Below are 119,740 nucleotides of genomic sequence, written 5' to 3' on the forward strand. Positions count from 1 at the left end.
GTCAGGATCACGTCACCACACTCCAGCTTGGGGGACAGAGTGAGACTGTCCCAAAAAAAAAAAGTGTAAATGACTGGTAAAAAGTTTTCTATAAGAATAGAATTGTGTCAGGATAACTTAAGGGTGGGGTTAGGAATACCAAAGATACCAGGAATATAAGAACTTCAAAAATGTGCTAGAGTAGAAAGAATACTGGGCTAGGAAATGAAAGATGGGTCCAATGTCTTTATGTTTTCTGAGCTTTGGTTTTCTCATTGGGAAAAGGAATACTTTGCAGGATGAGTAGTTCTACTTATAACTGTAATTGCAGAATTTTCTGTGGAAGTGGCCCTGATCATCTGGCCTGTCTTAAGCCTTTGCTCTGGCTTGGCTTCCTTAGGTCTGGGCGGGCAAAAAGTCACACATGTGTCAATGGGCCTCAGCCTCCTGGGGGTTGGGTAGATGTTCTTGGTGCCAAGGATGCCATGACTTACACCACCCACAATCATGTCAATCAATGAATGAGCCTTTTATTCCCACCTGGGTTGAAATTTTCTTTCCCCTGCCTTGCAGTCTTGCTTCACACGGGTTACTTATGGCATTTGTATCATAGATGAAGGATGCAGGTAACACCTTTTATTATGATTTTATTATATACTCTCTTTTACTAGAATTTTGCAAAGTAAAATATTGAATAAGAACCAACTTTATTTTTCCTAAGTTCTACCCTATAGGACCAGGTCATATTAACAATTGCTTGATGCACAATAATCCATGACTCAATAAATACTTTACAAAAATAATGCGGTTTTTTTCTTTTCTTAAAACATAAAAAATTAAGATTCCCCAGATTGACCCTCCCCTCCTTTTATATTTATTTATTGGGGATATATTGGTAGATGAAAATATTGTTAAAATAGTATTAAAATAGGTGAAATGAGGTCCATTATCTTTTTCCCATTTGTTTTGTTGTTTTCCTTTGGAAAAGTGCTACTTCTTGTTTTTATGTCTGAACTGGGCTACAGTCTTCTGAACCTGCTAGGACATGAGCAGAAATTCTACTGTTTTGGGGCCGTTTAGCAGAATGATAGAATTATGATAATATTGATCTTTTATTTTAAAGTCTATTTAAAACCAGTCCTCAGCTTTGTCCCTAGAATATCATATTCCCTACCCAGTCTGAAGAAGAGACTTTTGGAATCTGAGACTCCAGCAAGGTGCCTCATGACCAAATAACATGTGGTTTAAGGTGGGCATTTACATGTTTTGATATATTTCCATTGCATTATTTTTAAAGAAATAAATTCCAAAATTCCCTTTCTCTTCCACTTCCCTAAGTCTCTTTCTTTCTGATCTCTCACAGAAGTGATTAGTTTCACCACAACTCCAGAGAAAAGGTTACACTTAAGTCACATTTGTATTAAATAAGTTATATGTAAAAACTGCTTATAACGTTTACAACCTCAGTCTCTTTCCCCCTTTGCCTCTCTTTGAAACTCTGGATCCGGGTGTGAATTGAGTCGCACCCACTGTGGCTTCCAGGTTCTTCTTCTGGCTTCCAAGTTGTCCCCATCCTTCTGCCCACATCGCTCCCCAGGGGCACTTTCAGGGAGCTCCGCAGATGGCGAGGGCGGCTTCCCAAGGCAGTCCCCTGGGCGTGGCACACGCCCCTGGCGTAATGTATGAGAAATACTCAATGTGGTGTATACAAATATACACGACTGCGGCTAAGGTCTCGGCGCCAGTCAGTCAGTGACACACGTCAGTGCAGCACGTGTGTGCTCCAGAACCAGAGGCAGCGTCCTCCACCTCATCCCGGTCTCTTTAATACTCCCTGGCCTCTTGGAACTGCTTGATGTAGTCCTCGTCCGAGGGGCTCTCTGTACACTTCTGTCCGTTGTTGGGAGGCCGGGCCTCGTTATACCTGCTCCAGTCACCCTTGCAGATGATCCAAGGCAGGACATCCACCTTGTAGTGGAGCTCCGCAGAGAACTCGGTGCTGATGAGGTTGGGCGTGCCCGCCCCCTTGCCCCTGGTGATGAGCTGCATGTTGTCGCCGTAGCAGCAGTGCTGCGCCGCCAGCGTGGTACTCTCCAGGGACAGCATGGAGCGGATGCAGTACCGGGCCGTGGGCTTGTAGATCTCCAGCTTCTCCTTGGGCCCGCTGGCGTCCTTCCAGCGGAAGTCCTTGCGCTTGATCCGGTCGAAGATGTCGGCCGTGCTGTAGGCCACCTCAGTGGGGTAGGAGCAGGGGCAGCTGGGCAGGTCATTCATCACCTTGTGCATGTACTTCTTTAAGAACTCGCTTTTGCAGCTCATCCAGCGCTCACAGCTGTCTGTGTCTGGAAAAGGCCAAAGAGAAACCCTCTCACGGCATGTACAACCGGCCCACAGGAGGTGCTTCAAGGAGCATGTGACACCAGGCTGCTCCTGAGGGCCCGCAGGAGGACACTAAAGTCAACAACTCCCTAAAGTCAACCACTCCTCTCCTAGAGCCAGAGACCCCTGCAGCCCCCGGAACCATCAGAGGTGGATGGCCCTTCTCACTTCCCTTGAACTTGGGAACTTCATTATTCACAAGACTTCTTCCAAATGCCCCACTTTATATTATGAAATTTTCAGACACACAGAAAAGTAGAGAATATTCTCATACAATGACTACCCATATTTCATCACCTGGATTTAACTATTATTATATTTGCTTTATCTTTTAAAAAATGTTGTGGAAATATATAATGTTACCCCTAAATTTTAGTAAGCATCTACAAAAAAGAGGATATTTTCCTAGATAACCATGATCTGATTATCACTCCTAACAAACTTAAGAATTCAGAATTATTTGAATCTTCCCTCTAAATAAGTGATGAGGCCAGGCACGGTGGCACATGCCTGTAATCCCAGCACTTTGGGAGGCTGAGGCCGGCGGATCACCTTAAAACACTGAGGTCAGGAGTTTAAGACCAGCCTGGCCAACAAGGTGAAACCCCGTTTCTGCTAAAAATACAAAATATTAGCCAGGCATTGTGGCATGTGCCTATAATCCCAGCTACTCAGGAGGCTGAGGTGGGAGAATCGCTTGAACCTGGGAGGCGGAGGTTGCAGTGAGCTGAGATTGCACCACTGCACTCCAGCCTGAGCAACAGAGCAAGACTCTGTCTAAATAAATAAATAAATAAATAATAAAAATAAAAAATAAAAATATAAAGAAATAAGTGATGATGTGATGGAAAAGGCCCCAAAGGAAGATTTGTAGGACTCAGTTTTGATTTTGCCACACATGGACTGGTTCCCCCAACCTCTTAACCTTAGGCATGTAACTATCGCTGTCTGCAAATTCACATGGCAAGGTGCCTCAAAGAGGAAGGAGCCCGGGGCACTTACTTTTAGGGAGCTTAAGATTTGGGTCACAGGCCAGTGACCTGTAGGCCTGGGTCAAAATTTACCCCCAGAGGGGTTGTGCTTGGTTCTTTCAGTATTAAAAATAATTGATTAGTTGCCAATATTTAAGAATTAGGGTATTCCAATTATAAATGTGGATTCCTGGCTTTATTTGAAAAACCAAAAGATCGAACTACGCTCGTCCTGCATTCTCCCATGGGAACAACTGATCCTGTGAACAGGTGAATGGTGACCCCTCCATGGACAGGGCCGAAGGTCCCCAGCTCAGCACAGCTCCTCCTTGATCCTTTGATTTATGGGTGATCTCTTGATCCCTCAGTCATCTGAGTCCAGAACCTCAGGTTTAGTGAGTCTCAGGTTTAGTGAATGTCCTAGTTTGGGTTACCCCAGACCCTGAGACAAAAAGATTCCAGTGAAAATGATTTTTTGGGAAGCGATTTCAGGAAACAGAGGCAGGGGAGCAGGGGAATTAGACAGAGAAGGGAGAGCAGCTAATACAGGGTGTGGAGCTAACAAGTAACCACTGTAAGGAACTGGTTACTCCCACTGGGATCTGGGAAACCACATGGAGAACACGCCTCAGCATTTTCCTATCTGAGACAATGTTAAACTTACCCAAAACCTGTGATCCTGGAAAACAGTGAAGGTTAGGAGTCCCCCAGCCCTTCTGCATTCTGGAAGACAGATTACTGCAAAGAACCCCCTCTCCCCATAGGACTTAGAAAAGACTCACAGAGGTCTGCTTTGTTCACCTGTGACAAGGCCAGAAGCACAAATTCCCTTTCTTTGCCTCAAAAACTGCTTGTCCTCACTGATTGATCAGGACAAAATGCATCTTTTTTTGGCAGGGGGTGAGGGGGTGAGTCGATGAAGTCTCACTATGTCACCCAGGCTAGAGTGCAGTGGCACGACCTCAGCTCACTGCAACCTCTGCTGCCCGGGTTCAAGCAATTCTCCTGCCTCAGTCTCCCGAGTAGCTGGGAATACAGGCACCTGCCATCATGCCTGGCTAATTTTTGTATTTTTAGTAGAGACAGGGTTTCACCACGTTGGTCAGGTTGGTCTTGAACTCCTGACCTCAAGATCCACCCGCCGTGGACTCCCAAAGTGCTGGGATTACAGGTGTGAGCCACCGCGCCTGGCTGACAGAATGCATCTTAACCAAACTTTGATTTAACTTCCCTCCTTCACCCAGGTCCCTGGACTTTGGCCCACCCTCAGCCTAAACCAGCACAGCCTCTCCTTAAGGGTCCCTTTTGGAAAGAGACTGGCTTCAGGGTAGAGCATTCTCCAATCTACTATCTGATCTTGCTACCCTTTCATCTCACTTTCCCTTATTTACTTCTCTATAAAAGGAAACCCTCCTTGCCTAACCTTGAGATGCTTGCAGACCTTATGGTCACAGCATTCATCCCATTGCAATAAAAGGGAGATAACATCCCCCCGCCTCCCTGCAATAATCCTTTGAATAAAGCCTCTCCTTACTGAGTCCGGATTTGTTTTTATTGATGGGGATCTGAATTTTTATCCACTGGCTCCCATTCATCACTGACAGGGGACTGGTCCTGGATTTCCAGCTAGGAATGCCCTGTGCATTCATGCGCAGCTGGGCTCGGGTCCAGAGAAAGACCTCAGGCAAAGGCGCACAGGGGTTGCCAGTTGGAGGTGCAGGGACATGCTGTGGGTGGAGGGAATGTGGGCTGGTCACCAACAGCCCAGTGAGTGGGTGGGTCATCTGCCCCAGTGAGCTGTGGTGGGTAAGATGAGGCATATCTAAGGAAGCCAACTGTGGTGGAACGTGAGGTGCATTGAGGGAGGCAAAGGCAAAAAGCCCCAGGGGTGTCCAAAAATGCAAGGTCATTTCTAGCAGGGGAAGTCAGGGTTGCTTCAAGGAGCATGTGACACCAGGTTGCTCCTGAGCCATGTCAGGGCCACGTGACAGCCACAGGTGTCCTGCTTAGAGCTCCTACAAGGGAACCCGCTGTGGGTGCTTTGCTGACCAGCAGCCTCCAGGTTGCACCTTTGGATCTATCGTGATTTTAACATCCGCCCTCTGGCTGCTCTCGGCCAATGACTGAGCGTGGTAGGGGAACGGCCCGACAAGGGACTCCTCCAACAGGCAACTTTTGCTGGGATTCCCAGTCAGCATGGCTGAGCCTGCCTTCCTTTCTTCTTTTGCAGGAGTCAGGCCTGCACCTCGGTGCTCTCCCTGCCTAGTCCTGCTGCTTTCCTCTTTGTCTCCTGGGCATTTCCTCAAAAAATCTCTTGCATGTCTAATCCCATCTTGGTGTCTGGGTCTTGGAGGTGTCTAATGGACACAGACTGCAATAGCATCGATGGGGGAAGGACAAGGGAAGGCTCTCCAGATAAGCATTCATTGTGCAAACTAAGGTTATGCAGGAAAAAATCTGCTGGGGATGTCTGGGGCTGGGGCATGACATGTTCAGTTTCATGGGAGCAGAAGGTATAGGAATATGATTGTTGGTGTCAGATCATGGCGGTCTTGTTCAGTTTAGGCTGGTTCAGCGGGTACTGGGGAGCCACAGAAAGTTTGTGAGTGATAGTGAGCTATGAACTGAGCTGTGCAGTAAGAAAATGAATTCAGAGCCGATAATGATGGGGAGGGTCCAGGTGAGATACTCTGGGAGGAAACAGCAGGTGGGATCAGAAGAGGTCAGAGAGTTACAGCTGCCAGGCCTTGGTGGCTGGTGGACTTTGGAGTAAAGAGAGGAAGACGTCAGCAGTGACTCCAGCTCTGACCCAGGAGCCTGGGAGGCTGGTGGTGGTGTGGGTGGAAATCACACGGTCAGGGTGAGGGGCAGCTGGCAAGAGGGCTTTGGGCACTTATCAATAGAACGAGGAAGAGAAAAATTGGGCATGTCTTATGAACTCAGAAAGGCCTGGCGAAAGGCAAAGCATGGGATCGCATGCTAAACAGCCTGGGATTGAATTGCAACCCAACTTTCGGGAGCTCTGCGACTTGAGTGAGGTATTTTACCTTGCTGTGCTTCAGTTTTCTCATCTGTAATTTGGGCATAAAAATAGCACTTCTCTCATAAAGTTGCAAAGAGGATTAAGTGGGAGGGAACCTAGAGGGTGTACCCAACAGTGTTGAGGTGCTGCCAGCTGGGGTAGGCTGTGGCTGTGGCCTCCTCTCTGAGTAGTCATTGAGAGAATGAAAGTTCAATCCTTCTACTCTGCTTGTACCTTTGCAAGCAGTCCCTCACCAAAGGCTCCTCAGCTACCTAACTGGAGTGTGCCATGTTCTTTCCTGCCTGGGCCCTGACTGAGACACCATGTCTACTCAGCTCTGGTGTCCTTAGCACATGCCAATGTGGCTTTGTGCATCTGGGCTGTATTCTGCAAAACAGCAAGATGCTGCCTGCCTGTGGGGTGTAATATGAAGAGTCCTGAGAAACTTTCTGTCTCAGAAGAATGCTTTTAAGGTTCTACCACTTTATGTCAAAGTCTTGCCTTTAAGGTCATTTCTATTTTTCAGTCAAATGCATTGTATTTGCAGACGGTTCCTGTTAAATGCAATTTGATCATATGTATGTGAAGGGATTGGAGGGATGAGGTGGAGGCCCTAGTGACAGTGAATTTCCAAACTGCATCCAATTTGGCTCATAGACATTTCTGATTGGATTTGTTTTTAAAATAAATTTCTATCCTGGCCGGGTGCGGTGGCTCACGCCTGTAATCCCAGCAGTTTGGGAGGCCGAGGCGGGCGGATCATGAGGTCAGGAGATCGAGACCATCCTGGCTAACACGCTGAAACCCCGTCTCTACTAAAAATACAAAAAAATTAGCCGGGCGCGATGGCAGGCGCCTGTAGTCCCAGCTACGCGGGACGCTGAGGCAGGACAATGGCGTGAACCCTGGGGGACGGAGCCTGCAGTGAGCCGAGATCGTGCCACTGCACTCCAGCCTGGGTGAAAGAGCGAGACTCCTTCTCAAAAAAAAAAAAAAAAAAAAAAAAATCTATCAAGCATTTAAAAAATTAAAATATAATCTGGCAAAATCAAGATTTCAGGCCTCTCTTAGAAACCCAGAACATCTGGCAGTACTGGATGGGTATTCATTCCATGATGGCCACATCATGGCCAACCCTTTGGATAAAGCTTTTCATTTTGTCATAGACCCTACCATTCTCTACTGCCCCCGACACTGTAGCTGTTTCATTTTCTTTTCTTTTTTTTCTTTTTCTTTCTTTTTTTTTTTTTTTGAGATGGAGTTTCGCTCTTGTTGCCCAAGCTGGAGTGCAATGGCGTGATCCTGACTCACTGCAACCTCCGCCTCCTGGGTTCAAGTGATTCTCCTGCCTCAGCCTCCAGAGTAGCTGGGATTACAGGCACCTGCCACCAAGCCCAGCTAATTTTTGTATTTTCAGTAGAGATAGGGTTTCCCCATGTTGGCCAGGCTGCTCTCAAACTCCCGGCCTCAGGTGATCCACCCGCCTCGGCCTCCCAAAGTGCTGGGATTACAGGTGTGAGTCACTGTGCCCAGACCATTTTCTTTTCGTCATAGTGCTAGAACCATTATTTTCCTCCAGACTTTCTTATTTGTCTTTCCTTTTATTCTAGACTTGTTCTACTTAGATGCTTACCTGACCCCATTACCTGACCCCAATAGGCATTTGAGGAACATTTTTGTTCACCAAATTAGCTCCCAAATTGCAGGGCTATGAAAAAAAAAGGACTCAGGATTGCTAAATTTTGGCTGAGGAGGCAGGGCAGATGTGAAGAGGCTAAGTAAGAACTTTTGGGTGGCTGAAAGATATGGGACAGAAGGAATTTTACCCTTCTACAATCCTTAAGTATATAGAGAAGCACATAAAGCTGTTTTAAAAAAGTAAGTTTGCACCTTGCACCTGAAGAGTCACTTTCCATTTTGTTTGGTTCACATTTATTGCATTTGCTTTACCATTTTCTAGTGGACAAGTAGCAAACTGTACCAAAAGTTTACGAAAAATTCTTTTTTTTTTTTTTTTTTCGAGACGAAGTCTCGCTCTGTCACCCAAGCTAGAGTGCAGTGGTGTGATCTCAGCTCACTGCAAGCTCTGCCTCCTGGGTTCATGCCATTCTCCTGCCTCAGCCTCCCGAGTAGCTGGGACTACAGGCACCTGCCACCATGCCCAGCTAATTTTTTTGGAATTTTAGTAGAGACGGGGTTTCACCGTGTTAGCCAGGATGGTCTCGATCTCCTGACCTCGTGATCTGCCCACCTCAGCCTCCCAAAGTGCTGGTATTACAGGCGTGAGCCACCGCGCCTGGCCCGGTTTATAAAAAATTCTTGCAGGGGATGGAGGTGCAATATTTTGAGAAAATTCTCTCTTTCTCTCCCTCCCTCCCTCTGCTGGAGAACTGAGGGCACCATTTCTTGATTTTGTTGAGGACGCTCAATGAAGGCTGAGTAAGAACAGATTCCATGTGACTCGAGCCCCTGCTATGGGCTTATTCTGTGCTAAGAGGAGAGACAGGTCCCCATCTGCCTCTGGCTGTGAAGGCTACATAGACAGCAGAGTGAACACAGAAGCGCTCGGTCTGGTGGAGGAGGCTCCGAACTGTTTTCTCTTGCTTGAAGTATATTCAGCAAGCAAGACACATGCTGGGAGCACTGGACCCCAGAAAAGGAAAATGAAACATTTATGTGGATCCAAGGATGGCATTGCGAAAGCAAAAGGAATCTCCGAGGCACTAAGTCAATATTTGGATTAAAAAAGAAAAAAATCTTACCAACTTCAAACAGTTTGGTGGCATTAAACTCCTCGCTTCCCGCAAGCAGACTCACTTCGGTGGCAGCTGTCCTAAAAGTGTCTTCAATTCCTAAACACAGACAAGAGCTCATTTTTCCATCATTATATGGAAAAAGTTATCTCCCCCCACAACAATAAAAAAATAAATACACCTGAACAAAGCCTTTTTTGTATTCATTACTACTCACGGGCAGAAACTTGCCAACAGAGGAAACAGTAAAAAGCAGGTTGTAGTGCAGAGACTACATTAAAACCCCAGATACATTGGCAGCATGAAATCAGATCCAAATGTGCCTGAATGAGTCCTTAGGAACTCACTCACTGAGCCCAGGGATGGGGTTTTGGGCATTGGGGGACACATGTCAGGATGGTGTCAGGGTGACAAACTAAACCAGAGGCAGTAGAACTTAGTGGTTAATATTTTGTTCTTAATGACTGACTGTGTGCGTTGAAATCATTACTAGCCACGTGACCTTGGGGTAGCCAGTGAACTCTGGTGTGCCTCAGTTTTTACATCTGTAAATGGGAAGAACAAATTGCTCTACCTCCTAGAGTTGAAATAATGAAATGAGTTGGTGTAAAGAAAGTACTTAGAGCAGTAAGTGGGAAGTGTTAGGTGATGGTTTTCCCTTGAATATTTGTCTAGCTCATTCTTTGTCTAGCTCACGGAGGACGCTACAATGTGTAGCCAAGAGGACTTACCTCATATTCTAGGACACTTAGCATTGTTGGTGATGCTTCAGAAAGAAAAAGCTGGGCTTCTCATAATTTGCTCTGAAGAACTGAACCCAGCTCTACTCAAACTTACTGGCTCACCCAAACTACCACCCCTAACCAAGCTTCCTTTACAATCGGGAATCCGGTGCAAGCTAAAGCGATAAGAAGAGGAGGGAGTGAGGCACTGCGGTAACATTTGCTGGTGAGTCTTGGCCTTCCCTGCTGGTTTCCCTGACTTGGTTTCCTTTAAGCGGCTCTCTCTGATTTTATGTGAGGCACCTCAGACTTATTTGCAGGGCTGACCTACAGGACAAACTTTCACAGTGTAGTAACTGCCAGGCCAGGGAGACTTTGCCCCATGAGTCTTTCCAGGAAAGCTGGGAATCAACGAATCAAACAAGGAAAGAGATCCTGAAAAACGAAATCCTTCATGTTCCAAGGGAGCCCAGAAAAGCTGCAATAGCCAGGAACTGAGAGGCAGAAAGGATGCAAGGAGGGTGAGGACACACGAGAAGAAAAGGTATGAAGAGGGCTCCTGGCCACACTGCTCTCTGCGGTGACAGAAAACAAGAAGGAAACATTTGTAAATGGAGGCAGAGGGGAGCCTTCCCCTGACAAGGCACCTAAATCTACCACCTTGAGTCTGGATGTGAGCTCTCGAAGAGAAAACAACAGGCAAGCCCCCAAACTTTGACTTCAAATGCTATCTGTGTCCCTGTGTGGCTGATTCCAATACCCTTCTCTTGGTAAAGACCAAAGAGTTTAATGATTAAGAATATGAACTCTGTAATCAGAGTGTCTGGATTCAAATTCCAGTTTGATCACTTGCTTTCTGTGTGACTCTAGGCAAGTTAATCCTCTATGCCTCAGTTACTACAGCTGTCAAATGAGTACAACCATAAATACCTATTTCATAAAGTTATTGTGAAAATTAAACAAAATAATAACTATAAGGACTTTAGCCATTTGCTTGATACTTAAGTACTCAAAAAACCTTCTTCATCATCATCTATTTTATTTTTTCTTCTTCACCTTTATCTTCATTTTCTTTGTTTCTTTTTTTTTCTTTTTTCTTTTTGAGATGGAGTCTTGCTCTGTCGCCCAGGCTGGAGTGCAGTGGCCAATCTCAGCTCACTTGGCTCACTGCAAGCTCCGCCTCTCGGGTTCACGCCATTCTCCTGCCTCAGCCTCCCGAGTAGCTGGGACTACAGGCGCCCGCCACCACACCCGGCTAATTTTTTGTATTTTTAGTAGAGACGGGGTTTCACCGTGTTAGCCAGGATGGTCTCGATCTCCTGACCTCGTGATCTGCCTGCCTCGGCCTCCCAAAGTGCTGGGATTACAGGCACGAGCCACCACGCCAGGCAATCTTCATTTTCTTTTGCCTCATCTTTTTACCTTCATCATTATCTTCTTTTACTTCATATTCTTCTTCTCTTTTTCATTTCCTTCCTGTTTCCCTCTTCCTCCCCCCATATTGTTATTATTTATTGCTTATTTCTACACATCCAGATTCCACCCACCAGGCTTCCAACTCAGCTCATCCTAATGAGCTTGGGGGAGTCAGGAAAAAAGCACCGTAATGGTCGCTCCACTGTTTTGAAATCCATCTGCGTGGCTGACATGGAGCCAGAACCGCCACTTCTTGCATTTCAGCCCCGTTTTCTACGTGTCCCCTTTTGCTAACATACACATTAATTCCAATCTGATTCTTCCTCCCGCTCCTCAGAAACGCCTTTGTGCTTTCATTTCTCCTTTGTTCCAAATGTCTCTGGTTGGAGAACAGAGTGTCTAGAGGTAGAAAAAGGAAGTCTAGGGTGTGGGGATCAGATTTTCTGTCTCTGAAATTTTTTTCAGCCAAAGCCATTTGGAATGTGTGGTTTCTTGAAAGGCTCTAAGATATTATTTTAGGCTGGTATTCTACCTGGCAATGGGAAATACACAGTAAGACTATACACCAGGAGTTACTAAGCTTTTTTTAAAGGGTCAGAGGGTAAATATTTTAGGTTTTGTGGGTCACATATGGCCTTGGTTGCAGCTTTCTCCTCCTCTTCCTCCTGCTCCCCCTCCTCCTCCTCCTCCTTTTTCTCCTCCTCCTCCTCCTCCTTCTCTTCCTCCATGCCCTTCTTCTCTTCTTCCTCCTCCTCCTTCTCTTTCTTCTTCTCTTCATAACACTTTAAAAATGTATGGGACACACAAAAACAGGTCTCGAGCCAGACCTCGCCATAGTTTGACGACCACTGCTATAGTCAATCACGATTAATTATTGTTGACTCTCAACATGACCTCTCACCAAGTGTGCAATTAGTTTAGTTTTTGAAGCACTGACAATGCAGTATAAAGTGACAGTTAACTACCAAGACGCCCCAGGTTGCACTCCTGGGAACCTTTGGCAGCTCTCTGGTATTACTGGTGGGGCTGTCTTTTTCCCGTAGGTGGTTGTCAGGCCTCTCATCCTGGCTTCCTCATCAGACCATGGGTGTCTGCCTTCTGTTTCTCTTCAATGCACAACAAATCCCACATCAAAAAGCCAATCTAACCAGAGTCCCTCCTCTAAATTAAATAAGTACAATGCGACATTGTCTTTCAGGTCACGGCCACTGCAATTGTGCATAAGACTCAGAAAATCCATTCAGCTCATCAATTATCTCCTGACTCACTCTGGTCAGAAGTCTTATTAGAAAAGTAGTTACGTCTTGCCTCACGCCTGTAATGCCGGCACTTTGGGAGGCTGAGGTGGGCAGATCACAAGGTCAGGAATTTAAGACCAACCTGGGCAACATGGTGAAACCCCTTCTCTACTTTTAACTACAAAATTAGCCGGGCATGGTGGTGTGTGCCTGTAATCCCAGCTACTCAGGAGGCTGAGGCAGGAGAATTGCTTGAACCCAGGAGGTGGAGGTTGCAGTGAGCTGAGATTGTGCCACTGCACTCCAGCCTGGGCGACAGGGAGAGACTCCGTCTCAAAAAAAAAAAAAAGAAAAGAAAAGAAAAGAAAAGTAGTGCATCTTTTAAAAAGACAATTTCACTAAGTTTTTAATAATAAATTAAAAAGCTTTCCCCTTGAACTTGGAGCTACACATTCAGGTAAACGTACCCGGGCAGTTTGGACGGTCACAGGTCCTTGATTCTGTTGCAGTGCACGCGTAGCCACAAGACCGGGTCCGTTTCTGGTTGCCGTTCCCGCAGGTAACGCTGCAGACAGACCAGAGACTCCAGTCACCCTCACCATCTGTGGAATCTGGAAGAGAGCCAGGGAGATGGTCATCAACTTTGGCCAAAGAGTCTCCCAATCTCCCCATTAAGCAGCCTGTCAATTATTCACTTCTATCATTCTCGCTGTGGGAGAGGATTGCTGGAGAGGACTTTTCAGCTGGAGCTGAAAGGTTTACAGCTCCAGGGCTCATTTAGGGATCCGCTTTGTGACAGCAAGGAGGTTTTGGGCACTGTGGTGGTCTGTAGATCCCTAGAAGTTGCCCAAAAAACGCTTACCGAGAATGCACACATTTGCACAGCATGGGATAATGTGCTAGGCAGTTTCCAAAGGTAGCCACCCTCTCTGTGCTTATAGCGTCTCACTGACATACAGAGAGAAAGACAGAGAGAGCGAGAGAGAGGAGAACCTATTTTCTCTAGAATCTGGGCTGGCCTTGACCTTAAGGCCTGGCAGCTTCTGACTTTTGCTTTGGGGAATCCAGTTACTGTGAAAGATGCTCATGCTAGACTTGTGAATTATGGGACATCACATGGACGGAGAGGAGCCACATGGACTACAGACGCCAGACATGTGAGCAAAGCCTTCTCAAGGCTTCTAGCCATTCCCAGTGGACAGCTGAATGCAGCCGTTGCCATCAGGAGCAGAGTACCTACCCAGTGGCCCTGCTGAACTCCTGAGCCACAGGATCATGAGAAATAATAAACGGTTGTTGTTTTAAGCCACCAACTTTGGGATACTTTGTTACGTGTAGCAATAGATTACCGATACATTAATGGTGAAGCTAGAGAGGATCCCTCAAGGTCATTACTCAACATCCATCCCGTGAATACCTATTGAACCCTTTTTGTATGTCAGGCACAATTCTAGGTATATGAGATACACTATTAAGTACAACTTTCAAAGATCCCTGCCCTGGAGGAACTAATATTTTGGTGAGAAAAGAGAAGCAATCATCAGTAAACACAAACAACAAGTGAATTAGATGGCATGTTAGAAATTGATGAGTGGTGTGCAAAAAGGAAAAGTAGTCCAGGACATAGGGGGGCTTGGAGGTGGGAGGTGTGAGAGAGGTTGGTACCCTACTGATATGGTTTGGCTCTGTCTCCCCACCCAAATCTCACCTTGAATTGTAATAATTCCTATGTGTCAAGAGCGGGGCCAGCTGGAGATAACTGAATCTTGGGGGCAGTTTCCCCATGCTGTTTTCGTGGCAGTGAATAAGTCTCACGAGATCTGATGGTTTTATAAATGGGAGTTCCCCTGCACAAACTCTCTCTTGCCTGCCACCATGTAAGACGTCCCTTTGCTCTTCCTTTGCCTTCCACCATGATTGTGAGGCCTCCCCAGCCACGTGGAACTGTGAGTCCATTAAATCTCTTTCCTTTATAAATTACCCAGTCCGGGTATGTCTTTATGAGCAGTATGAGAACAGACTAATACACCTATCAAACTGAGTTCCTCTTACCAAAAGTAAAGTCCTGGAGTGGTAGGATGCCTGGTTCAAGGTCATTGGGTTAACAGAAAGGAAAGCAGGGCTCTAGCACCAAGCCCTTTCTCTCTAAAGCCTGATTCTTTCTGCAGTACCTCTGCTCTGTGACAGTTTCTCCTGGTTTACCCAGATCTTCCTGTGGCCTTGGGGCCTCTGCTGGTGCCAAGTGTGGAGCTAAAGGCATGCCCCTTGCCGGGAGGGAGTACCCTCTGTTCATAACAGGTCGTGGCGATTGTTATTACATAGGCCCAGCAGGAATGTAGTCCACACATGTTTCTACCTGAACTGTGGGCCCGTGCCAGCCTTCCAGGCTGTTGTTTACCTGGCATTCACTCTGAACATGCCTCAGGCAAACACAGGCCTGTGGAGCCTCCTCAGTCCACTAAGTGGAATTGGAGGAGCGGGGTGTTGAGGGTTGGACTTCATGGTTGTGTCCTCCTCCCTAACTCTGAGTGGAGAGCTTGCTCCCATCTTATCTGCCCCCAGCCCGGGGCCCCATCTATTTTCCTCCCGATCCCCAAAAAAGAATTTTTCTGAACTTTGATTTTTCTCCTAAGAAATGGTTTTCCAACAACTACACAGCTAAGCAGATGTTTGAAACTACTGCTCTGTGTCAGGAAATTCGGCTGCCTGCCCTGGCATTAGCTTCTTTCATCTCCACCATCTTATTAGGCATCACACAGTAGGACTGGAGAGACAAGTTGCTTCTGGATGGAGAAACCACTCAGGTAGCAGCAGTCGCTGCTCCCACTGGGAATGTTGCAGTCTGGTGTCTCTCAGTCACCTCCCCAAGAGCACCAGAGAGGTGCCTGGAACAAGCACACAATTGCACACTTGTCAGAGAAGCATCCAGGTGCAGCAGGTCATATGCACATGAGCGCGCACCCAGTCACATCCTGCACACACCACCGAGGCCAGATTTTGTTAAAGGGAATAACAGCTTAAAAAAAGTCAAAAGTAAAGATTATAATGTTTTTATACTCACAAAAAGGGGGAATGAGTAAGTCAGAAGAAATCTTATTAAATCCCCTAGGTAGAGTTTGCATCACCTGTGGGGTGGGTACCAGCATAAGACATAACCCAATGATGCTAAGTGGTGTCCTTGGCTTTGCAAAAGCAAAGGGACCTCCACTACCCAGAAATCTCATGCAGCCTGGCCTCTCCATTATCGCAACGTAGAGAGCAAATTTGGAGAGACATCACCCCTGAACTTTGAGATTTTAGCATTAAACTATCTATTTTAGCATTAAACTCTCTTGTGTTGGAATCCCTGCATGAGGTGCTTTCTTGTTATAGTTTGTTGGATCTAAATTATTAAACATTAATATTGTGTCAGATTATGTGAAAAATCACGCCCATAATTCCTCTTTCCAAATCCACCCCCTTGGCTACTCCCCTCTCGGGCTGATTCCAGGATGGGCCACATGACTTGCTTTGGCCAATGGGATAATAGCAAATAGGATGCCAGCTGAGGTATACAAAGTGCCCATGCATTCCCTCTTGCTGCAGGGAACTCTTCCACCAAGGGTGAAGGGCCTAGGCTAGCCTCCTGGAGGGGGAGGGACCAGTGGAGAGAGGCCCCAGCCATCTCAGTGCAGCATCTACACAGCTGGACACCCCTCATTGTGAGTGAGGCCAGCCTAAACCATCCAGCCCCAGCCAAGCCAGACCAGACCAGAAGAGTCCAGACAACCCACGGACTCGTGAGGGAGAGAACTCTTTCATTCCTTTAATTTTGCGGGTGGCTTTTTTTTCCTTTCTTTTTTTTGTTTTTTAAGCTGTTTCGAGCTTTCACTCTGTCACCTAGGCTGGAGTGCAGTGGCACCACCATGGCTCACTGCAGCCCTGAATTCCTGGGCTCAAGAAATCCTCTTTCCTCAGCCTCCTGAGTAGCTGGGACTACAGGCATGTGCCAACATGCCTGGCCAAGATTTTCAAAAAAATTCTGTAGAAATGAGGTTTCACTATGTTGCCCAGGCTAGCCTTGAAATCCTGGCCTCAGGCAATCCTCCTGCCTTGGCCTTCCAAAGTGCTGGGATTACAGACATGCGTCACCATGCCTGGCCTGGGGGTGGTTTTCTAAGCAGCAAAAGCTAACTATTACAAATACCCCATAAAATCCTCCCTCAAATATGCTCTCTAGACAGCTGCCAGGCTCTGAAGCCATCAAGGATTTATTATTGTGTAAGTGGCTTTCTCCACATCTTTATTTTAAATGCTCACAAAGCCATTTGATTTCCAAACATTTTTTTCATATGGGTCCCCCAAAGTTAGGCACAGAACTCGCCATGTGGCTAATTATTTCTATTGAGGCTGGCAATGAAGTGAAACTGCCTCCTAGGAAGAAGTATGTATGTGAGCTCACTCCCCCGAAGCTTTCACAGCACACGGGCCCACATCAATGTCCTGGCAAAGACCCTCCTCTTGGGGATTTCTATTTGTTTAATGTCTTCAAAGAACAGAAAGTGAATTTCTGACAGGGACAAATCATTGAGGGCAGTGCTCCTTTCTGCTATAGTAAAACAAGCCTGTTCTCAGTTGCTCACCTACCAGGGGCCACTGCTCAGAGCAGAAAATGAATGTGAGCAGCTATAATCACAAAGATGACAACGGCAGGAAAAAACAGTTCTGGGAGCATTTATATGGTGCTTTGACAGCCCCGGATGTGACATCAAATAACTCAAGGAGGAAATAAAACTATCCCAAGTGCCGTGGGCTGAGAGCTGGGTTTCAAGGATGCCGCTGGAGTTTTAAAGTAGTCCTTTCTTAGTTTCAGGGCACTAGCATTCTGTGGGCCAGTCATAGTGGTGGGGCAACTGAAGTGACTTGGGTCTTGACTTGGCCACTAGTAAACCTGCACCATTAATCCTAGATGACAGTGTCTACCGATTACTGAGGGCTTGCTTTAACCAGCTGCCCTGTCGATCTACTGATTTAACTCCCACAATAACCCTGTGAGATAGGTGGAAACACCCTCTTTTTATGGACAAGGAGACTGAGGCTCAGAGAGGTTAAGGTACTTGCCTAAGGTCACACAGCTCAAACTTGGCTGAGCTGGAATTAGATCTAAGATCTGTCTGCGCCCACCGTATCCTGCTCCATAGCTTGGTATTCTAGCAGTTTTGATTCTGGCCCAAGTTGCTCTGGCTTTAAGATACCCTCTTACATGGCCATAATTAAACATTATAAAGAAAAACCACTGAAAAAAAATCACTGTGAAATCTATTAAAATAGGGTTATGACCAGTTAGAGAATTTCAAAGAACTGAGTCCTAACCCAAGTAACAATAAGCAGTACCTACGTAATTTCATTATGTGAGCTATTGTAAACAATTCTGGAAAGGTATACTACTATTAGACAAAAAAAATATTTATTTGGAACTCTCCCTTTGCCCTGGATACCCCAAGTATCTACACAGAAGGGATTTAAAATGCAGCATCTCAAACACATACTTTCCACAGTTGAGCTGACTCACAGCATCATCACATCTGTGTTTTCATCATCACAAGTGAGGTCTGTCTTCTGTTGTGTATTTTGTAATTCATTCTACAGATGCCATTGTATCCTACATGTATTTCACCTATGATTTTTAGAAACAATCCTTGTGGACAAATATATAAATTCTTACTAAAAATTCTACCTTCAAAACTCTGAGATCTACCTCCTCCAGAAAGGCCAGCCCCTGGGGCAATTTTAGCCTGTCTCAGATGAGGCTGCACGCCCCCGAGATACAGTGACTTGCACTGCTTTGCTATTGCATGAACCTCTCCTTCCTGGGTGATATGTTCTCTTTCTGTTTCCTCCACAACAGCACCCAATATAGGGATAAATACTTAGAAATTGCTCGAAGTTTCCTGTTGACTGCAATAAAAGTGGGTCTGTGGGATTAAACTCCCAGCACTTTTGGAGGCTGAGGTGGAAGGACTGCTTGAGCCCAGGAATTGGAGGCTTCAGTGAGCTATGATTGCACCACTGCACTTCAGCCTGGGCAACAGGGCAAGACCCCATGTCTTAAAAAAAATTAAATAAATAAAAATAAATAAAACAGCAAGAAAAGGGGAATTCTCAGTTTATCTGATGCTGTATGGAATTCTGGAAAAGATGAATTCCAGAATGTGGGCTATCCTGGGAAGCAATGATCACTCATTCATTCATTCTGCCAAATGCTACTGAGCACCTACAATGGGCGTAGAGTTTTGCTACTCAAAGTGTGGTCGGAGGGCCAGCAGTCTCAGCTTCACCCAGGCTTCTGCCCTTTTCTTATACCTACTGCATTGAAGGTGCATTTTAACAAGCCCCTGGGCCCATTCATGTGCACATGAAAGTCTGAGAAGCACTGCTTTAGAGGTACTGTACAGAACACGACTTTATTTATAAAGTAGCAATCCCAATGTCCAGGCTAACGATGGGCAAGATACTAGGAGGTACTTTGAAATAATACAAGATGGAGCTTCTCCATGGCTCAGGCATGCTATGAGCTCCTGATGTGAGGAGCTCAATGGTACTCTAGGTCTAGGAGGCTGGGGGTGAGGGTGGCTGAGGCAGCCACAGTAACTGCCCCAGGGCAAATTCTAGCCTCAAGATGGAAATAGAGGGAGTGTTCTTAATGCTTATAAATTCAAGCAAACTGTGCTCTGTAAAGGCTTTAGATGAAAAAGTTGTTTCTAGTGGTGGTCTTCAAACTTCAGTGTGCAAGAGAACATCTGGTGACCTTGATTGAAAAAGGAAAGAAACAAAGATGCAAACAACAGATTCCAGGTCTCACTTCTAGACCTTCTCATTCAGGAGATGGAGAACAGTGGCCTTCAACCTGGGGTGAACAATGAAGTCATCCTTGGAGCTTTAAAAGACAATGATGCCTGGGACCCATACTCAGAGATCCCAATTCAACTGGTCTGGGGAGAAGTCTAGGCATCGGGATTTTAAAAAATTCCCCAGGTGAGTATAATAAGCAAACAAGGTGGAGAACTATTCATCTCAAACAGAGGTGCTCAATGCAGCAGAGTGCCTGGAGGGCTTGTTCAAACGGATTTCTGGGTCCTACTCCAGAGTGTCTGACTCAGTAGGTCTGGAGTCAGGCTTGAAACATTTGCATTTCCACGTGATGCTAGTGGTGCTGGTTCTGGGGGCCACACTTTGAGGACTACTGGTATATAGGGAAGGGGTTGCAGCCCAGGATTGGCATTTTTAAATATGCAACTGAATGATTCTGATGCCAGGTATCTGAGCTCTACTCTTAGAAACAACGTTCTGTGTGGGCTGGGCAAACAGGTGAAGCCACAAACGCTGTGCAATCTCAGGCTGGCATCAAGCGGTCCTCTGTGCTTCTCTCATTCAGTGACACTGATCATTTCCTCCCATTCCTATCTTCCAACCTAAGCACTCATTTCTAGATCCTTCTACTGTCCTAAGTGGTGTGCTACTTTTTTTCCCTAGAAAGGCAGAATTGTATAGTGGTCAAGAGGACAGATTCTGGACCCAGACTGCCTGAGGTGAATCTCAGGTCTTAGCCCTCCAGGTTAAATTGCTTAAGTTTTCCAGGCTTTAGTTTTCCCATCTGTAAAGTGCAATATCTGCTTCAGAGAGCTGATTTAATGAAATAATATATGTGAAACACCATGAACGGGGACTAGTGCATGGTAAGTACTATTTAAATGTTGGCTATTATCCCAAGTCCTTCCTCTTGGAAAGCAGATAACTTGACTTCCTTCGGGAAAGGTGAAGGTTTCATGAGCCCTCTGGCTGGAAGGGATGTAGAGTTCTCTTTCAGTTCCCCTAGCATTTGATGTACATTTCTACCATGGCACTATTTTGCTCTGTTGGTTAATTTTCTGCCCTGGTCCACAGATTGGTGAGATCTGTTCTGGGGACAAACTATGCCTTGCTCATTTTTGTACCCAGCATAGTGCTGGACACAACATTTGCTCTTAATAAATGTTGGTTGAACAACCGATGATATGTCAAAAAAATATTTTTGTCTTGCTCTTTTGCAAGTTGCTTAGGATTCTCTATTAATGAGAAGAAATGACTCTCTAATATACAATTGGTCTATCTGTTGAAAAATGGGGATAAAGGTTAGCATGCAAATGGTACAAGACAAGTCATCCTCTTCATATACTGCTCACTCCAAAGTCCACTGATGGTGAAGCCACAAGAAAATCATGATGATGGGTGCATTTGTAAGACATTAAATATTCTTATAACAAACTGCCTGATTCCCCACAAAATCTGGCCAGATGCTTGCTAAAATTGGTTTCCTCTTTTTCTTGGACACACATAGAATACATTTCCCAGCCTCCCTTGCACCAAGGTGGGGCCATGTGACCAGGTCTTCCCAACAGAATTTCAGTAGATCTGATGTGTGTCACCTCCAGGCCGAGGGCCTTATGAGTGTGTGTTCCTTCTCCAGGCTCCCTTTCTTTCCCTGGACACCAGCTGGACACAGAATATCCAGGGGATAACTCTCAGGCCCTAACAGTTGGTGGAACTCCAAAATGGGAGGAGGCTGGATCCCTGAATGACTGAGTGGAGCTGAGTTCTCCTACCCAACTCAAGTGAGAAATGAACTTTTATTCTTTTAACTCACTGAATTTGGAAGGTGTTACCTCACTTATCCTACTCCCAAAACACAGGACACCAGAAGTCCCAACTTGGAGTTTTGAAATTTATTGGAGGAGGGGTTACTTTGAAGACCTGAGACACACACGTTCATGTGGATTCCCAAGGACCACTCCACTGCCAATATCAAACATAACCCAGTTGCCTGGTCAAAGGAAGCAGCTGTACATATCTCTTTTACTACATCGATTTTCAGGATGAATTTTTACAGTAAAAAATCCAAGGAAGTTAATTGGAGAATTTCTTCATTTTTAGAAATAAAACTGAAATTTGAGGGGCAGGGGAGAAAGAAAGAACCCCAAAGATCCTAAAAAAATTATCTCTTAGGATAATTGGTATAGTGATTATGATTTGATTTAAAATTACAATCTTTCCAGAAAAATGTGGCTGCTGGTGCCTCCTTTGGGCTTCTGCAGAACAGAGCCTTTGTGAGGTTTTCCTCACAGAAGACCAAAAGCCACATGCTCTAAGCAGGGTTTTGCCTGGCTCCATGTCCAAGGCATCATCCTCATTTATTCTTCCCACCAATTTTATATTACGAGGTGGTAAACTCACCATATTCTGGCTGATCTTTGGTTTCAAAAGTCCGGTGGCCTGGGGCTGTACGGTCCCACCCCCTGGGGGGGTTGAGGAAGTTGCTGTCGTCTGAGGTACTGTCGTACTTGTAGTCTTGGTCCCCGCTGTTTGCCCTGGCCAAGGACAGGGACCTCTGCCACCAGGCCCGCCAGTCGGGGGATGGGACTGACCAGCTGGGCTTATTCTCCGGATGCTGATCTCTATCTGCTTCAGAGTCAGGACCGTCGACCACCTCTATGGTGACCTGAAGAATTCAGAACAGGCCAGGGTCAATGTGGAGTCAACAGCCTCCAGGCTACGTGACCCTTGGAAGAAAGTCTGAGAGGGCAGAGGGAAATGATGGATGCATCCCTTGTGAAGGAAAGCTGAGATTGCATGGCGATACACAGTGGAAAACCTCCAAGGATGGTCCACAGGAATTCCACGACTAGATGGAACATGGCCTCGGCTTGGGAGGGGAAAATTCATCACTAGAGTCCCTGATTTACTGATGACTAAAAACTTAATAGCTGGAAACAATGACTGTTGGATTGCTGTGGGTTAGGAATTTGAGTAGAGCTGAGCCTGGAGCATTTGTCTCTCCTCCATGTGGTATCGAGAAGCCTTTCACTCAGGAAGTAAACATGTACTATATTTGTTCCTGAAGTGATACCAGAATAATCATATTATAATAAAACATAACATTTATGAACACAAACTCTGCACCAGGCACTATCCTAAATGCTCCACCTGTATTATTTAACTCTTGTAAAGACCTCCCATCTGTGTTTTTGTATGCCACATCTCCCATTGAGAGAGGTGTAGCCCATTTCTCCTCCCTGGAGATCGGCATTAGCCATGTGATTCACTCTGTCCAGCAGAATGGGTAGGAGTGGAATGGTGACAGGTATTAACAGAGGCCTTACAGCTTTCATTTTCATTCTCTTGGAAAGTTCTAACCACTAAGTAAGGAAGCTTAGCCTAGACCACTACATGTGTAGAGACCACGTAAAGAGAGAGGCTGCATGGAGGAGAACCAAGGTCTCTTAGCCCACGTCTAGCTCTGAGGCCTCAGTCATGTGAGTAGGGCCATCATGGATCTTCCAGCCTCAGTTGGGTCACTCTAGCCAACACCATATGGAGCAGAGACAAGCTCTCCCAGCTGAGTCCCAGTCAAATTCCTGACCCACAGCAATCCCGTGGTCATTGTCTCAAACTATTAAGTTTTGAGATGATTGCCAGATAACTTTTACCACCAGGGAAAACTGGTGTACAGAGACATCAACAACTTGCCTAAGGTCACAGGGCTAGTAAGTGGAGGACAAGGGGAGTCTGGTTCTAGAGCCCATGCTCTCCCTAACTTTGCCACACTGTCTCTCAAAAAGTAAGTGACAGAGCTACTGTCTCCTCATGAGACCAAAGAAACAACAAGACCACAGGTGCAGGTGGGGGCTGGTTGCTTCAGGGTGTATAGAGACATAAGTACAAGCTCCTCGAGACCAGGCTTTCCCAGCTATGATTTTCACTCACCCCATGGTTCATCCTAGCCTTCACACTCCTCAACCAACCCTCAGGGTCAGAGCAGATAGTCCTGGAGCCAAAGCTAGAACTTGTTCTCGGATTTATGAAAGTCTCATTTTGAAGTCTGTCACGGGGCTGGAAGAATGAAGCTTCTTGGTTCCAAGAGACAATCAACATAGAGAGACTTGTTTAAAAAACATAATAAAAGACGCGTTGGGTTCCTTTGGCTGTCACATAGCTCTTGCAACACCCCCTGGATGAGTTACGTGCAAATGAATCAGAAACATGCGCTCCAAGTAATCAACCCAAGATGTACTGGGCAGATGCATTTCCAGTTTTGCCCTAACCTGACATCTGATAGAGTTGCTGAGATGCTCTGCCAAATTGCACCAGGGCGTGCCCATCTCTGTGACAAATAGCCCCTTCCTTTTGTGTTAGGAATGGGGAGGTTTGAATTCTGCACACTTCAAAGGATGCTGCCCAGCCAATGGGCCTAGGCTGTGGTTTTGTGGAGTCCGGACACATGGTCAAGAGGGTGACTTTCAACCCCAGAGTCTAGTCAGGCTGCAGCAGGCCAAGTGCACCTTTCTCCTCTGTCACGGGACACCTAGAAGGGCACTGCTAGATTTACCCCATGCCACTACCCTTACTTCAGTCTTGTAGGCACCCTTTGCATATTTGTAAGTAATTGTGGAGCTTTTCAGTAATCCCAAAAGTAAAAAAAAAAGGGGGGGGGGCGGTGGGGAAGAAAAGAAAAGGAATACGTCATACATCTTGTATCATTGCTATTTGCTGGAATGAATGGTTGTGGGATAGTAATGGTAACAGGGACCCACACAGAAGCTCAGAAAGACAAGTGGAGAAGGAGCACACAGCTGGGTAGAGCCGAGCCAAGCTGGGCAGTGACAGGGCGATGCTGAACCTTTGGAGACATAACCTTTCTTCTCTGCAGCCCCATCTCCCTCTGCCTGCAGATGGAACTGAGCTGCAACAATCGTCTGCAAGGCTATTAAGGGTCTTGGAAGGGAGAGGCTGCCAAGAGCCAGGCAAGCCTGCAATTATGGTAATGAAATCAGTCTCTGGATAGGAGATAAGAGGGAATCTGCCCAACACTTTTGGTATTCCATTTGTGTTCAGACTGGAGTCAAAGGAATTGCTTAAACAAAACGTGCCCTGCAATTTCTCCAAGCTGGGAATAAAAACAATTTCATGTTTCAAGCTATTACCGTCAATATGATTTTTTCTTTTCTCCAAACTGCTGCTCAGATCCAAACAAAATAGATTTGTTGCCTGACCAGGCAATGAGTAGCAAAATACAAATTTACTCCACAAGCTATATCGATGACTAAATCTCAACACTTAGAGGTTTATTTTTCCCCTTAATTGCTAGCCACTGCCTCAACTGAATTAAAACAAAAACAAAACACAAAACAAACAAATCTTAGGATCCACCGCACCCTTCCCTACAGTTAACAAAGTGAAAACCTCATGCTGATATCAAAAGAAGAAATCTAATCTTGAGCCTGAGGTTTCGTAGGCATCCAATTAAAAAGACTTAATGAGTGTGATCAATGACTTCTCCAATGGCAGGGGCTCGTTTAATGTTTCCTATTGCTCTCATTCTATTTACATGCTTTTTAGTATCAAAGAATCCATTGATAAAGATGTCTTGAACAATGATCAATGTGATGAACTGTATGTGTGGAGTGAGCACAGATTTCCAAACTGACAAAGTCTCTAGATCTCACCATCCTTTCTCATCCTTAACACATAATTGAAGTGTCTTAGTATATTTTTTTCTTCTGGACTTTTTCACACTCAAGTCATGACGATAAAAGAAAGGGAACCCTTTCAAAAGCCTCAAGTTCAATTTCTGGCACAATCTCCCCAGCTCCAAGAAAGAGAGTCCAAAAGAAGTGCCCATTTCGATAATTCTGTCTTAGGAAACGAGGAAAAGTTCCAATGCACCTCGATCAGCTTTCCTTCTCTTGAAAATTAATACATTGACTAGAAGCAAACTCTTGATTCTTGCTCGGAAATGCACTTCCCATAGGGAAACCCACACCATTCTCAGTCTAGCTGATAATAAACCAATGCCACTGAGAATACAGAGGCCATGCTCTTCAGACTCAGGAAAGCCTTCTTGCTTGTTGGTCCTCTAAGCCTTGTGAGCTGTGGAAACTGGTGGGAGTGGGCAGGTATTTTCCAGAGAGGAAAAGGATTTCCTCAGGAGCACAGAGCATCGAAGGACGTGTCTCCAACGAGGGGTTTAAATCCAGATCATTCTACCCCCTTCTTCCTCGACAATTGCCATGAAAAGAACACAAAATGGACTAGGAAGATATCTAATTCCCTCTTCTCAGAACTGCTGATGCTCTAAGAAGAAGGGTGGCAACCCCAGCTAACTGTAGTTACTGCTTTGAGACTTGCAGCATACCGATCCAGGCATTACTGTCCCTTCTACACAACTTACACCCAATTTCCAGGCACAGAAACTGGCTTGGAGAATTCAAGGTCCCGAGGTAAACAGCAAGGAAGGCATAGTGTTGGTCTCTGAACCAGTTCTTCTGATTCCCAATTATTTTTATATACATCTCCTTTGTCATCTTCATCTCCAATATCATCACCAACCAGCATCTATCAGTTCTGGGAAGCTTATCCTATATTGGGCCCTGTGCTAAGCACTTCATATGATGATCTCATTGCATCCTCACAGATAAGCACACTTATATATAGTATTATACTACATGGCTACTCATAGGTAGTATTGTCATTGCAATTTTATAGACAAGGAAACTGAGGCACAAAGACGTCCAGTAACCCGCATGGGGCTACGGAGGTCAAGTCTGGCTGACTAAATGGTGGTGCTTGATCCCAAAACACAAGTCAATCTGCCTCCATATATTGGCAGCAGTACCCCATGAGAATCTGAGCCGAACAGGCTTGTCTCTATAGGGGCATGGGTCCATGTCTTGGGCAGAGAAATTTCTTGCTTCTTATCCAGCCAGACCTGCCATTCCTCTAAAAGTATTTTAGAGAAAAAGGAGGAGGCAAAATCAAAAGTAGAAGCACGTACAACTGTAACCCTGGCCAACTCATCCGATTGTATCTTGCGGCACTCAAGAGGCCTGTGGCCATGTTAATATGTCTGTGCAAGGGAAAAAAGGCCTTTACATGACTATTTTTAAGTCCCTCTTAACGGGAGAAAAGAAATAAGTATATTGATTGAAATGAATACTAATCTCAACTTGATCCAGAAAAGAGAATGTTTGGTTGTGAATAGCTAGTGTAGTAATGAACCGATGCAGTAAGCCTAATAGTGCATTTATTTCAGAGATTTTTGTCTCTGATATCTGACTATCAGCTGCAGACTGAAAACGCAGCCAAGGATACCAAAATCTAACTTGTTCTGGGGGATTTACTTTCTTTCCTGAATGATTTTTGTTTTCAGTAAAACTCAACCTCTTATATTGTTTTAAATTTCATATGGAGACTCGGTTTAGGAGTCTGAGGCCATTTCTTTCCATTTTGCGCATTTTCTTCCCCTCCTCACTTCCACAGCTTGAAGCCAGTCTTAAAATAGAATTGTCTGATTCACTTGGGACCGAGGCTGCCTGACTTCTGGGAGTTAAAATGCTCTACAGAAGCAGGTGTTGGGGCTTTTAGAAGGATTTCCTATCCTGAAAGTCAAGAGGCCCAGGGGGCACGTGGCCTCTTGCATGGGCTTAGCGATGTCACTTTGGAAAGGTGCAGGCTGTTTCCTTAGCCCTGGAGCGTGGGAAACACTTCCAGAGCCTGAAGGGGTGGGGCAGTGCGGAGGGGAGGGCGGGTATCAAGTTCCCATTCAGCTCCCAGGCTCCAGCTAGGGAGAACCAGATGGGGGCAAAGGCAGGTTGCCAGGGGAAGGGGCAGATGAGGCCAGAAGCCCTGGCAGCGGAAGCTGACCTACTGAAAGGCCCCTCACCTGACTTCACTCTGCTACCCAGGGAGAGGGAATGCTTTGACGGGGCCGGCAGGGACCAGCGGGGCTGTCTGCTGGGCTGAATCGGCCCTGTGTCAAACCAGTGGATTTCAACAAAAGAACAGTGCTCTGAGGAAGGGGTGAGGGCTGCCAACACGGAAACCATCACCTCCTTGTAGAAAGCACCTCATGTTTTAAAGGACCACCAGGGAACTGGTTTACACAAGTGCAGTGGTGCATGGGGCTGCAGCGGCTAGTGCTGTGTGGTGTGTGGGTGTGTTTGTGTGCATGCACACATACACACACACACACACACACCACAATTACACACTGATAGAAGGCTGGGGCTCCCAGGGGTAGCAGTTGTTTTATTCTTTCTTTGAACGTCTTTCTGAGTGACCAATACTAACCTTTTGTGGTCTTCCAGAAACAGAAGGCCAGAAACGTGCACAATTTTATTTTCTTCAGGGCCAAAACGTCATCAGATCAATAAAATGCTGGCCACCCTCCACCCCTCTGTATTGCCCACAGAAAATTAACAGATAGGGATTGTATAGAGCAGAAATAGAATAACTTGACTGGGCAGTAGGCAAAAAGGTATTGTTGGCTTACTCTTTTTGATTTTTTGACTTTGACAATAGCTAGGCTGGAGCTGCATTAATTTTTAATCCATTTAGCCAATAACATTCACATCTGGAGCTATGGTAAACCTTTATTCTTGGGAGTTATGGTGATCTTTGCTGTACAAAGGGTAACTGGGGTTCCCGGCTCTGGGAATCCCAACTGCCTTTCAGCCTTTATGCTATAGCTTTTCCCTAATATTTAAGTAATATTTTAAAAAGACAGGTCAGTTGCAATGACTCATGTCTATAATCCCAGCATTTTGAGAGGCTGAGGCAGGAAAATTACTTGAGGCCAGGAGTTCGAGACCAGCCTGGGCAACATAGTGATGCCTGGTCTCTTCAAACACTGAAAAAGATTAGCTAGGTATGGTGGCTCACACCTGTAGTCCCAGCTACTCAGGAGGCTGAGGTAGCAGGATCACTTGAGCCCAGGAGTTCAAGGCCTCAGCAAGCCATGATTGCACATGATTGCACCACTGCGCCCTAGCCTAGGTGACAAAGAAAGACCTTGTCAAAATAAAATAAAATAAAATAAAATAAAGACCCAAGTGAGGTCTAGGTAGGGAATGGGAATATTCAGACTGATGGATTTATCTAGAAGACAGAAAGGGGATCCCAAAAAGTTCTGTCTGAAATTGGGTTCAAGCACAAAGCAGCCAGTAACTTTCCAATGAAGGAACAGTCCCCGGCAGCCTTCCATTCTCCTGCATCCAGGCTTTAATAATAACAATATAGTAAGTTAGCTAAGCCAGTGAGCATTTCATATATATATATTACTTTACATTAGTAATTCTTAAATCAATTACACTGATATTATAGCTCAGTCCTCAGCATTATGCCCCAAGTGACATTCCCACCTCTGGGAAAAAGTGCTAGCAACAGCAGGCTCCAGATTGTTTTGGGCATGGCCTAAACGCCCTTGGGATGAGAACTGCCTGATTCTGGAACCAGAACATCTATAAACACGTGGATGAGCCATGATAGGAAGCAAGGTTCAGCAACGGTGTGAAGGCAGTGCCTTCTTTGCCAATCTGCACCTATTCCAAGGGGCTCCATTGCTCTTTATCACACCACGTGGCCAGTCCCTGGAGAGGGGCCATTGGAGCCAAAGGCCTGTTTTTCCAGTTTATCAATTAAAACAATACAAGAATCACCAGAACTTTTAACTGGGGCATGTAGTGATTTCTGTGCATGGGTTGTTGAAGAGTGACCTCCACAACATTTGTCACTCTGTACCGTCGATAGAGCCTGTCCAACTTCTTCCCACCTATTGCGATCCACCTCCTTGGGACACAGTGCTTTTCCTCCCCTGTCTTCAGGATCCCTCCAGCACTGTTTTATGTGGTAGCTGGGATCTTCACACAGATCTAATTTATTGGAGGGAACAGGCCTTACATTTTTCAATTTCCTATAATCTAATGCAGCATTTTATATACAGCGGGGGTTGGTATTCTAAGTGTTCTCAGTGAGATTTGCGTGCCCCCATGACACTGGTGTTAAGAGCAAGACAACTCAGATCGACGAAACCTGATCTAAAACTGTATCATGCAGAGGGTGTCAGTCTGCGGAGAGAGAGGCAGTTAATGAAGGATCAATTGGTCTGAGTCCAGGTTCAGGAACTTTCTGCTATGTAAGCAAATTGGCATCTGGTCCAGAGAGGAAAAAGTACAGAAAATGTGCCCCTATACAAATAGAAAGAATTGGAAGCAAAGCTTACAAGTATGGGCTGGCTGTGGTGGCTCATACTTGTAATCCCAGCACTTTGTCAGGCTGAGGCAGAAGGATCGCTTGAGCCCAGGAGTTTGAGCCCAGCCTGGGCAATATGGCAAAACCCTGTTTCTACAAAAAATTAAAAAATGAGCTGGATGTGGGGGGCACACATTTGAAGTTCCAGCTACTTGGGAGGCTGAGGTGGGAGGATTGCTTGAGCCTGGGAGGTAGGGGCTGCAGTAAGCTATGATTGTGCCATTGTATGCTAGCCTGGGTGACTGAGTGAGGCCATCTTTAAAAAAGTACGGAAGCAGGCATATGAGGACGAGAGCTGGATAGGGGCTGGGTTGCCCGGGGGATGAGCCTCTCTCAGCCATCATGGGGACCATCTTTGGGAGGAAACAGAGAAAGGTACAAACAACATTCAAAATTAGGAGTTTGTCTCTGAATGTGCGTTGGGAGTCTGGGAGCCTGGATTTGAGCCCTCCAACTACTATTTACTGCTATGTGACTTTGGTTAAACCAAACAGTAACTTCCTATCTGGTGCATTATTGATAGTATTAGAAAAATGACATGGGCTTTGTCTCTTTCATGAGGGTGTTGGGAGGGTCAAATCAGATCAACATTTGCTTTGTAAAGTATACTGAGCTATTTCAGTGTAGATGAGAGTTACTATATTTAACCCCAGTCATCCTTTCTCTAACCTCCCATTTCCCACTGCTTCATCAGACCCCAACTTAGTGGAAGATAGTCATCTCTCCCCTAGGAACTCCTGTTCTCAACTTCCTTCCTCTTATTGTTCTGTAAGCCATGTATACTTTAGAGTAACGGAAGCTTGTCTCTTTATGAAGGAATTTCTGGTGTCCAAGGCAAGTTTAGAGGGGCATTAAGAGAAAGAGCTTTCCTGAGTGCTTTGAAATCATATTTGAAAACACGTGCCCAATCTGTTCACAGGTCAGATTGGCCTTTTCCTATAACTGCCACATTTCATCAATTTTGTTTTGTTTTGTTTTTATATTTCAGACTGTTTTGTTTTGTTTTGCTTTTATATTTCACTGTCTCTTAAATTAGTATGTATATTGTAATCCTTGGTGTGTCATACTTTAATTGGTAGTGCTTTCTTCTTTTGAGTGGTTCACAAAATCATTGTGCATCTCACAATCAAGGGTGTCGCTTAATGAAAAGCAGCACTGTTCTTATGGAGATAACATGATCTTAAGCAGGAATCATTAAGGGGTTAAGAAGAAAAGTGAGGTAAGGCAGCAGTGTCCACTGGAATCATCAGAAAACAAAAGATGGACTGTTTTGTTATCTCCCACCTTCCAGGTGCCAAGAATTACCTGGATATTTGGATTCTGCCCATTGATATCAGCTTTGGAAAGATCTGGAAAGTTTGGTAGATCAAGGAGAAAGGATCTGGGGCCATCTCTTTGCAATGAAGGGTGCCCCATCTCTTGTCGGAATCGCGGTCTGGGGAAGGGTTGGTGTGCAGCCTGGTGGTCCAGATGCTCCCCTGGTGCTTCTTTGGAGAGAGAAAAGCTGGTTTCTGATGTGGTGTCACTTCCCACGTTGAGGTTATTCTAAAACAAACAAACAAGGAAACAAACACCTGTTAAGGAGACACATGATTAAAAAATGTCACCCTTAACAGTCCATTATATTCAGGAGCAAGGTCAATTCCAGTGGCTGAAATTAAGCCAGTAGGGCATTCCAAACTTGTTTTGCAAACCCATGGTTTAGTTTCTTCATGTTTTAAAAGCCACATCATCAGAAAACTTCTAGCCTGCTACTTGGGAATTTTCTGAGGGTTAATGAGTTATGGGCTATTTATTAAGCTTCAAAGTACTTTAAAAATGAAAACACTATTTTGAGGGAGAATAGGTGCTCATTTAGAGCTGGAACCAAATTATGTTTCTCTTTTCACAGCTTCAACTGATTAACCACATTGGCTTTAGTTATAGCTCTAGTGTCCAGAGTTGGTTTCTTTTGTGTAGGCTATGGAGCGAAAGATCTGACCAAGCTGGATAAAGTTCTTGGGCCATATTATTGATTACATACATTCATCCATTTGTCTGTCCATTTGTTCATCAAGCCATCCATACATCCACTCACATATCCATCTATCCATCATCCATCCACCCATCCATCCATCTATCCATCCATCCATCCATCCATCCATCCATCCATCCATCCATCCATCTATCCATCTATCCATCCATCCTTCCACCCACACATCCATCCATCCAATCAACAAATGCCAACCATGCTAGGCACAGGAGATACAGCAATAAACAGGATAGACATGAGACCTATTATTTTGAAATGTAAAACTAGGTGAGGTAAATAAACAATAAATCCATAGATAAATAAATTAGATCAGATCAGAGAACGGTGACTACCAAGAAGAAAAGAAGATGATGGAGAGTGGCTGGGGAAAACCTTAGATAGGTGGTCAGGGAGAACCCCTCAGGGAAGGTGACACTTGAGGCAAGATCTGAACAAGAGAAGGTGGCACCCTGCGATAATCTGGGGGAAGGACATTTTAGCAAAGGGAACAGCAAAGGAAGCACTCAAGTCCAGGATGGAAATGAGCTTGGCTGGTTTGAGAAACAGAATGGCCAGCGAAGCTGTTGTAGAGAGAAGGAGGGAAGAACCATAAGTGATGAGGATGAAGAGACGGGAATAGCCAAAGAAAAAGTCATGAAAAGGCATTCTGAAATCTAGTGGTTTTATACTGAAAAGTACAAGCCCACTGTTTTTCCCAGCTGTGAAAAATGTCTCCATTTCTTTATCACTATGGGGAAATTTCTCTAGTGATTGAGAAGTTACTGGACTCCTTTTCCAAACCAGCCTTTCTTTTTCTCCCCCTCTCCTCTCACAGAAGATTTACTCCAGCCTTCAGGGATAGCATTTTCATGTTTACTGGTGGAGAGAGACAAGGAGATAGAATTTCACCAGGCTTTGGGTCAGTGGTAATGTTCTTGTTATTCTTGGGCATGTTTTGGGGTTTGGGAGTGTATATTTCAGCACACTGTCTCCACACGCCCCCTCTGCCCCCCACCACAGTGCCTCTGACCCAGCCAAAGGGTTACATCTGGTATAAAAACACTCATGACTCTGAGCACCCAAGGTCAAGAGCACTGAGGCTGAAACCCACTAGCAGATACATATCTTCTTGGAGAGCTAACCTTAGGGAAGGGATTATTATTTTTACTTTTATTTATGTGTCATTTTTTAGAGACAGGGTCTTGCTCTGTTGTCCAGGCTGGAGTGCAGTGGCACAATTGAGCTCACTGCAACCTCAGACTCCTGGGCTCAAGCAATCCTCCCGCCTCAGCCTCCTGAGTAGCTGAGATTACAGGAACATTCCACCATGCTCAGCTGCGAATGGATTTTTATGTATCTGTTTAAATAGGAATGGGGCTCAGGAACAAACTCACTGGTGCAGAGACTGCCTCTGAATGTTCGAAGAAGCCAAGGGGAGGGTGGAGATAGAGACCTTGTCTGTCACCTCTTTAAAACATGCAGTGACAGGGGAAAGCTGGCTGCTCTGCAGCATGTTTTTGCTCGCCTTTCCGCAGCTCAGAAGATGTGGCCGGGGGCAGTGTCTTTGTTCACCTTTCCAGCCATCTCTCTGCCATGGTTTTCATCTCCTGGCACATCCTGGTAGAGGGAGTTGCCCTGACATTTTGAGACATTACTCAATGCAGCAGAGGCCAAATGTATTATTGTTTGAACATAGCACGGGGAGAGAGAGAGAGAAAGAGAGAGAGAGACAGAAAGAAAGAAGAAGAAAAAGAAGAAGAAGAAGAAGGAGAAGAAGAAGAAGGAGAAGGAGAAGGGGAAGAAGAAGAAGAAAGGAGGAGGAGGAGGAGAAGAGGAGAAAAGAGAAGAGAAGGAAGAGAAGAGAGAAAGAGAAGGAGCGAGAGAGAAGAGAAGTGAAGTGAAGAGAGGAGAAGAGAAAGAATAGAAGAGAGACAAGGAGTGAGAGAGAAAAGAAGAGGGGTGAAGAGAAGAGGAGAGGAGAGGAGAGGAGAGAAGAGAAGAAGAGAAGAGAAGAGAAGAGAAGAGAAGAGAAGAGAAGAGAAGGGAGGAGAGAGAGCATGCTATCTTTTCTCAACATAAGATTTCTCTATGACATACCAAAGGGGAGATAGCTGAATGCATTTGTTCCCTTGTTTTTTTCCCTTAATCTCCAACCCTAAACTTCTCCAACAACACTAGGGAGGACAGTTAGACTGTCATGGAGAATTTCTTGTGCAGGATTTAGGATTACAAATCTTGGAAGGGGCCCAGATTTTGCTTCCCAATTGCTTTAGTACTTCTTGTACATCAAGCCCTAACTTCATAGCCACAATGGAGGTATACTGTTTAATTAGATTAAAAATGAGGCTCTCTTTCCTTTCCCCTGTGAATGGAGTACTCTTCCTACTATGAACACTTACATTTTAGAAGAAGTAGAAAATGTGTTTTTGCTACTCTTTAGCATTTTGCCTAGATGTCTGAAAAAACAAGGACTAAGTCTGATTGATTGATTGATTGATGTGACTCTTGAATTTTTCCTGGTAGGAAATTCACCACCACAGAGTGCTTCTGGCTTAGCCCCAGACCAAGCAAACCCCTTAAACTCTCTAGGGCTCAAGGACCTTGCATGTAAAGCAGATTAGATAATAAGAAGAGCCCTGTACCCTCCCCGCAGGATTAGTCAAGATACTTGGGTTGGGTTGTGTCTACACATGGAAAGAGAAGCGTCGCATTAAGGTCACTGGCTGGGCAGTTTAGGCCACAAGTACCTCTGCCGGGAATAGTCAGACAACTGGGGCTGAAGTATGTTTTGGCTTCAGTTATGCACACAATTGTGGCATTTCTCCATCTCTCCGAACCGCCCTGCCCCCCAGACACAGGCTTCGTGTTTGTAAAGTATTTGGAAGATGGGAAGTAATAAAGAAATGCTGATCACAGTCTCTGAACATCTGAGTTACTCTTGCACCTCTTCTAAAACATATTTAACTGGACACCTTGCCTCCTTGCAATGGCATGCCCCTAAGCTGTTAAGAAATTGGAAATCCTAGTATAGGGGAAGTGTGGCTAAGGATGGCTCATATAGAATGAAACCCTGTTTTATTCAATCAATAACAAGATTTGAGAGTAGCCATTATTTTAGTCATCTAGACTTTAAATCTAGGGTAGGAGACAACAGACAGAATATCCTAGTAATGCAGAAGAAAACCTTTCTTCATCTCTTCTCAAAGGGACTTACTGCACATCCTCCTTGCAGAGCCCCCCTTGGAGGTCCTGGTTGAGGACATCAGTCCAGCTATCACCAAGTTCACTCACTGAGTATTCCACTTGAATTATTCTAGCAGAGTAAAGATTTTCAAGAGGGGTGGATCTCAAGGTTAAAAGTAAAATATTTTGTGTTTTATTCAGGCAAGCAAACATTCTTCTCTGAAAATGATACCTTAGGAAAGTCTGGGAATTTAAGGAAAGCATCATGACCATTCTTTCCAAAATGCCATTGAATTCATTCTGCCCCAGTTAAAGTGATACAACGGGGCCTGCTCAGTTTGGGAAAATACTGCTTTACCCACAACCTGTCTTTGAGTTGAACATCAATCTATGAGTTAACGTTGACACTGAGTTAACATTGAGTTAACTATGAGTTAACATTGACAATGCTGCAGCACCAGCAGCAATGTTTCCTCTTGTGACTATAATTTCAGAGCTGTGACTACCAATGAGAAGGAAAACAGAAGAAATGCAGCTATTAAATGGCTTATGCACATGAACTCTTCAATTGCTGAGGCAGGTGATCTTCATTGGTCAAATTATTTAGCTACTGCTTGGTGCCCCTCTCCTATTATTTTAGAACTTATCTAAAACAGGAATAGTAATAAAAATATCCTGTTCTTACAGCCTAGCATTTTGCCTTATATGGCAGTACTGCGGCAGACATTGCAATTGCCTGCCCAATGTCTAGTCCCCTCTTTTTCTTACTGGGTGTTTGTTTCAGGTGGCTGTGGACCTGGCAAAAACTATATTTCCCAGCATCCACTGCATCTGGGTGTGACCATATGACACAATTCTGCCCCATGAGGAGTAAGTGGAAGGTTCTGGACAGAACTGCTGAAAAGGAGTTTTCAGATTCGGTTTTGCCATTTGCCTTTCTCTCTTCCACTTTGTCCTGCCTGAAATGAGGAAACAGGGCTTGATGTGAAATGAGGCAGCTGGCAGACCTGAGGATAGAGGCTGTAGTCTAAGCGTGGCTGACTGGACAGATGGTGGGCTTAGGTCCCTGATAGCATTATGGAGCTATCACGCTGGTCCTGGAATGGTGACCTCCATATGTCTTTTACTGTTATCGTTAATCTTAATGTTAACATTGACAATGCTGCAGTACCAGTAGCAATGTGCCCTCTTGGGATTTTAATTTTTGAGTTGTGATGACCAAGAAAATTCTAAAGGTTTTGCCATTGAAAGTAATGGCAAAAACCGCCATTACTTTTGCACCAACCAAATACTATCACAATTGCAAGAGGTTTTTCCTCACCAAAAGGAACCAGCATTCCTTGGACAAATGGATTGAGTGCAGAGCTTGGTTGGGGAAGGCACAGATGAATTTGGGATACTTTCCTGCAACAAGAAGCAAGGAAGCTTTCAGTGATTAACAGGGTACTCTTGAAAGAACACAGGAGCCAGCTTGACAGGCCCCCGTTGCTCACAGATCAGAGAATTTGGACAAAAAAAAAAAAAGAGATTGTACTTGACTGATGTACACTGAATCTATCAAAATCCATAAAGATACTTATGAAGGAGAGAAATCCAGAAAAACTACTGTTACCATTTGAGGTAGGTATTATAAAACTCCTTCCTTTGCAAATTGATATTAAAAAGAAAGAAAGGTTTTCAGAGGAAGCAATGTTTGAACTGAAATAAAAAAGGCTTGTAAACATGCAGTAGATGCATCAGGTTAAGAGAACAGGGAGCTGGGGAGGGGTCCAGGAGCTTTGCAATCTTGGTGAAGGAGTCTCTCCGGTCTGACAGAGCTGTGGTTTATAGATCCAAAGGGTTTCAGAGCTGAAATGCGGTGAGAGTAACGATCAGAGACACCTGCTGTTTTCATATGAAATAACGGAGTCAAATATTATACACATCGGGCCCAATGCACAGTCTCAGCCTACCAGCCTTTGGTCTGACAGCCTTCTATCACACTGCACTGTGACTTGTCCACTAGGCTACCACTTCCCTGGTAGCATCCTCTGGGGCACTTGGAGGTTTGCTGAAGATACATGGTGCTGGGATCTCACCCCTCCTTCCTCATTCTCATCAGCTGGCCCTGGATGTCTTTGGGAAAGCTCTGCTGAGATGAATCGAGAAAAGAAAACCTCTCATCTTTAGGCTGGGTGCAGTTTTTCTCAGTTGACAAATCCACACGTTTTAATCACTTGTGTCCTTTATACTGAGTACATCCTGGTCCAACACCAAGAATGCCCAATCACTGCCTCCAGCCACTGCATAGCTGGCGTTGCTCATCGTGGCTGTGTTTGTGACCAAGGTGGATGGATGGCCATAGCCACATCTAGGGTCAGAGTGGTCAGAATGGCCAGAGTCCCCTAGCTGGTCATTTGACATCGGCAGATGAATACAAAAGAGAGGGAGTAAGGTTTTTTGGACAACCAAGCCACAGGGCAAATTAGGATGAGCACTCCAACAGGAGGAAGACAAAGCTATGGAAATGGGCGATGCATCCTCTTTTGGAAAAAATGGGCTAAGCATCATTGTCCCAGTCTGCAAATAGCCACCTGCCCTATTCTGCAAACACCAACCAAGGACTGGAATCTGAAGAACAGGGTTGATTTCACCACTTTCAGAACCTCCAGAAGAGGCACAAATCAGTAACAAATTGTGGCTGTCTAGGAAAGTTTAGTACCTTTTCTCTTTAAGGCAAAAACTGGTAACTATTCCCCAGATTAACATAACCAGGCAGACTTCTTGGAGGCAGACTGGCTGGCAAATTTCTGAAAGGCAAAGAACAGGCCCCATCTTCAGTCTCCAAACTCCCTCCTCCCTCCTCCAGTTTCACAAGCTCAGGGGGCAACCAATAAGTACTAGCTGATGATAATGATGGCTAAAGTTATCACTGGGTAACGAGGGCCTAGTTAGATTTTGTTTTAATTAGGCTCAGGCTACAGGCCTCATTACCCCTAATGTGGCTTTTATGTGGGATTCTAAAGAAAAAAAAAAAAAACCCTAGGAATCTTCTACTGAAGATATTAAAGAAGATATTATTAGCAATGCATTTGGTCTCATAGACTTTGAACAACAAACAACAGAGATTATAATTAATGTCACTACAGCCTCTCTCCTTAAAACAAACTAACAATATAGTTAATTAGCAATATGTCCTCATTTGGGGCTGGACATCTGCATATTATTATCGACAATGCTTGTTTCCTTTTTCCAGATGAAAGGAAGCCAAACTGCACCCAGGCCCATGGCTGTGCGCCTTCCACATTCAAACACTCCATTTTCTTCTACCCACGATAAACACACTGGGGGCTTTATCTGTGCCGAGCATCGATTTTGTCTGGAACACTCCCACACATCTAAAAATAAGTTCAAGAATGCCACTAGTGGTATTTCAAAGGGAAGAGCAAAAGTTTTGGCGTTTGAAGAGAAAAAAGAAAATGGCACACTGATTAACATGATTGAGGAGCAAGCACTCCTAAGATGAGAAAACCAGGAGAATGAATAAAGTGAGTTTTAGACCATAAAATCGGCTTTCTAGAAGGGGCACACTTGTTCTTAGTGCTCAGGAAGATGGATGGAGACCACGATCCTAGGAGTGGAAGCAGGGGGTGCTGCGGGCTTGTTGGACTTATTCTGAGAAGTGTTGGAAAGGGGCAGCCAGGATGCACTGGGGAAAAACTGCACTGCGAAGACACAGATAACAAGGTTGACCAGCTGCTGCTCTCATGAAGCCTGTGTGTGATGGCAATCATTCCCCTTCAGGCAGCAGAACAGAGCAAATGTCAATGGCCGTATTTTATAGCAAGCATGACAATGCAATGCCCCTTTAGGAACTATTCCCGGCAGAGGGGAAATGGCCATACGTATGCTTCAATCTTTGCTGGGGACTCTGACGACAGCCCTGAGAGCCAGTGACACAGGCACATCATGGCTCAAGAATTCAGGAGGGTCTCAGTCCTGGTTTGGGAATGGAGCCTGCTGTCGAGGTCTGACTAATAGCTGAGGAATCCCTAGTTATGGTGGCAGAATGCATCATAACGATGTTTACTTTAGAGCTTGGCAGTGACCTCATTTATTATCTCAGGCTTTAGAAGAAATGAAGAATGGGCAACTCTTTGCATTTGGGTAGGGAGCTGGCTTTGAGGTGGAGGGGCCACCCATCCCTGTGTATCTCTCCTCATTGAAGTCTTGGGGCCGGCTGACAAAATGGAGATCAACACTTCACTGGTGTGTCTTGAATACTTCTGTAAACTGCTTTGATCTTGAAAATGTGCAGATTATTGGTGAATTTTTTCAGGCTGTGCTTTCTCCATTGCTGGCAAAGAAAACAGAGTGGTAGCTTTTCCAGGACCAATTTCTTTTATGTCCTGTTAGGCTAAAGAATGAACTGAAATGAAGGATAAATTATTCTTTCAAGTGTAAGAAAACATGTAAGAAGCAGAGTACAAGAGTGGAAAGTGAGTTTGGCCAAAAAAAAAAAAAAAAAGAAAGAAAATGAAAAACAAACCCTTCACACATCACCTAAAACATCCCTGCAAATGTAGAGAGATGGAGAAATCATACTTTCCAGAACCACTTTGATAAAGCCCTTGCGGTGTGAGGCCAGCCATCCTCAGCATCCAGTTAAGGGCAAGGCTTTCTATTAGTCTTCCAGGCTACAGCTAACCAGCTCAGGGCTATAAAGGCCAGGCCACCAGTGGCCACCAGGGGTCTTCCGTCCCTCCTCTTCAGCCCTGTTAGAGCTCAGCCACTCCTTTAAGTCAAACTTTGAGCAAATATTTGATGAGTATGGATTATCGGTGATTTTCCAAGTTGTGCTTTGTCCATTACCAGCAAAGAAAACAGAGTGGTAACTGTCCAGGACTCGTTTTCCAGGACCCAATTTGAAGAGGCACCAGATCATTAGTGCACCTAAAAGGCCCAAGTATCTAAGTCCTCCTACGACCAGAGGGAAAGGGTGTCGAACAGGACACCAGAAGGCAAACATCTCCTGCAGTGATTCTGTGTCTCCCTGCAAGGAATGAGGGGATCCAAGGCCCAGGCCAAGGCTGATGTTCTGTTGGTGAGAGGGAGAACCTGGAGATTAAGCCAAAGGACATGGATGGCAGAGTTCAGAAGCTGAGGTCTGGGGTAGGGGTGGCCTGGGGACCCTTGCCAAGTTATTATCCTAATTAAGGAGATGGATTCTTCTCAACACTAAAGTTAAGAACCCTCATTGAAACCTATTGCTAATCTCTCTGCTCCAAGTACTTCTAAAATGGGTTTCAAAGGTCATTGGACCTTAACCTTGGAATCCTGAAAAGGGTTCAGGGTACTGTGGAAAGGACTGGGGCCAGGAGTTCAAGGTCCGGGTCTGGGTCCCAGCATTGCCTCTTCCTGTTTTGTGAGCTTTGGTAAGTTATTGCACCTTTGCACTTACGGTAGACTGGTTGGCAAAAATGTCCACAAATTCTTCTTTTCTCTAAAGATCCATGCCTCGGGTAGTTGCTTCCACACTCTTTGAGCTTCTTTTTTTTTTTTTTGAGACAGAGTTTCACTCTTCACTCTTGTTGCCCAGGCTGGAGGGCAATGGTGCGATCTTGGCTCACTGCAACCTCTGCCTTCTGAGTTCAAGCGATTCTCCTGTCTCAGCCTCCAGAGTAGCTGGGATTACAGGTGCCTGCCACCACCACGCCCGGCTAATTTTTTGTATTTTTAGTAGAGACGGGGTTTTACTATGTTGGCCAGGCTAGTCTTGAACTCCTGACCTCAGGTGATCCACCCAACTCAGCCTCTGAAAGTGCTGGGGTTACAGGCATGAGCCACTGTGCCCAGCCTTCTTTGAACTTCTTACTGCGGCCAAAGGGACAACAGTTAACAGAGACTTGAAAAGCACTTGTGCCTTAGGATTGCCTATTTTTTTTGCTCTTTGGAATGCTAAGAACACTCGGTGAAAAAGGCCAAGCTAGCCTGTTGAATGGTGAGAGACGTGTGCAGCAGAGATAATTTATACCAGATTCACCAGCCTGCCAATGGCCAGTCACTCAGATGGAGACCGTCCTAGACCATCCAGCCCTGGCTGAGCCTACCCAAGCTATGAGAGCCACCCTGCTGACCCAGAGAATCATGAGAAATAATAAATCCTTGCGGGTTTAAGCTAGTGAACCCAGTGTGGTTTGTTACACAGCAAAAGCTGACTGATATAGGACCTTGGTTATTTATTCTGTAAAATGACCATGGTGAGGTAGAATGAGAATTGCAGAAAGCCTCTCACTCTATTCAGCTCTGACCTCCTCGGAATGGAATCCTAAAGAGACACTTGTTCTGGAGAAATTATGTCACACTAACTTCAAAAAAAAAAACTCCACTTTATTCCAAATGCTGAAAACATCAAATTGAGGGTGGGAAGATTAAATAAAAATCCAGTGGTTCCCAAATGCATGAAATGTAGATTCTATCTACAATGACTGGAACATCTTCTCCTTTCTCTCTCTCCTTCTACCTGTTAGCTCAAAGCTGGGTAAAACCCGTTGGAAAATTCCAAAGCCCTGCCAACGACTTTGTTCACTGACAGGTGCTTTTTTTGGTAATAGCTTCATTGCCAGTTTTTCAAAGACTCGAAGCCGAGACTTAACAGTTCTCCTTTGTGCTTTCATGATGCACCTGTGCAGCTCTGTGTGCTGCTAGAAACTAGTAATGCCCATTTATTAACAGGAGCCCCCACCCCCCGCCGACACTGTAAAACAATTATACAGCTGTCGTAGGCCACGTATGGCCAGAGGTGAAGAGAAAGCTCCTGCCACCAGCACCTGTTCCCTTCGCCACCTGCCTGTACAGATTGTTCCTGTTTGGACTGCTGTTCTGTTCTTCTCTAGGGAAATGGTGTGATTCCTGCTTGGAAAACTGGCAGCTGATGCAATTGTGGGCTCTTGACTTAGCTTAGCTAACTTTTCTCTATAGGAAGCTGGGCTGTTACCTCTATTCATGGATTCATTCAACAAACACTTCATCGATATTTATTATGTACCAGGTACTGTGCTAGGGTGAGACAGTGCCAATAGCACATGGCTTGTTAAGACAACTTTTCCAAAACTTGGAAGTGAAGCAAAAGGGTGACTGCAAGTTTATCACTTCGTATTGGGGAAAATATAGTGTTTGAAAAAAGAGGAGCTTCATGTTGAGCATGTTATTTCCCTGTGGCTCGAGCTTTCCCACCCGTAAAATGGGTAGCATCTGTGTGGTAAAAACACTTCTTTTCTCCTCTTTATTATTCCCTTCTCTCATTAGCCTTCTCTAGCACTCACTCTTACATTGTTATATTTTCTCTTCACTGTTATTCCCCTCAGGACCAGCTCCTATCTTCCCTAGTGACAGCCACACCTCCACCTCCTCCACCTTTTTCAAATGTCTTCTCCGTGCTAGCCTTGCTCAAACGCTTTTATGTATCACTTCTACCAATTGGTTCTCAAAGCTTCCCACTGGGTGGATATAATTATCATCACCTCCATTGTACAGATGAGAAAAATGAGGTTTGGAATCCTGCCAAAGTCACCTGGCTCATACTTACTAGGGGTGTGTGAATTCTGGCTGACCCCAGGGAGGATTTAAAGCTGGACCAACAGAGACAACAAAAGGTAGCCTGTGTGGGCTGCAGCTGACGGGGAGAGTGAATGCCTCTTCCAACAACCTCAGTGTAAAGAGAGTGCTCAGAATGCAGAGAAAGGACCAACACTACCAATCGCCAGCCTCTCCAAAAAGGTCCACCTTGAGGATGGAAGGAGCAGTCAGTGTTTCAGTCATTTGATTTTAAAGCCATTTTATCTCCATGATCTCATGATCCCCTATTAAAATACAACTAGTCCTGAGAATAGTCATGGCAGACCTGCCTGGTGGGGGCAGGGCACAAAATGGGTTTTCAGATCCAACTCTCCATTTTTACAAAGCACAATCTAGAGGATCCTTTTTTTTTTTTTTTTTTTGAGATAGAGTCGCACTCTGTTGCCCAGGCTGGAGTGCGAAGGCGCAACCTCGGCTCACTGTAACCTCCGCCTCCTGGATTCAAGTGATTCTCCTGTCTCAGCCTCCTGAGTAGCTGGGATTACAGGCACCTACCACCACGCCTAGCTAATTTTTGTGTTTTTAGTAAAAATGGGGTTCCACCATGTTGGCCAGGCTGGTCTCAAACTCCTGACCTCAGGTGATCGGCCCACCTCAGCCTCCCAAAGTGCTGGGATTACAGGCGTGAGCCACCATGCCTGGCCTCTAAAGGATCTTTGAAGAGGAGGGTGGCACATGAGCCAGGGCCCAGGACACAGAGTTTCGAACTCCCAGCCTGATGCTCTCCTACTGGCTACTTGGGTGTCACTGCCTAGTGGATCTTCACGGTTTTCCAGGACTAAATTACAAACTGTCTTTCTCTTTTTGTAACTGCAGTCTCAACAAAAAACCCCACGAACTTTACTAAATATCCTTTGAATGAATGAAAGGCTGGTTGTCTGGCTGGATGAACAAACAGGATTTCAAAGCTGATAGGCAGGGGCACAGTGGACCCCTTGTAGTTTCACTTAGGTCTACCATGCCATGTACATTGTACAATTTGCGCATGGTGCAAAGATGTCTGGTGAGGGGGCAAGTAATGGCTGAAGTTGAGACTGGAGGAAGGGATATTGTCTTCCCAGAGGCAATGACTTGTTGTAATTCATATAGAGGCTTACAAGTGCTAATAGATGCGCTAGTGTCACACTTTTTTCTGTCTACTCTACCTGCAAAGTCTTTCCTTCCCTTATCCATATAGAAAACTCCTATGCATCCTTTAAAACCGTATTTAGATACTGACTTCTCTGTAAACCTTCCCTGATCTTCAGCAGAGTTAATCCCTCCTTGCTCCTCATGACTTCTTTACCATATACATACTTCTTTTCTTTTTCTATACATTATTGGACATTTATTCATCTTTGTCCAGTTTCTGGCTAAAAACACACACACAGATAATGACTGAACAGTAAACTCAACTCCACAATGGGGTAAATTATATTAGCCATGTTAACATCTTCAAGTCCTTTATTACTTGCTAACAACAAAAAGAGCATTTTATCCATTTTTTCAAATTCCTCTGCCACTGTCCTAGTCCAGGTTGCCATCATTCTCTCTTCCATCCTTCAAGTCTCAGCTTAAATGTCACCTCCAGAGAGGGAGGACTTCCCTGATCATCTTATATAACCAGTGTGCTTTCCCACTCTTTAAAAGCTCCCCTCTATCATTCTGCTTATTTCATTTGTAGTATTTATTAGCTGAAATTATTCTATTTATGGGCTTTCTTCTGTGTTGTGGTCCCTACCAGGATATCAGAACCATGAGGCAGGGACCGTGTCTGTTCTGTCACTTCTGTGCCTCCGCACTTGGCCTACAGCCCAGTACAGAGTAGGACCTCACTAAATGCTCTCTGAATGAATGGAAGGCACAATGAATAGATGGAAAAGGAAGGAATGACAAACAGGTTTTCAATGCCCAATAAGTGTGGCCACACTTGACTCCTCCTACATCTCTCGAACCACGTGTGGATTCTGAGATGTGGGAGGATGAGAAGAAGTTCTGGCAGAGGTGGAAAAGTTCTCCCTGGCTCCGTTCCTGTGTTGGCTCTTACCTGTGTGGTGACCCTGAGTCCTGGCACAGGACAGCACAGTCATCTGCCTCTGAGTGATATCACGGGCAGTGCCCAGCTTCTCCCTTTGCCCAGAGAGAGTATGTAGAGACTGTGCTGGAGGTACCAACAGCTCCTGCCACCTGCCTGTGACCAAGTCACCACTGAGCACCCAGTAAGTGCACCAAGGAGCAGCCCTGGCAGAGCAACAGAGAGCAGCAGGGGTTTAGGAAGCAGGTGCAGAAACGAGGCTCAGCAGGAGATGTGGGGGGCAGGTATTTTGCTCTCTTGAATTCAATTCTGATTCTGAACATTTTCTGAATCTGCTTGCTGTTCTTCAAAGTCAAATATGAATTCAAAGATTTTCTATTTGTATGTACATCTGTTTACACTTATATATACACATAAAGCATATGTATATGGTTATATAAATATAAATATATATTTGCAGATATAAATACACAATTATTTATTTATTTATTTTTGAGATGGAGTTTTGCTCTGTCTCCCAGGCTGGGGTGCAGTGACGTGATCTTGGCTCACTGCAACCTCCCCCTCCTGGGTTCAAGTGATTCTCCTGCCTCAGTCTCCCAAGTAGCTGGGATTACAGGCATGTACCACCATGCCTAATTTTTGTATTTTTTTTTTTTTTTAGTGGAGATATGGGGTTTTGCCATGTTGGCCAGGCTGGTCTTGAACTCCTGACCTCAAGTGATCTGCCACCTCAGCCTCCCAAGGTGCTGGGATTATAGGCATGAGCCACTGTGCCTGGCCCATAAATACACATTTATAAGTGTGTTTTTACATGTGTGTATAAACATACACATATATTTATATATATACGGATATGGATGTGTATGTGTTATTTTAATTTTAGCTTTTTTTTTAAATTTTAAGATATCTGAACTAGCCCATTGTTTCCTAACTGAGCTCACAGAAAAACTGATCATGATACTGAGTTATTAATTTAATTCATATGTTCTCAAAATGGGGGTCCCAGGCCAGCAGTGTTGGAATCGCCTGGAAATGTGTTAAAAATGCTGATTCTCAGGTCTTCTCCCCTGTGGAATCAGAGCTTCTGGGGTGGGGCCCAGCAGTGGGTGTTTGAGCAAGGCCTCCTGGCAATTCTCTGCAGGTGAGGGGCAGTGGCTGAGAGTCGGTAAGAGCTATCATTCTGAATGGTACTGTGGCAATGGGAGATGCTTTCCAGGAAACACAGGGCTCTCAAAGAGTGCAGTTTTATCTTGGAAAAGCATAATCAGATCAACAGCAAATGAGCTCCAAGGCATCCCATCCAGCCTGGGGAAACCCTCTGAGTGGTCACGCACTCCTCAGGGATGCCCCTATGATAACACCGTGAGGGAAGGCAGAGCTCCTCACCCTCCGGGTCCCTGGGTGAAGGAAGCTGCACACTGAGCAAGTGACATAAGAGATCAACATGCAGGGTGGGAAGATCAAAAACCCTGAAGGTGGAGGATGAACTGTGAGACTTGGTTCCTTCCTGCTTTTCCCTGCGCCAATAAATGCTAGCTTTGCCAGGCCCGCTTGGGTAGCAAGTACCCCAACTGGGGCAGCAACGGGCCTCCAACTGATTGCTCCCTCACTGTGTGTCTGTCCCTAATTAAGCCACACAGGTCCATGGGGAAGGACAGGTTGGTTCCAGATTGGCTAATGGATGAGATAAACTTTTCTAGCTCAGAGGTCTGGCAGAAGATTAAGCGAGATCTGAGAGCGGGGCTGGGGACCCCAGGTGGGCCTAAGAGAGAGGAGAAATTATCTGTTAGTAAATGAGAGAAGTGGGAAGACAGAAGGTGAGAGACAAGAGAGAGTGGAGAAAAACAGTTTCCTTCAGTTGCCCCAAATGCCAAGTTACTATCATCATGGTTTTAAGATGGCTCCTCTTTTTTTTTTTGAGACAGAGTCTCACTCTGTCGCCCAGGCTGGAGTGCAAGTGGCGCAATCTTGGCCCACTGTAACCTCCGCCTCCCACGTTCAAGTGATTCTCCTGCCTCAGCCTCCTGAGTATCTGGGACTACAGGTGCACGCCACCACACCCAGCTAATTTTTTTTTGTATTTTTAGTAGAGACGGGGTTTCACCATGTTGGTCAGGCTGGTCTCAAACTCCAGACCTCAAATGATCTGCCCGCTTTGGCCTCCCACAGTGCTAGGATTAGAGGTGTGAGCCACTGTGCCCAGCCAAGATGGCGCCCCTTTACACTGAAGAGCTCTCTGATGCCACAAAAGCCTCCCCACGATGAACCCATCAGCAAGGATAAATCTCAGACCATCCAACACCTAACTTGTAGTTTTCCTGATTAAAGCAATGATTCATGTATGAAGGTGAAGAAGGAGAATCTACTTGTTCCCAGCATGTACACAGCAGCCATCATCAAAGCCAAATGGTCCCTACTCCAAGGAAAAAGCATAACTTCTTGAGCTGCATTCATTCACCATCTCCCCTGTGCACTTGCTCCTTATTCTTCCAGGGACATGTTCCAGAAAAGAGGCCTGAGGGATCCATTCACACTCTTGTGTCTTAAGCTCCATAGACAGGGCCAACTGCTGCCAAGAATCCAACCCAAGAAAATGCTCTTTTCAGATAAATCTCACAGTCCCCAACTGGAAAGCTCATGTAGCAAGCAGAGCTTTGCTCTCCTCCAGCAAATTTATATCTCACCCTGGGAACATGTCATTTGCTTGCTTCAGCTTGGACTCTCCCACTTACTCCTCAAGTCTGCAGATATACAGATTGGCTTTTAAGGTAGAGCCAAACCCATTTTTAACCAGAGTCCTGGGTATTCAGTTACTAAGAGTTCGGCTCCAAGTTCTAAGTGCTCACCCTCCCCAGTGGCGTACAGAAAAGTCACACGGTAAGCAAAAAGTTCTCCAACATGGCATGCTATACAAACTTATGAATGGCTTCTTTCAAAATCCTGACTTTTGAAAGCAGGCTCAAGAAGGTCAGAAGATAGAGTCTGTTACAACTCTCGCTTGCTCTCTGACCAAAGGAAATATATTTCTAGCTCTAGCTTCTCCAAAGAGAAAGTCTTATGATCTCTACCTCCCACATACCAAGCTGGTCCCCTTGCTCCCTGCACCTCACTTTCTCTCACGCCCTGAGCCTGACTCACAGAGGATCCCATCCCCAGAATTCTGCCTTCCCCCGCAAAGTGGACTTTCTCCCATTCTGGGTTTTGAACAGAGATTCCACGACGCATGTTTGATCTCTTCACGCTCCATTTTCATTAGTCCTTCACACTCTCCATCACTTGGAAAAATACAAACAGCATGGTTCAGTTTGAAGGTTAAGAACTGACAGTCTCCATAAACATTTTTACAATAAAAGCTGACTTATCCACTGCCAGAATTCAATGCCTGTGGAAGGGGGGTGAGATAGAATGGAGGCAGGGAGCGGGAAGTGAAAACCTTCAACATCAGAAGGAGAGGACAAGTGCTCACCATTCAACTACTGGGTGAAAGAAATCCCCAGAGTTTTGCTGGCCAAAAATGACTGGGTTGATCTCTGAATAATTAAAGTATTATAGGGAGGGAGGCAGAAATCCAAGGAGCAGAACAGCTAAGGTATAAATTCCTAACTTATGGAAAATATAAAGCAATCAATGGTCATAAGTTATAAAATTTCGAGGTCATGAATATTAAAAGTGGCCTATGAAGAGATGACAAAATAATTTTCAGGATGTTTTCAGTAGGGAGAAGCAGAGGGTAAAATAGATGGGGGCAAAGGAGACCTAGAATGTAAGCCACACTCATCCTAAACCACCCAACATACTTAAAGGCTGAAATCACCTAATTAGCTGGGATTCATTTTGATGGTGTGTGGGCAGATGAGCTGCAGGGCATGTATCCATTTACTCATTCAATAGGTAATTACTGAGAGCCAATTACTCCATTCCAAAGACTGGAAATACAATAGGGAGCAAGATAGACATGAATCTTACCCTCATGGAGCTTACAGTCCACAGCAGGGGTTCCCAAATGTACATCCTGATGCCTCAGTCACATCCCAAACCATATAAATCAAACAGGGAGTTTGGGGAAGGGTCCAGGCACCAGGACCTTAAAAAGATCCCCAGGCGATTCCAATGTGCAGCAAGTTTTGGAAGCCGCTTGGCATGCTTAACTGTGTTGCCATGGTTTGCCCAATCAGTGAGGACCAAAGTATTGCCCATTACTCACTCCTTTCCCGCTCTATTTGCTAAAACTCCACCTGCCCCCAAGGACTTCATTCTCACGTCTTCAGTACGTGTGAAATTCTCTGCAAGCTGAATGACTCTGAGCCTTATCAAAGGAGTTTCCTAACTGAAAGCACCCAGCCACATCCTTGAAAGCTAGTAGGGGCCCTCGTTATTCCAAACCTAAAATTGGACACAGTACACAGTGTATAATCTGGTAACGGTATAAAATATTTGAAACCCAGAAATCCTAAGCCTCCCGGCTACCCTATCAACGTGGTCGTTTCATGGCATGAACCCTGGGAGCAGACTACCAGCAGTTTCCCATTTCCAGGTTTCTTTGTTAAGGTAGAAAAAGAGAACATGCTTGATAGCTCTTCCTTCTGTTCACTGTGAGCTTTTATATCCAGTTCCCCTGGAAGCTATCAATGGAAATCCATTATAGACTTTCTTGGGCCTCCTCCTGGATTTTCATCAATTTGGAAAGGAAACATTACATTAAGCCTTTTCTGGAAGGCCCCAGGAATTTTTGCAAATGAGAAAAAAGGAAAAGAGAATGCAGAAAGAAGTCTGCTTTAAAGTTGTAATGAACATGCCAGGAAACAAAACAAAAAATGATGGAGGCTGAGAAAAATGGTTCAGGAGAAGTACTTCCCTTTGCTTCCCATTGTGTGTTCCGAAAGGCAAAGTGGTCCCCACTCGAACCACCAGAGCCTGCCAGTTGGCCAATTCAGCAGCATTCCACGACAGAGATTAAAACCAACTTTATGACTGTGGTGTAAATAATAAAGAGCCTGGCAGGGTTTCCTTCCAAAATGAAAGCCCGTTTATTTTCCGAGGTGTATAATTTGGTTGTAAATGTTTCCTTTGGGCCAAAACATCCTCGATTGGGTTTTTGCCTGGAACACATCACTACTTTGCTGGAGAAGAATGGACTCCGTGTGGTCCTGCTGTGTCTGTCCACCTGGGGCACGGAAGGGTTCCAGTAGGCCTGCCCATGTTTCACGTCTGGCGGCAGTGGTCTGCTGGCAGAACTAGGGGTGGGAGGCAGGGGAGGCTGGCCTGGAATGGCTGCACCAGCTCCTCAGCCCTGTTCCATCTGCGAAATGGGCAGGCTCGCAGCTGATCTCCCTCCTGCCTGTTTTCAGTACCTTTCAGTGGTGGGGAGAACAGAAGATCATTAGGAACCCTGATTCCTGTGAGATTTGGCTTTTTCTCCCTAGATCTTTGTGTCCTTATTTTATTTATCTTTTCAAAAATCATCCTAAAAAATTCTACCCAGCAATGAGTCATATTCGGATAAAGGCAACAGGTTCTTTGCAGGGCTCCCGACCTGACCACATGTATGTGGGGCCTGAACTTGGCCCATGATGTTTAGCCAATCTTACCTAAACATAAACAGCTTTTTCTCCTGTACAAGCAGGTTAACAAGTTACAACACTTTCTACCAGTATTTTCATGTTGATCAACTCTCTTACATCATATACTTTCACCTTGCTTTCCATTTGTCCCTTCATGTTAATTCAAAGCCAGTGCTCGGTTTTGCAGATAGAAATATATTTATTCCACCGGCTTCCCCCTCTCACCCCCAAATGGCCGGTCATGCAGAACAGGGAAACATCTGCGGATCAAGGGAACGGCCTCAAAAGTCATCATATGTCATCCCTTCAGGTTGTTTCAAACTGTCCCTCTAACACTGGGTTTCGGATGAAGGAGAGGAAAAGAAGTGAACTGAAAGGGGAAAACAAACTGAGCACATTTCACCCTGGGTACATGTGAAGAACACTGGCAGAAATTAGTATTATGAGGCCTGGCTCAAGAGGTAAAGTTCAATGGTCTTATTTATTATGAAATCGCTTGCTGGGAAATGGTGCAGAATGCTTTTGCTAAACTCAAGATTCTCTTGAGATTGATCTTGAGGCAGTATGTCAGGCAAGGTGTTGCATTAAAAAAATAGCTTCCTCTGGAGTGGAGACATCTCACTGGTAAGGCCCATCATCTTTTCAAAAGAGTATCAAATTTTCCAGTGATGTGGTTCTTCCAAGGCAGTTCACACACCGGCAATGCAGTTCATACTCAGCTTTTTGTATAATCACCTGCTGCTGGACATCAGATCCCTTGTTGCTTCAAGTGGAGCAACAAGAAATGTTCATAAAGAAGAATCAAGTGAAGAAATGCTAGAGAATAAGAATATCTGACAATTTGTGCATACAAAGAAATGTACTACTATGAATCGGGCAGCCACAACCTCAGTCTCCAAGTAACTTGCTGGCTCTAGCTCATTTCTTCCGCACTTTTGGACGCTGCCATCACCCACATAGCCCACCTGGAACTTGGAAAATCAGGTTTGCACAGCACTTGGAAACCACAATACTGACACACGATGAACAAGTCATAGAGGAAATTCTGACTTTCCTCTGTATCAGACCCACAAAGGCAAGGGATTTAGACCACTCCTGTTGCATGAATGTCACTTTTGCACTGTGGTTAGAGGATTTTGTTCTAGGACACACACATCATACTGGGATAAAAGAGAAACCAAGATCCTACTTCTTTTTGAAAACCGTAATTCTTTCCTACTTCACTACCTTATGTCAATACATCGGAGCCTCCGGGGCTGTAAGTCACTTCCTGTCGTGGTCAGGTTTCATCTCCTTTATGAAGCTTTCACTACTTCTCACAGTTCCCAGGTGCAAACACAACTTGGCTGAAAGTCATTTTGAATTCAAAATATTGCCTACAGAGGCCTAGATGGTGGGTTTTGAGAAATAATGATCCCTCATGCTAAAGTCTCTCTTTTAAGTTGCTCCTCCTACCTACCTACCTACACACACACACACACACACACACACACACACACACACACACACCCCTCACTTTGCTGCCAGAAATGCTGTGGTTTCAGCCACGGCATCTGGCGAAGGTGTCCTGGGTCATTGGAACCCTCCTGACCTGTACAGGCTACAAGCTACTGATAACTTCATCAGATGGGCAGATGTGAATCAGGGGTCAGGACGGCACACGCTGACACTTAAAGACACAACATTTCCTGACGCTGTGTTTTTGGTAAGTTGAAAAGTTTACTTCACAGAAGAACAAGAAATTGCAGACCCAAGCCCTCTTTCTGTCTCTAAATCTCTTCTTATTTTTTTTTGAGACGGAGATTCACATTTTTTTTTGCCCAGGCTGGAGCGCAATGGCGTGATCTCGGCTCACTGTAACCTCTGCCTTCCGGGTTCAAGTGATTCTCCTGCCTCAGCTTCCCAAGTAGCTGGGATCACAAGCATGTGCTATCACACCTGGCTTTGTATTTTCAGTAGAGCCGGGGTTTCACCATGTTGGCCAGGCTGGTCTCTAACTCCTGATCTCAGGTGATCCACCTGCCTCAGCCTCCCAAAGTGCCGGGATTACAGGCATGAGCCACTGGGCCCGGCACTATTTTTTTCTTTTAAAAAAATCTCTGTCTCGCTCCCTCCTTTCCCCTGGAATGGTTTAAAAAAAAAAAGAGAGAGAAGGATATTCATTACAACGCAGGAGTTATCAAGTGACTCTAAATTGCTTTATTAAAAACCAAGTCCAGTCAGGTGGTTTTACATTGAAAAGAAAAGATATGAATGGAGAATCCCACATCAGTTACTTTCTTCTTATAAGGCCAGGGCATTGTGGGATTGGACAAGGCCTTAGAATTTGGGAATTTAATCTTGGCTCTGCCATTGTCCATTTCAGGCTAGTAGGTAAACTTTCCGGGTCTCAGGTTTCTCATCTATGAAATGAAAAAACAGTATCTGCTCTGCCTCCTTAAATGTGGTGAAGGCATTTTGGAAAGCACAACACTCCCTGACCTTCCAGACTTTCTTGGGCACTTTCCATATGCAAGTAGCTACACTGCATGCCATGGGTGTAACAGAGGAGTAAGCTACGACTGCTGGTCACATGGCCCTTCCTCTGTCCTGGCAGGCAGAGTGGGCAGTAGGGATGCTTCGTACCCACAGATAGGCATGGAGCAGGAAGAATGCAATATTCACTCAATGGATGACCCATGCTGTGAGGGTTCAGAAGTGGGCCCATTTCTACCTCGACGGTTCACAGAAAAACTTTTTTTTTGAGATGGAGTCTCGCTGTGTTGCCCAGGCTAAAGTGCAGTGGCATGATCTTGGCTCACTGCAACCTCCGCCTCCTGGGTTCGAGTGATTCTCCTGCCTCAGCCTCCCGAGTAGCTGGGATTACAGGTGTGTGCCACCACGCCTGGCTAATTTTTTTGTGTGTATTTTCAGTAGAGACAGGGTTTCACCATGTTGACCAGCTGGTCTTGAATGCCTGACTTCAAGTGATCTGCCCACTCAGTCTCCCAAAGTGCTGGGATTATAGGCGTGAGCCACAGCGCCCAGCCCACAGAAGAGCTTCTGTGGCCTATCCAGAATTTCTGCAACTGGAAAGAGGGCAAAGAACATCAGAGTGGGTGGGTACAAGGAATAGTGAGAGTCTAATTTGGCTGAAAATGCAGCCTGTAAATTGAGGGGCAGGAAAGGCGGGTCAGTTCCAGATATGGAGTTCCTCAGTATCTGTTTTGAGGCATGGAAAGGGGAATGATTGGAAGTTTGTGAGCAGAGGAGAGCAACAGTTTAGAAGATGAAAGTATTACTTTGAATTGACATGAAAGGAGAGAAACGAGAAATGAAATAAAATGAAGGAATTAAGGAAATCTGGAAAAGTAAGGACCCATGTAACTACACTGGAGTGTGCAGGGGAACTATCACTATTGGGACACACAGGAATGGGCAGGTACATGTGGAGGGGAGTATGGCAGGCAGCTTCTGAAATGGCCCTCAATGACCCCACCTCCTGGAATACACAGCCTTGTGCAATCCCCTCCCTTTGAGTGTGGGATGGAGCAAACGACTTGCTTCTGACAAATAGGGTATGGCAAACATGATGGAATGTCACTGAGATTAGGCGACAAAGACTGGATTTTGGCTTGCTCATACTCTTTTTCTGGCTTTATTCACTTACCTGCTCTGATAAATTCTGCTGCCATCCTGGGAGCTGCACCATGGAGAGGCCCACATGGCGAGGAACTGAGGGCTACCTTTACTGTAGCCTGTGAGAGGCCATGGGCCAAGGGATCCGGGTAAGCTGTGTCTGAATTCCTGACCCATGCAAGTTCTGAGATAATAAACGTGTGTTCTTTTGAGCAGCTACGGGGTAACATAAGTATGGGGTAATTTGTTATACAGTAATGGATAACTAATACAAGAAGGAAGATATTTAACCAACATGGGGTGGCAGGGAATAAGTGCTTTTTGGTATTAAAATGCCAGACTCATGGTCCAAAGTTGTGCATGTTCTTTCTTCTAGACTTTTTTGACTTTAGGAACATTTTATAAAAAGAAACCTTTCCACCACTCCTTTCTTTCATTGTTTCCTAGGGTTGATTAAAGAAACATGACCTGATGTTCAATTTCAAAAGACTCAGGGGGGGCCTTCCAATAGAAAACTGGCAGGAAATTAATGCCGTATACATGAGGCAAGGCAGATGTTTCTGAATATGACACTTAGGTGAAACACTCCTTTCCCTTTTACACATTTTACTCACTTTTGACTTTGCATAGGTGGTTTGCTTCTAGGGGAATGGAAAGGGGGACATATCTTCTCAATAGAAAATGGGGTCAAAACCTGGCCAAGGATTTTGAAGAAACCGCATTATCTCTTTTTCTGTGCTTAAATTATGGAAGTATATAGTAAAGGTAATACCATGCCTGTGAACTGGAATAAGCCTTCGTGCTACATAAATATCATTAATATGTTTTTATATGTAATGTGTTTGCTTATCATTAAATTCTTTTCACTAGTCATCTTGCTGTGTGAAAACAAATCACAAAGCTGCCTTACCAAATAATTTGTAGGACTTCAGGACATGTAATATCCGAGTAAGTGACCACTATATATTTTCATTAGCTTATGCTGTTTTTTTTTGCATAGGACATCTTCTACAGTAGTGGCAATCCTCCATATTTCAGCTGACACCTCTATGTGAGCTGTGGTCATCTTAGTGTCGAGAGAGTCCCCTCTGCCCACGTGAAAACCAGTCAGAGACGAGCTGTTTTGAATCAAGTCTCCTGCTCTTGTAGACTTTTAGTTTGACCTTGGAATGTGTAAGCAGACCTCTGCATTTAATCCAAGATTGAGGCAAGTTTTCTCTCTGCCTAGGTTTATCTTGTCTGTCTGTGAACAAGAGAGGATAGCAAATTACCTTGTTTGGATTTGTCTATAAATGTGACCTTCCTAAACTGGCTAACAGGGCTCTCTTTCTGACCTGCAGATGAATCACCAATGCCTACATTGGAGCTGTGGTAATAGACAAACACTCCCTTCTGCAAATACCATGAGCATTGAGGTCTATCCTCATTCCACTAAAGCAAACATATTATCTGGAAAATTGAGAAACAATTCCATCTTCCCTTCAAATATCTAACTATTTCAGGAAAACTGTGCCTGCTATTCTAACTGCAGAAATACTCTGAACCTCTAAGTCTTGTCATTCCATATCAAATGGGTTGTAACAATTCCTACTGAAACTATGTTTTGCTGATTAGTTAATGGATAGACATAGTGCAAACAGATGCTTAATGGTGATGGATATAGCTTAAAATTCTGGGCACGCTTAATTTCTTCCCTAGGTTTTGGCATTAGTGAAGGGCTAATTTGTTTTTATTCATAGCTTATATTTGAAAAAGTGAGGGGATGCATGGCAGTCAATGGCATTCAGATGGTCATTTTACTGCTTTTATAATAAGCAGTAGACCTAGAGGTCAGGCAGGAAGAAGACAAACAGCTAAGAGTACAGCCCTAAGTGTGGAACACTGCAGAATCTTAAAAGCGTAAGCCATATTGAGTAATGAGGCAGAGAGGGCTAGCTTTCTACCAAAAATACATGTCTTTGTGCCAAGCTGGAGGCAACCCTTATCAGGGAATACATTTCCAAGTCATCCCACATCAAGGGATGATCTATGTGAGCAGAAGTGATGTGTGTCACTTCTGAGCTGGGACTGTTAAGAAGACATCAGGGCCTCCATCATCCTGGGTCCCTGAATGACTGCATGGAACTGACCACTAAGAAAGCTGAGGGTGAAAGATGTTAAATGTTGTGCCCATGGTCACAGCCAGTTAGTGACAGAGTAGGGACTCAAAGTTATGTCTTCTGACTTCCAAGGCAAGAGTTCTTTTTGGTAATAGACAAAGGACTTCTTCCCCAAGCCACACAGTCACAGTGATTAAAAGCATGGACTCTGGTGTCCAGACAGCCAAAGTTCAAATCTTGCCTCTACCTCTGCTATCTGTGTGACTTGGGCAAGGTACTTAACCTTATTGTGTAAAATGAGGATAATAATAATGCCTACCTCAAGGTGTTGTTTTGAGGGTTAAATAAGTCAATATTAATCAAATGCTTAAAAAAGTGTCTGGCCCATAGTAGGGACTATTTAAGTATATGACAAAAACAAGTAGGTGAAATCTGTATAACTACCAGCTCCCACCACTTCACACATGAACAGTAAGGGACCCGATGTCTGAAGCTATGGCTGCCAACCTCACCTATTAAGGCTCAAGTAATTCCTACCCCTCATCTGATGCTTTTATACCAACCTAAATAAGCATAGAAACAACAGCCTAGAAGCCACCATGCCAGTGAGTAAAGGGTCTCACCTCCATTCAAGAGAAGCGCAGGACCGTTCCCATCATGGCTCCCCCAGCTGCCATCAAGAGACCAGGCTCTCCATTCTACACATCTCTGGACACTTAATTGGACTCAGCCTGTCCTCCTTCACCTTCCCAAACCTTTTACTGGACCTTCTCGGGCTTTTCCTCCATGATAATCAATCTCTCATTTTCCACCTCTCTGAACATCCCCTCAACCTCCTCCTGGATCTTCCTGGTCCCATGGCTAACTCCTGACTTTTTCTTTCCCTTCCTCCTGAAAAATAAAAACAAAAACCGAACAAACAAATCCTGCTCCTTTCAAGATGCTGGATGTTCCAACAGCTCTGTGGAGTTTCTGGTCATTCTCCATTCATCTAAAAGCCCAGCTTCTGGCTTAGTCTTCTTTATCATTGACCTCCTGTTATCCTTTTTGTTGACTCCAACATCCACCTAGATGACCTCCCCAGTTCTTGGACCTCCTCACCTCCCATACCTTTTCCCTCTACTGCATCCCAACCACCCTCTTCCCTAGACCTTTTGTCAGTAAACCTTCTACATAAAGACACTTCCCGTTCTTTTAACTCATTTTTCCAGTTTTAAAACTCATTGAGATCTCCAGGCCACTACCATTTTCTCACCTCCCTTCAGCCTTCTCTTATTTTTACTTTCCTTCTTCAACAAGTGTTCTTTTATTTTGATCATTTCCTTGCAACAGCCCTCAACTCTGCTTGCCCCCTTCTCTTCTTATATATTTGACTGGCAACACCTCCATTTTGGTTGAACTCAGTGATCCAACTTCTGTAGGTTAGTAGCCAAGCAGGTGGGTGATGGGAACAATAAAAGCATCCAACTTGACAAACTTGCTTTATTTTAGATTCATGTCCTCAAACCCTCAAATGAATACTAAGCACTGTTCCAAAATCCAACTGCCCTTCCTTCACAACCTTACTTGCTCCAGTATCCAAGAGGACCATTTTATATCTTCTCTCCTCAAACGTCCTACTTATGCTCCTGCCCTCACTTCATATTTCACTGATGGAACAGGAGTCATGGGATGGTAACTCTTTTATTACCATCACTCTGTCTATACTCCTGTCTGCATAGCTCATTTTCTTCCTCTTCCCAATTGTTACACAGAACAAGCTTTCCTGCTTCTGTGAAAGGCCAATTCTCACACATAGCCTCTTGTCTTCTTGAAGAATTCACTCCTCATTTCTCCTCTCTCAGTTTTGTATCAGCAGTCTCTCCCTTTCAATTGGATCATTCTCATCAGCATCACAGACGCCCTGGTATCTCTGATCTCACATGAACCAAAAACTCTTTTTTGACCACATGTTCATATATCTCCCCTTTTTATAGTAAAACTTTTGCAAGACTTATTTGTATATTCTGTCTCCATTTCCTCACCTTCCATTTGTTCCTTTACCCAATAGACACTGGAGTCTGTTCCCATGATGCCTCTGCAACTGCAGAGCACTTGGTGACCTCATTCAGGTCACCAGTCATGGCTGCGTTGCCCAGCTGAATGAGCACTTCTCTGGCCTCATCTTTTTTGTTCTCACAGCAGCATTCAATAGAAGTCCTCTCTCCTCAAGGCATTCTTCTCCCCTGGCTTCTGTGACACACCTCTTGGTTCTCCTTTTACCACTTTCGTCATGACACCTCACTCTCAGCTCCCTGTCCACTTGACAACCTCCCTGCTATTATCTTCATTTACATGTCCCAGAGGCATCTCATATTCCACATGTCCCATATAAATCCACTGACATGAACTCTACCCTTGTAAAACCTGGAAGCTGTCTTTGACTCTTCACTTCTTAACTCTGAAATGCAATCCAACAGCATATCCTGTTGGCTCTGTCTCAAAACTGTGTCTTGCATCCATCCACTCCTCTCTACCCTGGTCCACATCCCATCACCTCTTACCTGGATTATTATGAAATTTTCTAACATATCTATGTTCTTCCCTCTCATTCTCCACTGATCAGATGGAGCCATCATTTAGAAGCTCTTCAATGGTTCCTTCCTCACCAATCCTAGAACAGCCATATTCTTTATCATGACCTGCAAAATCCTTGCTTTTTTCTGCAAGTTCATGTGCCACTTTCTTCCTTACACACTGTTCTCCAGTCTCTTTTCCATCCCTTAGTCATGCCAAAGTCCTTCCTACCTCAAGGCTTTGGTGTTTGTGATTCCGTCTGCCTGGCTGGCTCTCCCAAGTTCTTTGCAGAGCTGGTCCTTCTATCCCCCAGTTCAGGACTCAAGTTTCACTTTTCCATCAAATCCTTCCTTGACCACCCTCTTTTAGTAGGAACTCCCAGTTATTTCCTGTCTTTTGCTCCCTGTTTATGTCCTGCTAAGCACCTATCACAATCTATAATAATTTCTTTATTCTGAATCAATTATTGTCAGTTTTCTTTCTAGAACATAAGCTTGTTCTCTATTGAATCTCCAGTGCCTAGCACAATATCTGCTTATCACAGCCACGCGATATGCAAGTGCTGAATGAATGAATGGAATTGTAGAATGCTATGTGGCTAGGCAGTGCTCAATGCTTGCTTATATGTACACTATTTCATTTGCCTGACTGCAGTTTGGTTGTATATTAAATAAAAGAGACAATTCATGTGCATTTAATTACCTTTCTGCTCCTGTAACAACCTAACAGCAACCACCAGGTAGCAGGATCCCAGCACTTCAGATGTACGTTTACTCTAATTCTCTTCAGCTAAGCGGGGCTATAAAAACTTTTACAGATGTTCAGAAATGGGGGGTTGTGTGACTTCATGAAAGATGACTTGCTTTGGAGTCTGGTACTGGCTGTAGGATAAATGAATGGTATGGTCTTAGCTAAATCTTTTAATTTCTCCAGGTTTTAGATTCTTTGTCAATGAAATGAGACATTGGAGCTTGGCTTTCTTGCCAACAAGAACATTCTAGAATTTGGTGAGTGTCTGAAATCTGCCTTCTAAACAGAGTGCCTCACCATGGAGTGCAGGCAGGTTGGAGCACAGATGAAGCCCGGGTCCAACCTGGGCATTCCTGCAGCCACGTGCAGTGACCCTTGTGTATGTGAGTGCCTGTCATATGCCCATGTATCCTGGTGGCACAGAAGGTACTTCACGTAGGTTGTCAGGACCAAGACACAGAAATTTCTCGGGGCACACCACAATAATTCCCCCACTAGCATTCACCTTAAGATGAAAGAAGTAAGTAAAACCCTTCTCAGATCTCAGGGAGGACCCTGCAGATGGATCCCTGAAAATTTAAGGCCAAGGCCATTCATGTCCGTTATTGGATTAGTCTAGACCTTAGCATTAATCCTGGCCTTGGTGAATAAGAAGTGAAAGAACCATTGTGGGGCATGAGAGAACCACACCGGACAGAGCTTCAGGGCAATGAGTCCCTGGGGAGAACCCGGAACAGAACTTCGAATACCTAGTCTGCCATAGATTTTTTCCTAAGAACCTGCCTTTCATTATTTCCATTTAATACCTGCTGTTCAATGTTTAGATTCACTCTCTTTGTGATCCAAATGCCTCTTCAAATGTTTCCAGATTTTTTCTAGTTGATGTTGATTCCCCAGATTTATCTCATTTCATGATGCCTTCAGAATTGTGTGTCGTGCTGCCATCACACTTCACACTCTCAGTAAGGAGCTCTCAGTTTTCTCACCTGGTTCGTGTCTTCCTGAATGTACCAGTGAGGGGAGCAGAGAGGGAAGGATGCACTGAGTTGTTAGCCTTTTTCCAGCAAAGTGTGGAGAGCGAAACTTTTCAGGAGTAATGGGTTAAACAGAAGTGGATGACTTGGCCACTCTTTAGAACGTCGTATCCCCTATGGGCTGATCAACTGCTATCTCGAGTGAACCTGAAAGAATTATTCTGGATTGGTCAGTTTTCAGGAGGCTGGTCATTTTGATTGTAGATGTGACTTTCTCCACCACCTGGGTCAGACTCCACGTGAAGCCAAAAACACCCCGTATGTTATAAATAATTTAACTTTTTTCTTTCTTGGAAAGTTAATAACATTATTCATTTTCTGATAGGCATAAAAACAACTTTGCTGTTTTCTAGTTGAGTTCTAGTATCTGGAAATGCTAATAAGTCTGTGAGATTTTCACACTGGAATTATGTGGAGTGATGTCCATGGGGGTATTGGGGAACTACGTATAATCTATCCAGGAGTCTAATTTGGCCCCAACCCTTAAAAAAATGTTTACTCCACTGAAGGGCAGCTCCAAATAAGTTAATGAGTAATGGGCTATGAATTTTGCCATTTTGCCTGATTTTAGTGAGGCAGCCCTCTGGTTTGAAGTAGATTGCCTCTCATTAATGACCTTCTCAAGAACTTTCAGAGCCTAGGGAGAGGGCTAGAGCATAAAAATATAATTCAAATTAGTCCCCAAAAGTCACCACGTCCAGTAGAAGGCTCTCAGGCCCATGGCTGGACTTCTGGGAATGTTTGGGCAATGTAACCACAGTGATGTTTATTAAATGGAATGTCCACGTCACAGTGCTCTCAAAGGTATTCTTTTTTTTAAATTTTAAGTTATTGCTCCTCTTTATTGTAAACGATGTCCTATAAAGAAGATATATGTCTACAATTGAGCTTTGAAGGAGGACCATGGAGCCAGTTCCTTTTAAAGGGAATGAAGTCAAGCAGTAAATCTGCTGGTCACTCTTTTCATATGGACTGCATCTCAGCCAGCAGTTGGTCTTTGATGTTGTAACAATGGCACTGGGACCTGAGGCAGAGGAGCACCCCCATAATACTGAAACTAGCCTGCATTCATTCCAATTTGGAGAACAATCTGTGGGATGGCACACACATCAGGGAGCCCAGAGAGTGAACTCCAGGGCTGTGGGTAATCTTTCCCAGTGAAAACCATCCATCTCTTCTACACCATGTACCCTGCCTGCTGCATTCTTTACTCTCTTATTAAAATTGAAGTATGATATTCCTACAGAAATATACACACACATAACTCTACAGCTCAATGAGATTTCACACACTGAAGACACCTAGGCAACCAATGCCTAGATCAAGAGGCAAAACATTACCAGCGCCCTAGCTGCCCTCCTTGGACTCCCTTTTCATCACTTCCTTGACAAAGGTAACTTTCTTCCAACAGCACGGGTTCCTTTTTCCTGGTTTTGAACTTTACCGAAACAGAATTATCCAGCATGTACTTTACTGTGCCTGGTTTCCTTCACTCAACATTACATTTGTGAAATTGTGCATGTTGCATGTAGTTGTCATCTGTTCATTCCCACTGTGTACACTTAACTACCTTATTATCCATTCTGTTGATGGCATTGGGGTTGTTTCCAGGTTGGGACCATTTTAAATAGTGCTGCTATGAACATTCTTTTTTAGGTCTTTGAGTGCATTAGTGAATAGATTTCTGGTGGTCACATACTCAGGTGGAATTGCTGGGCCAAGGGCATGTTGATGTTGGCTGTGTCCCCATTCAAATCTCAATTGAATTGTATCTCCCAGAATTCTCATGTGTTGTGGGAGGGACCTCATGTGTGCTGCAGGGGCAGTGTCCTCATGAAGAACCTCTTCTAGGGCAGTGCAGAAGAGAAATGTGGGACCGGAGCCCCCACACAGAGTCCCTACTTGGGCACTGCCTAGTGGAGCTGTGAGAAGAGGGCCACTGTCCTCCAGATCCCAGAATGGTAGATCTACCGACAGCTTGCACCATGTGCCTGGAAAAGCCACAGACACTCAATGCCAGCCCCTGAAAGCAGTTGGAGGGAGGCTGTACCCTGCAGAGCCCCGGGGGCAGAGCTGCCCAAGACCATGGGAACCCACGCCTTGCATCAGTGGCACCTCGATGTGGGACCTGGAGTCAAAGGAGATCATTTTGGAGCTTTAAAATTTAACTGCCCCGCTGGATTTCAGACTTGCCTGAGCCCTGTAATCCCTTTGTTTTGGCCAATTTCTCCCATTTGGAATGACTGTATTTACCCAATACCTGTACCCCCATCGTATCTAGGAAGTAACTAGCTTGCTTTTGATTTTACAGGCTCACAGGCAGAAGGGACTTGCCTTGTCTCAGATGAGACTTTGGACTGTGGACTTTTGGGCTAATCCTGAAATAAATTAAGACTTTGGGGGACTGTTGGGAAGGCATGATTGGTTTTGAAATGTGAGGACATGAAATTTGGAGGGGCCAGGAGTGGAATGATACGGCTTGGCTGTGTCCCCAATCAAATCTCAACCGAATTGTTTCTCCCAGAATTCCCATGTGTTGTGGGAAGGACCCAGGGGGAGGCAATTGAATCATGGCTGCCAGTCTTTCCCATGCTAACTCAATGAATATCCCAGCGTTAGTTGGAAATGTGAGGAGTTTGTTAACATGATTATGTTCTACCGTATTACTCCTAAGAATTGTAACTCTGAGCAGGTCCTTGTTAGAAGTATGGCCGAGATGGGCACAGTGGCTCACGCCTGTAATCCCGGCACTTTGGGAGGCTGAGGTGGGTGGATCACAAGGTTAAGAGATCGAGACCATCCTGGCCAACATGGTGAAACTCCGTCTCTACTAAAAACATAAAAATTAGCCGTGCATGGTTGTGGGTGCCTGTAATCCCAGCTACTCAGGAGGCTGAGGCAGTAGACTTGCTTGAACCCAGAAGGTGGAGGTTGCAGTGAGGCAAGATTGTGCCACTGCACTCCAGCCTGGGTGACACAATGAGACTCCATCTCAAAAAAAAAAAAAAAAAAAAAAAGAAGAAGTACAATATACTATGCACAGAGCCTTGGAACTCCTGTTCCCAGGCATGTTCTGTTTCTCTTGTTGCATCTGGGGAAGGAAGGTAGGAAACCATGCCCTTTCATCAGGGAAAGTGGTCGCAGGCTTAAATCGTCCAAGCCCTATGAGTGATGAATAATGTATTTGCAGGCACAGTCCATGTAGCACACAATTTGTAAGCAGTGAAAGGACAACCATTCTGAAAAAAGATGGAAAGTGATGGGTGTGTGTTTCTTGACTCGGAAACAACCCTTGGTGGGGACCGAATCATGTGCTGCCAGAGCAACCCACAGGATGACATGTGAGAGCTTTCTCCAGCTCTAACTTCCCAGCGGCAGGGCCCTCTGGGACTCACCCTTTCTCTTGGCCTGACTCTGGCCACAGAGCCAGGCTGAGCAGATGCTCAACACAGCCCTGGTGATGTTAACTATTCTTATCCCATTTTACTAAATGAGACACAGAGACGTAGAGAAGTGTAAGGATTTTGCTTAGGGGCAGAGACTTAACTGAGGAGCAGAACTGGAATCAAAACAACTCCAAAGCCCATGACCACTTTTTGGCTAGTCCGTTGGATCTTGTGACTTGTTTTGGCTGATGAAATGGTTAACAGATATGACTGAGGTGTAATCCCATCACCATGAGAGAAATGTGTGGCAGGTAACCTGCTGGTCACAAAAGAATGGGAGACCCATAGTGTAAACCTAGACCCAATCCATAGCTTAAAGCCATGCCCTGCCTAGATCTACTGAACCTCAGCTGGCCCATGGACCCCTAAGTGTGAGAGTACATGCTTATAATTGCAGACCGTTGAGATTTGGAGTAGTTGTCCTACAGCTTTATTAGGCAATAGCTGGATAACACAGGACCTGTATAATAGTACTTTCTGGGCCCTGCAACTTGCAAGAAAAACATGCATGTAGACCAGTGTTTCTCAAACCATGACCTGCATATGATGAATCTGGAGACCTTGTCAAAATACAGATTCTGTAGGAAAAAATATTTGCAAACTATCAGATGCAAAAAATGTTTGCATCTGATAATGGGCTAACATACAGAATCCACAAGGAACTCAAACAACTCAGCAAGAAAAAACCAAATGACCTCGTTAAAAAGTGGACAAAGGACATGAACAGGCATTTTTCAAAAGAAGACATACAAGAGGACAACAAACATATGAAAAAATGCTTTACATAACTAATTATCAGAGAAATCAAAATTAAAACCACAATGAGATACCATTTTACACAAGTCAGAATGGCTACTGTTAAAAAGTCTAAAAGCAACTTATGTTGGCGAGCACGTGGCTAAAAGGGCACACTTATACACTGTTGATGGGAATGTAAATAAGCATAACCTTTATAGAAAACAGTATGGAGATTTCTCAAAGTACCAAAAATAGAACTACCATACAATCCAGCAATCCCACTCCTGAGTATACACCCAAAGGGAAAGAAATCAATACATCAAAAAGATACCTGCATTCATCTGTTTATCACAGCACTATTCACAACAGCAAAGACATGGAATCAATCTAAATGTCCGTCAGTGGAAGACTGTGTAAAGAAACATACCATGGAATACTACTCAGACAGAAAAAAGAATGAAGTCATGTCTCTTGCAGCAACATGGCTGGTACCGGAGGCCATTATGCTAAGCGAAATAACTCAGAAACAGAAAGTCCTGGTTTCTGGTCATTCTCCATTCATCTAAAAGCCCAGCTTCTGGCTTAGTCTTCTTTATCATTGACCACATGTTCTCCCTTATAAGTGGGGGCTAAACAATGCGCATACACGGACATACAAAGAGTAATCAGACATTGGGGACTCCAAAAGGTGGGAGGTGGAGGGGATGAGGGCTGAAAAATTACTCATTGGGTACAATGTTCACTACTCAGGTGATGAGTACACTAAAAGCCCAGACTTCACTACTACACCATATACGCACCTTAGAAACCTGCACCTGTACCCCCCAAATATATATAAATAAACATTTTTAAAATGCAGATTCTGATTCAGTAGTTCTGGGCATGGCTTAAGACTCCTATTTTATAACAAGCTTTCAGGAGATGCTAATGCTGGTGGTCTGTAGATCGCATTCTGGGCGCAAGGGCTGAGAAGCCGTTCTGAGCTTCTTGTCTATCTCTGGGCCATGAATGCACCTAGTGAACATGCAATGGATGGCTTACTTTATGTGTAAGAGAAGGACAATATTTTCCCTCATAATGAGAATTCTATGTGAGTCACTAACAATCTGTACTTTCCTATGTCCCATGTGCCCAGAAGGTCAGAATTTCCTCAACTCATTTCTTGGGCTAAGAATTAGGAACATCTAATGGGATCTCCTTTTTTTTTTTTTTTTTTTGAGATGGGAGTTTCGCTCTTGTTGCCCAGGCAGGAATGCAATAGCGCAATCTTGGCTCACTGCAACTTCCAGCTCCCTGGTTCAAGCAATTCTCCTGCCTCAGCCCCCGAGTAGCTGGGATTACAGGAATGCACCACCACGCCTGGCTAATTTTGTATTTTCAGTAGAGACAGGGTTTCTCCATGTTGGTCAGGCTGGTCTCGAACTCCCGACCTCAGGTGATCCGCCCACCTTGGCCTCCCAAAGTGCTGGGATTACAGGCATGAGCCACCACGCCTGGCAAGATCTCCATTTTTATTTTTGCTCTTTCTACTCCCTGAAATTTGAAGATTCCCAGCAATAAACCTGGCCTCCAATTCATTTTGAGCTCAAAATCCATACCAGGTTTCTATGTCACAATGTAATTGAGGCCCCAGGCAGAAGATACGAAATCCATTTCTGGTTTTCTTAATTTCCACTCATGGGGACAAGGAATGGGGCAAGAGAATCATGGAATATTGGACAGCAGGACACGGGAAAAGTAGAGTTTCCTTCTGGGACACTTTTCTAGCCTTTTTTTTTTTTTCGGTTCAGCATCTAATTTTCTTTTCACAACCCCCACCATGATGGTCACTACAATTAACGTCACCACCATCACTTAGAGAATCGAGATCCATGACACTACTTTGGGCATTCTGAAAAGAAAGGAGAATTCTTTCTAAGAAGACAGTATCTTCTCTCCTTCTTTCAGTATTTCATAATATACTGTAGTTCATACACTTATATTTTAACTATAGAAAAACATCATCCTGGGATTCAATCTTCAAATTCTGTGACGTTTTCCAAGGGAGTACTTGGATTGTGAGTGCACCAAAAAGACTTCCAGAATTTCTTAATAAGCTAAACATACAACTGCTATATGATCCAACCATTCTGCTCCGAAGTATTCACCCAAGAGAAATGAAAGCAAATGTTCACACAAAGGCTTATACCCAAATGTTCACAGCATCTTTAATAGTTGCCAAATAGGAAATAACCTAAATGGGTCAATGGGTAAGCATATGATGGTATATCCACACAATAGAATATTAATTGGTAATAAAAAGGAAAAAGTTCTCTATGCACAAAACAACATGAATGAATCTCAAAATTATTATGGTGAGCAAAAAGCCATATCATGCAATGCTATGCATTCTCTATTCCACTTATGTAAAAGTCTAGGAAATCCAACACTAATCTACAGTGAGAGAAGGCAGATCAGTGGTTGCCGAGAGATTGCTGAAGCTCACAGAGGAACGCGAGGAAACTTTTCAGATGGTAGATTTATTCATCATCTTGACTATGGTGATGGTTTTACAAGTGTCAGTATTGTCAAATTCTTCATTTAAATATGTACAGTTTATTAGTTGTCAATTGCACTTCAACAAAGCTGTATTTAAAAAATAATAATAAAATGACTGCCACTCTTCTCCTCCTGTCCTCACTGCCATCTTCCAGGGTTACCTGTGAGGCAAGGCATGTCTGTTATTTGTTTCTTTGTCCTTGGTGAAAATATTCTATCTGGATGCTTGTGGGAGGAAGTTAACACTGGGGCAGGCTATGACCATTTCCAGCTTCTCTGCATTCTTCATATAGATTTTGGACATACTTTGTTATTTTTGAAAATAGATAAGTGGTGCACAGAAGACATCAATGGCCCATCGCCTTCAAAGTCTACCTGACCTTTTCCAGGTCACTGCTCTTGAATATCTGGTGATTGGGGTACTCAAAACTGCAAATTGGGCAGCTCAGAGACCCAAACTTGAAGACAGAACTCTTCTATTCCATGAACCTCGCAGTACTATCTGTTCCATGGGGAATGCGGGTGTTGCTTCCACGGGGAATGGGTGTGTGTCAGCCATAGAGAGTGCTCTGTGCAAGATGATTGGGTTTACTAAAATGTGCATGAGTCAGGCCAACAGGAAGAAGGGGTAGTTAACCTACTGTTTTTACTTCTACTCGGTTTACAAAAATAACTTTCCAGGGACACATGCTGGTCTGTGCTCAGGGAGTTGATGCCTCACAGGGAGTAGATGACAATCCCACACGCCTCTGAGTCCTCCCCATTGTCACTCATCCTTCCACCTAAGACAGTAAAGGACCATGGGATCAGCATCTCAGGAGAAAAAGGACCCATTAGATCTCTAAACACCAAGAATTTGTAGGCTTTGCCTAGGCATGACCTTTGCAGCCCATCTCTGTAATTTTGGAATTTCCCTCTTCCTGACTGCTCTGGGAGGGCATGGGGTAGCCTGGTTCTTTTGCTGCCTGCAGCACATCTCTCTCAGGCTAACAGACTTCCTTGCTGTTAATGACAACAACAAGCAGGTGCCTCATGGAAACTCTGTTCTGTTACCTTTCTGGAGACTTCCTGTATTGTTGCTACCTAGAGGAGTATCCATTATCACCATGACTACCATCTGGGTGTGGTTCATTTAGTGTGGGTTTTCCTAGAAGCAGACCCTGAGACAAAGAACAAGTAATTTATTTGAGCAATGACCCCAGAAATCTCTGGTAGGGGAAGAGGGAGGAAGGCAGGGAAGAGAAAGAGCCAGAAGGGTACATTATCAAGTCAGGGACCACAGTGGGCAGTGAGTACTTCGTCCCAAGAGAAACACTGGGCATAATAAGCATATTGGTTTTGTCAGCACTGGACTTGATCTAACCTCTTGACTGATAAGCCACAGAAGGAAATAAATTAGGTTCTATGTATTTATGTTCACAGTTTCTTATAATTCTTATAAAAAGGAATTGTATAAGGTTTAAATAAAATGTAAAGTGAGGTTTTTCTTTTCTTTTTTTTTTTTTTTCTACAACACATTCCCTTGCTGTTTGTTTGAACTCACTACATATAATCTGGGCACTAAACCGACACCCCCATCCCATCTCTAAATTATCTCCTGTCTTTGGGGGATGAGTAGAGACAGGGACACTCTTAGCTGTCATTGAGGAAAGGGGCTTCATTGTCATCCTTTTCTTTACAAATCATAACATTTGTAAAGGGTAAAATTTGTAAACCTTAAGCCAAGGGTTGCAAAAGAAAGATGCTCTCAGAAGATGAGAGAGAAATAATAGAACCACAGAAAGCACTAAAATGTTTTACAATAAGACTAATGAAGACAAGTTAAAGAAACTAAGATAATGGAATTTGGAGATGACAAAGGAACTATAACATAATAATCTTCAAGTTCTACAGGAGAAGTTTCTTGAAAAGAGAGCAGCCACCTGTTCATGAACACTGGGAAGAAAAAAAAGTGAACAAAGTGAACATGAAATTAACATGTAGCATAAAGGATTTAATGGGCATATCAGAGGAAAAATGTTCTGATATTAAGAGATGTTAAAAAACACTTGTATAACATGTGGAAAATGTTATTGAGATTATTTGCTTTGGAGTCTTTAAAACCAAAACAGATTCTTCTTGACCAAGTGAATAGACATCTAAGGATGCCCCCAAACCTCAAAGATTAGTGCCTTTTAAACTATGGGTAGAAGTGAATAAATGAAGGAACAGCACAAATGATAGAACTTTATTTTGGTTTATATAAAGGAAAATAAAATTAAGAAATAGAATTATAGTGCTTCAGGCTCAAGGTGGCCGACCAAGGTGGCATTTACCTCTTTTCTATTTATTAATTCTATGGAGGAGGTAGAAGAAATATGAGTCAATCCACAACAGAACTGGAAAGCTGAAAGAAGGGCCAACAGAAAAGAGAGAGGGATTTCTGGTAGATATGAAACAAGTGGCAACCAATTGAAAGTGAAGCACCACAGAACTGAGAAAAGCAAAGTGAGATCTCCAAAAAGTCAGTTTCCCTAGAAAAATTGCCACAATAATATCAACAACAGAGACTATGTCAGCCTTACTACTAGAAATTTACAAGAAATGAAGACATAAGTCCACAGAAAGGCTTGTGTAAGAATACTAACATGGTCTTACTCATACTATGCAAAGCAATGGAAACAAACCAAATGTCCATTGATGGGGATACACAAATTGTGATAGAGATACACAGTGGACTATCATTTAGCAATAAAAGAGAAATCTACTGATACACACAAAATAAATGAATCTCAAAAACTTAGTTTAATGAGAGAAGCCAGGCACACGGAAAAATGCAAACAGTACATTTCCATTTATGCGAAAGTCTGGAACAGGCAAAACTAATCTATGGTAATGGAAGCCAGAAATTGGTTGCCTCTGGAAGGAGTAAATTGCCTACAATTGTGCACCGGAAGACTTTCTGGGGTGATGGGGGAATGTTCTATATCCTAATTTTGGTGGTAACTATGTAGGCATATACAACTGTCAAAAATGAAGCTGAACCCTAAAGATTCATCCATTTTATTGTATGTAATTTATATATAGTTTTAAAAAAACTTTAAAAAATGCAGAGAGAGAGAGAAGAGAAGAAAGATAAGGAAAAAGAAAGGAAAGGAAGATAAAAAAGGAAGAAAAAGGAAAGAAAGGGAAGGAAAAAGAAGGGGAGAAAAGAGGCTATAGAAGTTAGGAGAAAAGGCTGAGGGCAGGAAGTGGTAGAGCTATTTCATTCAGTCCTGGGTTTCAGAGTGGTTGAGTTTGACATTTGCATCTGATATTTACTATGAGCGTTCAGTTATGAAATATTCCTAAACAAGACACTGGGGTTGAAATAGCCAGAAGAATGCCTTGAGACATAAGACACAATTAAAAAACAGAAATAAAAGTATGAGAAGAAAAATTAAGAGACACGAAAGATAGATCTTGAAATCTCAATGTTAGTTTCAGTCTCTAACAGGAGTTCCAGAAAAAGTGTACAGGGATATTGGAAATATCAAAGATATAACTAAAGAAATTTTTTCAAGCTGGAGACAAAGTTTAGACTTCAGAATGAAAGGGTCCACCTATGCTGAACAAGACTAACAGCTAAAGCCCTGAATCTAAAGACAAACTGATAAAATTTCCAAACATTATGAATAAAGGAAAAAAATCATAAAAGCATCAAGTTTTTAAAAAAATCACCTACAAAGAAATGGTATTAGACTTCTCATCTGAAATATGAGATGGTATAAAAAATTAAATTCTATTCTTAAAATTCTTAGGGGGGAATAAGATAGAAGACAGCCAACTGCCAAATTAGCATTTAATTTTGAGAATCAAATAAAGATATGTCTAAAGATATAGGTTCTCATAGAGTTTATAATTAATAAATTCTCTCTGAAAAAATTTTTGAAACTGTGTTCTAGCAAAATAAAAGATGAAAGTATCAGATTGAAGAAGCAGCAGCAGGCCAGGCACGGTGGCTCACACCTGTAATCCCAGCATTTTGGGAGGCCGGGATGGGCAGATCACCTGAGATGAAGAGTTCGAGACCAGCCTGGCCAACATGGTGAAACTCCGTCCCTACTAAAAATACAATAATTAGCCGGGCATGGTGGTGGGTACCTGTAATCCCAGCTATTTGGGAGGCTGAGGCACGAGAATCGCTTGAACCTGGGAGAGGGAGATTGCAGTGAGCAGAGATCACACCACTGCACTCCTGGACTCCAGCCTGGGTGACAGAGCTAGACTCCGTCTCAAAAAAAAAAAAAAAAAAGGCAGCAGCAGCTAGATACAGAAATAAGTAAATCTTAGAATTAAGTCTAAATAATTATTGGGAGTATAATAAAACTGGTAAGAATTGATTCCTAAGATAGACATACTAAAAAGAAAGGAAAGAAAAAAGAAAGAAAGATTAAAAGAAAAATTCTAGCACTAAAATTTGAGAGGATTAAAAAATTAGAGATAGTATACAGACAAGACAGAGAATCTTGCATCTAGCATGTCAGAATCTTGTTTATGTGGTGGGTTTAGGTTATAGATACTGATTGATTCTCAGCATTGATAGAAAAGTGTTAGTTCAAATATGTTTGTTAAAATGTTAAACATAATAGAAATGGAACAGATGACTTTCAAAACTTGATAAAAATACAAAAAAGTAATATTTAAATATTTATCAAATGGCCAGGCATGGTGGCTCATGCCTGTAATCCCAACACTTTGGGAGGCTGAGGCAGGTTGATCGCTTGAGTCCAGGAGTTTGAGACCTGCCTGGGCAACATAGTGAAACCCGGTCTCTATAAAAAAAACACAAAACTTAGCTGGGCATGGTGGTGATCACCTGTAGTCCCAGCTACTTGGGAGGCGGAGGTGGGAGGATCACTTGAGCCAGGGAGGTGGAGGTTGCAGTGAGCTGAGATCGTGCCACTGCACTCCAGCCTGGGCAACAGAGCGAGACTACATCTTAAATAAATAAATACTTATCAAATGATTAAATGCCAAGCTCTAATAACACATTTAGCATGCATTCAATGTTCTAATCCTTACAATAATGCTGGGAAATAGTTACTATATATCTATTTTACAGATGAGAAAATCTAGACATAGTGAAGCTAACCCTCTTGCCAAAGGTCATATAGGTAAATTGAAGGTGAGAGTAAGGGAGGAAAAATAAAAATAAATAAAAATTTTAGAATAGCAAATAAAATGAAAAAATATTTCTAATTTATCAATAAATATAAATGGGTTAAATCCATTGATGTATTGCATAAACAAAGATAATTTAGCTATAGCTTATTAATAATAAAGATATTTAAATTAAAAAGTTGGGGCTGGGCGCGGTGGCTCACACCTGTAATGCCAGCACTTTGGGAGGCAGAGGCGGGAGGATCACGAGGTCAGGAGATCAAGACCATCCTGGCTAACAGGATGAAACCCCGTCTCTACTAAAAATACAAAAAATTAGCCAGGTGTGGTGGCGGGCGCCTGTAGTCCCAGCTACCCGGGAGGCTGAGGCAGGAGAATGGCATGAACACGGGAGGCAGAGTTTGCAGTGAGCCAAGATCGCACCACTGCACTCCAGCCTGGGTGACAGAGCAAGACTCCGTCTCAAAAAAAAAAAAAAAAAAAAAAAAAAAGTTGGGCTAGGTGTGGTGGCTCACACCTGTAATCCCAGCACTTTGGGAGGCCGAGGCAGGCAGATCATGAGGTCAGGAGATTGAGACCATCCTAGCTAACACGGTGAAACCCCGTCTCCACTAAAAATACAAAAAATTAGCTAGGCATGGTGGCATGCACCTGTAGTCCCAGCTACTTGGAAGGCTGAGGCAGGTGAATGGTGTGAACCCAGGAGGTGGAGCCTGCAGTGGCCAAGATAGCGCCACTGTACTCCAGCCTGGGCGACAGAGTGAGACTCCATCTCAAAATAAATGAATAAATTTGAAAAAAATAAATTAAAAAGCCAAAAAAGTTTGAAAATAAAGATTGGAAAAGACACACAAACAAATTCTAAAAGGAAGAAAGAGCAGAAGTTGCAATATTAATATGACACAAAAAAGTATTCAAGACAAAAGGCAATAAAAGAGATAAAGAATTTCACCTTGATAAAAATACAGTCACCAAAAAGGACACTTTATGTCCTTGCACTACGGGTTCTAAAAATGTAAATCAAAAATTAGAACAAAGATAAAAAGATGCCTATGATTCCTCTCTGTACACATGCTCTTCTTTAATGTGACTTTGCTGCTCCTCCCATCAAGAAGTGGAATCTATTTCTTGTCCACTAGAATCTAAGCAACTACACGATTTGTTTGGCTAATAGAATACAGCTGAAATGATGTTGTGCAAACTCATCAATAGGTCTTGCAATTTCTGCTTTTATTCTCTTGCTGCTCTGAGTCCACCATGTAAAGATATGTGAGCTAGACTCCTTAAGGATGAGAGATTATATGGAGAGCAAACCTAGGTGACAGCAAGCACCAACTATCAGACAAATGAGTGAGGTATTTTTGGACCACCTAGCCCACATGAAGCCAACCGATGGCCACAGCTACATGAGTAATATCAGGTGAAATCACCAGAAGAACCACTCAGCTGAACCCAAGCAAGGTGCTGTCCTACAAATTCATGAGGAAATAAAATGGTGGTTGTGTTAAGCCACTAAATTTTAGGGTGGGTTGTTCTGCAGCAATAGCTAAGTGAGACAATTGTCAATCAATAAAAAAAAAAAAATTCCAGTAAAAGTAATCAGCCTGATTGGAAAATGAGCAGGTAAGTCACAAAATAAGAAACACAAATGGCTGTTGACTTTCTTGTATTAAGTACAGATAAGTTATGCTTTTGCTTCTACTGCTGTAAGTGGCTTGGATGAACTCCTAAATCCAAAGCAGTGAATACAAGAAGCTAAGCTGTGTTATTGAAGGCAATAGAGGGATAAAAGATGGAAAGTGCTCATAAAGATGATAGTTAGGAAACAGAGAACAAAGACATTTTACTACATTCCAGAGTTTGGTTTGCTTTAATGTTATTGTAAAAATAATCAAATTGGTGTTTTATAATACTTGCTTAAATCTCACTGCCTTAATGAGTTCTGACTTATTACTAAAAATATATAGAAATTCATCACTCTAAAACTGACTGAGATTTAGTGGAAAGGCAATCATTTGAATTTCAGACAAAGGAGATACCTTTACTAGTACTATTATTGCCTATGGATTCTATATTTTGTCTTCCAGATGACTTTTATTATATATCTATATCTATATCCATATCTATCTGTTTTCTCATTAACATTAATTAAATATATGTGAAAGAACTAATCTGAGTATCTGATTAATATGAGACAAACTTATTCTAATAAGATTCAAAAGCAAAAAAAAGTTGATGTTTCCATGCATTTTAATACAGCTACTGCAGACAGTTTTCTAATTTCTTACTAGATATTTTAAAAATACTGAAAACTGTTCAAAGACTAACATTTTTATTTTCATCAGCCAGTTACCCAATATGGATAGTGTACTCAAAACATTTTACTGCCACCTCCTAACATGGTACCTATCAATGTTTTGAGCACACTAGGGCATACTAGGGGAGACAGTCATACAAAGAGTCAAAAATGTAACCCCTAGTGTGCGAAACTACAAAAAAGTTAGACAACATTTATACGTATATGTGTATGTATGTATATATAATCTATGTGTATATATACATAGATGTCATAGTCAACACAGTAAGACTGTCAAGATACATTTGAAAATGTAAATTGTTAAAAGCCTTTCTCTCTCTTGAGCATGCGACTTCATCAAGAACTTGCAGTAGAAATATGCTTCAAATAGTTCCCCACTACAAAATAACGAAAATAAGAAGCTTGTAGCTGTGCAACCTTGGGCAAATTACCTAACCTCAGTTTCTCCATTTGAAACAGGGATAATGATAGTACCTAATTCACGGGATTTTTGTGAGGATTAAGAAAGCTAGTATGGGCTGGGAGCAGTGGCTCACGCCTGTAATCCCAGCACTTTGGGAGGCCGAGGTGGGCGGATCACGAGGTCAGGAGATCGAGACCACCCTGGCTAACATGGTGAAATCCCGTCTCTACTAAAAATACAAAAAAAAAATTAGCCAGGCGTGGTGGCGGGCGCCTGCAGTCCCAGCTACTCGGAGAGGCTGAGGCAGGAGAATGGCATGAACCCAGGAGGCGGAGGTTGCAGTGAGCAGAGATCGCGCCACTGCACTCCAGCCTGGGCGACAGAGCGAGACTCCGTCTCAAAAAATAAAAATAAAAAAGAAAGCTAGTATGTGTAAAGTGCTAAGAACAGTGCCTGCCACATAAAAGGCACTTAATAAACCTTAGCTATTATTGTTGCTTTTCTTATTACTACTTTATTGGGTGTCCTTGATATGTCCTTAAATAAGAATGTGTCCCTTTTTAAATGAATCCAAACATACTACAATTCAGGTGAATAAACTCACCATTGCATATTTCTAAGACAACCTTATATTTTAGAAGGTTGTACACAGAGATAAAAACAATAAAAATGATGTATATGGACTGATTAATTTTCTGATTGTGAAGAAGGATTTTAGTAGCTCAGGATAGCACAGAACCAACAAATTTAGATGATGTTTAAGACTTGGGTTTAAAATGTCTGGTAAAAAGAAAGAATACAGTGTCCACAGTTTTGTCTTCAAATACACCTGCTACTAGCAAATTCACTTTCTGGGGCCTGAAAACGATGGACTAATAAATGTCTTTTGCAGACCTCCTCATCTGGCAGAACATTCTTCTTTTGACTTATAATACCTTCAGAGAGTCAGAGGGCCAAAGAAATAACTTTGGTCAGGAGTATAAAACTTTTACAATAACAAATTACAAAACAGCAAAATTACGAACTAAACTGCTAAACTCATCATTCTGCTTGGAAAAGTGTGTGCATTGAGTGGACAGTCTCACCGAACACCATTACAAGATAAGCTGAAGCTGGTGGATTAGCAGCTACTTGGGACTCAAGATATTTCTAGGAGCATAACTCTTTCTAAATCCCCCATTTGTTCTGTCCTCTTGGGGCAGTTCTTCAGCCAAAGCCCCTTTTGAGAATTCAGTCCACTTCCCTTTTAGAATTGCCACTTCCACCAGCTGCTTCTCTCATTACCTTAGTGTTCAAGCGGAAAAGGCCAACCCCGGGTTATTCTAATGATAGCAAACACCTCATAAAGAAATCTGCCAAATTTACTTTTCCACAGAACATCATTTTTATGGCTTTTCATGAGTCCATGAGGAAAGAAAGCATCATGTATAAAATATAACTTCCAGAAATCTTGAAGATATTAAGAATTATCTCCACAGTGTTAGATTGGTGGGTGCCCCAGTCTATAGGATGGTGGCATCTTCAACTTCCGCATAGAAATTCCCTCAGTCTGTCACTGTACCTATCTACCCACAGGAGAAGATGAGAGATCCCACAAAGTTAGGACATTTTTAGAAATGTCTCAAAGTTAAAACAACTTTAACCTTTGGGGTGTGTACTTTTCTACTGTATTGTAATTGCGTGCAATAATCACCTTGCTTTAGTCTATCTTGGTAGAGACAAAATTTGGTATAATCAAGAGTTTGGAATGTCTGAACTTTGACAAGTTTTTTCACCTCGCTGTACCTCAGTTTTTGCATCTGTAAAGGGGCTATATTAACAGTACCATGTCTCATAAGATTATGGTTAAATTAAGTGAGTTAAATTCTGTAAAGTACTTAAAACGGTGGCACGTAGTAAACACAGTGGAAGTGTTTTATGAGTTTTCTCTTTACAGTAAAGTTTTTCGCAACAAATTGTATAAAGACGTAAAAAGTGAATTATTAAAGACAATGAATATAACGTCCTTTGGGAACAATGAATAATGCTTATTTCGTTTTATTTGTTTATTTTTTGTTTTTTGAGACAGAGTCTCGCTCTGTCGCCCAGGCTGGAGTGCAGGGGCGTGATCTCAGCTCACTACAACCTCCCAGGTTCAAGCAACTCTCCTGCCTCAGCCTCCTGAGTAACTGGGACTACAGGCGTGCGCCACCACGCCCAGCTAATTTTTGTATTTTTAGTAGAGACGGGGTTTCACCATGTTGGCCAGGATAGTCTCCAACTCCTGGCCTCAAGTGATCTACCCGCCTCTGCCTGCTAAAGTGCTGGGATCACAGGCATGAGCCACCGCCCCTGGTTTGAGCAGATTTTAGGAGCCAGAGAATCCCCTCTGCCTCCTGGGAAAATCCCTGCTTACTTTTGCCTATGCTCCAAGTTTACAGTTGTGCCACCCCTAGACTCAAGGAAAGGCGCTAAGATAGCGACAGGAAATGCCTAGCTGGGCAATTCTATTCAGAAGTCAGAACTCACAATATGTCTGACCGTCCACTACGCCCTCCCCTTGCCCTGAAGCTGAAACGGATAAACAGAAACCCATTGCTAAAGCGACCTTCAGCGAGGAAGATCCTTGGGAGAAAGACTTTGCTACAAGTTTAAAAGCCCCAGGTAACCCTGGCCCAAATCACTACCGGTGCCTTCACTCTGCACCTTCCCCATGACCAAGGGGGCACACGGGGGGGACCTCAGGCGAGGCCCCCGGAGGAACACTGGAAGCAAGGGAACCCTGAGGGTGAGGAGGGGGTGCCTGGCTATTCTCCTTGGGAAATTATGTCCTGACCTTTGGCATTGCTTCCTAAAGGGGTAGACTCCCGGAGTTCTTTCTCCCAAAGACTTCAGGGATATCATCCTATAAAGTCTCCTTGCGTCTCTCCAGCCTCGGGTAACATTATTCAGCCTCCTAAGGGCAACGAAAGACTGGTAGCACCCCCAAGCAAGCACATTCTCCACACTGCCTCTGCTCATCCCAAACCTCGCTCCTTCCCACCTCCCCACCAACCCCGCACCTGACCCGTGACAGAACTGAAGGAGCGCAGCCCGCAGACCTGGAAGCCGGGTGCAGCCTCCAGGCACGTGCCCCCGCTCCGCCTCTGCCTAAGTCAAGTGGCCCGGGCAAAACTACTGCCAAAACAGTTGCTCTTAGGTGGGGCGGGGGACCTGCCTCCTTGCATCCACCAGGCACTAGCTCAGCACCCCCGCCCCACAAACCGTTCCCGCAGCCGCGCACGCCCCTTTCCGGCGGCGCACTCACCTGCAGCTGGGCTTGGCTGGCGTTGCCCGCGGCCGCGTCGGGCCCGTCGGCGGCTCCCGAGCCGCGCAGCACGGTGATGTGCAGCGTGAGCAGCAGCAGCCCCAGCAGCAGCAGCAGCTCGGCCGCCAGGCGCACCATCCTCTTGAGACGCGCGGCTTTAGGACCCGGCGCGGCGGCCGGCGGCGGCGGTGACGCCGGGGGAGGAGGAGTAGGAGCCCGGGAGCCCGGCAGCGCGGCTCCCGCCTCGGCTCCCGCCAGGGCTCCGCTTCCCGGGCCCGCGGGGCTGGCGCTGGGCGCGGCGGGGCGTGCGGGGCCGGGGGAGCAGGAGGCGCCGTCGCCGCCGCCGCCGCCGCCGCACCACGGCGGAGCCACCGCGAGGCCGGGGGTGTCCAAGCCGGCTGCGGAGCAAGCCCCGGCGCTGCCTGGCGGCGGCGGCGGAGACTGAGTCCTGGGGCAGCCCGGGACCCGGGCCGGGCCGGAGGCCACCCTGCTGGCAGGGGGCTGCGGGGTCGGCGGCGGGGCGGGCGCAGCCGAGCCCCCGAGCGCACATGGGCGCCCCAGATGTGGCCGCGGCGCCGCAGCTGGAGCGGGAGCGGCCGCCAGAGGAGCGCGGGGAGGAGGAGGAGAAGAAGGAGAAGGAGGAGGAGGAGGAGTAGGAGGGCTTCAGCTGCGGCCGGGAGTTACCTCCACGCTTGGCTCCCCCGCCCTCACCGCCCCGAGCCACTCACCCGGCAAACCACCTCCACTACTCTCCGCGCTCCTCGGGGCCGCCTGCCGCGCCGCCCCGCACACAGAGTCCCCGGGAGGGCCGGTTCCAGATGGGGGCCCCGGGCACGCCGAGGTTGTCACGGTTTGGAGGTAGCCTGCCGGGCTGTACCAAGTGCCCGCTGCCAAGGTCGCTGTGACGGGCGTGGGTAGAGCCCTTGTGCACACTGAGGCTCGGGGCTGTGGATGGGTGGGGTGGTGCCTGGGCTGCTTTAGAAACCTTTATTGGCAAAGTGGAGCCGGAGTTGCAGTGATGGAAAACGGAGGGGGCGCCGGACAAGCCATGTGTCTGCCTGCGACCCCTGCCTGAAGCAGTCGGGGGAGGGGAGGAGTGCCCAAGTGTCGTTCCGAAGGGTCTTGACACTTGCTGGGCCGCCCGCTAGCCGGGCACGGCTGTTCGCGGGTACGCGGCGCCCCGTAAAGCCTGGGAAGGGAGAGGAGTCCGACTCGCTGGGCGTTCGTCTGGTCACGGGCGCAGGTGTTGGCTGGAAGCTGCAGAGACTCAGTGCCCGCCGCTCAGGCGCTCAGGAACTCGGAGTGAATCTCAGCTCTAGTGGGCTTGCGTCTGGGGGGGGCTCATCCCGGGGGTGCCGCGCCCAGAGGGGATTTGGGGGCTGGCGTCGCGCAGCCGTCGATCCCGGGCCACCGCCTCATGACCGCGCTGCAGCCTCGGGCTCCCGCGTGCGGCTCATGCCTTGCAGTGGGCGGTTGGCGAATGGAAGGGCTCCGGGATCCGGCTGAGGGCGCGGAGTCCTAGCGTCGGATGCTAGAGCGAACTGTGTCGGTCCGTGGCACCGCGCACTTCCCTCCTTGATCTCGCTCGGGCTCCCGCCTTACCGAAGTGACTCGCAGTAGCGGACGCTCAGTCCGGCCGGGCCTTTTATACTGCGCTTCCCCGCCTCCTACCCGTTCCCTCCCTTCCTCCTCCCCAGCGCCAGCCCAGCCCTTCCCTCCCAGCGAGCCAAGACCTAGTCCACGCGTTCGCGCACATCCGCTTCGCACATTTCCAAGCCCTTCCCGCGTCCCGGACCCCAGTGCCTCCAGGATGGAGCCTCCGAATTCCCCCTTGGTGAATGAAATTAAATAAATAATCAACTCTTTCTTGACGGCACGCCTCCCTTCCCCCCTCCCCAATTTCCTACCTTCCTCCTCCGCGTCCTAGGAAGATTTAAGATTCTTAATTCAACTGCTTTCGAGTTCTCGCAAGGCATCTCAACCAAGTATTACCCAAATTAAGGCAAACCCTTGCGCCTTTCCGAAGGTTCCTCCAGTCACCGCGGCACTTTGCAGAATTTAAATAGCGGTAGTTAAGGTAGGGTCTGCTGGTTGGGCTTATTTGTGCCCGGGAGAGGAAGGGCTTGCTGCCTTCTTTTAAAGATGCCTGAAGGATCTTTAAAATTCTAACTAACTCCAGCATCTTATTAATAAATTGGCAGCTGTTTATAGAGTCTGCTATATTTTTTCCTTTTCATTATTTTTTTGGGTGGGGGGAGGTGCGAGGGAGGAGGGGAGATGTTTGGAGGGGTGCTTGCTTTGGATTTTTAGGCAGCCGGGCCTGTCGGACATCTTATTTCTATCTCTAGGCTCTAAAATGCCAATAATTGTCACTGGAGTGCGGGTCGGGGGGAGTGGGGGGAAACGTCAAACAATAACCGTCCGTAGTTCAGATGGGAGATCAAAGAGGGGATCCCAGCAGCTTTTAAATCCTGGAAGGATCCTCCTGTGTGTTTTCTAATTAGGATCACTTAAAAGGGAAAGGGCTGGAGAATCAGCGCCGAAACAGAATATATAAATTAAGATGGCGAACTAGAATCCCATAGCCAAAGAGTTTTCAGGATTGTTCTAACCTCCAGTTGTGCCAGATTATGATACGGGCTCGCAGGAACAAATGACTTTCCTATTGCCAGAGGCAGGCTGGTCTGAATTAGGATCCAGGGGCCGCTGTGTCCTGCCCTTTCATCACACACAGTCTCCACATGTAAGCCTCAGCTGCTTCTCCTCTCATCTAAAAGTAACAGTTTTGGACCCAAGGAAAAAAATGACCTTTAAAAAACTCTGGAAAGAAACCTTTGCAATGAATGTAAATTCTTGTAAAATTGTAAATGGAGATTTGGAGATCAAAGTCTTTGTAAAATGTTGTAAAAATTGTAAATTGAATTTTGGGGACAGATGTCTTTATAAAATGTTGAACAAATGTATGAATGAATCCTATTAAAATCCCTTCACGCTGAGAGATCCCCATTCCAGGTGAGTTTATGTTCCAGTAAGCACACATAACGAGTATTGATAAACACCCATGCTCTGATTCCAGTTGCCGAACCAGGCTTACCAGCAGGACTCCGTTTTTGAGTTAGGGAACACGGGCTTACAATTTTTGTGGAAAAACAATTACAAATTTAATAGACTAAACCAATTAAGTTTCAAGCACATTTATGAAATTGTACCAATAGCTGATAAAAATGTTTAAAATCCTACCTCCTTCAGCAGAGTGTCCAGAGCACCCTAATCATATCGTTATTATTGATTTTATGACACTTGGGGCACTTGTGTCTGTTTGCATGTCTGTCTTCCCACTAGACCTTGATTGGGATCACCTTTGTGGTAGAACATTTCAGAACATCGCCCCACTCCCCACCTCCATCAGTAGCTAGTTTTCTTTCTGAGTTCATGGCTATGAGACATTTTCTAGGTATACTTGGATCTAGGTTTGGGCTGTGAAGAGCTTTTTTCCTTCCGGGTTGACCATAAAACATCCTGAGTGATTATCTGCTCACTGCACACACTCTCTCTTTCCTTTTTTTTTCCTTTTTCATTCATTCATTCTTTTTTTTTTTCTTTTTCTTTTTTTGACCGAGTCACTCTGTCGCCTAGGCTGGAATATAGTGGTGCGATCTCAGCTCACTGCAGCCTCTGCTTCCCAGATTCAAGCGATTCTCCTGCCTCAGCTTCCCGAGTAGCTGGGATTACAGAATCCTGCCCCCACGCCAGGCTGATTTTTGTACTTTTTAGTAGAGAGAGATTTTCACCCTATTGGCCAGGCTGGTCTCAATCTCCTGACCTCAAATGATCCACCCGCTTCGGCCTCCCAAAGTGCTAGGATTACAGGCATGAGCCAATGTGCCCAGCCCTCTCTTTCCTTTCTGCATGGCAAAGGACTCTGAGGTGAAAGGAACTCAAATTGAGTTACTGCTCAAAAGAGAACAATTAGACCAGGAATAGCTGCATTGAACCTTGTGCGAGTGAGATAAAACTTGGTTCACAGACGTTGTGATGTGGGGATGTTTGCACAGCAGCTGGTATAATGGTTTACATCCTGACAAGTCTAATCTTTGAGACAATGCCTTGCACGGAGTAATTGCTCAATCAGTGTTTTTAAAATGCATGTAACAAATCTGGTATTTGTTTATTCCTCAATTAATAGATTACCTTTCCTAGGAGTGCTTGTACTAAAGGTGTCTGACATTAATTTTTATAACCATTTTGCCTCTTGATTGTACTATTCTCACATAGATTTTGTCTTTCATTGTTGGTCCCATTTATCTTACAGGCAGGCTTATTTGACTGGAATATTTTAAGGAAGTAAGAGAAATTAATAAGCCAGAACACCTGTAGTTAATATCATTGCAGAGAACCTTGTGGCCTATTATGACCAGGATTTTATTGTTTTTATTTTATTTTGCTAAAGATTGGTGCAACATAGCAAATAGTAGTTTCAATGTAATCCTTAATTTTTTTTACTATGGAAAGTTTTAAATATATACAAAGTAAAGAGAATAATATAATAAATCCTTACTCATAAGCCAGCTTCAACAAAACTTATGGCCAATCTTGTCTTACCCATATTCTCAATATTTTCATAAATTTCCTCCATTTCAGATTATTTTAAGCAAATTCATGATATGTCATTTCATATGTACATATTTCAGTATGCGTCTCAAAAAGGTAAGGGCTCAATTAAGCAATGTTTTTTAAACACATACATATTGAATCTGAGCTTTAAAACAGATTTGAGAAGTCACAGCCAGAGACCTTTTCCGGGTGTGAGAATGATTAAAATTTAGGGATTGTGGTGGAGGCTGTTCTGTGTTCGCCAAAACCTGTTTCTTCCCGGGCTTTCTAGTACACTTCATTTCTCAGTATCCTGTGCTTGTGACTGAATTCTGGCCAATAGAATATGGGTGGATTAATGTGTGTCCCTTCCAGATCTAGCCCATAAAAACTTCCTGTTCGTGATCTTTTCTTTTCTACCCCTGTCTGCTGGCTGGATGTTTTGCCCAGGGTGACCTTAGAGCAATGATCAATCTGGGTCTCTGGAGCAGAGTCCCTACCTGATCCCTACATCTGCCCAAGAACACCCTGGCTGGGCTATTGTGTAACTGAGAAAGAAACTTTTTAAAAAAATGTGTGAAGCCATTAAACTTCTGTGGTTTGTTCCAGGAACTTTCATTACCCTAACTAGGGGGCAAAGTTCTGAGGCTGGAGGATGACAAACATTTTCTTTAGAGGGCAAGATGGAAATATTTGTTGTCTTTGTGGGCTAAAAGGTCCCTTTTGCAATTAATCAACTCTGGTGTTGCAGTGGGAAACCAGTCATAGAAAATACATGAAGGAATGGGTATAGCTGTGTTTTAATAAAATTTCGTGTATACAGCTAGGCAGCTGGACCACATGACTTAGTTTGTCAACCGCTGTCCTAAGGGACTGGCACGACCTCACCACCTTGTTTTAGAGGCTGTATATGAAGGAATTAGTCAGATGGACTTCACTTACTATTTTATCTCCCTAGTCTGCGTTTCCTCGTCTGCCTCATCTGTAAATTGGGGCTAAGAATGTCTACTCTCAGGCTGTTGTGAAGTTCAACTATCACTTTCACATGGAGGAAAAAGCAAGTCATTCTAGGTCTCTATGTCTGATCGATACAGGACTCCACATTCTGTCCATGAGGGCAGTGTGCTTGTTTGCCTCATTCACTTCTGAATTCACATAGTAAATGCTCCATAAATATCTATTCAATGAATGAAACATTTAGAAAACTGCTGAAATTTGGAGCTCCAAGGAGCCTTAGAGGTAAACTAGAAGCCCTCAAGGAAATACAAACAGAAAGCCTGAAGTGTTGTTCCGTTAGAGCCTCTCCTTTGAACTATGAAAGGGGTCACAGTGCTCAGAAGTGAGAAAATCACCACAATCAGAGGTGCTCCCAGGGTCTCCACCCCTGAAAGCAGCTGCCAGGCTTGTGGGACACCTGGACCGCCAGCAACGTTCCACTTCCCTATGCTCCAACACACACAAAACCTGTGAAGACTGGGGTTCACCTGTGGCTCTTTTCACTTCATGCTAAAAGCCCCTAGCTGTACAGAGAATGCAAGAGACCACCAAATAGGTGAGTTTCTGAGGAGGTCAAGAGACTATTCCAGAGGGAGTGCTATTCTTCCCCAGAACAAGGCTAGAGCGGTGCTGAAATAGGACTGGCTTCTTGGAAGGATTCCTGATGATTCTCCCTGACGTGCCAGAGTCCTTTACTGCATTTCTGTGTGATATTAAAACATAATGACCTGCTCCTCCAGTGACCTCTTCTGCAAATAGCCAACCCTTATAGTTCCCATCTGCATTGAAAAGAGACCCCTTTATTGCATTTGCTTTGTTGTTATTATTTCCGTGCAAATTCTGGAAAGCAAAATAGAATCTCGGGCACATGTTATAACTGGGGGAGAAAAGTGCATCATAATTACAAGGTTATGTAATTTCCAGGCAAAAAGGAGAACAAACTATTTGGTCAGAATTAAATCTTGGAGTCTACATGTTGGGAAGGGCCCACAGAGTTCATTTAGCTTCCTTTACAGATGAGGCAACAGGCCCAGAGAATTAAATAGACATTCTCAATATTGCACAGGGACTTGGTGGCAGCATCAGGACAAGAGCCCAGGTTTCCTAACTTCCAAGACCAATGTGCTTTCTATTTCTCAAAGTAAACTTTCAAAAATTAAAGTATGCTGTACATATAGAAAAGAGCTTGTATCCTGGGTGCATATCCAAATGGAATTTTTGCTACTCAGATCAAGAAACAGAATATTACCAGTACCCTAGAAGCCAATTACCTGAAAGTTACCAATATTCTGACTTCTCTTACCATACATTTGATTTGCCTTTGAAAATTAATATAATTGAATTTTACAGTATATACTCTTTTGTGTCTGGCTCCTTGCGCCATCCTCTATTACTTTTTGCTTCAAAATAAATGGAAAGCTATAGAAAAGTTGCAGGTATAACTGAATGAACATCTGTAGTTCCTTGTGGTAGACTGTTTAAAATGACCACAGTTTTCTCCCCATTGTCTCCAGGCTTTTTACAAGCTGGCTTTGTACCTGTGGAATCCTTGTGATTTACTTTCACTAGCAAAATGCAACAGAGGTGATGTTGTACCAGTTCTGTGGTTAGGTTTCAATAAGCTTTACATGCCTCCTTTCTCTCTCAATCTCTCTCTCTCTCTCTCTGTGTGTGTGTGTGTGTGTGTGTGTGTGCGTGCGCCTCTGTATTGGAACTTTCCCACTGCTATGTTGATAATCCAGGACTAGCCTGCTGGAGTGATCCTAGTCACCACTGTTGCCCCAGCTGACACCTGCCTATTCTCAGAAGCAGAGCTACCTAGTAGACCTACAGTTCATCACAGACACATAAGAGAACTTAAGAGAACCCAGCCGAAGCCAGAGAAAGCACCCAGGTAAGCTGAGCCTAAATAGAATAAGGGGTGAAATAAGTAGTTGCTGTTGTGAATAGGGTAGTTCATCACACAGGGAAACCTGCTAAATACAACCTTTCACCTCAAATACTACAGTAGGTATTTCTTTTTTTTTCTTTTTCTTTTTCTTTTTTTTTTTTGAGACGGAGTCTCACTCTGTCGCCCAGGCTGGAGTGCAGTGGCGCAATCTCGGCTCACTGCAAGCTCCGCCTCCCGGGTTCACGCCATTCTCCTGCCTCAGCCTCTCTAGCTGGGACTACAGGCGCCCGCCACCATGCCCGGCTAATTTTTTTGTATTTTTAGTAGAGACGGGGTTTCACCGTGGTCTCGATCTCCTGACCTCGTGATCCACCCACCTCGGCCTCCCAAAGTGCTGGGATTACAAGCCTGAGCCACGTGCCCGGCCTACAGTAGGTATTTCTTAAGAGGAAGGAGATTCTCCTACATCATCACAGCATAATTCTCAGGACGTTTAACATCAACACAATAATATGATCTAACTTATAAACCACATTCAAATGGTTCAAATTGTCCCTACAATATTCTTTACAACGACTCTTTTCTGTCCAGGATTCAGGTGAGAATCACTCTGCATTGAATTGTCATTGTCATGTCTGTTTATCACCTTCGGTCTTCAACAGTCCACATCTCCCAGTCCTCCTTTTTCTTTTGGTCTTTTGTGCCATTAACGTCCTTTGAAAGCCTAGGCCAGCTGATTTTAAAGAATGCCCTTCAGTTTCTGTATGTATGATCGTTTCTCTAGGATTAATTTTGGATTATGTGTTTGGGCTAGGAATATTGCCTGGATAATGTTATGTTCTTCTCAGTGCATCACATCAGGGAGTCCGTGATGAGATTTTTCCCAGTTGTGGGTAAGTCTGTTTCAAGATACGGAGATCCTGAGTCATTTTTGTGAGGTTAAATGGGAAAAATTCTTGATTGAGAATATGTTGGTGTGTTGGCTATCTTTTTCTTATGTGTGGAGAAAGGGGAAACATAAGTTCATCTAATTTCCTGGGAATTTACTTCACTTTGTTCCAAGTTGTTTGTCAACATCATCCAACTCCCTTAGGGCAGTGGGCTGTGACCATATTAGAGGAGGGCTGTCCTCAGGGTGAACTCTATGAATCAGTAATTTTGTCTGCTGTAATCAAAAGTCATTATCAATCCATTCTTAAAAGCTTAGCCTTAAATTCTTTTTTTGTTCACTTTGTTTTGGGGAGCAAGTCAGGCTTGTAAGACAAAGGAGAAATAAATTTGTTGTTAATGAAAATTGTTTTTAGTGATTTAAAAATAATAAATACCTTAGCTTTATGATGCAGTTTTTAAAAAGCACAAGGAATATAAATATACCCTAGGGAAGTCAAAAGAGCTCAGTGAAATAAAGAAAAAAGCCAAAAGGCTAGAAGTTTTAACTCTTTTTTTAATAAATAAAGAATAGTTGAAATAATCTTTCAGCAACTTCAGTTCAGATTATATCTGAAAGAAAGCTAAAACTGATTAATTTGCATTTAGAAGTGTAATTTAATCCAGCCATTCCTCAGCAGAGAAAGATCAAACTGACACCTCTAAGATGCCACATCAGAGATGTCTGTACTCAAAATAGCTTTGCGACTGGCTGGTTCTAACATCTTTACTAATAAACACAAGATCTCATCATCAATGCTTGTGGCGAGGATTTCACAATGACTCAGGGTGTAGTGCCTCATTTGTGAGCCAGATGTGTCTAAACTGAAATCTGAAGATTCTCACTTGTAAACTCTAAAGATGATGAAAGTTAAATGAGAAATAGCCTTGTAGAAGAATAAGCATGAAAGAGCTGTTTACACGTTTTTAGAATGCAAATTTAGCGTGGCTGTTATTTTATAAAGGTTGAGATTTTCCTTTATTTACCTGGGGTCTAACTTGATGCTGAAATTGTAGTTTAGTAAATAACCATCAACTTTTATCCATAATAAGTGACAAACAGAAAGTAGTGTTTTGGAATAAAGATTTTATTTGTTGGGGCCATGAAAGCCAAATAATTAAAACTTTAAAGGGATGTTTTGGTTACTCACAAAGATGGAAAGATAAACTGTTCTCACACTTTTGTGTGTGTGTGTGTTTCTGTGAGTAAACAACATGTGATGGTAATATCAGGCATGGCAATATTGAAAAAACAGTTATATTTGTAGTAGTCAGGGAAAGTAACATTGGTTGCTATAACAAACAATCCTTCCAAAGCCCAATGGTTTAGCATAATAAAAGTTTGCTTTTTGTTTATGCTGCAATTCTCTTCATACTTTGGTATCCAAAGGGCGGTCTTCCTTTGATGAGGGGACCCAGGCTCCTAATTAGTGGCTATACATTTTGTAGAACATTCATATAGCAGATAAGTGAAGAGAGAAAAAGTATATGGAGGCTCAGGATGCTTTAAGGGCCAGACCACTTGCCATTGACCAGAATTTAGTTACACCGACCCCACCCAACTGCAAGAACAGTTGGGAAATAAAGAATTCCTATAATGCTTAGGAGGGAAAGGAAATGGGTACGTTGAATGCACAATGCTGTTTGCACTAGAATTATCTCTGCCAAAACCCCACTCCATTTCACTAGTATGAATGAAGATCATAGTGTCATAGGGGGACTAGAGTGAGGGTCAGCAATTTCTTTCCTATTAAGCACTGGATAGTAACCATTTTCAACTTCGTGCCACAAGAAGAAAAAATCAAGGGCATTACTTATGTACTTATATAACTGTTTAAAATGTGACCATATAAAAATGTAAAAATGATTCTTTGCTCATGGACCTTACAAAAAGAAACTGTGGGTAGGATTTGGCCTGTTTACTTGACATACTATTTTATTTAACCTGAGCAATATATAAAATCCTGTCTCTTACCATAGTGCCAATGAGTCAGGATTGGTATGGTCAGAAGCCAATATCCTCCTATGTGGCTCTCTCATTATGATAATTATCTAATCGTACAATATCTAGGAAAAGTAACTATGCTAAAACAGAAAGAGAAAGAAGAGTGGGGATAACAGTAACATCTGAGTGCTTAACTGAGATAACAGAAGTACTGAGTGAATTGAATAATGGTATAATTTCAATTTTGCCTATTTTACTAATCCCTAGAGTAGAGAAATCCTAAAAGGAAATGTTTAGTGCTGCAGGATTACCTTGTTCTCAGACTCCTTCCTAAAATGATTTTGATTTTGGTTGAGACTTTCAGATGATCATTTATGGCAAATTAAATTTGAAAATAGATACTTAATTGAGGTTATGATGATTATGCAGAATAAAACAAGTTATAGTGTCAGAAGATTGCATTTAAAATAAAAATGTTTACTATAAACTGAAAATAAACAGCAAAAATTAGGTTATGTTTCAAAATGTGACAAACCTATATGTCATTATAACAGGGTTCATTTCTGCAACATAATACACTGTTAGACCATGCTATTTAATATTTTCTAGGCTCTGCATTTGTGATGACTCTAATTACTGAGATTCATTCAGTACTTTCATTATCTCAGTTAAGCACTCAAGTGTTGCCTTTCTCCTTGCTCCTCTTTCTCTCCTTCTTTTAGATATTGTATAATTAGATAATAATCTTAATGAGAAACTGGAATTATTAAATGGTCCAGGTGGAGCCACATAGGAGAATGTCGGCTTGGCCTAACTATACCAATCCTGACTCATTGGCTCTGTGGTAAAAGGAGTAGGATTTGATCTATTACTTAGGTTACATAAAATAGTAAATAAAAGAAAGCATTGCAAAAATGTGGTTTGCCATGTAAGATTTTACTGATGAATGGAAGATTTCTGTTACTTATAATTTTTAAAGTATTTTTATTATTATAAACACAATATTTTTCCTCTTGAAAATATGGGGAATTATTTAAAATGAAATTGAATTTATACATATTTATATTACCTAAAGATGATTATTGTTTACCTCTGGTATAGTTCTTTTCTGTTTACACACACACACACACACGCACGTGTGTACATGTAAACACACAACTAATTTATCTGCATATACAAATATACATAGACTGCATATGTATATAGACATTTGTACATAATTTGGGGATATAACTGAAACCATATGGCCATTAAAAAATCTTCCAAAAGAACACTTTTAATGGCTGCAGCATATGTTCCTGTATGAATATATAATAATTAGCCTAACCTCTATTTTTGGACATTTGCATTATACAAAATTTCCTTCATTAAAATACCATTAAGAAGTATACAGACAGCAAAATGAGTGCTTATATCAACAAAAAGACATGTACAAATATTCATAGAGCCTTAGTCCTAAGAGTTCACAGCTGGAAACAATCCAAACATGTATCAATTTTAGAATGGATAAACAAATTTTACTGTATCTGTACAAGGGAACACTAATCACCAATGGAAAAGAATTAATGGTTGGCGGCTACATGTAACAATGTGAATGATTCTCACAGACATAATATTTAATGGAGAAAAATAACCAGATGCAAAACAATACATTCTGTATCATTTCATTTATATGAAATTCAAGAACAGGCACAACTAATCTAAGGTGATGAGAGTTCGGCATATTGCTTGTGGGAAGGGTATAGACAGGGACGGGGTGCAAGGAAACCTTCAGAGTACTGCAAGTGTTCTCCATCTTGATCTGGATAATTGTGCATATATGTAAAAGTTAATTGAGCTGTACATTTCAGACTTGTGCACTCTATGTAAGGTGTACTTCAATAAACAGAAATAAGCATAAAAATAGTCTGTGATACATCTTTGAATATAGGGTTTGACTATATTTGTTATAAGTTCCTTAGCATAATCTCATACATTCTAAAAAGTGCTATTTTGAATCTTCAAAACATCTATGATCTGTCTTCTGTTATAGTACTTTCACAAGCTAGATAAATGGCAGATTTTTTTTAGATAATGTTAGTAATATTTAGATTTGTCGAAGGAGAATAAATCCGTGGGGGTGTCATGACTAGGACTCTCGCCTTCTTCTTTGGGCTTCAGATAAATTTCAATTTAATCTAGCACAGAATATATTAAATCTGGAATAAGAAGTCAATATAGTGGAAGGTCTTTCTCCATTAACTGAGGTTTACAGAAAGAATTCATAAAAGAATTCTTTAATTTGTAAAATTTCCCAGTACAATTCAATTATGATATAATCGATAAACGATTGCATTATGTTTTCAAGGATGCTGCTAGTTTATGGAACAAGGAAATATGCAACCTACAGTACATTAACTTTATATGTGAAGACTGTATATATTAGCTTGGTTTTTGCTATGATAATGCTACTTAACAAAAACACCAAAATCTCAGTGGATTATAACAAAAAACATTTTAATTCACACTACAAATCTGCAGGTCAGCTGTGGTTTGATCGATCTGGGGTGGTCTAGGATGGAGTACAGGTTTCAGGTCAATTTCAAGTTTTCTCATCATGTTTGCATTTCAGAACCCAAGCTGAAAGAACAACAACTTCATGGGGCTTCATAGAGAGTGAACACTCCAAGAGGCCTAGCCCACCCACACAAGCACATATAAGGTTTATGTTCACACTGCAGCCTTTTACATGCTGTTGGCCAAAGCACCATGGCCATACCCAACATCATTGGTGAGGTAGAAGACTGGGCTGAGTATACTCCATGTGTGTCAGTAACTAGTGATGCATAACAACCCCAAAACTTAGTGTCTTAAAAGAGCAAACAACAATTTATTATTTCTCACAAGTCTATGAGTTCGTTGGGTGGTTTTGCCAATCTGGGCTAATCCCAGTTGTGCATCTGTGTGAGATGGCCTGTGGCCCAGGGCCTGGTTCATCAAGGATAATCTCAGCTGGGACAAAACAGCTCTGTGTCTCATTCACCAGCAGACGAGCTTGGACTTGTTCTCACAATGATGACAAGGTCCAAGAGAGAATGGAAGTTTGTGAGATGTGAGCCTATACTCAGATGTTGTAGGATGTCACTTATGCTGAATTCTATTGTCTAAAGCAAGTCACAAAACTGGCCTAGACTTAAAGCGTGAGCTAATTCCACCTCCTGATAGGAAGACTTATACAGGTACATTGCAGAGGGTATAGATAAAGGGAAGAGTAGGGAAGTGTGGCTGGTTTTGTAATCTACCATACTGACTGCAGTATAGTTTGGTAAGGAAAGCAACATCTAGATTCTAAAAAGCATTAAACAAATTTCAACTTAGTTAATTCGATTTCAGCTTAGTTTTCCTATAACAGGGATGCTACTAAAGGAAAAAAGAAAAACTGGGTTGTTTATCTTATATTAGGATCCTATTGTGTGTTTTCTAAAATCATTAAGTCATCACCAGATGATGGTGTTTTGCCCACTTAATACGTTAGTCAGTTTCATCCTGAGACCTTAACGAAGTTGTTTACTAGTGTCGTCTTGTGGCATAGGAAGTCGACACATAATACTTTGTCTAACTTGTCTCTATAATTTTAGTATACATCATTCAGTTAATTGTAGTGAGAGACTGCATGATCAAAGAAAAATGATACTATAGTCTAAAGTTTTGGTAATGAATAAAATTATGTAAATAGGGTATAAGTTTTATTCTCATTTTCCCTGATTTTTTTTTTCCCTTCAAGATTTCTCACTTCTTCCTTGGATATCTTCCAGGAATCCTGTGGTAAATTGGATTGTTTTCCCCAGTGGAGTGTTTCTCTGCCCAATTGATATATTGATATTAGGCTTAGTGATATGTGATGGTTGATTTTATGTGTCAATGTGACTGAGACATGGGGTGCCCAGATTAAACATTCATTCTGAATGTGTCTGTGAGGATGTTTCTCTATGAGATTAGCATTTGAATTGGTGAACTGAGTAAAACAGATTCTTCCCCAACGTAGGTAGGCATCAGCCAATCCCTTGAGGGCCAGAATAGAGCAAAATACCGAAGGAAGAATTTGCCCTCTCTGCCTGATTGATTGACTTGGGATATCAGTCTTCTCCTGCCCTTAACTGGGATGTACACCATCAGCTCTCCAGTTCTCAGGACTGCACCACCAACTTTCCTGGTCTCTGGCTTGCACATGGCAGATTGCAGGACTTCCCAGCCTGCATAATTGCATAAGCCAATTCCTTATAATAAGTTTCACATCTATGTCTGTGTCTGTGACTGTGTCTGTCTATGTCTATCTATCTATACCTATGTCCTATTGGTTCTGTTTCACTGGAGGACCCAACTAATACACCGTGTGACTTACTTTGGCTAGTGGCATGTGAGTAAAAGAACAGTATGTCAGTTTTGAGGGTAGGCCTTAAGAGACTTTGTATATTTCTTGTGCTTCTGCCCTGGGGCAGCCACTGTTCTAAGAAAGATGAGAGACATGTGGAGCAGACCTTGACCTGGCTTGAAGCCTAAAGCTACGGCCAGCTGAGCCCAGCTTAGGTCACCAGCCCCACCTGCTCTGCAGATATGCCACTAAGTTATAGAGTGATTGTTATGCAGCATTATTGTGTAACTAGTTAACTGATTCCTAAAGTTTCCAGAAAAATGAGCTGAATTGTCTCTCCATGATGCAGGTTCCTATTTACTGACACAAAGCTTGGATAAACAAATTCTATATAAAATCTTGCAGTTGGGAGACCACTCATCTCCTACCTTCACAATTTGCCACATCTACATAACCCCTCATTATTATTAACCTAATATTTTTCTAATTTCAAATTTGAAAATTCTATGTGTGCATTCACCAACCCCATTTGTTCTTACCCTGGGCACACAGAAGAATTACATTTTCCACCCCGGTGGGGTCATATGGCCGAATTCTGGCTGAGAAGTGGTACTGGTTCACTCATTTCTAGAACTGATTCCTGAAATCTCCACTATTCTTTCTCTCTTTCCCTTTCTTCCTCTCTCCCTTTGTCTACTGTCTGGATGCAAAGAATATAGTTAAGGACTCCAGAGTTCTAGAAAATGGCAGCCTCAATAGAGGGAAGGAATCTTGGGTTCTGAATGACCTTGTGCATCACAAGCCTTCCTCCCTCCTGTCTCACCAACCTGCACTGGACTCTCCATGAGCAAGAAATTAATGTTATTTTAAAAATTTATCTATTATTTTATTATTTTTAAGATATCAATGTTTATTATGTTAAGCCACTGAGAACTTGGGGGTATTTGTGTCAGCTGTTAGTTACCCTGTGCAATAAAAAGCATAACCCTTAAAATTAAAATATAACCATCCACTTATTACCTGAACTTACCTTTTGTACCACTTGTGATCCATATGCCACACTTTGAAAAAACACTACTATGATCCAGATCCCTGATATACAGTCAAGGAAACTGAACATCAGAGAGGGAAGATGCCACCAAGTGTGTGTAGTGAGTTAAAGCAAGAGCTGGCAATACTTCCAGGAATGCTGTCCATGCATCCAGTCCACCAAGAACTACAGGGCCAGCTCCCCTCAGGATTCTGAAGTAGCTTGTCACAGACACTGCCAGTGTCCCGTATCACCTGGGCAACATGGATAGATGCCAAGGACTCCCTGCTCTGATGACCTGTAACTCTACCTGAGGGTGTTCTCTGACCACAGGAGTGCGTCCCTGTCAGTCTGACTTGCACCCCATGATGGAGGTCCTGAGAGCAACCCTCAACCAATGACAGACAGGAGTGGGTAAATACTCTGATTTCCTTCCCAAGTGGGTGTAACTCTGGGGACTGTTCTATGCAGATCCAGAGGGTCCTCAGAGGGGATGAGCTCCAGTTGCCTGCAGAGCTGACCTGCTCATTAGCACTCTCAGTCCTGGCTCCTTCCCTCTCACTCTCACTTACCCTACTTGATGACATGGCAGAGAGTGTGTTATGGACTGTCCTTCCAAATTCATGCATTGAAGCCCTAATCCCCAATGTGATGGCGTTCAGAGGTGGGGCTGTTGGGAAGTAGTTAGGTCATGAGGGTGAAGCCCTCATGAATGGGATTAGTGCCCTTATAAGAAGAGGCACGACAGCACTTGCTTCCTCTCTCTGCTGTCCACCACGTGAGGATAAACAAGGAGATGACTGTTTGCACGTTTGCAAACCACGAAGTGGGCCCCCATCAGACACTAAATCAGCCAGGATCTTGATCTTGAACTCTTCGGCTTTCAGAACTGTAAGAAATAAATGTCAGTAGTTGAAGCCACCCAGTTTGTGGTATTCCTTTATAGAAGCTCAAGTAGACCATGACAGACTCTGAGGGAGGGCATCTCTGGGGAGGTGACATTTGAACAGACACTTGATTTTGAGAAGGGACATACTGGAAGAGATTTCCTGGCAAAAGATCCACCACTTAAAATAGTCCTGGAGGTGGGAAAGGGCTTGGCATCTCCAAGGCATAGAAATGGAACTTGTATGGCTACAGTGAGAGGGGAGTGGAGGAGGAAGTGCTTGGAGAGGTGGGCATGGGTCAGATCCCTATGGTGAGGCATGGATTTATTCTAAGAATTATGGAAAAACAGCAAAAGGTCCCAAGCAGAGGAGCAATTTGACCTGACTTATGGTTCCAGAGCTCAGTAGCAGACCTTTCCAGAAAATGCAGAAGCCAAGGCAACCACTTTTGGTAGGAGGCAACATAGGTACCCCACAAGGTCCTAGGTATCCTCCAGGAGGTCCCTCTTGGAGGGCAGTCTGGGCCTGAGAGGACTCAGTGCTTCCGTGCATTGTGCAGAGCCACCAGCCCTCTGCAGACAATTTCAACCGTGGTTTGTTGTGTTCCTTCTTCCAGTCAGAAGGGGCTGGTGCACGTGGCCCTGGCTGGATAAAGATACTCTCACTACTTACAAAACATATCTTGGGCCCAATTCTGTCTTAAGACCTTTAAAATTGGCAGTTACTTCATACCAAATCCAAAGTGGATTCAAATGGGAAGAAAATATAAATCCACTGGTGGCGTGCACCTGTAATCCCAGCTACTTGGGAGGCTGAGTCACGAGAATTGCTCGAACCCAGAAGGCAGAGGTTGCAGTGAGCCCAGATTGCGCCACTGCACTCCAGCCTGGGCAACAGGGTGAGACTCCGTCTCAAAAAATATACATATACATATATATATATATATATATATATATATGAATATATAAATCCAGGATTAAAAAGATATTTTTCCCAAACATTGCCCACATTAAATAAATGTCTTTTTGCACAACACCTTGTTAAAATTATTAAAGGAGGCCTCAGTAATATTTCCATGCCCAGGGGAAGAATTCTATTACAAAGGTGGACAAAACTCCAACAAGGGATCCTGGAAATGGCAGAGGAAAATTGTGAACTCTAGATGTAAAATAATTGAATAAAAGTGGCCCAGACAGGCAGAACAACTCAGCCCTCTGAGGAGTCTCTGTCATTGGCTTCCCATCAAAGGTAGGGAATTCTGTTGCAAAAGCAATTAAGTTTTTTCAGCCTTGGAACTAAGACGTCTCAAAATTAAAATAGAAGTATGGAAATCCAAAACCAATCAGTACTCAAAAGACTGATTAAGTCTGTCTTTAAACATATAGATGCTTGAGTAATATTATTCAAGTTATTATATTCATAGGATTCTGAGAAGTCTTATGACATTACTACGTTTTATGCGAGGTGATTTTAAAGCTGTTTTTGGTGTGAACCAATGTGACAAGCATTTGGACAAACACCTTTGTCCCTCAGAACATATGTTTATTGTAGTTTGAAAACAGATTTAAAGAGTTGGGTCAGACATTATTTTAAAGGGTGAGTTTATCTTTACAGGTTTTGCATTTCTTACTCTGAATCACCCAGCCCCTAATCCCTCCTCCTAAGTTTAAAAAGATGATTTGACAGTACAAATTACCTTCTTTGTTTTCCATTTAGCAGAGCTTGTGGTTTTTATAGGCATATAAACTAGTTTTATAACTTAATTCTCTGCAAGTTGTGGCATGAAGAGAAATAGGCAGTGGCTATAAAAATATATGCTAAATCACTGCTAATTAAAAATGCAGCTATTGACCATGTTAACCAAACTAATTAATTGCTTTTCCGTATTGTCATTTAATTAATTTGTCCATTAATTTATTTATCCATAAAGGCACATTTTATTAAAATAGACCATAATTTCAAGTGCACTGTGACTGTTGAAACTATAAAATCTTTCAGCAGTTTAAAATCTGAACAAGATCCTAAAGTTTGATCCATGAACTAAATTGAGTATTTGCATGTGAAATAGATACCTATGTACATGTCTCTTTATGAGATTGCTGAAAGCAGAGATTTTAGTTCATTTTAATTTATTTATCCTGACATCAGAAAGAGAGTTCAAGTTGTGGCATTATCGAGCTTATAATCTTCTCTGTGCTGCAATTTCCCTCATAACATGGGAATAATAATACTAGCTCCTTGTAAAGCTGTTGCATGCATTAATTCACTTATTAAAGGATCTAGAATAGTGACTGGCACACAGTAACATTTAATACATATTGCTTATTTTCCCCAACCCCTAGCACTCAGCTTTTGTGCATGTAGTTAATGCTTAGTAACTGCTTATTAATTATTATTTTGGTGAAAAAAACTTTTCTAGAATTTGAATGATAAAACAGATGCTTTCATTAGTTTAGGAAGTCCAGTGAAGCTCATTCCACAAACATTCATTGTGTTAAGTTTAGCCTAAAGCTGCCTCCTTACATATGTTAAGTTCTGCTTGCAGGCTTCTGTGTACATAGTGAACTATAGCTTAACTGGATGTAGAAGCCGACTATAATCTTCTCATAACAAATAGCTGATTCTCAGCCAATCACAGCAGCCATATTTCAACCACTCACAGGTGGCCAACTGTTCGAACTCTGTTCAAATAAGGCAAATGCCCAGCTGTAATCAACCCGGCTGTTTCCGTACCTCACTTCCATTTTCTGTACGTCATTTCCTCTTTCTGTCCATAAATCCTCTTTGACTACACGGCAGAGCCAGCCTTGCTCTCAGCCTATTCTGGTTTGGGAGGCTGCCCTAATGGTGAATTGTTCTTTGTTCAATTAGACTCTGTTAAATTTAATTTGTTTAGAGTTTTTCTTTTAACAATTGGTATCTAGCATGTCTTACAGTGAATCATGAATGGTGTGCTAGAGATGGACATAGTGACTTGTGAGAGCTGAATATTAAAATTTCAGAAATGTTGTGAGCTGCTTTTAATCATGGCCATTATTCAGAATTAAATTACATAAATGTACAATTAAAGACATGATATTACAAGCAAAAGTAATACTCAAAACTTATTTCCTCTTTACGTTTTACAATAACCTTGAATTTACTCACATTTGCTGCATCTGTGTGGTGGATGCACTGTATAACCATATGCTTTTGCACATTGCTTTCCAACTCCATTGAATGACATCATGTTGGTAGCTTGAACTCAGCCATGGAGGGAATATTTATGCCATTGAAATCAGCAAATGTTACCAATCAGGCTCCCCTAACTTGATTCCTTTCTCCCTGCAAAGCTGGTTGCTAAATATTTATCATCACCCCACTGACTGTGCTAGGCCTGGAGAGGGGTAGTGGGTATGGAGGGGTGGATACCTTCAAAAAGTTTACCATTGGCTAGGCGAGGTGGCTCATGCCTGTAATCCCAGCACTGTGGAAGGCTGACACAGGCAGATCATGAGGTCAGGAGTTCGAGACCAGCCTGGCCAGCATGGTGAAATCCCATCTCTACTACAAATATAAAAAATTAGCTGGGCATGGTGGCGCATGCCTGTAATACCAGCTACTAGGGAGGCTGAGGCAAGAGAATCGCTTGAACCCGGGAGGCGGAGGTTGCAGTGAGCCAAGATGGCACCACTGCACTCCAGCCTGGGCAACAGAGCAAGACTCTGTCTCAAAAAAAAAAAAAAGTTTACCATCTCAGAGCCCACAATTTTTTACTGCTTCATCCCAAATTTTTCTTCGTTTTTAAATTTTCACAGGCCATTACATCAGGGAAAACTAAATCTATATTTGTGATAGTTCTGATCACCCAGAGTAAAAATCTGGATGTATTTCCTCTTCTTATTGCCTTTTTTTTTTTGCACATAAATATTTAAGTAGAAATTCGTGTGCTAATTAAGTGCTATTTTTCTTTCTTTTTTAGTTGATTGACAATGTCTAAAGATTTGTGATAATACAGATAGTTATGATAGGCATAATGCAAAATGGCAGCAAATTAAGTACCACCATCCACCCAGTTATTCAAATTTCTCCCCTCCCTTCCCCTCCACAGCCTATCCAACAGCAAGCCCTGCTGATTTTCTACCACCAAAGCACATCTGGAATCCACCTACTTCTCATCCTCAGGGCTAGCCCTCTTAGCCAGGCCTCTCTCATCTCTTTTCCAGGGCTTCTTCAACACTCCTGACCTTCTTAATTTTACTCTCGCCTTTCTCCAATCCCATTCTCCCCGCAGTTGTGCGAATGGTCTTTTAAACATGCAAATCAGGCCACATCACTCCCACTTTGAAACCCATTAAGGATTGTGCCATTTCCTTGCTAATCCCACTTTGCAGTGTCCTTCCTTCCCTTTGTCCCTTGCAGTCCTCTGTGCCTGTGACTGGCATTGGAGACTGTCATTCAGACTCAGTTTTGTTCACAACTATGCTGCCAGCTGGCTAAATGAGCCTGGTGAAGCCACTTAACTTCTGAGCACTTCTGTTTACTTTTCTTTACAAAAGACATAATGGTGCTGGGCTATCCAGAGCTTAAATTAATTAATGTTTATAGAGCACTTCAAGCCTCGGGACAATAGCCTCTTTGAAAATGCATGTAATTATCATTATGGCTAATGAAGCTTGGTCTTAACTCCTCCCCCTCACTGGGAAGGCAGGAATCTGCCCTTGGTAACATAATCCAGATTAGGTGGAAACTTACCTCCAATGTCAGTTTTCTTCTTTGGCCACTCCGTTGGTGTTTTCAATTTTGTTTTATTTCTCTTTATCTTATTTTATTTTGTTTTATTTTATTGGATTTAGATAAATTAAGTCAAGTGGATTTATCAGAAAATAAAACATATTTTAAAGGCAGTGCTTTTTCCAACCACAGATATCACATTCCCATTGTTTCCTTTGTTGGGAACTGGTATTCAGCCTCAGAGAGAGACAGAGAAACTTCACTAGAAGGTGAGTTGGAGGTTTATAGTGATGGTTTTAATGCTGTTGAGGTTATTATGTAGGTTTGGGGTTGACCAACTTCCAGGATCACAGTCTGAGCTACCTGCAATAGAGATGACACCCTTTGCAGGTTCTCTGCTCTAGCATAATTGCAATTCAAAGGGACAGATCCCTCTCCAAATGGTGAGCACTCAACACCTGATGGTGCTCAAAGGGAGACCCATTCATTTGATGCAAGTGATGGTACAACTGACACTTGGCATTGACAATTTCACATCACTATTTATTAATTACTATGGGTTATGTCTCGGATTGTTGTTAACCTGATTTCTGAGATGATGAAGGAATCAGATATGGAAAGTCAATGCAGTAGCCATAGTACCTTTGTGAATTTAAAGTGTTCTATTTTTTTGTTTTGGAAAATCAAGTTATATTTATGTGTATTAGGAGAGACTTGTGACTTTATCTGTTTGGAATAATTTTAAACAGAGAAACTTTCATTTGAAATGATATTCCAAGGATAAATCCATGTTTGTTAACTGCTAGATAAAGCTATGTAAGTGGAAAAGTTATTAAATCAGGCCTTGGCACTAGTGCAAAAGGTGTGAAGTCAACACGGCTGGTTGAAGGAGTGACTCTACAGAATAATTGAAATAAAGTGCAAGCCATGACTTGACCTATAAATCCCTAGATTTGGGCACCATCCTGGCCGCTTCTTGAACACAGGCTTCACTCTCTTCATTTCCTTTGTATCCCCCCAGAAGGGTTTAAGATTCAACTGTTCACTGAAAATCTTAAGAGTCCTAGAAGCAAATACACAATCAGTTTTGAACATGAATATAAATAAAGATACAGGGCATTGGTCATGTTAAGAGGCATTCCTGGGAATCTCCCTTGTACTGCAGGATGAAAAGTGGTCCATTCCTTCAAGGGGCTTGCAAATTAAATGTAAAAACAAGATAAACAGCTTTATGTATGTCTTTTCCACTAGAGGAGCTTTATGAGGGCTGGAGGCGGGTCTCATGTTTCACTCACTGTTGGGTAGTAGAAGCACAGAGTGTATTTTTTGAATGCATGGAGGGAGGGAAGGAGGACGAAAAGAGGGAGAAAGCAAGGGAGGAAGACAGGCAATGAAATAAATGATGCATATTGTTATTCAAATATAAGCCAGTTATAAATAATAAGAATAAGGAGAATAATAAGCATGTGGCTTTATGAAATTAGGTAAAAATTAATGGCAAAACAAAACAAAAAAAAAGGAAAACAAGAGGGCCAAATATGGTGGCTCATGCCTATAATCCCAGAACTTTGGGAGACTGAGGTGGGAGAATTGTTTGAACCCAGAAATTCTAGACCAGCCTGGGCAACGGAGCAAGATCCCATCTCCAAAAAAAAAAAATTTAGCCAGGTATGGTGGCACATGCCTGTGGTCCTAGCTACTTGGGAGGCTGAGAGGGGAGGATTGTTTGAGCCCAGCAGTTGGAGGCTGCAGTGAGCTGTGTATCTCACTATTGCACTGCAGCCTGGGTGACAGAGCAAGATCTTGTCTCAAAAAAAAAAAAAAAAAGGAAAGAAGGAAAGAGAGAAAAAGAAAAAGAAAGAAAAAGAAAGAAAAAGAAAGAAAGAAAGAAGAAAGAAAGAAAGAAAGAAAGAAAGAAAGAAAGAAAGAAAGAAAAAAAGAAAAGAAAAAGAGCCCAGAAAAAACAATGAACAGAGCAGTGGGGCCAGTTACAGGCATTTAGACATGAGGTAGAAAAACAAAGTTACCCTTTATCAGATCATGTCCACATAATTAAAAACTGAAAAACATAGTTAGTAATCCAGATATTGCCTTGCCTATAGTAACAATATTGTATTGTTCACTTCAATATTTGTTAAGAGGGTAGATCTCATGTTAAATATTTGCAGTGGACTGAATGTTTGTGCCCCTTCAAAATTTATGCTGAAATCCTAACCCTCAATGTGATGGTATTAGGAGGTGGGGACTTTGCAGGTAATTAGGTCATGAAGATGGAGCCCTGAAGATGAGATTATTGCCGTCATAAAAGGGACCCCATAGAACTCCATTGCTCTTTTCCCTACCATATTGGGATACAACGAGAAGTCAGCCATCTGTAGCCAGGAAGTGGGCCCTCATCAGAACCCGATCACATTGGCACCTCGATCTCAGACTTCCAGTCTCCAGAACAGTGAAAAATAAATTCCCAATATTTAGAAGATGAAAAGTAATTTCCATTATTTATTTATATGGTACTTTGTGATTATAGCCTGAACTAAGACACATTTCTTATCACAATAAAAAATAAATCTAGATATTCCAAAACATATGTTATATATGAAGAGTAATATTAAAATATTAGGCTAAAATTTTACAGACTTTTGACAAAGACTGGTAGAAACTTTAGAGAGGTTTTTCTGTTTATATTCAAGATAGACGGTAAGTTTTAAATGTATTCTTACAAGTAATTTCTGTCTTAGGAAAGGCATAATTATGATAGTATATACATAAAAATGACACTCTTCTTTTTTCTTCATTTTAACAAAGTATTTTGCAGTAAGGATATCCAAAATCAGGAAACATAAACAGATAAAGGTTAAACCATTATTTAAAGCCTTTTTATAAATCACTAGCCAGGGTAGAATTTGAACTCTAGGCAATCTGGATGTGAGTTCAAAATTCTACACCTTCTCTGTTCCTTGAATATAAAAAATCTAAGATAAGAAGGGAGAAAATGACAATTTTTCTCATAACTTATGGAGCACTACAGTTGCCCAGCCCCTGGCTGCTGACTTTCTGTACAGGACAGAGCCAATTCAGGGCAAAGTATAAGTAGGTTTTGATTCAGTCTGGACAAAGTCTTTGAGTCTTCAGACAGGCAAATCTAAAAGTAATTGTTGTGAGTGAAGAGTGAACTTCCCTATTCATCTTAACGGGGTTGTTAGCTATGAAGCTTAATTATATCACTTATATAACACTGCTAGCCATTTAATGGCAGTTATGGGATTCAGAGGCCAGCAATTAGAGGTGACTTCTAGCCCAGCACAGTCCCTCTAGTTTCTTGATTGCTCTAATGACTGTTGCCTAAGCAGAAGGTCAGCTAGAGTCTTTTTGGTCCCAATCACATTAGTTACTGAGTCATTAGTTTCCTAATAACCAGCAAATCCTCTCGTGAGCTAGGTCTGTGTTAGGTGGGTTGGTCACTCTTACCAGATGAAAAATAGTCTTACCTTTCTGATGGTACTATCATAAGGAGAACCACAAAACGTAATCAGTAATGGCCAGTGAACAAGTTCTGTTGCTTTTGTGTGTTGCGCCCCTGCCTCCAGGGGGTTGTAATCTAGCTCATCAACCTGATGACACTCAAATGAGGTGGAGTCACTATAGACAGGGGAGCTCTCAGGAAAACAGACCTTATAGTCCCTCATTCCTTTATTCCTTCATCTATTTATTTCATCAAGTATGTTTTCAACTCTACTATATGCCAGAGTAAACTTGGCTGACAAGATCCCTGGAACTTACAGTATACAAGTAAACAATTGGTAATTTACTTGTACAATTGCTGTGGTGACAAAGTGCTTTGATGACAAACAGTGCTATGAAGTTGATATGGGGATTATATTAGGTCTACACTGAATAATGGAGATATGATGTGGGCTACAAACATGGGCCACGGATGTATTTTTAAATTTTCTGTGAGTATATTGAGAAAAGTAAAAAGAAATAAGTAAAATTACTTTTAATAATACATATTTTAACTCAAAGTATCCAGAAGATCATTTCAACTTATAATCAATATTAAAATGATTAATAAAATATATTTTTTCATATTAAGTCTTCAAAATCCAGCCTATATTTTACAGAGATGGCATATATGAAGTGCTGAACATCCTTATGTGCCTGGTGGCTACTATGCTGGACGGTGCAGTTTTACATGAAGTTCTTTCTACTACCCAAATAATGAGAAAGAGCCAGCCATGCAGATATGCACTCCAGATAGAAGGACCAGCTGGTACAAAGGCCCTGAGGCAGGGTTGTTATTAACCAAATTTGAATTTAATTGTAAAATAAGAAAACAAATATAGCTAACAGTTCACTTTTTAATATTTGTACACAACACTACTAGGTGGTTTAAAACTAAATTATTCTTTCAAAATACTTGCATAATAGGCCATCATTTCTTCTGGGCCTAGATGAACCGGCCAGTTCAGTTTGATGGTTAGTTTAATAGCTTGGTCAGTTTAATAGCTTGAAATGGTCAGTTTAATAGCTTGGTTGCAACAGAAATGAACTCAGTACAAAACAAAACTTAGGAAAAAGAATAATGGCTAAGTGAATGTATCTTGAATGTGTTTCTTTTCTTTTGCTTTCAAACACAAATTCATCATGGCCTAGTGTGTATTTTACTGATAAATATACTAATTGTAGGTTCTATATTCTAATAGCATTATCTATCCTCAGGGCAGGACTTTGTGAAAAATACACTTGGGTGTCATTGCGTGTGTTTTATCTTTTCTAGAGGCAGGCCATGCTTGACCCCTCAGTTAGCCCAGCAGCATGATAAATTAACTAGAAACAAAGGTATACTATGCATAGAAAATGAAAACACACAGAAATAACTTAAAAAGAATCCTTGTATGTGTTTTAAAATAAAATGTCTGGAATATACTTTTCATGTCAAATTAGCATTCTCATAGTCACGTGATTCTAGTTTGTTCTATGTCTTCCTTCGAGCTCCTCCAGAAGCTGATCCTGAGACAAGAATATGAGTGCAAGAACTTTATCTGGGAGGTGGTCCCAGTAAGCAGGGGTGGGACTAAGACTGGGAGGGAAGGAAGCCAACATAAGATGTGATAGCAAACCAGTTACCGTAGTAGGCACCCAGGGTTTAATCATGCTGTGCCACTCTGTAATATGTGAAAAACGCGCAAGAATGATCCCATCTCGGAAGCAAGGAATGATTCCTTGATTCTGTCACTCACAGGCTAGCCTGATTCAGGGCTAGGGAATAGGATGTTAATTCCCTCGCCCTTGTGACTTGACTTCCACACGGGCAGAGAGGGCCGGTACCTAGAGAAAACACTCAGGGCAAAGGGACATAGATGCCTGCCACTGGAAGTTGTATGGTGCAAACAGGAATGGGAAGGCCAAGTAAATCTAGGTAGGTTATGCAGCAGCTGCCCAGTGTGTATAATGGAAATTTATCCAGAAGCTTAAATTTCATTGCCGAAAATTTTAGTTTACAAAGTATCTTTATTTATATTGTTAAGTTGGTGCAAAAGTAATTGTGGTTTTTGCCATTAAAAGTAATAGTAACCTAATATTTAATCCTTTTAAGGGTGCCAAGGCATGGATTGAGTAGGTTTTACCATTCATATGTTATAGGAGAAGAATCCAAGTTTCATGGGGTCCTGTCCTCACAAATGGTAGAGAAGCAATGCAGGAATCTTGATCTAGTAGAAATTGTGGTTGCTGTCAAGGCACCCCAGGCCACCCCCTCTCTCTATGTAGCTATGCATTTTACATTTTAGATGAAATTCATCCCATCACTGGTTACAGGGATGAGCCTTAGTTGGTAGAAGCCAGTCAGATCATTGTGCTCTTATTGCCACAGTGATTGATTCCAGGGCAAGCATGTGATCGATCAATTAGGATTCAGTCAGGACAGGGTGAAACATGGTAGCAAACTAAATGGCTGAGATAAGAACAAGATATATCTTTATCTCTTTGTCAAATTTTAAATGTATATGAGAAAAAGATTAGCTTTGTAATTGTTGGCAGCCATCATGTGAGCATGAGGCACTCTCCAACCTTAGGGTGAAATTGATATAGATGGCAGAAAAGACAGATGGAAACACACATACACACACACACACACTACACACACACATTTCTTGGTGACATTATTGACTCACTGGATCAACCTCTGCTCAAACTGAGAAACTCCTTTTATTGCTTAAGGAAGCCATCTGGAATTGGATATTCAACCATTTGCAATTGAGAATGTTCTACTGGACTCCTGACTTGGTACTCTACACCAAATGCGCTAAGTCTTCCTAGAATGATATAAATTAAACCTCTTGTATGCAAAACCTAGAGGGATTTTGCATGCCATTTGCACAACGTATTCACCTAAATTATGTTTTTTCCTTTGAGCCATATGTCCTAATCCATGGAAACACAGTCCAGGATATAGCTCAGAGAAGGGAAAAAGTAGATGAAGTTTTAAGTGAATTTATGGCTTACCTAGATAATCTTCAATAAAAACATTTTTTGTTGCTTTTTGAGAAATCAAAAACTTAGACAACAAAGGAAGAAAAAACAAAACTAATGATAGCTTGACAATTACATTTTTTCTGTTTTTATTTGGATATGCAAGGGTAGCCACTAGAAGGAAGTTGGTCTACCTTTTTCTCTATCACCTACATAAATTATATAGATTGAAAAAGCAAAATACAAATTTTCCTAGCCTACCTTGCATCTATAGGCAGTTATGTAATATAGTTCTGGCCAATAAGATGTAAACAGATGTCTTCTGAGGGAATTGCAGGGAAAGCATGTACTTTCCTCTTAAGGTGGGACATATACTATTAGGATGCCGCTTTCCTATTTTCTTGTCTTGAATGAGGATATGAGGTCCAAAATGATGGTGGCCACTTTGGGATAATGAGGCAACAGATATAAGGGCAAATGCCAGAGGAAATTGAATGAAAAGAAAGAGGTAGTCTGGCTCCTTGATGACACTGTTGAGCAGCTGAACCCATACAAGAAAATGCCTGTCTCTGGCCTGTCTCTTAGGTGAGAAATCTACACCCTTTTTTGTTTAAACCAGTGTTTATACAGTATTTTCTTACTTGCACCCGAATGCATTTCTAACTAGTATATGCAACTACCTTAACAACTCTTTGAATATCTAGGGCTATTTCATATTTTTGCTGTATGTGTTTTTGTATGTTTTGATGGATGTAGCTTGACTCAGGTCAGTGACTTAGTCCTTTTTTTTTTCTGTAAAAGAAATGCCCAGTCATTCTATTGTGCCTTTATTGTACATTGAGACCATCTGGGGACCATATCTGGGTGTTTCCACTTGCCACATCTTTGACTTTTTTCACCCACACTGATAATCTTTGTTTTTTAATTGGTGTATTTAGACTTTTCTGATTTAAGTGATTATTGATATAATAATCACATTAACAGCTGTCATGTTTGTAATTGTTTTCTTCTCAGTGTATTTTTCTTTGCTTCTTTGCCTCCTTGCACTTTTGCTTTTTTTGGTTTTAATTAAGCATTTTCTATGATTCCATTTTATCTCCCCACTTAGCATATTAATTATACTGAAAAAATTTTATTAGTGGTTTCCCTAGAGTGTACAATATACATTTTCTGAAAAGCTAATCTCAGTCTATGTTTAAATAACATTATAACACTTCATATGAAGTACAGGTGTCATTGAACAGAATATTTCTAATTTTTCTCTCCTGTACTTTGTGACATTGCTGTCATTTATCTTACTTAACCATATGCTATAATCACTCCAATACATTGTTAATTTTGTTACTTCTGAAAAGTTATCATTTAGGCCCTGTGTAGTGGCTCACACCTTTAATTCTAGCAGTTTGGGAGGCTGAGGTGGGAGGATGGCTTGAACCCAGAAGTTTGTGACCAGCCTAGGCAACATAGTGAGACCTTCTCCACAAAAAAAAAAACACAAAAAAACACAAAACTTTAAATAAAGTCGTCAAATGAGTCAAGTGTGGTGGTGCATGCCTGTAGTCTTGGCTATGTGGGAGGGTGAGGTGAGTGAATCTCTTGAGCCTAGCAGGTCCAGGCTGCAGTGAGCTGTGATTGCACCACTGCACTCCCAGCATTGTGTGTGGTGTGTGCATGTGTGTGTGTGTTTGTGTGTTTTGAGATAGGGTCTTGCTCTGTTGCCCAAAGTAGAGTGCACTGATCAGAGCTCACTGCAGCCTTGATCACTTGGGCTCAAGTGATCCTCCCACCTCAGCCTCCTGAGTAGCTGGGACCACAGGCACCTGCCACCATACTGGGCTAATGTTTTTTAAAAACACTTTTGACATGGGGTCTTACCACATTGCTCCAGCTGGTCTTGAACTCTTAGGCTCAAGCTATCTACCCTCCCTGGCCTCCCAAACTGCTAGGATTACAGGAGTGAGCCGCCATTCCTGGCCCTGTTCTTTATGTACCTCCAAATTTCAGATCCATGTTATTTTCCTTCTGCCTCGGAAACTTTTAACATTTCTTAACAGCGCAGATCTGCTGCCAGTGAATTCCCTCAGCTTTTGTCTGTCTGAGAAAGCATTTCTCTTTCACTTATGAAATAGTTTCCTTGGATACAGAATTCTAGGTTGGTGATTTTTTTCTTTCAACACTTCAAACATTTTACTTCTGTCTTCATGCTGCTATAACAAAATACCACAGACTGGGTAATTGACAAAGAACAGAAATTTATTTCTCACAATCCTGGAGGCTGAGAAATCCAAGACCAAGGTGCTAGTATTTGGTCTTATTAGGCTTCTTTTTAGAAATATAATTAAAAATTTTAATTGATACATAATAATTGTACATATTTATAAGACAGGTGATTTTCAATACACATATGCAACCTGTGGTGATCAAATCAGGGTAATTCAAATATCCATCACCCCAAACATTTATCATTTCTTTGTATTTGGAACATTCAAATTTCTTTCTTCTAGCTATTTTGAAATATACAATAAATTGTTGTTAACTGTAGTCGCCTAATTGCACTATAGAACCCCAGAACTTATTCCTCTCATCTAACTGTAATTTTGTACCCATTAACCAAGCTCTGCCTATCTCCTCTCCTCTAGTCCTTATCAGCCTCTGGAAACCAGTATTCTACTCTCTACTTCTATGTAACCAACTGTTTCAGCTTCCACGTATGAATGAGAACATGCAGTATTTGTCTTTCTGTGCCTGATTTATTTCACTTAACATGATATCCTCCACACTCATGTACGTTACTGCAAAATGCAGAAATTCGTAATTTTTAATAGATGAATACTATTCTATTGTGTATATATACTACATTTTCCTCATCCATTCATGTGTTAATGGACACTTTGTTTCATATTTTGGCTATTGTGAATAGTGCTGCAATAAATATGGGAATGCAGATACCTCGTCAGCAAGCTGATTTCCTTTCCTTTGGATCTGTACTCAGTAATGGTATTGCTGGATCAAATGGTATTTCTATTTTTAGTTTTTTAAGAAAGTTTTAGACTGTTTTGTTTTAATGGCTGTACTAACTTATATTCCCACTAACAGTATATAAGAGTTTGCCTTTCTCCATATCCTTGCAAGCGTTTGTTATTTTTTGTCATTTTCATAATTTAACAGGGACAAAATAATATTTCACTGTGGTTTTGATTTGCTTTTCCTTGATAATTAGTGATACTGAACACCTTTTGGCCATTTGTACGTATTTTTTCTTTTTTTGAGATAAGTCTGTTAGGATCATTTGCTCATTTTAAAATTTGATTATTTGTGTTTTTTCTTTTTTAGCTGTTGAGTTATTTGAGTTCCTTATATATTCTGAATATTAATCCCTTGCAGGATAGATATTTTGCAAGTATTTTCTCCTATTCTGTAGGTTGTATCTTCACTCTGTTGGTTGGTTCCTTTGCCATGCAGAAGTTTTTTAGTTTGATATAATTCCATTTGTCTATTTTTGCTTTTGTTGCCTATGCTTTTGAGTTCTTACCCAAAAAATCTTTCCCCAGACCAGTGTCCTAAAGTGTTCACCCAATGTTTTCTTCTAGTAGTTTTATAGTTTTCATGTCTTACATTTAAGTCTTCAATCCATTTTGAGTTGATTTTTGTATATGGTGGAAATAGCAGTCTAATTTCATTCTTGTGTATATGAAACATTCAGTTTTCCCTGCACCATTTACTGAGGAGACTGTCCCTTCCCTAATGTTTGTTTTTGGTACCTTTGTTGGAAATTGGTTGGCTGTTAATACATGGTTTTATTTATGGGTTATTGATTTGGTTCCATTGGTCTATGTGTCTGTTTTTATGCCAGTACCATGGTATTTTGGTTACTATAGCTTTACAGTATATTTTGAAGTCAGGTGGTCTGTTGCCTTCACCTTTGTTCTTTTCTTTTAGATGCAAGGGATACACATGCAGGTTTATTACATGGGTACATTGTGTGATGCTGATTTCTATTAAACCCATCACCCAAATAGTAACCATAGGACCCAATACGTAGTTTTTCAACCCTTGCTCCCTACCCTCTTTTGGAGTTCCCACTGTGTATTGTTCCTATCTTTATGTCCATGTGCTCCTAATGTTTAGCTCCCACTTGTAAGTGAGAATGTGCAGTATTTGGTTTTCTATTTCTGTGTTAATTCATGTAGAATAATGGCCTCCAGCTGCATCCATGTTGTTGCAAAGCACATAATTTTATTCTTATTTATGGCTGCATAGTATTGCATGGTGTATATGTAACACATTTTCTTTATCCATTTCACCATTGATGGGCACCTATGTTGATTTTATGTCTTTGCTATTATGAATAGTGCTGTGATAAACATGTGAGTGCAGGTATCTTTTTGGTACAATGTTTTATTTTCCTTTGGGTACCTATCTAATAATGGGATTGCTGGGTTGAATGGTAAGTCTATTTTTAGTTCTTTGAGAAATGTCCAAACTGTTTTCCACAGGAGCTGAACTAATTTACAATCCCATTGACAGTGTATAAGCATTCCCTTTTCTCTACAACCTTGCCAACATCTGTTTTTTTTTTATTTAATAATAGCCATTCTGATTGGTATGAAATGGTATCTCATTGTGGTTTTGTTTTGCATTTCTCTGATGATTAGTGTTGTTGAGCGTTTTTTCACGTTTGTTGGCCACTTTGAGATGTCTTCTTTTGAGAAGTGTCTATTTATGTCCTTCGCCCACTTTTTAATGGTGTTGTTTTTCTCTTGTAAATTTGGTTAAGTTCCTTATAGATGCTGGATATTAGCTCTTTGTCAGATGCATAGTTTGCAAATATTTTCTCCTATTCTGTAGGTTGTCTGTTTACTCTGTTGACAGTTTCTTCTGCTATGCAGAAGCTCTTTAGTTTAATTAGGTCCCAATTGTCAATTTTTGTTTTTGTTGCATTTGCTTTTGAGGACTTAGTCATAAATTCTTTGCCTAGATCAATGTTCAGAAGAGTATTTTCTAGATTTTCTTTTAGGATTCTTATAGTTGATAAAAGAAAAACTTCAGCCGAATTAAATTTAAAGGAGTTTAATTGAGCAATGAACGATTCGCATAACTGGCAGTCCCCAGAATCCCAGCATATTTACAGAGACTCCAGGGGTACCTTGTGGTCAGAACAAATTTATAGACAAAAAACATAAAGTGACGTACAGGAATCGGAAGTGAGGTACAGAAACAGTGAGATTGGTTACAGCCTGGCATTTGCCTTATTTGAATGCAGTGAACATTTAGCAGTCTATGAGTGGTTGAAGTATGGTCGCTGGGATTGGCCAATGCTCAGCTATTGTTACAGGTGCATACTATTAAGTTAGGTTTTCAATTTTGTCTGACTGTTAAGCTGGGTTATAGTTCATCCATGAGGACTCAAATATAGAAGTATGGAGTCTTTCTCAGCCATATTTAGTTTGCTTTAACATAGTTAGCGTTGTTCTTTTTGCTCAGGCTTGCTTTGGGTATTCAGGGTCTTTTGTGGTTCTGTATGAATATTACGATTGTTCTTTCTATTTCTGTGAAGAATGTTACTGGTGGTTATTTGATGGGGATTACATTGAATCTGTAGATTGCTTTGGATAGTATGGTTATTTTAACAATATTCTTTCAATCTATGAACATGAGACATCTTTCCCTTTGTTTATGTCCTCTTTGATTTCTTTCATCTGTGTTTTATAGTTTTTCTTGTAGAGATATTTCACCTCTTTGGTTAAATTTATTGATAGTATATTTTTGTAGCTATTATAAATGGAATTGCTTTCTTGATTTCTTTTTCAGATTGTTTGCTATTGGGATATAGAAATGCTACTGGTTTTTGTATGTTGATTTTGTATCCTGCAACTTTACTCAATTTATTTATTAGCTTAGGAATTTTTTAGTGGACTGTGTTTTTCTAAATCTAAGATCATGCCATCAGCAAGCAGGAACTGTTTGACTTCTTCCTTTCAAATTTGGGTGCTTTTAATTTTTCTTACTAATGCTCTGGCTAGGACTTCCAGTGCTGTGTTGAGTAAAGTGGTAAAAGTGGGCACCCTTATCTTCTTATGAATCTTAGAGGAAAGGCTTTCAATTTTTCCTCCTTTGATATGATGAGCTTCTTGCTACATCTTCACGTGGCAAAAGGAAATAGGGCAAGCTAGCTGAACCTGAGGGAAGCCTCTTTTAAAAGGACCTTAATCCTATTAACAAGGGAGCAGCCCTCAGTGGTCTAATTACTCTTAATGCCCTCAGCTATATATATATATATATATATATATATACACACACATACACACATATCTCACACTGGCAACATATAAATTTTGGAGAGGACATACTCAAATCATAGCAATTTCATTCTCTTTTTGCTTTTATGGTTCTGATGAGAAGTCCACTGTAATCCTTATCCTTGTTCTTCTTTAGGTAAGGTGATTTTTCCTTTGGTTTCTTTCAAGATTTTCCTTGTCTTTTTTTTTTTTTTTGAGATGGAGTCTCACTCTGTCGCCAGGCTGGAGTACAGTGGTCTACAACCTCCGCCTCCCAGGTTCAAGCGATTCTCCTGCCTCAGCATTCAGAGTAGCTGGGACTACAGGTGTGCACCACCATGCCCAGCTAATTTTTGTATTTTTAGTACAGACAGGGTTTTATCATATTGGCCAGGATGGTCTTGATCTCTTGACCTTGTGATCCACCTACCTCGGCCTCCCAAAGTGCTGGGATTATGGGAGTGAGCCACTGCGCCCGGCTTTCCTTGTCTTTTTATACAGTTGGAATGTGATTGGCCTCAGGTTTTTTTTTTTAATTGCGTTGTTGTTTGTATTTATCTTTATAGTGTTCTCTGAGCTTCCTAGATCTATGGTTTAGTGTCTGTAATTAGTTTTGGTAAGTTCTCAGCCATTACTACTTAAAATATTTCTTCTGCTTCATTTCTTTTCTTTTCCTTCTGGTATTCCCTTACTCACATGTTCTACCTTTTGAAATTTTTCTTAAGTACTTCTATATTCTTTTCTGCATTTTTCACTTATTTTTTTGTTTGCATTTCAGTATGGGAAGTTTCTATTAACTTATCTCCAAGCTCGCTGATTCTCTTCCCAATCACATCAAATCTCCTGATGAGCCCCATCAAAGGCATTCTTTATTTCAGTTAGTGTTTTTTATTTCTAAAGTTTCCACTTGATTCTCGTAGAGTTTTGTCTCTCTGCTTACATTACCCATCTCTTCTTGCATGTTATTTACTTTTTACATTCGAGCCTTTAACACATGTATCAGAGTTATTTTAATTTCCTGTCTGATAATTCAAATATCTGTATCACATCTAAGTCTAGTTATGAAGATTGGTTTATTCTTCAGATTGTTTCTTCTTTTGGCATGCCTTGTACCTTTTTGTTGAAAGTTGAACACATTTTATTGGGTGAAAATAGGTCTTTAGTGTGAGGATTTTTATTAGTCTGCCTAGAAATTTGACTTCTTCTAGTATCCTTGTTTTTATCTTGATTTTGGGCTTCCCTGCAGATTCCTCTTTAGAAAGAGTCTGTCAGCTGTAATTTATTGTCATTATAATGGAGCTCTCTTGGTATAAGGTGTTGGGGAAGGGGAATGTTTTGTAATCTTTCAATTAAATCTCAGGTTCTATTCAGCCTATGTCTTTGGGCTGTGACCTTCACAAGTGTTTTACTGGTAATGTAGCTATTTTTCCCTCTTCCACCTACATTCTTCCCTGGTTTCAGCATTCCCAGTCTATTTCCTTAGAGTCATGTCTCCTGTTGACTATGTTTTCTTCCCCTGCAGCCTTTTTAGGTAAAATAAGAAGACTAGAGACTAATGTAAGAGAAATATCCCTTTCCCAGAAAGAATAAGGCTCTGGCAACATTTTTTCCCCCTGGAAAGTAGGTCTTTGTTATGGAAAATGTTATGCACATTTTTTTTTTTTTTTTTTTTTTTTTTTTTGCGATGGAGTCTCGCTCTGTCGCCCAGGCTGGAGTGCAGTGGCGCGATCTCGGCTCGCTGAAAGCTCCGCCTCCCGGGTTCACGCCATTCTCCTGCCTCAGCCTCCCGAGTAGCTGGGACTACAGGCGCCTGCCACGGCGCCCGGCTAATTTTTTTTTTTTGTATTTTTAGTAGAGATGGGGTTTCACTGTGTTAGCCAAGATGGTCTTGATCTCCTGACCTCGTGATCCACCCGCCTTGGCCTGCCAAAGTGCTGGGATTACAGGCGTGAGCCACCGCGCCCGGCCACATATTTAACAAGGATTACTTCTCCTATACCCAGCCAGAGCCAGGAGGGAATCTTTCTTGGATCTTCATTGTGACACCTTGTGGCATTCCTGGAGGTAAGCCTTATGAAAATCTGGCCCCCTTCTAAGACTGGGGATCCCAGGAGTTTTTCACTATCATGCTAGTGTACACTGAGCCTCCACAAATTCACCGAAATTACTATTTGAGAGATCTTACTACTTTAGGCTTCAACAGCTTTTGCTCCAGGTAAGTAGATCTTGACTGTGACTTCCTGGATGCCCCTGTATGCCCAGATTTTGGAGTCACAGTTTGCCCTGCCATGTCAGTTTTCTGATGAGCCCAAGAAAAGTCATGGATTTTCAGTTTGTTCAGACATTTCTTGCTATAAGGATGGGAGTGATGACTTCCAAGCTCATTACATGTCAGAGCTGAGATTGGAAGTATCCTTAACCTCCTCTTTGAGACTTTATTTTTCTATAAAAATGAGTTGATTTATAGTTACTTTGCAATGTTGTTGCCATGACTTTTATGAGACAATAATCTATGAGAAAGTAATGTAAGGCCCTTAGCAAGTCACCAATAAAGTGGGATTCTGTACTGAAATTTTAGAGAGAATTCCATTGTCATAAAGTCAGTGGAGTCACATGGAATCAAGGACAGGTGTGCAACAACAATTAACGATACAGAAAATAAACAATTGCAATAAAAGGGACAATTCTGCCATTATTCCCTGTAGTGACCGTATCTCCTAGGGTAAACGTGATATAGTAAAATTATATGCTGTCAACTAGGAGAAAGAGGCAGTGGTGAGCTGGGAAGTGAGGGTGAGAAGGAGGAAGAAGGAATATCTTCTGGAATAATGTATGAGATGTACTGAGGAAGGCGGAACCTAAACGTTTCCGAAAGATGGCAGTGGAGCTGGAGTTGGGGGAGGGGCGGGAGATGATGTTGGGGTGGGGCTTAGTGATCATCGCGAAGTGCTTGGACTCAGTCTTCAGAGCAGTGGCCTAGTTTCCCCAAAACACAACTTATATTACTCATATTTTTGATAAGTAGAGCATTGGAAATGGTGCTTTATTATGGATTTATTCTGCATTTTTTATTGCTGTTCAAATTTAACATTTTTCTTTATGCATTTATTATATGAAATTATTGTCTTCTCATGTCTTTTGCCCATTTATTTATTGGTTCTTTTTGATAGTATTGATTTTTAAAAAAGTCATTATATGTTATTTTTTTATCTTCCATATTTGAGGGAAAAAAATCTTCCCTAATATTTTCTTTTAGTTTTTAAGCATTCAGTTATTTAAAATGTATAGATGTTCCTATGTGTTGGTATGATAACTCAGTAGCTTATAACAGTAGGCATTTATTTCTCACTCATGTGTCTGTGGGTCAGCTTAGGTTCAGCTGACCTAGACTGGGCTTAGTTGGGCTTGATTCCACCTGTGGATTGTTTACCCCATATGTCTCTTATCCTCTTCAGACCAAAAACTTCTTAAATATGTTTTTTTCATGGCAAAAAGCAGAAGTGTGGGAAGACATGGCCAATCATACAAGCAGAATTTAAAGCTCTGCTCCTATTGGCCAAAGCATGTCACATACCCAGCCCAAAGTCAAAGGAAGGGAAAGAATGCTATGCCCGTAAGTCCATGACAACAATGTGGATTATCATAATACCACAGTGGCAGAAATAATTAAGACTAACAATTAAGTCTGCTACGTGTGCTTGTGATTGTGAAAGATTAAAGGTTTTAATCAGGTCTTGTAAAAACCTGAAGTGCAATGTCTTTTTTTTTTTTTTTTTTGGAGACTCAGTCTCGCTCTGTCGCCCAGGCTGGAGTGCAGTGGCGCCATCTCGGCTCACTGCAAGCTCCGCCTCCCGGGTTCACGCCATTCTCCTGCCTCAGCCTCTCCGAGTAGCTGGGACTACAGGCGCCTGCCACCACGCCTGGCTAATTTTTTGTATTTTTAGTAGAGACGGGGTTTCACCGTGGTCTCGATCTCCTGACCTCGTGATCCGCCCGCCTCGGCCTCCCAAAGTGCTGGGATTACAAGCGTGAGCCACCGCACCCTGCCTGCAATGTCTTAATTCATTCAACCTGAAGGGCTTAGAATAGTATTATTTATAGCTTATGGACAATTGAAGAATGAATATATTATACTACTGATAAGCAATATTAAAAAATTAAATTTGTTAAAGTACTTATGTACTATTACAATACAATTAAATCACTTTTCACATCTTCATTGTTTTGGATAGTTCATCATGTTAGATTTCATAGCTACCTGGGCTTATTTGTACTCTTCTCTTTTGTTCTATAATCTATTGTTTGATTTATAACCTTTATGAGGTTACTGTCACTTGATCTGTCTTATGTATCGCTGTATCCTAATAGCTAGAACAGTGCTTGGCACCTAGTGAATACTTAATATTTCTTGAATAAATGTTGAATACAAATTTATACATTACCATACTATTTTACTTTCTTTTTTTTTTTTGAGACGGAGTCTCACTCTGTCGCCTAGGCTGGAGTGCAGTGGCGCGATCTCGACTCACTGCAAGCTCTGCCTCCCAGGTTCACTGCAAGCTCTGCCTCCCAGGTTCACACCATTCTCCTGCCTCAGCCTCCCGAGTAGCTGGGATTACTGGCACGCGCCACCACAGCCGGCTAATTTTTTGTATTTTTAGTAGAGACAGGGTTTCACCATGTTACCCAGGCTGGTCTCCTGACCTCGTGATCCACCCACCTCAGCCTCCCAAAGTGCTGGGATTACAGACGTGAGCCACCACCCCCGGTACACTATTTTATTTTCTTAAAAAAGAAAACTGCTTGTGCTATTGCTTGATAATCTGCCATTGTTCATTGTTATTTTTCAAAATAGTTTTGTTTTTATTAAGTTTATACTTTGGAGAGAATTATTTATAAAATTCTCATTTCCTATCTAAGAATATTTTACTCTCAACCTATTAATTTTTTTGGTAAAAATTCTTAATATTAAATTTTTTTAGTAGATAATCCATGTGTGTTTCTCTTTAATTTCCAAGAAATTTACTTTTTATGTTGCTTTGTAAATGCAAATTTTAACTAGAGACTTATTAAAATATACTTGTGTCAGTTAGCTTTTGCTACCTAACAAATCACCCCAAACATTAATAGCTTAAAGCAACAAGCATTTATTCCTCCTTACAATTCTGTAAGTTAGCTGCAGATCTTCTGGTCTTAATATCTCAGCTGAGGATGGATGGTCTAGGATGGATTCACCCACACGTCTGGCAGGCAGTTGGCAGGCTGATTGAACTAGGAAGCGTTAGATGAGGCAGTCCATTTCTGTTTTGTGTGGTCTCTCATTATCCAGCCTTCTGGCTTGGATGACTTCACATGGTGGTCTCAGGGTTGCTAATAGCAAGAGGGCAAACCCTATTGTATAAAAATTTTTTAAGCCTCAGCTCGCATCATGTTTGCTATTGTCCTGTGGACCGAAGCAAGGGACATGGCACAACCCAGATTCAAAGGATGGAGAAATAAACTCCACATCTTGTTAGGAACAGTGGCAAAGTTACAATCCATATGAATTTGGATACAAGGATCATGGAGATTTTTAGCTATTTTGCTATGTTCCTCAGATGAAATATTTTGAAAGAAGAATCAAATTCCTTAAATGAACTGTTGTTAATCGATGTCTACTTTATTGTCATGTAGATCACTGATATGAAACACTGAGTGCTAAATGCCTAAGAAAGATAATTAGCTACTTGTTTGAATTATTTATTTGTTCCTTCACTCATTCATTTATTAATTTCTGCTATGGGTTAGGGACTGTTCTTTTTTTTTTTTTTTTATTATACTTTAGGGTTTTAGGGTACATGTGCACAATGTGCAGGTTTGTTACATATGTATCCATGTGCCATGTTGATTTCCTGCACCCATTAACTCGTCATTTAGCATTAGGTGTATCTCCTAATGCTGTCCCTCCCCCCTCCCCCCACCCCACAACAGTCCCCGGAGTGTGATGTTCCCCTTCCTGTGTCCATGAGTTCTCATTGTTCAATTCCCACCTATGAGTGAGAACATGCGGTGTTTGGTTTTTTGTCCTTGCGATAGTTTACTGAGAATGATGTTTTCCAGTTTCATCCATGTCCCTACAAAGGACACGAACTCATCATTTTTTATGGCTGCATAGTATTCCATGGTGTATATGTGCCACATTTTCTTAATCCAGTCTATTGTTGTTGGACATTTGGGTTGGTTCCAACTCTTTGCTATTGTGAATAGTGCCGCAATAAACATACGTGTGCATGTGTCTTTATAGCAGCATGATTTATAGTCCTTTGGGTATATACCCAGTAATGGGATGGCTGGGTCAAATGGCATTTCTAGTTCTAGATCCCTGAGGAATCGCCACACTGACTTCCACAATGGTTGAACTAGTTTACAGTCCCACCAACAGTGTAAAAGTGTTCCTATTTCTCCACATCCTCTCCAGCACCTGTTGTTTCCTGATTTTTTAATGATGGCCATTCTAACTGGTGTGAGATGGTATCTCACTGTGGTTTTGATTTGCATTTCTCTGATGGCCAGTGATGAGGAGCATTTCTTCATGTGTTTTTTGGCTGCATAAATGTCTTCTTTTGAGAAGTGTCTGTTCATGTCCTCTGCCCACTTTTTGATGGGGTTGTTTGTTTTTTTCTTGTAAATTTGTTTGAGTTCATTGTAGATTCTGGATATTAGCCCTTTGTCAGATGAGTAGGTTGCAAAAATTTTCTCCCATTCTGTAGGTTGCCTGTTCACTCTGATGATAGTTTCTTTTGCTGTGCAGAAGCTCTTTAGTTTAATGAGATCCCATTTGTCGATTTTGGCTTTTGTTGCCGTTGCTTTTGGTGTTTTAGACATGAAGTCCTTGCCCACACCTATGTCCTGAATGGTATTGCCTAGATTTTCTTGTAGGATTTTAATGGTTTTAGGTCTAATATATAAGTCTTTAATCCATCTTGAATTAATTTTTGTATAAGGTGTAAGGAAGGGATCCAGTTGCAGCTTTCTACATATGGCTAGCCAGTTTTCCCAGCACCATTTATTAAATAGGGAATCCTTTCCCCATTTCTTGTTTTTGTCAGGTTTGTCAAAGATCAGATAGTTGTAGCTATGCGGCATCATTTCTGAGGGCTCTGTTCTGTTCCATTGATCTATGTCTCTGTTGTGGTACCAGTACCATGCTGTTTTGGTTACTGTAGCCTTGTAGTATAGTTTGAAGTCAGGTAGCCTGATGCCTCCAGCTTTGTTCTTTTGGCTTAGGATTGACTTGGCGATGCGGGCTCTTTTTTGGTTCCATATGAACTTTAAAGTAGTTTTTTCCAATTCTGTGAAGAAAGTCATTGGTAGCTTGATGGGGATGGCATTGAATCTATAAATTACCTTGGGCAGTATGGCCATTTTCACGATATTGATTCTTCCAACCCATGAGCATGGAATGTTCTTCCATTTGTTTGTATCCTCTTTTATTTCATTGAGCAGTGGTTTGTAGTTCTCCTTGAAGAGGTCCTTCACATCCCTTGTAAGTTGGATTCCTAGGTATTTTATTCTCTTTGAAGCAATTGTGAATGGGAGTTCACTCATGATTTGGCTCTCTGTTTGTCTGTGATTGGTGTACAAGAATGCTTGTGATTTTTGTACATTGATTTTGTATCCTGAGACTTTGCTGAAGTTGCTAATCAGCTTAAGGAGATTTTGGGCTGAGACAATGGGGTTTTCTAGATATACAATCATGTCATCTGCAAACAGGGACAATTTG

The 119,740-nt window shown here is 42.6% G+C and overlaps 1 protein-coding gene and 1 long non-coding RNA gene across 2 annotated transcripts; one reads left to right on the forward strand and one right to left on the reverse strand.

Moving 5' to 3' along the window:
• Positions 1–609: 609 nt before the first annotated feature.
• ISM1 (isthmin 1) lies at positions 610–78,522 on the reverse strand. The gene is made up of 6 exons (XM_055265586.2): positions 77,897–78,522; positions 30,886–31,125; positions 21,730–21,994; positions 12,948–13,091; positions 9,114–9,203; positions 610–2,321 (listed from the first exon to the last, which is right to left on the reverse strand). The coding sequence occupies exons 1-6, from the start codon at positions 78,032–78,034 to the stop codon at positions 1,804–1,806; spliced, it is 1,395 nt and encodes a 464-aa protein (XP_055121561.1). The 5' UTR covers positions 78,035–78,522; the 3' UTR covers positions 610–1,803.
• LOC129474339 (uncharacterized) lies at positions 59,278–61,544 on the forward strand. The gene is made up of 3 exons (XR_008654522.1): positions 59,278–59,512; positions 59,861–59,981; positions 60,855–61,544. It is a non-coding gene; the product is annotated as an uncharacterized lncRNA (long non-coding RNA).
• Positions 78,523–119,740: the final 41,218 nt, after the last annotated feature.

Source organism: Symphalangus syndactylus, chromosome 24 (assembly GCF_028878055.3).
Source record: "Symphalangus syndactylus isolate Jambi chromosome 24, NHGRI_mSymSyn1-v2.1_pri, whole genome shotgun sequence".
NCBI lineage: Eukaryota > Metazoa > Chordata > Mammalia > Primates > Hylobatidae > Symphalangus > Symphalangus syndactylus.

Excerpts from the sequence above, each read along its gene's own strand:
- ISM1 (XM_055265586.2), bottom strand. The coding sequence starts at position 78,034 with ATGGTGCGCCTGGCGGCCGAGCTGCTGCTGCTGCTGGGGCTGCTGCTG. Across the intron at positions 13,092-21,729 it reads CAAAGATCAGCCAGAATATG|ATTCCACAGATGGTGAGGGT; the intron begins GTGAGTTTACCA and ends GCTCTCTTCCAG. Across the intron at positions 9,204-12,947 it reads TGACCGTCCAAACTGCCCGG|GAATTGAAGACACTTTTAGG; the intron begins GTACGTTTACCT and ends GTCTGTGTTTAG.